This window comes from Corylus avellana, chromosome 7 (genome assembly GCF_965113065.1).
Source record: "Corylus avellana chromosome 7, dhCorAvel1.hap1.2, whole genome shotgun sequence".
In the NCBI taxonomy this organism is placed as follows: Eukaryota; Viridiplantae; Streptophyta; class Magnoliopsida; order Fagales; family Betulaceae; genus Corylus; species Corylus avellana.
The window spans coordinates 11,281,193-11,405,088 of NC_142496.1; the positions used below are offsets into that span (position 1 = coordinate 11,281,193).

Below are 123,896 nucleotides of genomic sequence, written 5' to 3' on the forward strand. Positions count from 1 at the left end.
AGAGACAAAGTAGGCGTGAGATATATATGGCTGCACGTAAGGAGTAAAAAGAAAGCAAATCTCTCTTTCCCGCTAGAAGACAACACGGCAACCAAGGCAAAAATACTGAAATTTTGACCCACTTGTGCTTGAAATAAGTATATATATATATATATATATATATATATATATATATATAAGGAGAAGAAAAAGCAAATTGTGAGGCAAAAGAAACCATACCTGACACACACTGAGAATTGAATGAATGCAGTGCAGCGAGAGCGACGTGAGGAGATAAGGTGGAGATGCAAAAATTTTGTTTCCTGTGTGCGGCAAGAGTTTTTCTTATTTGGTTAAATAGGCTTGGCAAGTGGAGAAAAAGAAAGAGTTTTAAGGAGCTTAGAGTTCTTCTTTGGTAGGCGGCACTTAGGTTTTATTTATTGATTTATTCTTTTATTATTATTATTACTATTATTTATATTTTATCTTTTATTTTATTTACTTATTATTATTATTATTATTAATTCGTCCATTCTCATTGTTAACCTAAGCCAACCCCTTTTTAAAAATTTATAAGTCAACTAAAAATACCCTAAAGGGACTTAGGATTGTCACAATCCTCCCCCTTATAAAAATTCTGTCATCGGAATTTGGTGAACAACTAACCAACTGACCATAGGAAGTACCTGATGTGCCAAAGTTGCTTTGTGGCCTGTCAGCTTTCACTCAAACAGATACGGGTACTTCTCCCTCATGCTCTCCTCCAATTCCCATGAAGCTTCTTCTACGGAGTGGTTACTCCATAAGACTTTCACTAAAGAGATAGTCTTGTTCCTGAGGACTTGTTCCCTTCTATCCAGTATTCTTGTTGGTGTCTCCTCATAAGTCATGTTGGATTGAATCTGCAGGGGCTCACTTTCCAATACATCTGTGGGGTCCGGTACGTACTTCCTTAGCATGGATATATGAAATACGTTGTGAATTCCTGCCAAGGTTGGTGGTAGTGCCAAATGATATGCCACCGTGCCGATCTTCTCGAGAATCTCAAAGGGACCCACAAATCTGGGGCTCAGCTTCCCTCTTCTTCCGAACCTCATTGCTCCTTTCATAGGGGTGACCTTGAGAAAGACCTTTTGCCGACTTCGAACTCCAGTTCTCGTCATCTGACGTCGACGTAGCTCTTCTGTCGACTCTGAGCTACTGTTAATCTCTGCTTAATCACTACCATCTTCTCACAGGTGTCTTGAATGATCTCCGGTTTGAGTAGTTTTCTCTCTCATACTTCGTCCTAGTATAATGGCGCCCTACACCGCCTCCAGTACAAGGCTTCATTGGGTGCCATCTCGATGACAGCATGATAGCTGTTGTTGTAAGTGAACTCTATCAACGAAAAGTACTGAATCCAGCTTTCTTTGAAGTCCAAAACATATAGTTGCAACATGTCTTCCAAGGTTTGAATCATCCGTTCAGTCTGTCCAGTTGTTTGAGGGTGAAATGTTGTGCTGAAGGTTAGCTTTATTCCCAATGCTTCCTATAAACTCCACCAAAATCTAGAGGTGAATCTTGGATCACGATCCAACACAATCGACACAAGAATCCCATGTAATTGTACAATCTCCTTGATGTAAAGCTCGGCAAGTCGGTCCATACTATATGTCATCTTGATGGGTAGGAAGTGTGTAGTCTTAGTCAGCCGATCAACAATGACCCATATTGCATCTTGGCCACTAGGAGCTCGAGGAAAGCCTGACACAAAATCCATCAAAATATGTTCCAATTTCCACTCAGGAATAGGTACGGGTTGCAAAGGTCTTGCAGGTCTCTGGTGCTCCGCCTTGACTTGCTGATAAGTGAGGCATTGTTCTACATACTGTGTGATATCCTTCTTCATTCCTTTCCACCAATAATTTCTACATAAAGCCCGATACATCTTGGTGTTACCTGCATTGACTATATATAGGGACTGACGGGCTTCTGACAAGATGACCCTCTTCAATTCTGCGTCCTTGGGAATGCACACTCGGTTGCGAAACCTTAATATCCCATCTCCAGCTATGTGAAAATCCGATTGTACCTCTTTTTCCACTTCTTCATGGCTTCTAATAAATTCGTTGTACGATAGCTGGGCAGTTCTAATTTGCTCCATTAAGGTTGGCTCCAAGGTTAGGCTACTCATGTAAGACTGGATTTCCCCCATCAACATCTCAACTTCGGCCCTCTCCAGGTCAAGGAGTAGTTCCTTTTGCATAGTGAACATGGCAGATACCCTTCCAGCTATGGATTTTCTACTGAGAGCATCAGCAACTACATTCGCCTTCCCTGGGTGGTAGTTGATTGTATAGTCGTAGTCCTTTAGGAGTTCCAGCCAACGTCTTTGGCGCATATTGAGCTCTTTTGGGTGAAGAAGTATTTCAGGCTTTTATGATTGTTGTGCAAATTTATTTAACTCCCAAGTGCACAAATCGATTGTAGTTTAATGTTTTGCAAGTGCGAGGTCGAACTCACAGAGAATTGTGTTTTTGAAAAAGCAATTTATATCTAAACTAATTAAATCCTAATCTAGTTCCAAAAGGGTTTTAATTTTGGTTTTAAAAATTAAAAGATAAACATAAACTAATTAAAATAAACTAAGAGATAAAATACTAAGGTTTGAGAATTTATACTCACCAAATCATAACAACATACTTCCATATTTATTAATATTAATTTGAAGTTCTCACAATTAAAATCTTGAAAAAAAATCCACTTTACCCCCATGAAGTTTCAGGGGTTTTTCAATTTCAATCTCAAAGTTTAAAAATTGGCAATGTATCCCCTAATGTTTTCAAAAATTTTCAATTTAAACCTTCTGTTACTAATTTCCATCAAATTTGACGAAAATTTATGAAATTACGTAATTACCCTTAGGCTTTTTTAAAAAACTTTCCGTCCAATTTAACAGAAATTAGTAACGGAAGGTTTAAATTGAAAATTTTTGAAACATTAGGGGGTACATTGCTAATTTTTAAACTTTAGGGTTCAAATTGAAAAACTCCTGAAACTTCAGAAGGATAAAGTGGATTTTCCCCTAAAATCTTAGATATATTTTACTATGGTTCAAACAATTAATCAAAACCATCACATGTATCCATTCATTGCACAAATCACAAGAGGAATCCAATATCAATTAAATCATCAGATGTATCCGTGAATCACAAAAGATATCCAATCTTAATTGAAACACCAAATGTATCCGTAGAACAAATCACAAGGGATATCCAATTATTTAGGCAAATAAAATCAAGCAATCAATTATGTGAAATTATCTTAAATCATCAAGTGTATCATTGAATCACAAGAATCACTCCACACATTGAAAATAAGCAAAACAATTGAAATATTAAACCCAATAAAATCAGATAAATAAAGACTTACATGAAAGTATTGATGTTCTTCATCGGTGAGGCTTCATCCTCAACCTTAGTTGGGAATTAGCTCCACATAAAAATAAAACCTAAACTAAATAAAAACTAAACTAAAAGAAAAGCTGTGGATTACATTCTGTCTCCAAAATTGTATCCCAAAACTAGTCTCTGGAATTCTATTTTTCTTGAATGCAAAGAGGTCTATTTATAGCCTTAGGGAAGTCCTAGAAGCCCAAGTAAACCTAGATAATTCGGAGGTCTATCTCTCAGTCAAAATAGAAGTTTGAAATCAGAATAGGATTCTTCCAAATTTGTGTCCTTTTATTGCGGGGCGATTTGGGCATAGTAACCATCCGAATTAGGAAAATCCTATTTCATAACAAATTGTAGAATTTTGAGTTATATTTCCAATGTCACTTGAATCACTTTAGTCCAATATTTGAACAGAAAGTTATGGTCAAAATACTAAGACATGTGCAAAATCTGAATTTGAATCCAATTCGAAATTTTATCCAATCTGATCTTTAATCTGATTTAACCTTTTCTTGGATTTGGTTAAACTTAACCACATCATCTAGGTCTTCTCAAAGTATGCTTTCTTCCAAACTTTGTATTTTTCCCTTTAAAGCTGCAGTTTTTCTTCAACGACCTACAAAATACTAAAAACTCAAAACTGACACAAAACATTAAATAACGACACATCTAAAGGATTAACTAATGTAAATAAAGGGGGTCCAAATATGCAATATTTGGCACTTATCAATGATCTGTGTAGATTTCACAACGCTCCTCGTATAAGTAGTGTTGCCATATCTTAAGAGCAAAGACTACAACAGCAAGCTCAAGGTCGTGAGTCGGATAATTGCGCTCATAAGTCTTCAACTGTCTCGAGGCAAAGGCGACTACTTTCCCTTGCTGCATTAGTACGCAACCCAACCCTTTGTGTAAGGCGTCACTATAAATTAAAAATCCATTAGATCCTGATGGGAGAGTGAGGACCGGTGCGATGACTAAACGTTGCTTCAATTCTTGGAAACTTTGTTCACACTCCTCCGACCACTGGAATTTCTCGTTCTTCCTTGTAAGTTTGGTCAATGGTGCCGTCAACCAAGAAAATCCTTCAACGAAACTCCTATAATAACCGACAAGACCCAGAAAACTTCGCACCTCATGGGCATTCGATGGCCTCACCCAATTGACTTCCGCTTCCACTTTACCTGGGTCTACTGCAATTCCATCCTTGGTAACAACGTGCCCCAAGAACGTCACATTGTCTAACCAGAATTCGCATTTCTTGAATTTTGCGTAAAGTTGGTGTTTCCTCAAGACGCTCAACACAGTCCGCAAATGCTCCTCATGCTCCTCCCGACTCTTTGAGTAGATTAAGATGTCGTCGATAAATACCACCACACACCGATCGACAAGCTCTCAAAAAATCCAGTTCATCATATCTATGAAAGCTGCCAGAGCATTAGTTAACCCAAAATTACTAAGAATTCATAATGCCCGTACCTTGTTAAGAATGCCATCTTTTGTACATCCTTGTCTTGAATCTTGAGTTGGTGATAGCCAGAACAAAGGTCAATCTTAGAGAATACCTGTGACCCTTGGAGCTAGTCAAAGAGGTCATCAATCCTTGGCAGTGGATATCTGTTCTTGTTTGTCACCTTATTCAGTTCCCGATAGTCGATATATAGTCTCATCGACCCATCCTTTTTCTTCGCCAATTGGACTGGTGCTCCCCATGGAGAAACACTAGGGCTGATAAAACCCTCGTCCATAAGTTCTTGTAACTGATCCTTGAGTTCCTTGAGTTCCAGCAACGTCATTCTGTACGAAGCCTTGGATATGGGTGCGGTGTCTGGTAATAAGTCAATGGTGAATTTGGTCTCCCTGTCCGGCGGTATCCCTGGCAGCTCTTCTGGAAAAACGTCCACAAATTCTCATACTATAGGTATTTCCTCAATCTTGTATCCCGATTTTTCTTCTGTCACGCAAGCCAAGTATCCTGAACACCCACTTCTCAGTAATTTAGTCGCCTGTAGTGCAGATATCAATTTGAATGTGCCGGTATTTTGATTCCCCCGAATCTTGAACTCTGCTGCTCCCAATGGTCTAAACACAATCTCCTTGTGGAAACAGTCCACGCAAGCATGATACATGGATAGCCAATCCATGCCTTAAATAATATCAAACTCGTTGATCTCAAAGATAACGAGATTCACTAGCATGACATGGCCTTCAACTAGAATAGGACAACCCTTAACTACTGAGGTGCATAAAATTGTACTCCCTATTGGTATAGCAACTGCTAAATTTACATCTAAGGCTTTAAACTCCACACAATAGGCTTTAGCAAATGAATACTACACAAACAAGTGTGTTGCCCCTGAATCAAAAAGAACAAAAACTCTACCAGATGAAATTGGAAGAGTACCTGTTACTACGTCTTTTAACGCCGCTGCATTGCTTGGTGTCAAAGCATACAGTTGAGCAGGTGCCGTGGTTCTCTGTCCCTCTGGGCGGTTTTGATTGGCTTGGTTGTTGGTAGGAGTCCTACAGTCCCTCGCGATATATCCAGGATTCCAGCACTTAAAGCCGCTTGATTGCCCGTAGAGGTTGTTAGAAGAGTTAGGGTTTGAGTCATTAGGGTTTTGGGGGAATTTTAGTCTTTATGGTATTTCCCTAATGCTATATAATAGGATGCTTGTATTAGGTTAACATAAGTTGAATAATATAATAGCCTCTGCCTTTTGTGTCTAAACCGTTCATACGAACTATAACATGGTATCAGAGCTTGTTTCGATTCTTGGGTAGTTTAGTTTTCTTCTTGGTGGCAGCACTGCCTATGTGAATCAAAATACCGCAGAGTTCAACTGAAGCTCAACTTCCTCCAACTGCAATCCCTAAACTTATCTAACCACACGTGAAGCTCAACTTCCTCTAGCTGCAATCCAGCTGTTAAGCATTCCTCCTCTTCTTCCTCAGCTTGTTTCATGTGTCCTTTTGCTTTCCTGCAGGTAGCTTCCCTCTTCTATGAATTAGAATCTTCTCCATTTTATTTGAACCGGATATTATCCAATTCATTTGAAGTAGAGAGGATCCTGTTCCCTCTTTTGCGACTTCAAACATAACCAGCCCTGCCTCTTTCCTTCCCTAAGCTTTGTCTCTTTCAACCCGTGACATAGCTCTCCTCTCTAAGCCTTGTCTCTTTCAGCATGTGACATATGCTCTTCTAATAGCCTTACTCACTATTCTTTAACCTCTATTTGTTTCCAACGAAAGTTGAATTGTTCTTTTTGAAATGGTACCACCTGCAGATGTTTATTATATTCCTTTGTTGTTTTTGTTAGAATATTTCTTGATAAATATGTTCTTTCTCCATAGCATGTATAGACCAAGGATGAGAATCACATACCTCCATTAATCATCGAGACAAACTTTCAATATCTGCCTTACAAAACTTTTGTAGATGTACAAACATATATAATAAAACTATGTTTTGTGTGTGTAGAGAGACAATTACTCTCAACCCTAATTTTCACATAATGATCTAATGAAGTTTAATAGGCCAACTTCACTTATATATAGGGTTAGAGTAAATGACTTTCTCATATGTCTACAAAATTTAGCTCATCCCAATTTGGGCCTACAACTAAACAAATGACTATGCTAGTCCACGTAAAAGGAATAAGTACAACAATCTCTCACTTAAATAGCATAAGTCATTTAACCAAAAACAAATGCAAGCAAGCATTCCAAAACACAATCTAATCCAAATGTGTTTGCAAGTAACTAATGAAGAATACATCGATAGGATGCATATAACAAGTACTTACAATCACGTGACTCAGAAAAATAGAATCCAAGCATAAGCCACAAATAACACAAATAGTGATCATTATACTTTCAAATGAAGTCCACTGAAACTAATACACAATGTCTCGTATCACAACACCAATGTCGTAGTTAACACAAATGCGCGCAAAACAATATATGGCAACACATAAATACTCACGATATACACAAGGCTCATAACTCCCACTAACTTAATGGAACAAAAGATTCTAATAACATCATATGAGTTGCTTGCTCTTGAAACACTATAGGAGCCAAAACCCTTGGTCAGTGGATTTGCTAACATATGTTCTGTGGGAGTATGCATAACTCTAATATGAGATTCAGCTAACTTTCTCTCTAACAAACAAATACTTTTATATCAATATGCTTGTATCACAAGGAGCTCTTAGTGTTCTAAGAGAGAAAATTGTTGCAGAATTAACAAAAAATATCTCCAATGGCATCTAGAATACCTAGCCTTGAGATAAAATTTTGCAGTCATGTATCCTGACACGTAGACTCACAATAAGCTACACATTATGTCTCCATAGTTAAGAAAGCTATAAGTGTTTATATGACACTTTTCCACAAAAATAGCTCTTCCCACGATCACAAATACACAACTTGGAAACTAAAATAATCGGCATCACAATATCCAACTACATCAAGAATGTCAGATTACCGATACTTCAAGTACCTTAGTACTTTATTTGCAGTTTTCCAATGAGTCAAGTATTTCCCAAATACACCAATAATATAATCATATGATGTTATGTACATACCTAAGTGCACATCAAGTTACATATAGTTGACGCAAATATGATTACTTAGGACTATTGAGACTTAGAAGCTATCACATTTTCATAATATGTGTCTTTCCAAGAGAGATATGCCAGGATTGTTAGAATTAAGGATGTCACAATAAATTTATGATGCATATAAAAACATAAACATGCACTCATAAATATCCTCATTCATCAAATAGTAAGATTTTTATCTTACACGCATGCTAGAGTTCAAAATACACATTGCACACTTACACATTATTTTTATCTCGAATTCATGCTAGAGTCTCTAACACATAATGAACTCTTACGCGCTATTTTTATGTCAAATCCATGCTAGAGTCTGCAACACACAATTAACTTTTACACATTATTTTTATCTCAATTCAATGCTTGAGTCTTTAACATATAATGAACTCTTACGCATTATTTTTATCTCAATTCCATGCTAGAGTCCATAGTACACAATAGACTCTTACGCGATATTTTTGTCAAATTCTATGCTAGAGTCCGCAATACAAAATGGACTCCAATGCATGATAAAGCAAAATAATTAAATACAAAGACTTAAAATGACCCGCTATCAAGAGGATACGACTAGGCAACCAAATACCAAGTATCTAACCATTTTCTTCATCGTCCCAAACATCCTACCATATAATAATTTACTGATATTGCAAATTTATTATTCCTATGGACCTTGATATAATTGTTATGATTCACAAAATAATAACCCAAAATTTATTTATTTATTTAATTTGAATAATATTCAATAAAACCAAATAATTCATCATGATTAGTCTCACGGTAGGCCATAACCACTCAAAATCATTCATTTTGATATACACCAACATTATCCACATTAAACCGATAAATCCCAATAATTTATCAAGACTAGTCTCATGATAGGCAGGTATGTAACCATTCAAAATCATCGGTTTTGGTGTACAAGAAAATTATGCACATTTAACCAAAAATTGTATTTATCTCTAAGTGAATATCATTATATATGCAAGTAGTTCAACTTCAGTTGGAAGAAGATAACAAAAAATCACAAATGTTACCTCCAATCACAATTAAAATGAACATTAGTCATAAATTGTATATGTCATTTTAAAAAGTTTTCTTAGATAAAAGTGAAAAATAAATCCATTTATTTGTCTCACTTAGTCCATAAATATTTTGAAATAACTCATTAAAATGATTACCAAATGCATCTTTACAATAATAAAGACACTATATAATTAAATAATGGGTTCAATACCTTATTCACCCTTGGGGTTTCACAACTTTATTTTTTGATCCCTATAATTGACTTTTGATCACAGGAGGTCTCTATGGTTTGCCTAAAGACCTAGATGATCCTTCCATCCATCTACCATTAGTAGACTTAGCGGAAATCCACGTCACTGACTTGGAGACCAATTACATTTCGACATGTGTCCTAATTACAAATCATCAAATATGATTGGATTTACACCCTTACTACGTAATAAATTTTTTTTTTTTACAAGTAATAGATTGAAATACATAATTTTTTTTTACTTCAAGCTCTATCAAAAACAGAAACCCCAAACCTTTGATCAAAAACAAAAAAAAAAAACCCAAACCCATTCTTCCCCAACCCCAATCTCCGGTGAATCCTGCCTTCTTCCCCAACCTCCGGCCATGAAACCTCCACTCTCTTCAGCCATGAAGCTTTCCCATTCTCTGGTGACAATGCTTTTCATTTTTGGCCGAGAATTTCATACAACCAATGAATCCCACTTGTCTTTGCTTTCATTCAAATGAACTAAATTTCAGGGAACTGGGAAGCAACTTCTCTTTGTTCTTCTGGGATCCTTCAGCTTTCTTAAGCTCTTCTTGATATGAATCTCTCGTATTAAAGTGCCCAGAAATTAAAAAAAGATTCTTTCTTTCTAAAATAGTTGATATTTGATTCCATGTACTGAAGGTGTAAGCGTCATTCTAGTCATGATGGCCTTAGAGGCCATTTCATGTGGGTGGAAAAGCTTGGGAAAGATGCCCCTTTCTGTTCTTCAAAGACACAAGGTGGGATTCATTGGTTGTATGTACAGCTTTTTTGGGTTGTTTTCTGGGTACTGCCGGAGAGAGGTGGGATTCATTGGTTGTATGAAATTTTCAGCCAGAAACGAAAAGGATCGTCGCCAAAGAATGGGGAAGCTTCGTGACCGGAAAGAGTGGAGACTTTGTGGCTGGAGGTTGGGGAAGAAGGCAAGATTCCCCGGATTGGGGTTGGGGATGAATGGGTTTGATTTTTTTTTTTTTTTTTTTTTTTTTTTTTTTTTCGGGGAGGTTAATTTATGTTTTCACAATACAACTTCAAGTATAAAAACAATTAATTGTATTTTAATTTGTTATTTGTAACGAAAAAAAAAAATTATTACGTGGCTAGGGGGTAAATCCAGTCATATTTGATGATTTGGCAATTAAGACACGTGTCCAAATGTAATTGGTCTCCAAGTCAGTAATGTGGATTTCCGTTAAGTTTACTAACGGCAGATGGATGGAAGGACCATTTCGGTCTTTAGGCAAATCACATGGACCTTCTGTGATCAAAAGTAAACCCTAGAGGTCAAAAAAATAAAGTTGTGAAACCCCAGTAACCCTTAAATAATTACTGGTAATCATTATTAAATATTCTAGACAAAATGGATTTTGTTTCCTTTAATAAAAATTTTATATTTGCAAAAAATCTCTAGATTTACACCTAGTCATTTTTTAAATAAGCTTGAGATTTAACCAATGAGCAAAAAATAATAATAATATTCAACCAAAATGAGACAAAACTGTAGCAATCACCAAATTACATCATATGCACGGCACCACTAGGTTACAATAAGGGCAACAATGCGTCATGTATCAAGCATGTTGATGCTCTCAAGGTTCGCAAAACCCTTTATTGAATTAAAGATACAATCTAACAATTTATCGCAGTTAGTCCTATGATAGGTGAGAGCATAACTTGTCAAAATTATCAATTTTATACGTAACACAATTATTTGTTCACAAAAACCATTTATTGAATTTACAATAAAATTCAACAATTTATCACAGTTTTTCCCACGATAGGTGGGAACATAACAGGTCAAAATCGTCAATTTTATACACAACACAAGTATTCATATTGAACAAAATTCTTTAATCTCAACAGAAATGTGCATAAAATTCACATACAAATCTCGAAATGAATACATATAATTTCACAAGCAACAATAATATGCGCACCCTTTTATTATAGCACATACCTTGAAATTAGCATTTGTTCATAACCAAATATTTTAGTATCACAAATATTATGAACAATGTATAGAAAACAATGTATATGTAAAATACGCAGATATTAACATTTGTTTTCTTCAATATAATACATATACCCATTTCTTTTCTTTTTTCTCATTATAAAACACAACACTCACACGTGCATTTACAATAAATCTCCCCTTCACATGTTTGTTTATTTCACATTGACTCAACTCTCACACGTATGTGAATCATTTTACAAACCAAAGAGTGTAACAAATACAAGAGTTGCACCATTTGTATTTTATCAATTGATACGGAAGAACCAAATTTTTTATGAGAATATATATAATTTACTACCACTACAAAAAAAAAAAAAAAAAAAAAAAAAAAAACAAGGTTTACTAACGCTTGGAATAGGGGCGCTTTAATATTAAAGGGGAAACTTCAGAAAGCCCCCTTGAACTTCCAACCGTTTTGACATACCCCCCTGAATTTTCAAAACTCTCACTTAGGCCCCCTGAACTTTGGTTTTCTCTCACTTTGGATCCTTTTAATGTTAAAGTCAAACAATTTAACTTTTTATATCCTTTTTACCCTCCCCCAAAACTACGTCGTTTTGTATCCTAAAACTACAACACCTACCCAGCCCAAAACGACGTCGTTTTAGGCATTAAATTTATTTATTTATTTATTTTTTTTTAAAAAAAGAAAAAGCTAAATAAATTTAAAAAAAAAAAAACAAAAAACGAAATCGGGGGTGGCTGAAGCCACCCCCTGGCTGATCTAGGGGTGGTCGAACCACCCCATGGCCAAGAGGGTGGTTTGGCCACTCCTTTGGCCAAGAAAAAAAAAAAGGGGGATCGGGTGCTTTTGGGGGTTGCCAGACCACCCCCAAGGGGCTGGGGTGATTTCGGCCACCCCATACCGGCGGTGGGGTGGGTGGTGATGTAATTTTGAAGCCCAAAACGACGTCGTTTTGGGCTGGGTAGGTGTTGTAGTTTTGGAGTCCAAAACGACGTAGTTTTGGCTGAGGGTAAAATGGGTATAAAAAGTTACAATGGTCCAAAAAGAGAGAAAACCAAAGTTCATGGGGCCTAAGTGAGAGTTTTGAAAATTCATGGGGGTATGTCAAAACGGCTGGAAGTTCAGGGGGGCTTTCTGAAGTTTCCCCTTAATAAATGTCCCCTTATACGGATGTTTTAATGTGTAAACGACCCGAAATAAAATTAGCAACGCCTACGCGAAAAAACGCCCCTTAAAAAGGGGCTTTCCAATAGGGCACACCCCAATTTAGTTAATTAAGGGCACCTTCTGGCCAGGCGCCCTTAATTCGGGGCCCTGCTATCCAGGTGCCCCGAAATTATTTTTCGTGGGGCGCAAACTTATTTCTCGCGTCTAGTTCCCTCTAGTACTTTCCCCCTCAATATTTTCCCTCTCCCCCACCAGCCCTCCCCTCTCTACTCCGGTTCCCTATCTCTCTCTATTTGGCATCCAGTGCCTCGCCAGTCCCCACCCACCATTTCCCTCAGTCGAAACCGGCCAGCCATCCCCCCTTCAGCGACGTAGAGAATTCATCCCAACTTAGTGTTCCAATCGAAATCGGCCGGCCATCCCCCGTTTCCATCTCCCCGACCTATGGAAAGCGTTCTACAGTCAATGCAGAACTTTGGACAAGTCAACCCAGCAGAATTGGAAAGCACTGTCAGCATATGGGTGACTCAGAAGAATAAGATATGTCATCTTTAAGTCACTTACCATATTGATGCAATCGTATGAAGACTAACATATTCATAATGTAAATTGTGTAGGATATGGCTAAAAAGAACAAGCAAAAACGAGACAAGTACAATATGCCACATTCGGCTAGCTCGAGGAGCTTTGCCTATATTGCACACGAGATTAAATGTTATTTTCAACATATTTAATTGTATTAGTATATATATATTTGTGAATAATAAATTTTATGTTGTTTTTTATTTTTAAGAGGAAAAAAGTGAAAACACCTACAAGGGTGGTCGTTTTCTACGTAACCCACATGAGAAAGGATGGCACCTTCCTCAACGCAGACATTGCAGACAAAGTTGTATGTGCTTAACTTGTAGATTTAATTTATGTATGCATGTGTTGACTTTTTCAAAAACACTGTAATATGGTAAGTCTTTATGAGTCGATTAATTGGTGCGTAACACTTTTCCATATTCTATATATAGGAGAAGATGAGGGCCTTGAGTTCACAGGACACTGCAACAAGCTCAAGCTTAACGCATGGATCAATAAATTAGGCACTTGACGACGCTTATGCCAAGGTCATGGGGAAGGCAAAATATATTGGCCGTGTACAAGGAATGGGACCTGGGCATCTACCAGTCAAAGGCAGCACACATGCAAATAGATTATCGGCCTCAGCTGCACAAGTCCCTGCACTACTTGAACGTATAAATCAACAAGACCAACAGATTTCCAGACAAGATCAACAAATTTCCAGACAAGATGAATAGATTGCCTTTTTATCATCTGCATATAACGATGTCCATAAAATCATGAAAACTTTAATGGCGAACCAAGGAACGAGCAACATAAACATGTGTACTCCACATGACACCGAGTGTCCAGGTGCTGTGAGAACGAGATCATCAGTTGCTAGTCGATCGGGTAATTAACTTAATTACCTTATATTAGTTATATTTACATTTTCATGATTAAAAAATGTTACTTCCACATTGTAGTTGACTTAAGAACATATATATGATAGCCTGATAAGCGCCGAATGTTGAACATTCAAGCCCCTTAATTTGCATATGTTAATTCCTTAGCATTGTTATTTGTTTGATTTTGTTTTGTTTTTGTGTTTTCAGGTTATAAATAAAGATGCAATTAATTCCATTGATTTTGGGCTTAAAAGCACACTTTGAGATGATAAAGCTTAGCCAATCATAACAGAGGACCTATATGTTGTGGTTAAGTTTAATCAAATAAAGGAAGAGATTAATTCGGAATTTCTCAAATTGGAGTCAAAATCGGATTGGATTCAAATTTGGATTCTGCATATGTCTCGGTATTTTGGCCATAACTTTCAGTTCAAATATCCGATTGAGGTGATTCAAGCGGCACTAGAAAGCTAACTCAAATTTATACAAATCATTGTGAAATATAATTTTCCTAATTTGGAGCGGCACAATGCCAAAATTGCCTCGTAATATAGGAACGCAATTTTGGGCTAATCCTATTCCGATTTGGACTTAGGTTTTCTTTATCCTAATTGGACTTGGACTTAAATTTTTGAAATTTCTAGGATTACTAGGGCTTCTAGGACTCTCCTAAGCCCTATAAATATGGCTATAAACATTGTAAATAGACACACCGCTTCCTAGAGCTAGAAATCAGAAAATTGTCTTTGGAGCTTAGTAGATAATGAGCGGCTAAACCCCTTCGTAGGGTGTTGATGTAACTCTATCCAAGCACAATGGTTTGATTGTATTTAATTTTTAACTTTCAATTTATGCATGTTGATTGTATAACTCTGAGGATTGCTACAATTGATTTTTGTTCTTAATTATTAAATGCAATTGTTCTTAAATTCCAATATCAATATTTGTGAAATTCTTCTCTTGTCTTAGAAAATATTTTACTTTTATTAATCTCAAATCATTCTTGTTTTCTTTGATTATGAGAATGATGGTTATACAATGGGTTTAATTGACATCTGATCAATAGGATTTGATAGGCCATGCCTAGGGAAGACGGATTGTACTACACCCTAGTTTAGTGTAATTTAGGTAGACAATCCGTGCCAACCGAAGATGAGTTACACTTATTCATTGATTATATGTATCCTGTTAAAGAATTTGATAATTTATACCTAGGGAAGACGGGTCGTACCGCATCTTAGTAACTGTTAGGTGGACGATCCGTGCCAACCGAAAATAGATTATGCTTATTCTTTAATAAGATAGTTTCTTGTTTATTTCTAGCATGTATAGAATGAATTTCTGGGATTAATTGTGATTAACCATTGTTGTGCGGATAGAGGTGAAGTCAATACCCTACACTCTCTCTCTTATTTCAAATCTCTTTTATTTTCATGCACTTTAGTTTTTAAAGAAAATCAAATCAAATATCTTTTTAATTAAGTTAATTTTAATCTTTCGAATTTGATAACAAAACCCCTGCAGTCCTTGAGGTTTGACACCCTCAATATAGCCCTATCCTACATGATTCGTACTATTGCGAGTGGTTATTTTTATTATTGATATTTTTTTATCACAAAAATACCACATCATTGCCTAATATACATTTGCAACAAATTATATGTAGATGAGAATGAATTAACAAATGAAGATGAGCATGTAGCTGATGTAGAAGGTGATCATTGTGGATCATCACAAAGTATGTGTAGATCTTCATATACGTGTCACTTGTAATATAATCTAGTTAGATATAGGTTTGTAATTTAATACTTTTTTTTTTTTTTTGTTTCATATTTGCAGGTAATTGTTAAGTGACGTACATATACTTGACTTGTTAGGTTAGGTATCTATTGGACGCCAAATGCACCTTTGACCAGTTGTTTATATTTTATTTCATATGTATGGTACAATTTTTGTTAACTCTTTAAGATATAGTACACTTTGTGTTTATGATATCGTTTTGCATATTTTACTTCATATGTGTGGTACAATTTTTGTTAACTCTTTAAGATGTGATACACTTTGTGTTTATGATATCATTTTTGATTTAGATATGTCTTATGAGATATGAGATTGTATATATGGATTTAGATATGTATTGTGAGATATAAGAATGTATGAGATTGATGAATGGAGAAATTTGTATATTTGAATTTTATAGATTGTATTACGTATTGTATATCATGGGAAAATATGAATTGGATTGGATTAGAATTTTTTTTTTCCATATATTAATTATTGGGGGCACTTGGCGGTGTGGAAGCGCCCCTATATAGAAATCGGGATGTTTTACACATGAGTGCCCCCTTTTATGAAAGGGGGACACTTGCCCAGGAAAGCGTCCCCTTTCATAAAAGGGGTGCTTGTCTAGGAAAACACCCATTTTTAGAAAAATGGGTGCTTTGTTTTAAACGCCCTCTTTTCGAGGCATTTTTCAATAAAAAGCGCATCGAAATTATATTTCAGTCGCCATAATAACTGGCATGTCCCAAGTGCCCCTAATTAAGCGTTGTGAAATTAATTGGGACGCTTTTTTGGCCAAAAAGCCCCAAATAACCATGTCACTAAATCATTTTTTTTTTTTTTTGGTAGTGTACTCTTATAAGATGACATGTCTCAAAGAAATAATACTGGAAATCTCTTGGGTTAAAAAAAAAGAAAAAAAAAAAGCTTGTTTTCCAAGACAAAGGAAATAAAAATTTTGGATTCTCTATTCCAAATTTAACACACTTGAAGGAAATTGTCAATCCTTGCATCACAAAGCTTAAATCTTAATGTTGAACATAAATATATAGCATACCACATTAACAATTTATGCTCAACAAAAAATATTTCAATCAAAATAACTATCACATATGATTGAAATAAATATCAATAGAGTTCTCAAAGCCCTCATTTTTTTCCCCGGGGGGGGGGGGAACTATATGTATACATAAAACAAAACAATAATATATTCACAAAAATAAAACATAGTGTTGAAATAAATATTGCACTATTCACAACACAAATAACGCGTAATATATAATACCATTGAACATAAATTTGTCTTTCTGAATTGCTGGTACGCATATACTCTTAACCAAAAAAAAAAAAACCAAGTCCTTATACTTCATATCAAGCAACTCAAAAGGACAAAGTACGAGTTTTATGTTTGTTCCATAACTAAAAAAAATATTTTACTTAAATACAAAACAAACCCAAAATCAAAGAAAGAACCCATATAAGCACACTCTACTTTTTTCCTCTTTTACACATATTTGATCAAGCCTTGTTAGAAAAGAAAAAAAAAAAAAACTTTGTTTATGCTTCAGTTCAGTTGCACAAAGCAAACAAAAACTTGAACCAAAAAAATAAACAAAGAAAGGTTGTGATAAGCCTGAGAGTCTAGCAGCTTTTCACGCATAAATAATAAAATTTTGTCTTTTTCCAAGCAAAAATTTGACTTTTTAAGTCTTTGTCTATCATTTAAAAATAAAAAATAAAAAAATTAGAAGAACAAAAATCAAAGAAATATCCACTTTCATCTTCTTCTTCACACGGATGGCCACAGGAGACTCGAAGGAAAACAAAAACATCAACCAAAACCAGATCTGGAAACCCTTAGCCACCACCAACACACAGAATGGCTTTGCCGCATATTCACGGCCATTTCCGCTAGATGTTGTGTCAAGTCCACGGCCCAATACAAAACGCACACAAGTTCTTTACGGCAACGCATACAGTTACAATGGTGCACACCCTGACCACCATCGCTTATGCACAACAGTGATGCATAGTGGTGGTGGTGGCAAGAAGTTCAAATTTGCTACCTCATGCACTCGAAATCCAAATCTCGTTTCTTCAAAATTATTTTTCACACAGAATAAGAATATAATTTTAAAAAACTGAGATTTGTTACATCAATGAAGAAAAGAATTAGAGGCTTTGATACCAATTGTTAAAATATTTTAATGATAGATCTGTTCTTTCTCCATAGGATGTATAGACCAAGGATGAGAATCACATACCTCCATTAATCACGAGACAAACTTTCAATATCTGATACACAAATCTCCTATAGATGCACAAACATATAGAAGAAAACTATGTTTTGTGTATGTAAAGAGACTATTACTCTCAACCATAATTTTCACATAATGACCTAATGAAGTTTAATAGGCCAACGTCACTTCTATATATGGTGAGAGTAAATGGCTTTCTTATGTGTCTACAAAATTTAATGCATCCCATTATGGGCCTACAACTAAACAAATGACTATGCTAGTCCACACAAAAAGAATAAATACAATAGTTTTTTCATGCTGATTTTCATATTGTATGTACAATTAATTGCTACTGATATTCCTAGTGAAAAACAAATGTTATGTAACTAGGGAAAATGCAATCTCAACAAATGTTGGCCAGCTATTAGAGAGGAGGGGAAAAAAGTTTTTGGGTCCAAAATATAAAGATTCAATATCAAGCTTCCCTGACTTCCAGGAATTTTTAGTCTCAAACCCTGAGGTAGTACTAATATCATATCAATGTTGTTATTTTTTTTTAAATTTTTTAATAAGTAATCGAAATATCATTAAAAGCGCAACCTAGTAAGACTGTCTTTGTATATTAATTTTGAATTTTGCATGAATTTGGATGGTGAACTTTTTCATATCTCTGGCTTCCTGTCCTCTGATTGCTAGGTTTATTGGAGAACTGTATTGGATGAATTGGGCATATCTTTTTCTATGCCTCCCCAATGTATCTTACGTGAGAGTACATTTGAGGAAAGCATTTCGTCATACCCAGGTGGTCGGTGGCTTCCTGATACTATTTTGTAGTGTATAAAAATATGGTTTCAGATTTGTTCAGATAAACTTATTATATATTGTATGGCATCATTGGATTTCATCGTAAAAGCCTCTGCTTGCAGACTGGTGGCATGCAATTTGTGTATGTAGGTGGTTTTGGGGTTTTATTTCTATCTAAGGTGTCGTATGTAATTTTCTACAGCATTTTTTTTTTTTTTTTGGGATTCCTTTTGTAGTCAGTTAGATGTGAAGCTATCACAATACCAGTATACTATTGTCAAATTTTATTTTGTTATGATATTTGATTGGAGGTTTTTAATAAAAGAATATTGAAGAGTTTGGTGTTAACACCATTGGAGTAGGAACTTAAGTGTTGCAGTACGTATCATATATGGCTTATATGTTCTGATACCCATCCTAAACCCTCTAAATCAGCCTTCCTTTGACCCTACTAAAGCCACAACCTTTAGCCTCAAAATTAATGAAGCATTCTAAATTTTTGAGCTCTCTCTTCCCTTTAGAATTTGAAACCGAGACCCCCTCTTCACAGTTCCAGTTCTCTCCAATGTCTGAAAAAGATTCAAAAGACTTTTCTCATCACCCCCAAAAGACAATCCCAAAGTGGAAGCAAGATCCATTGCGTCGCGCACCACCTTGGAATGACCCTCCACCCCACCGCCGGAGTCGAAACCACAATCTCGGCCAATAATTTCTTGTTCTTGTTCAACTGCTTACCTAACTTATTCTTCACTCTCTGTGAATAACCCTGCTGAGACTTGGAGACAAGAATATATAGATGCAGCACTATCTGTCATTCTAGGCTGAGAGATGCAAAGTCTCATATCCAGCTTAACCGCCTTAGAGGGTTGAGTGGCTGAACTGGCCAGTGACCCTGCATTCGAAGAACCCACCTTCGAAACAGTATAAGAATCCTCCTCAACACCCAAGGCTGGCGAAACATTGCATGACCCAAGAAACCCTCGCTGAAGCAACCCTTTTGCCAGAGAAGATTTTCGATGAGTCTTAACAGGGGCTTCCTCCACTGTTGGAGAAAGAGAAACCACCCCAGGACTCGTCGGACCCACACTCACCAAACTTTGAGGACTCACTGGACCCACTATTGCAAGCCCAGAATTGTCTCTGGGAACATCAAATAGGCCAATAGAGGCAACCGCAATCGGTGAAACAGGCCCTAGGGGCACTGCATGAGACTTTGGAACCACTGTAGACACCTTCGATGACGAATCCTAAACACCTCGCGAACCCGGATCTAACATCTTGCCCGCCGAAGACACAGAAAGCTAGTCGAGCTTGGACTCAACAAGGCTAAGGTAGACCTCGGCCTCCGGACAAGCGGCCAACTCGGGCGAGGCCTCTGGGATCAATACGATCTCTGACCAAACAACCCCGCACTTGGAAAAAATGGAAGGAGGCTTCAGTAGAAACTTGAGGGCTCGCTGGAAGCTCCTGCGCTGGCAAGCTTGGGCATCCTTATGACCCTTGGTAAGCTTGGGCTTGCGGGAGAACCCAAGCCTGAAGCCCTTAAGGCCTTTTTTAAATTTTGAAAAGGCAAAGTTCTTTTTCCTTTTAGGTATAACAACCAATCCACTTAAAAGGCCTTCAAGCGGAAAATGATCCTCTCCATTTCAAATCCCCTCCATTTCATCAATTTAGTGCATATTGAAGAGTAGTGCATTTAGTGCACTATCATCATTAAAACTTTCGGACAACACTACCCTTCAAAACGTACTAAATAGAGGAAATGAAGGAATTTGAAATGGAAAGGATCCTTTTTCCTTTCAAGCAGCCCGGCATAAACCTGACCTAACTCAACATGGAAAAACCCTAACTACTGCTTCACGCATTTAGTGACAGAAATGCCATTCGCCATCTTCGTGGAGTCTGCCGCCACCATAGGGCAAGTCGCCAGAGGTAAGATTGGATCTTTCTTCTTCTTCGGCATATCCTGATGATCCCTAGATTCTGGTTTCTCCAGCTCAGAACAGTCCACCGCTGAGCATGGCTCATTTCTGCCGTAACCCGGCTCAAGATATGCCGGTATCGGAAGCAAATCAAAGAGATGCGAGGATCAACATTTCAACCCAATTGATTGCACCTTGGAGTGAGGCGCCGATCTTAATACCTCCACGAAAGAGCGTCCAGGAGGGCTTCCATCTCCCAAAACGAGCTTGGTTTGCTTCCTCGGCACATCAGAGGCAAAAAACCCAGCCTTTCCTTTAAGAGGTGTCAAAATCTACCACAACTCACTTGCAAATCGACACAATCCCCGTCCACCACGACCCTCTAGGAGCCAAATTACTCCTTTACGACCACCCTCGGCAAAAACGGCCACCTCCAAGAACCTTCTTGCCTTGTTCTCCCCCCCATGAACCATCAAAGCCTTCTCACCACCCTCACGGTAAGACTTGGCAATGTCAGCCTTCACTGATAAATGACTCGCCGCCTCCACCATATCCACCAACGAAGAAGCACATGGTTGACTCACAAAGATGAGCCCTACGAACCCTTTCCTCTTTCCTCTAGTCGAAGTTTAGGACACCCTTCCTTCGCCAAGAGGTAAAAGGTTTTTGCTTCAATAGAGAATCGGTGTTGCGTAACAAACTCACCCAACCCTAGCGCGCAACACCTACACGCGCTACCACTAGGGCTGATGAAGAAAAGAAATCGAAGAACGAGAACGGAGACTACATGAAGAGCAAGCAAGAAAATTAGAAGTTACAGAAAAATCAATGAGGCGGCGAGGTTACGTTTGAACTGTTCCTAGAAGCCCTGCTTGATTATAATACTCATGATGCTATCGGGGTTCTGTTAAAAACTTTAGTATTGAAAGTATGTGTAGGTTAATTTAATTTCATCAGTAGGTGTTCTATCAAATAATACCATGTTGCTTTTGTGGGAAATTAGATGATATTTCAACATCACCAAACACACAACTCGATCTTCTTGTGGCATGATAGCTTTAAGCATGCTTTAAGTAGGTGATATTGAAAGCTTATTTTCATCTCATAGTTATGAAGTTTGTAAAGATGTGTTCCTCTAGTTAATGATCGAGTCAATAATTGTTTGTCAAGTTATGTAATTTTATTTTTTTATGTTATTTACCTTTGGCATTTTTATCCTTGAATATTTTGTAAGTCAAGTGTTCTGTTGACTCTATAATTTCTAGTTTAGTTGCCCAAGCAATCAAAACACTGGGCTTGGACAAAAGGTCTGCAGTTGCAATTGATATGCCAATGAATGTCAATTATGTGGTTATCTACCTGGCTATTGTTCTGGCAGGCTATGTAGTTGTGTCCATAGCTGATAGTTTTGCTCCAATTAAAATATCAACAAGATTGAAAATATCAGAAGCAAAAGCAATATTTACTCAGGTAATTATCCTTTTTTCTTTTCCTTTTGTGGGGGACATTAAATATTTTATCTTGAATTTTTTGTTTTGTTGATCTGTCTATGCTGCATGATGAAAAAAAAAAAATTCAATTATTGAAATTTATGCTCTTATTGCATTTTCAAATACATAATTTCACTTGAAGGGTCTCTCTTCAAATACATAATTTCACTTGAAGGGTCTCTCTGCAACTCAAAACACTATTTATTAGTTTTGCATAAAGATATGCCAGATTTCAGTAAGATGATATGTTTAGGGTAATTCCACTCATCAATCACTACACGATAAAGAATAAGCCTCTTGTAAAAATTAATTTGTAGATTTATTGCTTCTTCAAGCTTGGTCTAAGTTCAACTTGTCAAAATTAGTTTTATGACAACATAATTTAAGTTATTGTATCTTGCCTGTTGTGCAGAATTAAAATGTAGGATCCCAAAGAAGCAAAAAAGAGCAGAATAGAAAATAGATCAACCACACAAGACACCAAGATTTAAGTGGTTCGGCTTAATAAGCCTACATCCACTGGCGGGGATGATCCAGAGAAAATTCACTAACAAAAATGGAGTACAAAATAGAACGGGCAAAAAACCACACAAACCCAAAGTCCCAATACACCTAAATCTTACTCTCACACAAAAGGGAATTAACAACACAAAGAGAAAATATTCTCTTTCTTCCCTATGCCTCCTGCGGCTACAAAAGAGAGAAATAACAAAAGATTATTGGAAGCTGTTTTTTTCCACTAGTCACTATTGAGACAACTGACAAAGAGAGACACCTAAAGCCGTGTGGCTTTCTCTTTGAGGCAATGTTTTTCGCACTGCATCCAAAGGCTGTAGCACTGCCCCTTATATAAGAGGAATAGTCAGTCAAGAAGAACTTCTCCGTGTAGGAGTAGTAAAAGTGGCCTCCAAAACAAAATAGAATAAGGAGAGCAAAAAAGAGTCGGCTGATGCACTTCCACAACTCAATTGGACTAAAAAAGACATGGGACCCTCTGACTTGACAATTCAAGTCATATTTCAAAAATCTCCACCTTGACTTGAATTCCATCAAGCCCCCAAAAGTGAATCTCCTCATGACGTCTCCTCCAACACCCACACGGGCAATCACAAGCTACAGACAACAATCAAGTCCAACCAACTCTTGAACTTGAGAACCGGAACTGGCTTAGTCAACATATCCACTGGATTTTCCTCAGAGGCAATTTTCTCAAATGTGATATCTCCTCATGTCACAACCAGATCACCAGCATAATCTGAATCGATATACCCAATGACACTGGAACAAATACCACTGTCTCTGTCAAAGACTAAACCAACATCTGTACCCCGTAGATAATGGAGTATCCATTTCACTGCCGGTCAGTAAACCTTACCAGGAATAACAATACTGACTGCATGTGAAACATCTGGACAAATGCGTACCATAGTTAGCGCAGGACTTAAAAACCAGTTCATAAAAGGAGACTAAAGGCTTCAATTCCAAAAACCAATTGGACTTAAGAAAACAAGTGGTCGGGCTCCACATCCAAGACTTGATTTATTCAAGTCACTCACAACAATCTCCACCTTGAATACTCATATCCAAAGGAGTCCAAAGTGCCCAAAGAAATAAGATTTTTCTTCATATCTAGTACGTGTCGAACATTCTTCAAAGTCCTAACAGTCCCATCATGCATCCTTATTCTGACTGCACCAATACCAACAATCTTGCAAGCAGCATTGTTTCCCATCATGACTGAACCACCATTGATTGACTCGTAGGTAGTAAACCAATCCCTTTTAGGGGACATATGAAAAGTACATGCAGTATCAAGGACCCACTTGTCATAAAAACGATTATCAGAAACGGAAACTGCAAGAGCAAATTCTACATCCTCAACATTTTCTTTGACAACGCTAGCCACATAAAAGAACTTGCCTTATCAACTTCCTCTTTATTTCTCAACTTCGGACACTCGGATTTATAATGCCCATACTTTTTGCAATAGTAACACTTAACTATGTTCTTCGAGTTGGACTACGATTGGCCTCTTCTATCTAAGTCTCTCTCATTGGATCAACCTCTAAAATTAGAGGAATTTTCCGAATGAGCCGTAACAAATAAACACTCAGCCTGATTGTCACTACCTTTTCCATTCAATCTTGTCCTCAACTTCATAGAATTCAAAGCAGATTTAACATCAACTAAGGAGATGGTATCTCTACCGTACAACATTGAATTAATGAAATTATCAAAGAACTCAGGTGGTGAGCATAACAAAATCAGTCCTTGATCCTCATCATCAACTTTGATATCAATATTTTTCAAATCCATAAGGATTTTATTAAATTCATCAAGATGATCACAAAGATGCATCCTGAGGTTATATAACTGTTGCTTTAGAAATAAACGGATGGTGAGAGACTTCTTCATGTACAAACTTTCTAACTTTTTCCAAAATCCAGCGGTAGTTTCTCCATCGGTGACATCTCTCAAAACTCCATCTGAAAGAGACAATAAAACTAAGTTGTGGGCTTTCTCTTCAAGTTCCACAATTTCCTCCTTTGATGATGTTGATGGCATCTTGCCATCCAAAATCTTCGCCAAGCCTTGTTGTCGCAACAAAGCACGTATCTTGATACCCTAAAGACTGAAACTATTCTGACCATCAAATTTTTCTACTTCAAATTTTGCAGAAGCCATCCCGCAAAATAAAGAACCTAGGCTCGAATACCACTTGTTATGCACAGAATTAAAATACAGGATCCTAAAGAAACAGAAAAGAGCATAATAGAAAATAGATCAATCACACAAGACACCAAGATTTAAGTGGTTCGGCTTAACAAGCCTACATCCACTGGCGGAGACAATCTAGAGGAAATTCACTAACAAAAATGGAGTACAAAATAGTAACTGGCAGAAAACCACTCAAACCCAAAGCCCCAATACACCCAAATCTTACACTCACACAAAAGGGAATTAACAACACAAAGAGAAAATATTCTCTTTCTTCCCTATGCCTCATGTGGCTACAAAAGAGTGAAATAACAAAAGATTATTGGAGGTTGTTTTCTTCCACTAGTCACTATTGACACAACTGACAAAGAGAGACACCTAAAGCTGTGTGGTTTCTCTCTGAGGCAATGTTCTTCACCCTGCATCCAAAGGCAGTAGCACAGCCCCTTATATAAGAGCAATAGTCGGTCAAGAAGAACTTCTTCGTGTAGGAGTAGTAAAAGTGGCCTCCAAAACTAAATAGAATAAGGAGAGCAAAAAAGAGTCGGCTGATGCACTTCCAGAACTCAATAGGACTAAAAAAGACATGGGCCCCACTGACTTGACAATTCAAACCATACTTCAACACTGCCTTCATTAAATTCATTTTAATTGCTTAGTCATCTTCTTTCTTCAAACTATTTTTCATTTTGTCAGGATTTGATTAGTCGTGGTGACAAAAGTCAACCATTATACAAACAAAGTTTTTTTATCCTTAATCTATGGGTGAACTACCCAGCTTTTTCTATTTGCTTCCTATGACAATCTACCTAATATTGTATTTTCAATCCTGTAGTAGAATTGTGGAGGCTCAGTCACCTATGACAATTGTTATCCCCACAAGAGGTTCTAGCTTTAGCATGAACTTGCCGGATAGTGACATATCTTGGCATGATTTTCTAGAAAGAGTAAAAGATTTCAAGTACGTTATCTTTTTAACCTATAATTATATATTTGTTATAAAATCAATTAAATGATTAAATTTGTTATTTCCTATCAGCTTAAACTTTTGGGATAACTATTGATTCAACAAAGCATTTGAGTTGTGGTCCTGACATCGACAATTGACTCTATAGTTTACTTTCTATTTCAATTTAAAATTCAACATATTAAGCCTCACATATTGAAGGTGGATTTGAGTCTACATGAGGGGAATGTTATAATATTAATTAAATGAAGAAATTCACCATTTCTTATGAGTTTGAACTTTTGGGATCAATTGTGATCTAACAATATCCATGATCCCCTAACTTATCCCCTAATTTTTTTCAATTATAAATATGAACTACGAATAGCTTGTATTTATGCATAAGTTCTTTTGTCTTGAAGTATTGTGTAATTCCTTACCTTAATATTTGGATCAAGAAAATTTTATATGCATGCATCATTCAAGAAACAATGGCATAACATTTGAAACACTTGAAAGACAACACAGAACACTTACAGGAATTTGGGTTTTGTGCATTTTTTCCCCCTTTTGGGTTGGCCTAAGATCTAGACATTGAATGAAACAAAAATGCTTTTCATATGTGGAATATTGTTGTGCTGAATCCAATGGTCCAAGCTAGCATGTTCAATACAATATTCTCACATAGGATGACGAGTGATGGTTATTGAAGTGATGCTGAGCTTTCTATAGGCATGAAAATTTTGAGTTATGGATTCTTTTCACTTCCTACTTACTATAGAAGGCAAATGATGGAGAACTGATTCTGTACATTGAGATACTGAAAGCAACCTTGAACAGTTGCACTTTCCAATAGCTTTCTTGAAACTACATGACTCAGTAGTAACACAAATTTTGGGCATATGATTATAAAATTTTATAAGTTTATTTAATACGTAGAAGAGTTGGTGGCTGTAATTTCTGTTTCGGTTCCCCATTAATTGTTTAATCAATTAGTTTAATTTTTTTTATATTAATGTATTGGAAATATGCAAGGAACATGAAAATTTGATATTAATTTTTTTCCCCATGTTTCACATCAAAATATGCAGGAAACATGAATTTGTTGCGGTAGAACAATCTGTAGAAGCATTTACAAACATCCTTTTCTCATCTGGAACTACAGGTAACTTAAAATTCAAGTTAATCCTCACAAAGCTTTCTTTATCTTTTCATTTCATTTTTGACATTGCAAAATGGACTTTGTGGAAGGACCAATAGTTTACTTTTGAAAATTCTAAGGTTTCAACTTTAATTCAAGTGCCAATCTTCATCTTGCTAAAAATAAAAGTTAAAATTGGTACCATAACTTGAAAATCATATTAACATTGACATTATCTGATGCGGCACGACTAAGTGGGATGCAGATAAAACAATAGTAAGAAGAAGGGATAGATAATTCTAGATCTTGAGTCTATCAAAGATTTAAGAATTTTTCTCAGAACACTAGAGTCTATCTAGGGTTTATGGAAAAAAAAAAAAAAAAAAAAAAAAAAAAAAACCAACAAAACAAAACAAAACAAAGAAACTTGACTCTGAGTATTCTTATTCATCAAAACTCAAATAATATCAAAAGCCACGTTCTAGGGTCTATAAAACATGTATATATAGGCTCCAAACCCTAAACCTAATAATAATTACGAAATAAAGTCGGATTCCGCAAAACTGTGCAGCGTGTTTGCAACCTTGTCCAGACGTGTTTGTGGACGAGCCTCTCGGTGACTACCACTGACCCCCTTGTCTGTAATCTCGTCCGAACGAGGTTGCAGATGAGCCTTCTCTGTTGGCTCCTCGGATGCAATCTCGTTCGGACGAGATTGCACACGAACAATTCTACCTCGCTTTCTAGTCTTCACTTTATAGCCCGTTTTGACCTAGTAAACATTGGAATTAAATGAACTTCATGAAACATGACTTTGTGGATAATTTAATTAGCTTTCTAATGCGGCCAAGTTTTCTCCAATCCAAGGTCTAAAACTCTAGATATGCTCATTTTAGTAGAACTCATCAGGTGCAAGTTTCCCTTTTCATCATCACTCTTCTTTATGGAATCCTTAACTTTTCGGTCTACATCGTCCTCCCCAGGTTGGAGAAAATTCGTTCTTGAATTCACACCGTCATTATTAAAGCTCGTAAGGGGTAAGTTCCACCTGCTTCCCCCTACATCACTCTCCCCTTGTTGGAGAGAATTCGTCATCGAATTCGGATGGTCCTTCTCGCAATCCTTTGGATGCCCAATCAACCCACTCCATTCCCTCATTTTCAAGATCACTCCAATGTAGCAATCTACAATAAGTAAGACTCCTCTAATCACCATAGGGTTGTGACGATCATGTTGAAGGTGTTGCTCGCTATCCGGAGATGGACCAAACTTCGCATGTTTTGCCTTCTTTGCCTCACACACCTTGAAGATCTCCAAAGAAAGATCAACAACCCCATCCTGTTGTGGCATAAAATCCTCCTCTACCAAATAAAGCTTTTCACAAGTATTGTTAGAAGAATTTGATAGAATAGTATCTACCCCAAGTAAATCAACATAATCAAGATTCTCAACATTAAAATCAATGACTCCAACTTCTGGGCTCTCATTAAGCACATGGTGTGTGGAATTGTCATCAAACAATGCTAAACTATTTGAAAGATTTACTGCTTCCTACGATTCCTCTTCTTCATGAAAAATTGCAATACTCTCTGAAAGGCTTACCTCTTCCACTTGTCGCCTCAATTCTTCATGCTTTTTAGGAATCTTGATGTGGAGCAGATGATTTGGAAGTGTAGACCCCGACACTAACTCAAGTTGAGGTCAAATATCTCGCAATGGTGGCACCTCTTTTAGTAATTCTACTCGGAACATGTTGACAATTCCCTCAAACAGCTTCTTTATCTGCTCTGGTACCACTCCCCTGAGGCCGCTTTCCTTGTCCGTCAACTCTTGCCTTGCTACGAAGGATTGACCATCCCCTTGTGAAGGTTTTGGTCCAATCACTTGGCTAGGTAGCAATGTGAACTTGACTTTATCAACCATGAAGCTATACATGTTCTTTTCTTCATCATGGGTAGCAGCTTTATCAAATTTCCATGGCTTTCCCAACAATAGGTGACACATCTCCATGTCGACCACATCACACCACACATTATCCCTATACTTAGCTCCAATGGAAAAGGACACTAGACAACGTTTAGAAACCGTTACCTCGTTTCCTTTCGTAAGCCATTCCACCTAATAGGGAGTAGGATGCATCTTGGTTTCGAGCCCTAGCTTTCCAACTGCTTCCTTCGAGACTACATTCACACAACTCCTTGGATCAATGACAAGCCTGGCCACCTTGCCTCTTATGGTGCATATAGTCTGAAATTGTCGGCATGTACCACTAATGTATCGAGGCACTGATTGATACTTGACATCCACCGCCTCCCAAGACACCTTCTTTTTGTAGGAATTTTCTATTTTCTCTGTCACAACTATAGACCGTTGTCTCTAATTCTGTGAATTTTGGCCCATGGTATAAAGAGACTCGTCGTTCATCGAGTACCCCTTTGAAGTCAAGAATGTAGCACCCCAGATTTTTAAAGTCTTATTTTAGAGATATTAAATTGATGCTATGATTATATCAATATTCATATTAGGTAATGGCATTTACTTTGAGGTTGAGATATTTATTGATGATATTAGGTAATAATATTTATTCTTGAGGAATTTATTAGATCTTATGAATATTATTGGAATGAATATTGATTTGAGGTTATTATATCATGATGATGATTTTATATTGATTATTTTATTGGGAGATTTAAGAGATATGATAATTGATGATTGATTGGTATAATTTGGAGTATGATTGTGGTAATTGGTGAAATAATAGGATAGTAAATGGTAGGTATAAGGATGGTAGAATAAGAAGGTAGAATAGTATAGGTAGAATAGTATAGGGTTGGTAGAATAGTATAGGGTTGGTAGAATAGTATAGGGTTGGTGAAATAGTATAGGGTTGGTGGAATAGTATAGGGTTGGTGAAATAGTATTTGATTTTCTCCTATAAATAGAGCTCTTCTCCTTCACAATTTTCACCACTCATCTCCTCTCCCATCTCTTGCATATATTCTTCCTTCTTCCGCTTTTTACTCGGTCTTTCTTCTTTCTAAGAGTATTTACTCAGAACAGAGAGAGAAAGGGCGAGACCAAGCGCTACAAGAAAGAAAGAACACAAGAGAAACCGAGAGTGAGATGGGAAATTTAAGACAGAGAGCTGAAGAGGAAGAAAGAGAGTTTAGGCGAGAGAGAGAGAGAAAGTCAGTGAAGGGATTGTTATGGGTATGGACCAACTGCAGCAGAACGGGTTTCAAGTAATTACCTTTGATGATCCATTCATGTAATCCACTGTAAGTATTTTTACTTACTGAGTATGATATTGATATCCAATAATACGGATTTTTGTGGTTTTATAACTTGTCTAGCATTTTGCTATATATGATTCAACAATGATTTATATTGTCGGAAATCAATTGACTCACTACTTCACAGTTTTTTGTAGTGCTTGCAGGAATGGAAAATCAAGGTAATTATGCAGTTGTGATTAGAGATTCATATTGAGATGTACAGAGATTCCAAGTTGGTTAAGTTTTGTCTAGAGTTTAGACTGTCGGATAGATTTGTATAAATGCCTTGTACGACATAGCTTTGGGTATTTTTGTATAAAGAAAAGTATGTTAACAGTATTTTTTTTGTATTGATAATTACAGTTTTTCCGCTATATGAGATACGAGATGTTACAAAGAACCTCTTCAACAATAACCACCCAATCAAGGCACTCTTCGGGTTTCAAGCAACCTTGGAATTCCGGAATGTCGAGCTTGATGCCTGCTTCCCATGGAATAGCTTGAGCTTGTGCCGTAGGAAACTTCCTCTGCACTCTGCACCCTGCAAAAGGATTGACAGGGTCATTCTCGATGTTAAATTTGCCTTGTGCCTCCGTACCACGGTCTTGGTTGACGACTTCGAACGTTCAAACCACCCATGTCGGCCAACTGATCGGCAGGGACCTCATGTTGGATCTCGAACTCGATTTTTGGAAGTCCGCAGACCAACAAGGCCTCAGATGGCTTAGCCAGATGAGGTCTCGTGCGCCTAGTCTGAGACTCAACTCATGGGCCGAAATAGTCAATAACCGAAGGGCAAGTCGGTTATTCTACAATAAGGATATATCTATATTCTATTAAATCAGGTGATCTTATCCCACATTTGATAAGATCATCTAAAATGTAGACCCGAAATCCCTATACAAATGGGATAGGCCATTATTCAAATTCAAAAGGTTATCTACACTGATCAGGATGCATTGAAAGCAAGAAACATAAATCCTCTTTCATGGGAGAGACGATTGCATTTAACATATGCAACAAGCCTTTTAAACCCCTAGGCATCCCTAGTGGACGAGTGAAGTCTCGTGAGGGTTTAATAGGAATAATACCCACAAACATTGTGCACTATGTTGTTAACAAGAAAGAAGTTTCACATAAACCATGGTTCTTATTCATGAGCAAACTTAAAAAGACAAACACCATCATAATAGTCAAAACGAAATCCAAAATCAAATCACTCATAAATGGACAATTGAGACCTCATATGTTCTGAAATGTGTAAAGTGTAATTAGCATACAATCATGAAGCTTTCAGCTTAAACTTAAGACAAGTTCCATAAAATTTGTAAAAATCTCTATCAAATGAAACAACCAAGGCAAGATATGCATTTTTTTCCTTTTTTTTTTTTTTTTTTTTTTAAGTAGGCTCTGCAATGTCTAACTCCCTTAAGCTTTCTAATTGACCCCTATAACAAGTGTTAGGCCAATGACTCCCAAGCCAGGTAGCTTTAGGGCACTAGATGTAGAACCTCCCTAAGGGCTTATTAACTTAAGTCAAAAAGGTTACGAAGTCAAATTAGCCATATCATAAATCAACACTGAACTTCACACCTTTTGACGTGAACACTCAATGCTTAATAAGGCAAGAGGTCCGGTTACTCAGTGAAAAACTCAACATGATCTTTCTTTTCTTTTTCCTTCTCTTTTTTATTTATTTATTTTTATATCTTACAAGCCAATGGTTATTCATCAATAGGTCATCCAACAAATCTCAAAGAGAACAAGCCTAAGCTCAAACATTATACTTCACAGAAAACATGCTAATGTGCTCATGAAAATTTATCTCAAAACAAGTGAAATCTCTTTTACCCAAAAATAAGTCAAGGGACTCAGACTCCTAATGACATAATAATTTGTTCAACCCTTTAAGTAAGCTAATGAAATGTAAATCACAGTTACAGTTTAACTCAAACTTGACAACAACATATCACAATTTTTATTTTTTATTTTTCTAATTTTTTTAACACAAAATGACGAATAAAAATAAACAAATAAAAACAAAAATAAACAAACAAAGTGTTTTTCCATACCTCCAAACTTGAATTACACATTGCCCTCAATGTGTAGTATAGAAATACATGACCAAAAGTAAGGAAATCTCAAGGTGTGAAAAAGGGGCAGGGCATCCTCAAAACTCAAACACCAAAACACCTGTTAACAAAAACTAACAATTTTTTTTTTATAGAAACAAAAATCAAAAGATTAATTGCTGTTAGAAACAAAAACAAATAAAAATAATATGTAATGAAAAAGGAAAGAAAGAATTTGTGGAATGAAGTGCAGAAAATAAACTAGAGGAGAAAACTTTACAGCGCTTCCCCCTATCATGCGGATGTCCAACCAATCCCTTCCACCATTTCTTCTTCAAAACTTCATACCCCTCTGGAAGGATGTTTTGCCATCTTATGTAGAATTGCTTGCTTCGAATTGGCCCCTATAACAAGTGTTAGGCCAATGACTCCCAAGCCACGTGGCTTTAAGGCACTAGATGTAGAACATTCCTAAGAGCTTATTAACTTAAGTCAAAAAGGCTACAAAGTCAGATTAGCCATATCATAAATCAACACTGAACTTTACACCTTTTGACGCAAACACTCAATGCTTAATGAGGCAAGAGGTTCGGTTACTCAGTGAAAAACTCAACATGATCTTTCTTTTCTTTTTCCTTCTCTTTTTTATTTATTTTTTTCTTTTTCTTTTTTTTTTTAATATCTTGCAAGCCAATGGTTATTCATCAATAGGTCATCCAACAAATCTCAAAGAGAACAAGCCTAAGCTCAAACATTATACCTCACAGAAAACATGCTAATGTGCTCATGAAAATTTATCTCAAAACAAGTGAAATCTCTTTTACCCAAAAATAAGTCAAGGGACTCAGACTCCTAATGACATAATAATTTGTTCAACCCTTTAAGCAAGCTAATGAAATATAAATCACAGTTACAGTTTAACTCAAACTTAACAACATAGCACAAATTTTTTTTTTTTTCTAATTTTTTAACACAAAATGACAAATAAAAATAAACAGATAAGAACAAAATAAACAGACAAAGTGTTTTTTCATACCCCCAAACTTGAATTACACATTGCTCTCAATGTGTAATATAGAAATACATTACTGGAAGTAAGGAAATCTCAAGGTGTGAAAAAGGGGCAGGGCATCCTCCAAACTCAAACACCAAAACACCTGTCAACAAAAACTAACAGCGATTTTTTTTTTTTTTTTTTATAGAAACAAAAATCAAAAGATTAATTGCTGTTAGAAACAAAAACGAATAAAAATAACATGTAATGAAAAAGGAAAGAAAGAATTTGTGGAGTGAAGTGCAGAAAATAAACTGGATGAGAAAAATTTACAGCGCTTCCCCCTATCTTGCGGATGTCTAACCAATCCTTCCACCATTTCTTCTTCAAAACTTCATACCCCTCTAGACGGATGTTTCGCCATCTTATGTAGAATTGCTTGCTTCGAATTGACCCCTATAACAAGTGTTAGGCCAATGACTCCCAAGCCAGGTGGCTTTAGGGCACTAGATGTAGAACATCCCTAAGGGCTTATTAACTTAAGTCAAAAAGGCTACGAAGTCAAATTAGCCATATCATAAATCAACACTGAACTTCACACCTTTTGACGCGAATAGTCAATGCTTAATGAGGTAAGAGGTCCGGTTACTCAATGAAAAACTCAACATGATCTTTCTTTTCTTTTTCCTTCTCTTTTTTTTTTATTTTATTTTTTTATTTTTTTATTTTTTTATTGAACCCAATAAAATTAAATAAATAAAGAGTTACATGAAGGTATTGATGTTCTTCATTGGTGAGGCTTCATCCCCAACCTTAGTTGGGAATTTAGCTCCACATAAAAATAAAATCTAAACCTAAACCTAAAGAAAAACTAATCAAAAGAATTTTGCTCTCTGGGATTGTGTATCTTTTCTTGAATATAAAGAAGTCTATTTATAGGCTTAGGAAAGTCCTAAAAACCTTATTAAACCTAGATAATTCGAAGGTCTATCTCGCAGTCAAAAAAGAAGTCTGAAATCGGAATAGGATTCATCCAGATTTGTGTCCTTTAATTGCGAGGTGATTTTGGCATAGTAGCCGCCCGAATTAGGAAAATTATATTTCACAATAAATTGTATTATTTTGAGTTAGCTTTCCAATGCTACTTGAATCACTTTAATCCGATATTTGAACAGAAAGTTATAGTCAAAATACTGAGACATGTATAGAATCTGAATTTGAATCCAATCCGAAATCTTATCCAATCTGATCTTTAATCCACTTTGATGTTTAATCCGGTTTAACCTTTTCTTGGATTTGGTTAGACTTAACCACATCATCTAGGTCTTCTCAAATTATGCTTTCTTTCAAACTTTGCATTTTCCCGTTTAAAGCTGTAGTTTTTCTTTATTGACCTACAAAACATTAAAAACATAAAACTAACACAAAATATTAAATAATGACACAACTAAATGATTAACTAATGTAAATAAAGAGGTCCAAATATGCAATATTTGGCACTTATCATGCATGATAGCTATCAGCACCTAAGATGTACACGTCTAACCGAAGACTACTCAAGCATCCTAATCTAACGTAAAACGGAAGCCATATCACTTATCCCATGGTCTTAGACTACTAAGATCACGGAGTGGCTAACAAACCCTATCCTTCTCAAATAACTGCACAGCAAATATTGAGGGATAAGGGATCCGAGACATGTGGGGAATCAAACTCCATTTCATGCCTAAAAAATGCAAGTCACCTCTCAATGCTAAGGTAATCGTAACTCTTGCTTTCTAGCTTTTATGTTGCGTATACACTATCTCTCAAATTACTAACTTAGGCATCGGAGTTTCCCCACCGGAGCACCACCGGAGACTCCAATCCTATTGTTTGTTCTTGTGTGAAGGCCCAACGCATCCTCAGACACTGCAACATCACCCGGAGAGTGTGTCACGTTCCTCCTAGGAAAACTGTGCTTCAACAGTTTGGCACCGTCTGTGGGAACTCGATTTTCATCAGTTCTTAACATCAATCCGAAATGGTGACTACACAGGCAACACATCCTCTGTCGAAAGGTCAAGTCGGGATGCCCAGCGCAGCTGCAATGCCTCCAAACCTTACCGAGTTCATAAAGCAGATGACTGCCTCCATGGATGCACTGAAGAAGCAGAATGAAGATCTTGCCACTAGGCTCACGGTTGTTGAAGGCCGTAATGGCCAAAGGGACCGTGAGTGGGAAGAAAGGCGTGAGAATGAGCATGAAGAACAACATGAAAGGGAGAGGCGTGAACTCTTTCGCCAAGGCAAGCATGTCTACGATCCCAACCAGAACTAGAATCATGATCAGGAAGGTAGTGCAAGTTTGGTTCATGGCAGCCATCATACTACAGTCTAGAATGAAGGTCATCACGAGAGATCTCCTACCGAGAGGTCTCATCCTGAGAGACCTCACCGTGAAAGGCCTCATGATGAAAGATCTCATCGCGGAAGGTCTCACTGTGATCGATCGCATCGTGAGAGATGTCATCATGCACGCCATAACGAGACCAATGTAAATGTTAAGCTAGGAGATTTGTAGACAAAGTATGCGGCGATAGCTGACAAGATGGCTAATGGGGAGGGATTTGGCTTACATGCTGTTATTTTAATAACAAAATGTATGCTGTAGTTGAATCAACGGTCAAGATTGAATTTCTCAAAATTTCTTTTCATTTTCTCTCTCCTATTAAATGCTTTTAAAACTAAGTAAACTTTAAAATTCAATCTTGACCGTTGATTCAACTATAGCATACATGCTATTATTTTAATAACAGCATATAAGCCGGATCCAATGGGGAGAACGAGTTGATGGCGAAAGAGCTCATGGAAAACACCAACTTACCTTTCACGGATGGGGTTATGAACTTCCCCTTGCCTGACAAGTTCTAGATGCCTCATATAGATAAATATGACGGCAATGGAGACCCTACAGAGCATATGGAGAGTCTTCAAGCACATTTCATCCTCCACGGAACCCCATATGAGATCTCATGCTAGGCGTTTCCATTAACTTTGGCAGGAGTAGCCAAAGAATGGTTTGCAAGACTCCCTGTCAAGTCTGTGGATAACTTCAAATCCTTGAGGTGCCTCTTTCTAATCCAATTCTTAGCCACCTGAAAGAGGAAGAAGAACCCAGCTTACCTGCTTTCTCTTATTCAAGGGAAGGATGAGTCTCTAATGGACTTCATGCTTAGGTTCAACAAGGAGAAGTTGACAGTAGTGAACCTGAGTGAACAAACAATACTCGATGCTCTAATGCATGGGGTAAGAGCCGAGGGGCCACTGATGGCAGAACTAGCAAAGAAATCTACATTGGTGACTCTTCGTTAGTTTTTTAACAAGGCAGAAGAGTACATCAATCAAGAGGAGACTGTTGGGGCCTTGATGAAGTCCCAAGAAAAGGCTACTCAGCAAGCTGGGGGTAGCACAAAGGTAGCACCAGTAAGCTCCAGGAAAAAGCAGGAGAAAAACCTGAAGCAACAGGACAAAAAGACTCTCAAACCGAGGAGTGACCCTCAACAAAAACTTAGCAAGTTCACTCCATTGAACACTAGTATGACCGAGGTGTTGATGGAGATCAGAAGAGATCCTACCTTCAGATGGCCAACAAAACTGAAGGGTCCCCTATCAAAGCGAGACCATACCAAGTTTTGCCAGTATCATAATGAAGTAGGCCACCTAACCGAGGAGTGTGTATCTCTGCCCCAGGAGATAGAAGCTTTCATCAAGAACGGAAGATTGGTGAGGTTCCTAGTAGGCGAGAGGAATAAAGGAAGGAATCCTCAACAGCCCTTGTTACTTGAGGGAAACCGAGAAGCTATCGGAGGCTGAGATTAGAGGCAAACGTAAGATAACGATCTGAGAGATGATCGGTATACTGAACCAGTGCATAATCGGCAGGCCGAACCAAGGAATGATCGGGATGCACATCCTCCACCTTGGAATCAAGATGTAGTGGGAGAAATCCTTACCATCTCAGGGGGAATAGCTGGCGGAGGAGAGTCTAACTCAGCCAAGAAGGCCCACACTAGAAGGCAGCAGATCAAAGAGGTTCTCTTTCTTGAAAGGCCTTCCAAGGCCCTAAAGCCAGACTCCACGGTCATATTGTTGTCTAAAGAAGATGCAATAGGAGTGATGATGCCACATGACGACGCATTGGTGGTAACGGTGACAGTGGCCAACCATGTGCTCTATCAAATCTTAGTGGACAATGGAAGCTCGGCTGACATCCTCTATTGGCCAGTTTTCAAACAAATGGACATTGATCGTAATAGGATCAAACCATTTGGTTTCTCCCTTGGTCGGATTTGCAGGAGAGCAAGTCCAACCCATCAGGCTTATCTCACTCCCCATAACAGCAAGAACAACCCCTAGGCAGTCAACTATTATGGTAGAGTTCTTGGTGGTCGACCGACCATCTGCTTATAACGCAATAATTGGTCAGCCAGCCTTGAATAAATTGAAAGCTGCAAAAAAAGCCTTTGGAAGACGCACCTTTAACGGTTGGCACCTTGGGTAGCAGAAAAGAGGGTGAACCGAAAGGCGAGCCTGCTGAGCCACTAGAAGAAGTGATCATAGAAGATGGCAAAGTAGTGAAGATTGGATCTCAACTCGCCTCAGAAGTCTGAGAAGGCCTCATCACCTTTCTAAAGAAGAATCTAGAAGTGTTTGCGTGGACATATGAAGACATGCCAGGCATTAGCCCTAAAGACATACTCCACGAACTCAATGTGGATTCAAGTATGAAACCGGTGACGTAAAATAGAAGAAAATTCGCTCCTGAGTGAAATATGGCAATAGCCGAAGAGGTGGAGAAGTTGCTTAGAGCTCGGTTCATCAAAGAAGTACACTATTTTGATTGGCTAGCCAATGTAGTACTGGTCAAGAAGTCCAATGGGAAATGGAGAATGTGTGTAGACTTCACCGACCTCAACAAAGCTTATCCGAAAGATAGCTTTCCTCTGCCCCGCATTGATGCATTGGTAGATTCAACATCTGGGTATGGTTTGCTCAGCTTCATGGATGCTTTCTCTGGTTACAACCAGATCTACATGCATCCAGAAGATAGGGAGAAGACTGCGTTTATCATAGACCGAGGCTAGTACTATTATAAGGTCATGCCTTTTGGTTTGAAAAATGCAGGGGGCGACATACCAGAGATTGGTTAACAAGATGTTCCAAGAGCAGATCGGGTGGAACATGGAAGTTTACGTGGATGACATGCTAGCCAAAAGCGTGTTACCACAGAACCATACAGGTGGCCTATAGGAAACACTCGAAATGTTGAAGAAGTACGGAATGAAGCTGAATCCTGCAAAGTGTGCATTTGGAGTTTCCTCTGGGAAATTCCTCGGCTATATGGTATCGAACTGAGGGATTGAGGCTAATCCAGAAAAGATCCAAGCAGTCTTGGATATGCAATCCCAAAAGAATACGAAGCAGCTCCAACAATTAAGAAGTAGGATCGTAGCACTCAACCGGTTTATCTCTCGATCAATCAACAAGTGTCTGCTATTCTTCAAAATCTTGAGGAAGGCCTTTGAATGGTCTGAGGAGTGTGAAAAAGCTTTTGAGGAGTTGAAGAAATATTTGGTCAACCCACCTCTGTTGAGTCAAATAGTCCCTGGGGAAGCATTGTATTTGTACTGAGCCATTTCTCCTATGGCTGTAAGTGCAGCCCTTATACAAGAAGAGGAGGGGGTGCAAAAGCCCGTATACTTCATCAGCCGAGCATTGAAAGGGGCCGAGGAGAGATACCCCCAAATGGAAAAGCTCGCCTTCGCTTTTACTATAGCGTCAAGGAAACTTCAGCCATACATCCAAGCTCACACGATAAGGGTTCTCACTAAATACCCATTCAAAAAGGTGCTTCGCAAGCTAGACTTGTCCGGCAGATTGGCTAACTGGGCAATCGAACTTGGAGAGTTTGACATTGAATTCCTCCCTCGAAACTCCATCAAAGGTCAGGCATTGGCGGACTTTCTAGCAGAATTTACTAATCTGCCAGATGCGAAACAATGGCCGAGGGACGAGACTTGGGTAGTTTATGTGGATAGGTCATCCACAAGAAAACATGGTGGGGCTGGAGTGATACTAATCAACCCAAAAGGTGAAGAGTTGCACAATTCCATAAAGTTGGAATTCAAGACTACCAACAACGAAGCTGAGTATGAAGCAGTACTAGCTGGACTCGGCTTAGCTAGAGAGATGGGAGCCGAATTCATCAAATTACGAAGCGACTCTGAAGTGATTGTTGGACATATCCAAGGGGGGTTTGAAGCCAAATGAGACAAAATGAAACTGTACTTGGCCAAAGTACAGGATATGCAGAAGTCTTTTAAAAAATTCTGCATTGCAAAAATTCCAAGGGAAGAAAATGAGAGGGCGGATCATCTCCCTCGAATAGCATCAACAGTGGGGGAATCTGAAGAACCAGTTCAAATTCTATCCCAACCTGCAATATCCGAGGTGATCTCGGTCTCAGCAGCAAAGGTAGTGCCTGATTGGCAAAAGAAAGTGGTGGAATATCTGGAAAGCTGATCTCTCCCATCAGGAAAGAAGTCAGCTGTCCAACTAAGAAAAAAAGCTGCTAGATTTACCATGGTAAATGGAACCTTATACAAACGAGGTTTCATGTTACCCCTTATGAAGTACGTCTCCAAAGAAAAAGGTAATTACATCCTTCGTGAGATTCACAAAGGTATCAGTGGGAGTCATTCATGTGCAAGAATGTTGGCACATAAGGTAGTCCGAGCAAGTTTTTATTGGCCTAACATGACTCGGGACTCGGTGGAGATGGTCAAAAAATGCGACAAGTGCCAACGTTTCGCTAACATTACCAAGGGACCCCCTAAGGAGTTAAGCTTGGTCTCCTCACCATGGCCTTTCTCACAATGGTGGGTAGATATAGTAGGACCATTACCTCATGGAAAGGGGAGTGTTTGGTTTGTAATTGTAGCTGTGGATTATTTCACGAAGTGGGCAGAAGTGGGGGCCCTAGTGAATATAACAGCTAAAAGCATAGAGAGGTTTCTATGGAAGAATGTCATATGTCGCTATGGCTTTCCACACGCATTCGTCACAGACAATGGAAAGCAATTCGACTGCGATTCATTCAGAGAATGGTGTGCTAAACTTCATATAAGAAACTACTTCTCGTCTCTTGGGCACGCTCAGGCTAACAAGCAAGGAGACGTCACCAACAATACAATCTTCAAACTTTTGAAGAAGAAACTTGGTGATCGAAAGTGAGATTGGGCTGAAGATCTTCCGAAAGTTCTGTGGGCATATTGAACTATGTTGTGCCAAATACTATCTAAACTAATAGATAATATTTAGTACGTTTTACTCGCAAGTGCACAAGATCAAATGATAGTATAGTGCAACAAGTACGAGATCGATCCCACAAGGATTGTTGATTTTATATAGAATTGATTAAAAATATCAAGTAGTCACTAAATTGATATTATGAAAAAAGAAATAAAAATATATAAAGATAAAGTAAAGGTAGGGCTTTGATATCTACCACTAATTATGCTCAAATAATATAACAATATGCCAATGATCCAATCATATTATGAATACCTAATGTTTGCCAACCTAAGGGCATGGGTGTATACTCCTTAAGCTATAGATTTTCCTAAGCAATGAGTTAGGCATTGGTGTATACTCTAACTCTTTTCTTTCTCAAAGGATTTAGCATGGGTGTATACTAAGTTGTTCTTTAAAAAAGCATAAATCTATAGAAATCAACAAACACACGAAACCTAGGGCATGGGTCTATACTCCCGGTTTTCCATGTTGATTAACCCAAGAATCCGGTTTGGATTTTTTTTGCTACTCTTATTAAACCTAGAACTCGGTCATCCAAATTGATTTAATTAACTAATCTATACCACATGCATATAATGGCCAATCACACACATATGAGGAATTCAAGAAAATAGGAATTAATCAAGTTAAGCAACACAATATGATAATCACAAAGGCGTCAATATTGAAATATTTAATAAACATATTTAGGGGTTCAATCTAACCCTCCTTAACAGTTAGTTATACATAATTAAAATAAAAGAAAGGGAAAAGGGAATGAATGAACCGAAAACCGCTCCTAGAAGTAGCCTCCAATTTCTCTCCCCAAAGTTGTGTTTTTCCATAATGATTATTCTCAAGGTTTAGAGGTCTATTTAAAGGGCTCTAGAAGTCCTTGTTACACTAGTAAACCTAGAAAAGGGTTTAGTCATATTACAAGTGGGACTTGGAAAATCCTAATATGGAAGGAAAGGGCATTCTGGCCGCAACTCTTTGTTCTCCAGTGCACGGGTGCGATCGATCGCAGCCCGTGTGCGCTCGATCGCAGGTGCGATCGATCACAGTGCCAGAAACTCCAACTTTTCCCAAATTCTCTCTTTTAGCCCAAATCTTCCAGATTTACTCCATTCTCTTCCAAAAGCCTACATAAGCATGAAAAACACATAAAAGAACTAAAATAGCATAAATTAACAACACCCAAGGAATTAACACATATAAGTTTAAGGGCTAAAATATGAATATTTTGGCACTTAGCACACCCTCAAACTTACATATTGCTAGTCCCTTAGCAATACAAAACTAAAAACAAAATGAAAAATAGAAAACAGAAAACAGAAAGATAAATCCATCTTTCGTGGGATATACGATTGCATTTAGCATATGCAACAAGCCTTTTAAACCCCTAAGAATTCCCTAGAGGACGAGTGAAGTCTCATAACGGTTTTTCAGAAATGTTACCCACAAACATTATGCAAGAGTTCATGTTATTCAAAAATTAATGTATCACTCAAAACCATGATTCTCATTTATTAGCAAGCTTAAAAAGATAAACTACATCTTCACAATGAATTGGAATTTTAAAATTTAATCACTTACAAAAGACATGCTAAGGTATCACAAGTTCGAAACAGTGTAAAGTGAACTAGGACATAAATATGAAACTTCCAATTATTTCCAATGTGCAATGTCTCTATATCTCAAAGTTCACTTAAATCCCTATTAGAATGAACAACAATGGCATATTTTTCTCTTTTTTTTTTTTTTTTTTTTTTTTTCGTTAGGTTGTGCAATGTTTGGTTCCCTTAAGCTTTCTAATTGACCCATGTAACGAGTGTTAAGTCAATAACTACCAAACCAAATGGTTTTAGGGCATTAAGTGTAGAGACACTCCTAGGACTTACTAACTCGAGTCAAAAAGGCTACGAAATCAAACTAACCATGACATTAACCAAATCAAAATTCTTCATTTTTTGACGTGAACACTCAGTGCTTTGAGGCAAGTGGTTCAGTTACTTAGTAAAAAAATTATCAATGATCATATATATATATATATATATATATATATATATATATATATATATATGTGTGTGTGTGTGTGTGTGTGTGTGTGTGTGTGTGTGTGTCAAAGTATCCATCTAATAAATCATCCAGTTTCACCTAAGACATAGAAACACACATCAGACTTCATGTCATACCCCACAAATTATGTGCTAATGTGCTTGTGGAAGATCAGATCAAACATGTGAATTCTCAATTGTCTTAAGCAAGTAACCAAACTGAAAAATCCTATCATCAGATCATGTGTTCAAAATTCTAAGCTCACTAATGAGAATCAAATAACAATTTTTAAGATCAACCAAAATTTTAAGACAACATGAACATGCATATGTTTATTTTTTATTTATTTATTTTTCAAAAATGGGACAAAGTGTGTGTAAAGTGTCTCCCATACCCCCAAACTTAAATTACACATTGTCCCCAATGTGTGTATAACATAGAAAGATCTTAACCGGGAGATGGATGACATGTTTGGAATGGCATCGCTCATAGCACACCCCCAAACTTGAACTGAAGCACACTTACTCCTGCAAAACAAAATACTAAAATAACAACAGAAAACAAAAAAATAAATAAAAATAAAAATAAATAAACAAGGAAATAAAAAGGATATGTTGTGGGGTGCCTCCCATGAGCGCTAAGTTTAACGTCTTTGGCTAGACTGTAGCACTTTAAACTTGAAGCACCAATCTTTCTTTCTCTTGAACCAAAGGAAATTAATCTTTTCTGTTGCAAGGTGATTCCAAATGTCTATAGATCGGGGAGGACTACTCTGAGTTTTCTCAAACAGTTTCTCATCTGGTGGGAAATCATGAACGGGAATAAAGTAAGAAGAAAACTCAGGGAACTTTTCTATCTTGATGTCCTCAATTTGCTCATGTGGTAGGTCTAACAGACTTCTCTCCTAGCTTCTTGGTATTTTAGGAATAAGAGCTAATGTTGAAGAAATCTCATTGCTCTCTTCTTTTTCCTTATGTGGCTCTTGTGAAACTTTGGTTTGCTCCTCCTTCCCCTCATCCACTTGATTTTCCACCACTTCTTCACTCCTCAATGTGACAGCTTGCTCATGATAGTAGGTGCACTCTTCATCCACGTAGTGCTCATTAGGATTGGCCACCAACTGACTTTGACACTATTCTTCTTTGAGGATATCTGATATTTGCTTGAGATGAGCCTCCATCCTTTCAAATGATTGCATGTGAGAATTCTCCATCCTTTCAAATGATTTTATGCTTTCCTCCATCATATCTAGCAACTCTTTAGAAACCTCAGGAGGAGGTGGTTCCTCTTGGTATGAATGATCATATATGTTGATGGTTCCTCTTCATGAACTAGTATCTTGAAAATGGATTGCCGCAGACTAGGACTAAGACATGAATATGATTGACCATAGAACTGTAGAGATGGCTCCTCTTCTTTCTGGCAAATACTCTCGTCCTCCATATAATGTCCATGAAGAGTGGTAACTGATTGACTTTGTGGCTCGTTCTTTTTAAGAAAATCTGTTCCTTGTGTACAATGGGCCTCCATCCTTTTAACTGATTTCAAATGAGAGTTCTTCATCTCCTCAATTGCTGAACTAATCATACTTATTGTTTTTTCAGGAAACTCAAGAGGAGATGTGATAAGCGCCGAATGTTGCACATTCAAGCCCCTTAATTTACATATGTTAATTCCTTAGCATTGTTATTTGTTTGATTTTGTTTTGTTTTTGTGTTTTCAGGTTATAAATAAAGATGCAATTAATTCCATTGATTTTGGGCTTAAAAGTACACTTTGAGATGATTAAGCTTAGCCAATCATAACAGAGGACCTATATGTCATGGTTAAGTTTAATTAAATGAAGAAAATGATTAATTCGGAATTTCTCAAATTGGAGTCAAAATCAGATTGGATTCAAATTTGGATTCTACATATGTCTCAATATTTTGGTCATAACTTTCAGCTCAAATATCCGATTGAGGTGATTCAAGTGGCATTGGAAAGCTAACTCAAATTGATACAAATCATTGTGAAATATAATTTTCCTAATTCGGAGCGTCACAATGCCAAAATCGCCCCCCAAGATAGGAACACAATTCTGGGCGAATCCTATTCCGATTTGGACTTAGGTTTTCTTTATCCTAATTGGACTTAGACCTAAATCTCCAAAATTTCTAGGATTACTAGGGCTTATAGGACTCTCCTAAGCCCTATAAATAGGACTTTAAGCATTGTAAACAGACACACCGCTTCCTAGAGCTAGAAATCAGAAAATTGTCTTTGGAGCTTAGAAGATCATGAGCAGCTAAACCCTTTCATGGGGTATTAATGTAACCCTATCCAAGCATAATGATTTGATTGTATTTAATTTATAGATTTTCAATTTATGCATGTTGATTGTATAACTATGAGAATTGCTACCTTTTGATTATGTTCTTAATTATTAAATGCAATTGTTCTTAAATTCCAAAATCAATATTTGTGAAATTCTTCTTTTGTCTTAGAAAGTATTTTACTTTTATTGATCTCAAATCATTCTTGTTTTCTGTGATTATGAGGATGATGGTTATACAATGGGTTTAATTGACATATGATCAATAGGATTTGATAGGCCATGCCTAGGGAAGACAGATTGTACGACAGCCTAGTTTAGTGTAATTTAGGTAGACAATCCGTGCCAACCGAAGATGGGTTACACTTATTCATTGATTATATGTATCCTGTTAAAGAATTTGATAATTTATACCTAGGGAAGACGGGTCGTACCGCATCTTAGTGGTTAGGTGGACGATCCGTGCCAACCGAAGATAGATTATGCTTATTCTTTGATAAGGTAGTTTCTTGTTTATTTATAACATGCACAAAATGAATTTCTAGGATTAATTATGATTAGTCATTGTTGTGCGGATAGAGGTGAAGTCAATACCCTACACTCTCTCTCTTATTTTAAATCTCTTTTATTTTCATGCACTTTAGTTTTAAAGAAAATCAAATCAAATATCTTTTTAATTAAGTTAATTTTAATCTTTCGAATTTGATAACAAAACCCCTGCAGTCCTTGAGGTTCGACACCCTCTCTATAGCCGTATCCTACAAAGATTCGTCCTATTGCGAGTGGTTATTTTTATAATTGATATTTTTTATTACAAAAATACAACATCAAGGTGGTTCAGCTTGATATTGCTGTTGTGGATCTGATTGAGATGAAAATGCATGATCATAAAATTGCTGATATGAGTGATGTTGTAGTCCATAAGATTGTGGAGCATGAATTCTGGGAGCTTGAGCTTGCCATGCTCTTGGACTGTTGGCTCCATGATGGGTTGCAGGAATCAAAATAGCAGTTGTTCTCCGGTCTAGAGAACGATGTGTTCATGTGCCCATAAAATTTGTTAGAAGTTTGTCTCATTGTTGGACATTCTCTAACATGGTAAGAAGGGTTATGGTAACATGAACATGGTCTACAAGGTGTTGGAATGCTGCCCCACATGTGTGAAAACAAAAATAACAAAAGGTGAAAATAAAAAGGGAAAATAAAAACAATATTAAAATTAAAACTTACGAAGATGCAGACTCAACAGACCCTACATGAAAAGAAAAAAAAAATCAGATCTATAATTAGTATAGTAATTGTGCTGCTGTCCGGATGTGCGATCAATCGCACCGTAAGGTGCGCTCGATCACACTGGTGAGCTTGTTATATTATGCTCAAATAATATAACAGTATGCCAATGATTCAATCATATTATGAATACCTAATGTTTGCCAACCTAATGGTATGAGTGTATACTCCTTAAGCTATAGATTTTCCTAAGCAACGAGTTAGGCATGGGTGTATACTCTAACTCTTTTCTTTCTCAAAGGATTTAGCATGGGTGTATACTAAGTTGTTCTTTAAGAAAACATAAATTTATAGAAATCGATAAATACACGGAACCTAGGGCATGGGTGTATACTCTCAGTTTTTCAAGTTGATTAACCCAAGAATCCGGTGCCGATTTCTTTTGTTACTCTTATTAAACCCAGGACTCAGTCATCCAAATTGATTTAATTAACTAATTCATACCACATGTATATAATGGCCAATCACACATATATGAGAAATTCAAGAAAACAGGAATTAATCAAGTTAAGCAACACAATATGATTATCACAAAGGCACCAATATTGAACTATTAAATAAACATAATTAGGGCTTCAATCTAGCCCTCCTTAACAGTTAGTTATACATAATTAAATTAAAAGAAAAGGAAAAGGGAAAGAAATAACCAAAAACTGCTCCTAGAAGTAGCCTCCAATTCCTCTCCCCAAACTTGTGCTTTTTCATAATGATTATTCTCAAGGTTTAGAGATCTATTTATAGGGCTTTAGAAGTCCTTGTTACACTAGTAAACCTAGAAAATTCGTAGGGTTTAGTCCTATTACAAATGGGACTTGGAAAACCCTAATATAAGGAAAGGGCATTCTGGCTGCAACTCTTTGTTCTCCAACACACGGGTGCGATCGATCGTAGCCTGTGTGCGCTCGATTGCAGGTGCGATTGATCACAGGTCTCTTGCGATTGATCATAATGCCAGAAACTCCAACTTTTCCAAAATTCTCTCTTTGAGCCCAAATCTTCCATATTTACTCCAATCTCTTCCAAAAGCTTACAAAAGAATGGAAAACACATAAAAGAACTAAAATAGCATAAATTAACAACACTTAAGGAATTAACACATACAAGTTTAAGGGCTAAAATATGAATATGTTGGCACTTAACAAACTACTAGAAGAACTCCAACCGAGGAGACTCCTTATGCCTTTGCTTTCGGGACCGAGGTGGTCATCCCTGCCGAAGTGGGCTTTGTACTTAGTTCAGAATTGTCCATCTCTACCAGGCTATGCCGAGTATTCGATGGAACAAGCAAACCCTTTCAATGATTATAGGAAGCAATCAAATGGGCCATACTCGGAGACCTATAATCCAGGGTGGAGGAACCACCCTAATCTCTCATGGAAGCTGAACCAGCCGATGAATCAGGGAGGAGCCCCTCATCATGCTCAAAGTTAATATCCTCGTGGATTTCTTCCACCGGCTCAAAATCAAAGTCTCTCAGTTTTTCCAGCACCACCTCCGGCATTCCAAGGCCCAAATCAAGTGCTAGCATCATCTTCACATTCATCTTTGGATGACACGCTCAAGGAGTTCCAATCTCAGGCCTCACAAACATTTAAGGAGCTCATGCAGATGACATGCCAATCCATAAGTGAAGTGAGGAGTGCTATCATAGTAAACACCCAAGCTATTGCCAAGTTGGAGAGTTAGATAGGACAAATAGCAAATCACTTGGGTGAACGAGAGAAGGAAAAGCTCTCGAGTTAGCCCGTGCCCAACCTTAAGGGATAATTTGCGATTGGAAGTTCTTCAGATTCTGCGCATGGGCAAGAATATGTGCAATCCATTGTCAGAGAGACAAGTGGACAATTAAGTGGTTCCGCCAGAAGAGAACCCTACTGTGACGCATAGGCAAGATAGTGGCAAAAATGAGGGGAGAGATACTGAGCCTTCTAGAGCCATACCCACTGTTGAGGATCCCCCTTGGAGCTTTGTCCCAAAAGCTCCTTATCTAGAAAGATTGAAAGCCCTGAAGAAGAGTGCGTAGTATGCTGAAATTTTGGAGGTATTCAAACAAGTTCAGATAAACATCCCATTTTTGGATGCCATCCAGCAAGTGCCCTCTTATGCTAAGTTCATTTAGTCACTGTCAAGAGAAAGACAAATGTCCCACAGAAAGCATTTCTGATCAAGCAAGTCAGCTCCATCCTTCAATGCAAGCTTCCCATCAAGTATAAGGACCCTGGGTGTCCTACAATTTCTTGCATGATAGGAGTCAGACAGATTGAAAGGGAACTATTGGATCTTGGAGCAAGTGTGAATTTCTTGCCCTATTTAGTCTACTTACAATTGAGGTTGGGAGAATTGAAGCCCACATCTATGACACTCCAATTGGCTGACATGTCAGTGAAGAGACCAAAGGGAATGCTTGAGGATGTTTTGATCAAGGTGGACAAGTTTTATTTCCATGTGGACTTTATAGTGATAGACACGGAACCAGTTTTGAATGTTGGGAGTCAAATCCTTGTGATTCTAGGGTGACCTTTCTTAGCTACGGCTAACGACCTAATCAACTGTAGGATTGGGGTGATGAAAATTTCTTTTGGGAGTATGACAGTGGAGCTAAACAACTTCGACATCAATAAGCATCCACTTGACTATCGTGAGGTCCGCAATGTGTTCCTAATTGAAGAGATAGCTTATAAGAAGATGAGTGAGTTAAGATTGGAGGACCCTGAGGTGGAGTGCTTCACCCAAGATGAAGATGATCTGGACTTAGACAAGCTACTTGGGCAAGCTGGGATTTTGTATGCGCCAAGCATTGAGGATCTTGAGATAGAGCATTTTGCACAATCTGGAGGTGATCTCGACCTTGACAGGATACTGGAGCAAGCTGGGACCTTGCATGAGCCAAGTATTGAGGATCCTGAGATAGAGCATTTTGCACAATATAGAGGCGATATGGACCTTGACAGGGTACTTGAGCCAGCTAAGATTGTGAGTGAGCGGGGTATGAGGACCCAGTGCTAGAACGTTTTACTCAACTTGGATATGATCTGGACTTTGATGAATTAGTTGAGCAAGCTAAAGCCATTTTGGATCCCATTCCTGAGATCCAGCTGGAGAAAGGGGAAACCATTGAGATATCATTCCCCAACCCATATTCATCAGCAAGTGAACCTCTCAAGTTGATTTCTGATGGCTAATGGGTTAGACCCATTCATGTGTGGCCTAAATGGCCAAGTGTGACCGTGGGGAGGAATAAGGATAACGAGTTATTCTCTACTCGTGTTCAGACGGGATGGCTAGGGTGCACTGATTACAGCAAGATGAAGGCCATTACAAAGAAAGATCATTTTCCTTCCCCATTCATTGATAGGTTGGTGAAATGGTTAACTGGACATCCCTATTACTGTGTGCTTGATGGTTATTCCAGCTACAACCAAGTTTCTTAGGATCCCGATGAGTAAGAGAACACCATCCTCACATCTCCTTTTGGTGTGTTTGCCTACTGTCGCATACCATTTGGATCATGCAATTCGCCTACTATGGAAAGTCGGGTTGAAGACTGTAAACTTAGCGTTTGTGGAAGGCAACCTTTTGTTACCTTTAGTTTTTGCTGTCATTTGATTTGGTTTTGCTTGTTTTGTTTTTGTTTTTGTTGTGTTTGTCAGGATATGTGTCTACTATTCAAGTTTGGGGGAGCGTTGTCTTACATTACACCCTACTTGCGCCGCCCATTCGGTATTGTATTTCTAGCCACATTGGAGACAATGTGTCATTTTAGTTTGGCGGTGGGGTAGACATTTCTATCTTTTTCTTATTATGTTTTGTATCAAAAATAAATAAATATTTGCTATGTTGTTGATTAAGCATGAGTTACATCATAACTGTGGTTTGCATGTCATTGGTTTGTTTAATGTATTGAACACAGCATGTCATTAGAAATCTGAGTCATTTGACTCATTTGATTGGATTAGAGAGACTTCACATGTCTGAGTTTATCATTACAAGCGCACTAGCATAAAGTCTGTGAGGTATGAGATTTGACTTGATTCGGGTGTATCTTGCGATTTGTAGGATGAAGTGTTGATGAAACCTTGGTTTAAAAAAAAAAAAAAAAAAAAAAACTCAGTTTGAGTTTCTCATTGAGTAACCGAACCTCTTGCCTCACTAAGTATTGAGCGTTCACGTAAAAATATGAGAAATTCAATTTGATTGATTGTATCACTAGTTTGGCTTTGTAGCCTTTTTGACTTGAGTAATTAAGCCCTTAGGGATGCTTCTACATCTAGTACCCTAAAACCATCCAATTTGAGAGTCACTGGCCCAACACTCGCTACATGGGTCAATTAGAAAGATTCAGGGAGCCGAGCATTGCACAGGCTACACAAAATTTGCATATCTTGATTTAAGCCTTGATTGTTTTCATTTAAGTAAATTTTTATGACTTTTGAGGTACACACAACTTTGAGAAAAATTGAAGCCTCATGATTGTATGTTAGTCTCACTTTGCACTTATTAGAACATGTGATTGTCTCAAATTTCCATCTATGAGTTGAATAATTTTTTTGTGGATGTCCTAATGTTGTAACTGTGGTGTTGATTTTGTTAAACATGCTCATGACGTGAAAATCGTGTGTTTTTGTGGAAATTCATGTTTGTCAATAACATAATGCTAAAAATGTTTGTGGGTATCATTACTGTTAAACCCTCACAAGACTTCACTCGTTCTCTAGGGATGCCTAGGGGTTTAAAATGCTTGTTGCATATGCTAAATGCAATTGTTTCTCCCATGACAACGGGTTTATATTTCTTGTTTTCTTTTAGTTTTTCATTTTGTTTTGTGATGAGTGCCAAATATTGCATATTTGGACCCCTTTAATTTGCATTTACTAAGCCTTTAGCTTTATTATTATCTGATGTTTTGGTTAATTTTGGTGTTTTAGTGATTTGCAGGCTGTTAAGAGAAAAATGCGGCTTTAAGGTGATATTTGCAACTCATTCTGGGGCTTAAGACACTTCATGGAACATGCAAATTGGGATCGAGCATGATTTGCACTCGACGAGTCCCACTAAAAAGGGCATATCTTGAGTTGTATAGCTTGGATTGAGGTGCTTTTGGTGTCATTGGAAAGCTAACTCAAAGATCTACTAAGTCATGTTTCACAAGAGTAGGCAAATTTTGACTGGAAGTGCGCTCGAGCACACTCGCGTCCTGCACAGCAAAACACATGTTGCACGAGTGCAATCGAGTGCACTCGGCCGACTAGCTTCTAAATATCATTGTTTTTCATTATAAACGGATAGAGACACGCCGGGGGTACCGTTCTTGGTCGTTTTTCTCGTTTTCTGGGTTTTTGGAGCTTTGAACTCCAATTCCATTGTAAGTTTTATTTTTCTTATGATGTCAAATCAATTGTTTACTGTTTTTGTTATCATGAGAGGCTAAAACCTTCAACTAAGGTTGAAGATGAAGCCTCATCATTGATAAACATACATGTCTTGTCGATTTGTACATACAATGAGACTATTTTATGAAAGTGTTGTTCAAAAGCCAATTCAACAGTTTGATTAAGTTTAATTGATTAAATGTTGGTAATATACTCATGCTTAATTTAATATTCGTTGTGTTTCGTCTGGGGGTACATCGAATGATTAGATTGAGACTAATATTCATTGTGATCTACGGATACAGTGGATGATTTGATCTCAATTAAATATTCGTTGTGATTCTTTTAACGGATGGATTCATCGAATGATTTCATTTGTATGTTTACAACTTTTGAACAATGTATTTGGATTGAATATTGTATGCATAAAATGCAAGACATGTTGTTTGATTTGAGAAGGGGAATTTGGAAACCTTAGTAATTTGGCATTACTTATTTTTAAACTGTTTAGTTTAGTTTATGATTTTGCACGACACAATTACAAAAATCGAAACTAGGTTAAAATAGGATTAGTTTAAATAAGAATTAGTTTTCACGACACAACTCCCTGTGGATTCGACCTCGCACTTGCACACACACTTTACTGCACACGACTCATGCGCTTGCGAGTACAATTAAATTTGTACATCAAATTTTGGCGCTGTTGCCGGGGAGTTGTTTGTTTGTGAAAATTGATTTTATTTTTCTACTAGTTATTTTATTTTTACAATTTGTTTCTTTTTATTTTTATTTGTTTCTGTTTACAGTTACTAACATAAAAAATAAAAAAGAAGAAGAAAAAGTTGTTTGTTTTTGTTGTTTCTGTTGCAGTTCTGTCGAAGGAACTAGTCCCTGCCAAAGCGCTCGATCGCACATCACTTGCGCTCGAGCGCATTCGAGCCTAACGTAGCAAGCATCCCATGTGCTTGCGCTCGACGCTTCCGCAGGTGTGCGTGAGCGCACACCCCGCGCCCATCTACGCTCGATCGCACATCACCTACGCTCGAGCGCACCTTTGTGGACTGCACCAAAACGGGCCAGCACCTTGAATTTTACCAAACTTATGTTTGGTCCGTTTTGTGAGTTTGTTTTGAGTTTTTATTTTTAATTTTTGGTATTTTTGTTTATTTTATTTTCAAAAAAAAAAAAAAAAAAAAAAAAAACAAAAACAAAAAAAAGTTTTGGTTAATGTTTCATGTGGAAGTGTGTTTTGTTTAAAGAGTGAGGATAAGTATGAATTTTCCTTTAGGTAATGTTAATGCTACCCCTAGTTGTAGGATACCCACTCCTACCAACTATCCTCACCATTTTCACCCACATAGACCATGTTCATACTGCTTTAACCCTTATCATAGTTCAGGTAATTGTCCATCCTGGGGACAATTTTCCAATTTTTCACATGAGCAGATGAACACCAACTTCTCCAGTCTAAGGTCTGAATCAAATTTCAATTGCTACACCCCAGACTAGAGCAACCATTCTAATTTCTCATGGCAAGCTCATGCCACGGGAAATTATGCTCCCCAATCTCATGAACTGCACCATCCTGAATATTCGTAGTTCATTAACCATTCTTCCATGCCTTCACCTTGCAATTACCCTCTTCAAGAGTCATTAGTGCAACATTTTCCAACTACTCATGTCGATGACTTAGAGGAGAGAGTAAACCAACTCATGGCAGCTAGGCATTCCCATACCCAACCTCCTCACACTCACGCACCTCACAAGTCATGGTCATATTGTTATCATCCTTCTCATCAGATAGATGATTGTCCATTCATTAACCATTACATGATTGATGAGGAAGATGCTAGCGAGTCTGCACATGAGCGTGTTCAAACCACCACCATACTTGGGAGTGAGGAAAAAGATGAGGAGACTGTTGATGAGACAAGTCTGGAGGACCCATTGGGAAAGTGTTTTGCTCAATTTGGATGTGACCTAGACCTTGACAAGTTATTTGAGCAAGCTGATGTCTTATTGGACTCCACTCCTAAGATGCAAACTGAAAATGGGGAAACCATTGAGATATCAGCATCTAAATCTTCATCAACAGCTAAGCCTTTCATTATGGATAACCATGAGGAGGAAGAAAAAGAGGAGTAGGTTGATCACATTGAGCCCCCGTCAATGCCAAATCTGTCCAGTGACAAGGGAGTGAGTACTAAAGCTCACTCCTTCATCAAAATCCCTCTTGAGACAATTCATGAACCCCAAGCTTCAATTCTTCAATGTCTCAAAGAGCCGTCTCATGCTGAAATTCTCAAGGATCTATGCACACGAGGTCATAAATCTAGGAACCATGTTCCTAAGAAGATCCTTCAAAGCAAGCAACTAGGCTACCTGAGATGACGAAACATCCTTCCAGAGGGATATCAAATTCTTAAGAAGAAATGGTGGAAGGGATTGGTCGGACATCCAAATGATTGGGGAAAGCACTGTAAAATTTCTTCCCCATTTTAATTTATGCACATTTTCTTTCTTTCTTATTTTTATTTCATTTTGTGTCATTTTCTTTTTGTTTCTATCAGCAATTAATCTTTTGATATTTGTTTCTATGAGGAAATATTGTTGTTAGATTTTGACAGGTGTTTTGGTGTTCAAGTTTGGGGGACGCCCTGACCTTTGCACACTCGAGTTTCCTCATCCCATGGTATGTACCTCTTGCCACATTGGGGACAATGTGTCATTTAAGTTTGGGGGTGTGGAAAAACACATTATTTTTTTGTTTGTTTCTGTCTTTTTGTTTGTTTTTGTTTGTTTGTTTTTTTTAAAAAAAATTGTGCTATGTTGTTGATTGGGCATGAGTTACATCATAACTGTGGTTTGCATATCATTGGTGTGTTTAACTTTATTGAACAATGCATGTCGTTAGAAATCTTAGTCATTTGACTCATTTGGTGGATTAGAGAGACTTCACATGTCTGAGTTGATTATCACAAGCACACTAGCATAAAGTTTGTGAGGTATGAGATTTGGATTGATTAGGGTGTGCCTTGCGATTTGTAGGATGAAGTGTTGATGAAACCTTGGCTTGAAAAAAAAAAAAAAAAAAAGTGTCATCATCAGTTTGAGCTTTTCATTGAGTAACCGGATCTCATACCTCACTAAGCATTGAGTGTTCGCGTAAAAAGATGAGAAATTCAACTTGGTTGACTGGATGGCTAGTTTGGCTTCGAAGTCTTTTTGACTTGAGTAATTAAACCTTAGGGATATTTTACATCTAGTGCCCTAAAATCATCTGGTTTGGGAGTCACTGGCCCAACACTCGTTATATAGGTCAATTAGAAAGCTTAAGGGAGCCGGACATTGCACAGCCTACACAAAAAAAATAATAAATAAATAAAAAAAAGTAAAAAAATATATAAATAAAAAAAAAAAATGCATGTCTTGATCTAAGCCTTTGGTATTTTCATCTGTGTGAATTCCTATGAATTTTGAGGTACACCAAACTTTGAGAAAAATTGAAGCCTTTTAACTTTGTGTTAGTCTCACTTTGCACCTATTGGAGCTTGTGTTGTTTCAAATTTCCACCTTTGAGTTGAATGATTTGTGGTTTGGCTTGATGATTTGATTGTGGTGTTTACTTTGTTAAATCTGCTCATGATGTGAGAACCATGTGTTTGTGTGGAAATTGTGTTTGTCAATGACATAGTGCTAAAAATGTTTGTGGGTATCATTTCTGTTAAACCCTCACGAGACTTTACTCGTCCACTAGGGATGCGTAGGGGTTTAAAAGGCTTATTGCATATGCTAAATGCAATCGTCTCTCCCACGACAGCGGACATATGTTTCTTACTTTCATTTTGTTGTTCATTTTGTTTTGCTAAGGGACTAGCAAAATGTAAGTTTGGGGATATTTGATGAGTGTCAAATATTGCATAGTTGGACCCCTTAATTTGCATTTTCTAAGCCTTTAGCTTTATTAATATCTAATGTTTTGGTGTTTTAGTGATTTATAGGCTGTTAAGAGAAAAATACGGTTTTAAGGTGATATTTGCAACTCATTCTGGGGCTTAAGACACTTCATAGAGCATTGGTAGCAAATTGGGATCGAGCATGATTCGCACTCGACGAGTCCCACTAAAAAGGTCATATCTTGAGTTGTATAGCTCGGATTGAGATGATCTTGGTGTCATTGGAAAGCTAACTCAAAGATCGACAAAGTCATATTTCACAAGAGTAGGCAAATTCTGACTGGAAGTGCACTCGAGCGCACTCGCGCCCTACGCAGCAAAACACATGTTGGACGAGTGCGATCGAGCGCACTTGGCTGACCTGGCAGTGCTAAAACCCTAAAATTAGCTTATAAATATCATTCTTTTTCATTTTAAATGGATGGAGATGCGCCGGGGGCACCGTTCTTGGTCGTTTTTCGCGTTTTCTGGGTTTTTTGAGCTTTGAACTCCAATTCCATTGTAAATTTTATTTTTCTCATGATGTCAATTCAATTGTTTACTGTTTTTGTTATCATGAGAGGCTAAAACCTTCAACTAAGGTTAAAGATGAAGCCTCGTCATTGATAAACATACATGTCTTGTCGTTTTGTACATACAATGAGACTATTTTATGAAAGTGTTATTCAAAAGCCAATTCAACAATTTGATTAAGTTTAATTGATTAAATGTTGGTAATATAGTGTTGTTCAAAAGCCAATTCAACAGTTTAATTAAGTTTAATTGATTAAATGTTGGTAATATACTCATGCTTAATTTAATATTTGTTGTGTTTCGTCTTCGGGGGTACATCGAATGATTGGATTGAGACTAATATCCATTGTGATCTACGGATACAGTGGATGATTTGATCTCAATTAAATATTCGTTGTGATTCTTTTAACGGATGGATTCGTCGAATGATTTCATTTGCATGTTTACAACTTTTGAACAATGTATTTGGATTGAATATTGTATGCATAAAATGCAAGACATGTTGTTTGATTTGATGAGGGGGATATGGAAATCTTAGTAATTTGGCATTACTTATTTTTAAATTGTTTAGTTTAGTTTATGATTTTGCACGACACAATTACAAAAATCAAAACTAGGTTAAAATAGGATTAGTTTAGATAAGAATTAGTTTTCACGACACGACTCCCTGTGGATTCGACCTCGCACTTGCACACACACTTTACTACACACGACTCGTGCGCTTGCAAGTACAATTAAATTTGTACATTATTTTGCTAAGGGACTAGCAAAATGTAAGTTTAGAGGTATTTGATGAGTGCCAAATATTGCATATTTGGTCCCTTTAATTCGCATTTGCTAAGCCTTTAGCTTTGTTGTTTTTTGATGTTTGTGTTAGTTTTGGTGTTTTAATGTGTTGTAGGTTGTTAAAGTAAAATTGCGATCTGAGTGTGAAAGTTGTAAAGATATTGAAGAAAGATAATTTTTGAAGGAAACACAATCGAGTGCAACTTAAAAAGACCTCATGGACGAGGGCACTCGTCCTGCGATCGAGCGCACTCATGCTCACCATCAAGCCAACATCGCCCAAAAGCTGCGCCGCAAAAGAACTGATATATGCTCGAGTGCGATCGAGTGCACTAGTCCGACCTGCCAGCGTTGAAACCCTAATTTTTTATTATAAATACCATCTGGTTTATGGTAAGTGCACCAAGGGGGGGCCGTTTAGTCGTGAACTTCAAACTTTCGTCGTTTTTAAGCTCTAACCTTGATTTCCCTCTATAAGTTTTTAGTTTACATGTTATCAATACATCTTATTACATTTTGTGTAATCATGAGAGGCTAAATCCTTCAACTAAGGTTGAAGATGAAGCCTCACCATTGATCAGTTTTACATTTCTCATGTTTGTACAATTCTGACTTTTCTTTATATGTTCTATCTCAATTCAGTTATAAGATTAAACCCTTTTAACTAATTGCTTTAATAATTTGTTTGAGTAAACATTGGATATTCATTGTGTTTCATCCAACGGATACATTGTCTCTTTTGATTTAAATTAGATATCCATTGTTTTTCGTTAATCAAACGGATACATCGGATGATTTTGATTTAAGTTGGATGTGCATTGTTTTTCGTAATTAGGATGGATTCATTGAACGTTTCAATAGATTAATTTAAAAATAAATAAATAAAAAACATAGAACATGTATAGGGTTTAATTGTTTGGCGGTTGTATGAATGAACACATGAGAGTGTATGCTTTGATTTGGTAAGGTGGATTCTGAAAACCTTAGTGATTTTATAATTTGTTTTTAATAAATTTCATTTAGTTTACCTTTTTGCACGACAAAATCACAAAATTCGGAACTAGATTAAAATATAATTAGTCTAAATAGAAATTGATTTTCACAACGCAATTCCCTATGGATTCGACCTCGTACTTGCACACACTATATTGCAAACGACTTGTGCGCTTGCGAGTACTTTAAAACTCACAACAATAATGACGATCTCGATCATCTCCGCCCGTATGCTTCCTCCATCGTCCCACATGGACTTCAACCATACTGGGTCCATGTCCTAAAAAATGACCCGGATCAAGTCCTAGGCTACCACCATTATTTTGTTTGAAGGCATCTTCCTTTACACTAGTTAAACCGTGCAATTTATACATAATGGAGAGGGGAAAATAAAAGGGGTAAGTCCAAAGACTTAGTGAGTAATAATACACACAATACTCATGTCATTTAGTGATGAACTCTGTTTAGTAAAGTATGCAACATTTTAGGTATGACAGTTATCCATGAATGCAGTATAGATATAGTACATGCTATAATTATGAGAATTAGTGATAGTTCAACAGCATGGTCTATCCGAGATATTACCCTTCTCAGCGGGGTAAGCGCTGTCCCGAGGTGTAGCACCCCAGATTTTTAAAGTCTTATTTTAGAGATATTAAATTGATGCTATGATTATATTAATATTCATATTAGGTAATAATATTTATTCTTGAGGAATTTATTAGATCTTATGAATATTGATTTGAGGTTATTATATCATGATGATGATTTTATATTGATTATTTTATTGGGAGATTTAAGAGATATGATAATTGATGATTGATTGGTATAATTTGGAGTATGATTATAATTTTTGGTGACTGATTAATTAAGGACATTAGACAGATTATGATGGGTCAGATTTCGGAAAATCTGTATCCAAATTAGTTCACTTTTCTTCTTTGTCCATTTTTGACTTCACCAACCCACTTGCCGAACAATGCTCCCACTTTTTCTTTCTTATTCATATTTTATTAAAACCTAAACTTTGCGTTCACACCTAAACTTCTTTCTTAATCCTTTTTATATTCTTATTTTATATTATTTTATTCTTATTATATATTTTATTCTTTCTTCTTTCTTTTCTCCCCCGACAACTCTCACCAACTCTCACTCATTCTTTCATTATCATATTATTTTATTCATTTTATATTATTTCTTTCTTTCTTCTTTCTTTTCTCCCTCTGCCGACAAACTCTCACCTACTTCCATCTTTCTTCTTTCTCTTTTAATCATTCCTTATTTAAATGCATCATTCATATAAAAGAGAGGAGAGAAACCGAGAGTGAGATGGAATTTAAGACAGAGAGCTGAAGAGGAAGAAAGAGAGTTTAGGCGAGAGAGAGAGATTGAGAAAGTCAGTGAAGGGATTGTTATGAGTATGGACCAACTGCAGCAGAACGGGTTTCAAGTAATTACCTTTGATGATCCATTCATGTAATCCACAGTAAGTATTCTTACTTACTGAGTATGATATTGATATCCAATAATACGGATTTTTGTGGTTTTATAACTTGTCTAGCATTTTGCTATATATGATTCAACAATGATTTATATTATCGGAAATCAATTGACTCACTACTCCACAGTTTTTGTAGTGCTTGCAGGAATGGAAAATCAAGGTAATTATGCAGTTGTGATTAGAGATTCATATTGAGATGTACAGAGATTCCAAGTTGGTTAAGTTTTGTCTAGAGTTTAGACTGTCGGATAGATTTGTATAAATGCCTTGTACGACATAGCTTTGGGTATTTTTGTATAAAGAAAAGTATTTTAAGAGTATTTTTTTTGTATTGATAATTACAGTTTTTCCGCATATATGAGATCAGGTCGTTACACGAGGGACCTGTAATACAATACTGGTGATCCAGATCTTGTACGCTATCGTCCATAACATTAGCATCCAGACTGAATTCGAGCCCGGGTGGCCCACGCTACTATTGATGGACGTCCTATAGTGACCAACCATTAGGCATGACTGCGCCAGTCACTAATAACCATTGGATCAAAGACCCATATATCACACACACATTTGACCATAAAGTTAACATGTATAGTAAGCCCATGGCCCTTATCCCGCACGTATCGGTGCACCATGTCATACAATGCAATTAGTCTTGTTCGTGTTTTACATGTATGCTTTTACAAGTCTCATCGTCATTATCTTGTTAAGTAGCACATTTTCACGAAAGATAGAGATCATGATGTAATAAAAATGTATTTCATGAGAGATGTAAATATACAGGTTTTGTACACAAAATAGTCGTGCAATGTGGGAAAAGAAATGGCGAGCATTATGTAAGTTAGTACTCACCTTGGTCATAAAAATCCTCTAAAAAGTCCTCCAAGGAGTCCGGCTTCTCCAAATATGTGGAAAACTTAACATTAGTCCTAAGTCCAAACTATAACGAACCTAAGACATGAAAACATGGACTATTGAACGTCAGGCCAAGACAACGCTCCTTGGTAAGTCTCTGGGCGAGCGCTCGGCCCTAGGGTGAGCTTTCGGCCAGAGAGGTTCAGGTAGAACCTCATTTGGTCCAATGTCCTCTGAAGCCTCCTCAACTGGTCCTTAGGCCACAAAATGGGTTTCTAACATTTCCTAGCCAAAACAACGTCTCCGAACAACAAGATTAAGTCTAATCAAAAGGAAAAGCTTATAACAAGATTAAGACCCATACTTTTAGACTCTAACAACTATGCTACTGTAAAGTAATAAGCTAGCATAACAACCTAGTAAAATCACCAAGGAAAGGCAGTGGTTACCTCAACACAGCAAGTTCTTTAAGAAGACCTCCTTCTTCTCCAAGAGCATTCACAAAATCTCACAAACTCTCAAGAATCAAACAAGCACGGTTTCTCTAGGACTTAGAAGGCAAAATGGGTTGCAAAGGGCGTGGGAGGGGGTTATTTATAAGGTAGAAAAAGCTATGAACTCTGCAAGAGCAGTCCTAAAAAAGGGATGAGCGCTTTGTGCTATAGCGCCAAGCGTTCGTGTACTGTTTATCCAGTGGTTTTTAGGTTGTAGATCGTACGCTCGGGCAAAAATCAGTGGTCAACAAAAAGTCAACGAGCGCTTGACTAGTCCCTACATGAGCGCTCGTGTGGTCCCCCATGCTAGCGTTCGGCCAAAAAGTCCAAAAATTTCAAAAATGCCCCCACGAGCTATCCCTAGTGGCCCAAATTCCAATTAACCCTCTAACCAAGTTGTCTTAAGCCTAGTTAATTATTTGGGTCACTACATACATGGAGCATGCCACTTTGCTGCAGAATACATGGTTAAAGAGTGTGTTGCCATGATAGATAGATGGATGGCTTATTTCCACCCTTAAGTGTGACTAATTAACATTTATTTGGTGAACTGACATTGTGGAAGCACGTTTTGCTTATAATGAAACTTTTAGCTCATCAATGGTGAATGCAAAATAAAGAAACTCTAAAAAGTCTTTCTTTCAACTCACATATCCATCTATAGTCCTATCATAACCTTGAAAGACACATCGATAGTGATTGCAGGCAATGATATGGATCGAGTTTAGGACTAAAGCAACAAGCCAGCACAAAACTATATTTCTTGACACTACACTGTCTAATAATAAAAATCCGTTGGCTATATCCCTATTACAATCACTAACAAGTGTAATGATGAAGATGTAAATTCAGACTTCACGATAAGCAATCTAATGAATCTTTTTATAAGTAATTGAAATATTATTAAAATGTGAAAAGTGCTACTTAGGTACAGAGGAAAAACACCTAGCTATAAGGAGAAAATCATGAAAACTAAGCACCCAGGGAGCCACAAACACAGCTGTCCAAGTATAAAGAGTAAAGAAGAAAAAGGACTCGAGCTCCACCAACGTCCGCTCATGGTCTGCAAAACTTGTGTCATTTATTTCCTTCCAAAGACACCACAAGAGGCAAGAAGGCACCATTTTCATACAGCAGCACTCTGAGTTTTACCACTAGTCCACCAATAAGCACACAAATCAGCTACTCTACAAGGCATCACCCAAGAGGCCAAACAACTAAAAAATGCATTCTACAAGGAGCAAGCAACCGGACAATTAAGGAAAATATGGTCTAGGGGCCCCCATGCCCCTTGCACATATAGAACCTATCGACCACAATAACATATCGCTTTCTTAGATTGTCCATAGTAAGGATCTTTCCTAGGGCTGCCGACCAAGCAAAGAATGTCATTTTCAAAGAAACCCCAGTGTAACGACCTAGGGAAAAGTGCTAGCCACATCTACGCTATCACTCCAAAAGGACTAGTAAATTTTGAGCTTCTATAGAATTCATTATAAAGTCTCATTTCACCTAATAACTAGGCAATGTAGGACTTAGCACCCATTACTATTTTTATAAACCACCCACTCTATGTGGGCTTCTTCTCATCTTCCCAATATGGGACCGGGGTATTACAAACTCCCCATTTTAAATTCCAGACGTCCTCATCAGGGCCACATCATGCAGTGCTCCAGTACCATATGACTTGGCGTTACTAGGTGGCTCTGATACTACTTGCAACGACCTAGGGAAAAACACTAGCCACATTTACGCTATCACCCCAAAAGGACTAGTCAATTTGGAGCTTCCTTATAATTCATTATAAAACTCAGTTTCACCTAGTAACTAGGCAATGTGAGAATTAACACCCATGACTATCTTTATAAACTATCCACTCTATGTGGGCTTCTTCTCATCTTCCCAATATTCAGATTTGAGAGACATATGTTATTCTTGATGAATGCACTTCACTCAATATTCAATTTGAAAGACATATGTTATTCTTTATCCCACAAACTGTGGTAAAATAAACTCGAGTGGGTGATGTTAAATGACAACTTTGTATACTACATTTTATTTTCTTCAGTTTTTGGTGGTTCAAAATCATCAAATTTACTCAAAAGATTCATGAATAATTGTAAATAGTATTTAAACAATTGACTAGCTTAATGGAGATGATCAATTACAGAGTATTGGAGGGTTTTCTTTATTTTCCAATTTCAATTTACATGTCAAATTACCTAGGCCCAAAACAAAAGGTAGAAATTTCCTTGTACCTTTGTTGTCCTGCCATTATGGAAGCACTTTTGGTCAAAATGAAAATTCTAGCACTTGGAAAGTGATTGTAGAATAAAGTAGGATTGAAAAGTCTTTCTAACTCGATTATTAACCATGAAAGATGCCTTCAAAGTTGATGCAATGCAATGATATGATATGAAGAATTGAATTTAGCTGAAAACATACTTCTTTATTCATAATTTGATGTCCCTTTATTTACTAAGCTTCTCAACTACTTCTAATCTAATAATGATCAATTGGCCTTTCCCCCTCCCCTCTTTGCTAGGGTTTCATCTCTAGCAGAGAGCGCTGTCGGAGGGGGAGAACGCCCTCCTCCCCTCTCCCTCTTCTGCTTCCCCACTCCCCTCCCATCCCATTGTCCTCTTTCTCTTAGCGAGCTAGCTTATTTAATTACCTGATTCCCCTAGCTCTTTGGGCGATTTTTCCTTTCCCTTCCTCTTCGCCTCTTCCCCCTCCTTTGGTCCCCTTTTTTAGCTCTAGGCTTTTGGATCGGCCATTCTTTGCCCGATCTACTATCCTTGCCAAACTCACATCGTCGCTTGCCCCTCTGCCTGTCCTCTTCAGCTCCGTCCAGGTTCTTCGCATTCTGGCCATTTCCCCTGGCAACCTTCCTCCCTGGCGTGGTTTCTGTTTTGGGTTTCTTGTTTCTTTGTTTTATTTTCTTGTTTTTTGCTAGAGTTTGTGTTTGTTTCTTTCTGATTTTGCTTTTGTTGTTTCTGCTTGTTTAGGTACTCTTTGTGGGTGATGCTCATGGGGTTTCACTCAAACATCCCCCTCCGTTTAAGTGCAACGCTAATTTCCTTTGCGCCTGCTCCGCCACCCACAGTCCTCTACTGGGCCTATTTCTCACGCCCCCACCGCAATGAGCTTCCAATGCCCCCTTCCGTTTTCGGTTTCCGGAGAGCGCGCGATCGACTCTTCTTTTCCATCTACTGTCATCCTCTTAGTGTGCTTTTTTCTGTTGGTTATTTCCTTGTAATTTTGTTTGGCTGTCCTTTTATTGTTCTTTCTGTCTTGTTTTATTTCACTGTATCAGTTTTGTTTTTGCTTGTAATAATGCTCGGTCCTCTCTTTCGATCTGCCCGCTTGATGCCCTTCGGGATAGTTGATTTGATTCAGACCTTTGGGTTGTGGATATGAATGTTATCCTGGCTTTCGGGTTGAGGAAGATGAGTTTTGGCTTGGGGTTCTCTACCCTCAATGCTAAGAAATAAGAACTACCTATGCATTGGTTTGAGCCTGTTTGGCTCAGATCTGCTGTTTAATTTGAAAATTAACCATAGATTAGCGAATTTTGTTTGAGTTTAGAATATAATATGTTATCTTTGACGCTTATAATCTCGTAATTTCAGTTATGGTTGCTTTAGAACTTTGCTCTGTATTATTTGAGCTTTATGTTCGTTTATCAATGGATGAGATTGAATTGTTTTAAAAAAATAATAATAATGATCAATTAATAATGGTCTTGCAATCATAATCGAATAATATACTTTATTTGAACAACCTTTTCTTTAAACTGATAAAAACTAATAAGTGAGAAGGTTATAAACATTCCCTCTCCCTTAATTTTGGTCCATGGAGATAATCAAGAAGGTTCTTTTTTTGTCAAGAGCACCGACACCTTTTGATTTAGAAATAATACTTTCTATGAATATGCAAGAGTTGGAACAGCTTTGTGATCCATTCCTTAATTTGTTGTTTCTTTTTGATGCTCTAATTGGATCCAAATTCACAGCAATTTTACTGTTTAAATTGCAAGTAAAAAACTCTGTTTTAAAATTATCTATCCAAGAAAGTAGACGAGTTGTTCGAGATCTATTCCGACAGCTATAAACCTTATAAATCTTCTCTCATATTTACTATTTTAATTATTATCAATCGTGTTAGCAAAAATAGACTCATCTAAGTAATCCATTAAAAGACGTAAGACAATGATGGGTGCCCAGCTAAGCTCCACCCTCACGCTACAATTTAAACTCTCACACATCCTCTGAAAGCACAGAGAGAGAGAGAGAGAGAGAGCAATGGCTTTCAAGGCCCTAGACTGCATCACGAGGTCGGACATCGAAGCGCTGGGGATTTCACCGGAGCTCGCAGAGGGACTCCATGAAAGGCTCACAGAGATCATCCGAATTTACGGACCTGCCACTCCTGACAAGTGGCGGAATATCTCCAAGCGCGTGCTCAGCCCGGACCTACCCTTCTCCTTTCACCAGATGATGTACTACGGTTGCTACAGGGACTACGGCCCCGACCCGCCCGCTTGGATACCCGACCCGTATGCTCCCATAATAGCCTTACTCACTATTCTTTAAGCTCTATTTGTTTCCAACGAAAATTGAACTGTTCTTTTTGAAATGTTTATATACCTTTGCTTTTTTTGCATGCTGATGCTCATATCGTATGTAGTGATGATTTAGGGAATTTAGGACAGTAAGTTATGTTTATGAATAAATTTCATGGATTGGCAACCAATTAAATTGTATAATTCACATATCTTGAAGATAAAATTTATCATCCAAGCAATATGCTCCTGCAATATGTGTTTATGTATGAATATGCACATCTTCGTATCTAATGTGTTTAAAATGTAGTTGTACATGCGTGTGTGTGTGTGTAAGAAGTACAATTGCTACTGATATTCCTAGTGAAAAACAAATGTTATGGAACTAGGGAAAATGCAATCTCAACAAATGTTGGCCAGCTATTAGAGAGGAGGGGAAAAGAGTTTTTGGGTCCAAAATACAAAGATCCAATATCAAGCTTCTCTGACTTCCAGGAATTTTCAATCTCAAACCCTGAGGTAGTACTAATATCACATCAATGTTATTTTTTTTTCTTTTTTTTTTTTAAAATAAGTAATCGAAATTTCATTAAAAGCAAAACCCAGTAAGGTTGTCTTTCTATATTAATTTTGAATTTTGCATGAATTTGGATGGTGAGCTTTTTCATATCTCTGGCTTCCTGTCCTTTGTTTGCTAGGTTTATTGGAAAACTGTATTGGATGAATTGGGCGTATCTTTTTCTGTGCCTCCCCAATGTATCTTACGTGAGAGTACATTTGAGGAAAGCCATTCGTCATACCCAGGTGGTCAGTGGCTTCCTGGAGCATTTGTGAATCCGGCTAAGAATTGCTTGAGTTTAAATTGCAAGAGAAGTTTGGATGATGTAGTGGTAATATGGCGTGATGAAGGGAACGATGATCTTCCTGTACAAAGGATGACACTCCGGGAATTTCGTGCAGAGGTTTGGTATGTTGCTTTTCATCCAATTCAATTTGTCTTGTTGAAGTCACTTGTAATATGTTATAATTAGTTGTACAATGCTAATTAGATTCTCTGGAACATGTAACATCACATAATCGCGGATATAGACATAAATTTATGAATATGTGATCCAAATAGCTTCTTGATATTATTTTGCAGTGCATAAAAATATGATTTCAAATTTGTTTAGATAAACTTACTATATATTGTATGTCATCGTTGGATTTCATCGTAATAGCCTCTGCTTGCAGACTGGTGGCATGCAATTTGTGTATGCAGGTGGTTTTGGTGTTTTATTTCTAAGGTGTCACATGTAATTTTCTACAACATATTTTTTATGTTACTTTTATTTGGTTCCTTTTGTAGTTAGTTAGATGTGAAGTTGTCATAATACCAGTATATTATTGTCAAACTTGGTTTTGTGATGAAATTTGCTTGGAGGTTTTTAACAAAAGAATATTGAAAAGTTTGGTGTTAACACCATCGGAGTCGGAAGTTATCTTCTCTAAGTGTTGCAGTACGGATCACGTATGGCTTATATGTTCTGATTTATTCATTCAAGTCCTCTTATGCAATGTTCAATCACGGTTTATGTTTTAATCTTCATGGGGAAATTTCAAAAATTTAAGTTCCTAGAAGCCCTGCTTGATAATAATACTCATGATGCTATCGGGGTTCTGTTAAAAACTTTAGTGTTGAAAAGTATGTGTAGGTTAATTTAATTTCATCAGTAGGTGTTCTATCAAATAATACCATGTTGCTTTTGTGGGAAATTGGATGATATTTCAACATCACCAAACACACAACTCGATCTTCTTGTGGCATGATAGCTTTAAGTATGCTTTAAGTAGGTGATATTGAAAGCTTATTTTCATCTCATAGTTATGAAGTTTGTAAAGATGTGTATATATGTGTTCCTCTAGTTAATGAGTGAATAATTGTTTGTCAAGTTATATATATATATATATATATATATATATATATATATATATATATATATATATAATGTTATTTACCTTCGGCCTTTCTATCCTTGAATATTTGTAAGTCAAGTGTTCTGTTGGCTCTATAATTTCTAGGTTAGTTGCCCATGCAATCAAAACACTGGGCTTGGACAAAGGGTCTGCAGTTGCAATTGATATGCCGATGAATGTCAATTCTGTGGTTATCTACCTGGCTATTGTTCTAGCAGGCTACGTAGTTGTGTCCATAGCTGATAGTTTTGCTCCAATTGAAATATCAACAAGACTGAAAATATCAGAAGCAAAAGCCATATTTACTCAGGTTATTATCCTTTTTTCTTTTCCTTTTGTGAGGGACATTAAACATTTTAAAAAAACTTTTTGCAACTCAAGACGCTCTTTATCAGTTTTGCATAAAGATATGGCAGATTTCAGTAAGATGATATGTTTAGGGTTATTCCATTCATCAATCCCTACATGATAAAGAATGAACCTCTTGTAAAAATTAATCTGTAAGATTTATTGCTTCTTCAAGCTTGCTCTAAGTTCAACTTGTCAAAATTAGTTTTATGACAACAGAATTTAAGTTATTGTATCCTGCCCTCATTAAATGCATTTTAATTGCTTAGTCATCTTCTTTCTTCAAACTATTTTTCATTTTGTCAGGATTTGATTAGTCGTGGTGACAAAAGTCTACCATTGTACAGGTGAAGTTTTTTTTATCCTTAATCTATGGGTGAACTACCAGATTTTTCTATTTGCTTCCTATGACAATCTACCTAACATTGTATTTCAGTCATGCAGTAGAATTGTGGAGGCTCAGTCACCTATGGCAATTGTTATCCCCACAAGAGGTTCTAGCTTTAGCATGAACTTGCGGGATAGTGACATTTCTTGGCATGATTTTCTAGAAAGAGTAAAAGATTTCAAGTATGTTATCTTTTTAACCTATAATTATATATTTGTTATGAAATCAATTAAATGATTAAATTTACTAATTCCTATCAGCTTCAATTTTTGGAATAACTATTGATTCAACATAGCATTAGAGTTGTGGGCCTGAGTTCGACAATAGACTCTATAGTTTACTTCCTATTTCAATTTAATATTCAACATATTAAGCCTCACTTATTGAAGGCGAATTTGAGTCTACGTGAGGGGAATGTTATGATATTAATTAAATTAAGAAATTCACTATTTCTTATGAGTTTGAACTTTTGGGATCAGTTGTGATTTAACAATATCCATGATCCCCTAACTTTCATCCCCTAACTTTTTTCAAGTATAATAGCTTGTATTTATGCATAAGTTCTTTTGTCTTGAAGTATTGTGTAATTCCTTACCTTAATATTTGGATCAAGAAAATTTTATATGTATGCATTGTTCAAGAAACAATGGCATAATATTTGAACACTTGAAGGACAACACAGAACACTTTCATGAATTTGGGTTTTGTGCATTTTTTTTTCCCCTTTTGGCTGGGCCTAAAATCTAGAGATTGAATGAAACAAAAATGCTTTTCATTTGTGGAATATTGCTGTGCTGAATCCAATGGTCCAAGCTAGCATGTTCAATATAATATTCTCACATAGGATGACAAGTGATGGTTATTGAAGTGATGCTGAGCTTTCTATAGACATGAAAATTTTGAATTATGGATTCTTGTCACTTCCTTCTTACTACAGAAGGCAAACAATGGAGAACTCATCCTGTACATTGAGATACTAAAAGCAAACTTGAACAGTTGCACTTTCCAATAGCTTTCTTGAAACTACATGACTCAGTATTAACACAAACTCTGGGCATATAATTATAAGATATTATAAGTTTATTTAATATGTAGAAGAGTTGGTGGCTGTAATTTCTTTTTCTGCTCCCCATTAATTGTTTAATCAATCAGTTTAATTTTTTGATATTAATGTACTGGAAATATGCAGGGAACATGAAATTTTTTTTATATTAATTATTTTCCCATGTTTCACATCAAAATATTCAGGGAACATGAATTTGCTGCGGTAGAACAATCAGTAGATGCATTTACAAACATCCTTTTCTCATCTGGAACTACAGGTAACTTAAAATTCAAGCTAATCCTCACAAAGCTTTCTTTATCTTTTCATTTCATTTTTGACATTGCAAAATGGACTTTGTGGAAGGACCAATTGTTTACTTTTGAAAATTCTAAGGTTTCAAATTTAATTTGAGTGCCAATCTTCATCCTGCTAAAAATAAAGTCAAAATTGGTACCATAACTTGAAAATCATATTAACATTGACACTATCGAAATTTTCTTGGTGGCTCAGAACTGAGGCATTTTTAGATGCTGGATGTCACTCACCTCCTAGCAAGCACCTGACGCTATTTTTCGATTAGTAGAGTATCATAGATATATAGTAGTATTATCTCTGAGTTATTCAGGAATTTTGATTGTAAGTGATCTTGATTAATTATTTTTTAGGTTAGGCATACATCCAGATGGAATGGATAGCAAGGATAAAAGATTTGGTAGAGAAAGTATGGGAAGGGAGTTTGATAATAGTCATTTTTAATATGAAAGTCTTTCGAAGTTGTTGCAAATGCATTTGAAGTTGTGGAGATTTCCACCAGTTGTTTCTAATCTGATGGAGATGGTAGTTTGCTGGTGTAAGTCTGTTTCTTGTCAAGTGGGGCTTGGCAAATTATAGCTCCTTCGTTTTGCTGCCTGCCTTTGACTTGTTGTATTTGATATTCTTAGCACAATTCATTCTTGCCTTTTTCCCTACTGAAGGTTCTCAATGAAGCCAAGGCCAGCTGAGAGTCCTATTTGTTCCAAGGGGGAAGTAAAAAATAAAAAACATAAAAAAGGGGAAAGCAAACAGAGAAAGAGAACGAAGGGATAGTCCTATCTGTAAATGGTATTGGAACACTTTTAAGGTTGCAGTAACCAAAGAGTGGTATAGGAATGAGAAAATGTGTACTGAGTAATCACAAGTTTAAACTATTTATTGGTAAAATTGGGTGTTAATGAGTTTGTTACATTATTAAAGCTATAAGGTGATTTTACCGACTTTAAAACTGACCTCAATGGTCTAGATTGAAGGTTTTGTAGCTTTTCTTTTAAAGTTAATCAAGACGATTATGAACTGGAAGGGAAAACTCTAACGTGGCATTTGGTTCGCGGAATCTAACATTCCCCCCGGCATCCACATTTTTAAGAATGTGATGTCTGGGAATCTAGATTCCAAGGAATGTGACTAAACCCATGTTTGGGAATGACTAGGAATCTGGTAGGATTCTTAGGAATTTGCGATTCCCGTGTTGGTTTACTCATAGGCATCCTATAGAAATTATTTTCTCTCCCAAAATATCCGTAAGTTTCTGTTACAATAAACATGCTGAAATTTCATGGGTTGACAATGAGTGTGACATTGGCCATGATGATTTTTTTTATCCTGCTTTTCTAAGATCAACAATGCAAGTGTATGACCTAAAGTTTGGAACATGGAACCAGGAATAGTGATACAATTTTATTTATTTTTATTGTAATGACATGTAATTGAGCTCCATGGTTTTATTTCCCCTTCAAAAGGTACAATTGACAGCTCATGAAAGCATTTTATATATATATTCTCTAATTCTTTTATTATTTCATCAATTTCTTTTTCCAAATAATCCTCGAAGCATATATTATCCAGCAAACATAATTAATTACAAACAACATGATATTCAAAGAGTAATAAGAACTACCATTTTTTTTTTAATGGATTAGGTTTTATTGATTCTTTTTTTTTTTTTTTCTTTTTTTATATAAGTAATGAAGCAATCTCGTAAAAAGCGTAAGGACCCTAAGCACACACTAGGAGTATACAGAGCCACCTAACTAGTAGGAGCAAAACGAACAAGGAAATCACTAAAACAAATCAACAGAGGAGACATATACGGTGTTGTCCATAAATAAAAAGTTTCATAGAACAAAGATAAAATTTCTCCTAATGTCCTCTCTCTATCCTCAAAGCACCTATCATTCATTTCCTTCCATACACATTAGAAGAGGCACGTAGGCACTATTTTCCACACCGTAGCGCTCCTAAGCTTGCCAAAGGACCACAAACAATTAAGTAGATCAACAACACTTCTAGGCATAACCCAAAATGATTAAACAAGACACTCCAAATGGCGAAAGCCACGTCACAATGGAGAATAAGGTGATCCACCAATTCCCCGTTTCTCTTGCACATGCTTCCTAAGATTATTCAAGGTGAGGATCTTGCCTAGAGCCGCCGACCATACAAAGACTGCCGCCCTCGAAGTAGCCTGTGTTCGCCAAACACTCTTCTAGGGTAAGCGGCTCCCTACAAGAGAAAAGTGAGCAAAAGTAGGATTTGACCTCGAACAAAACTTTTTTGGACTTCACGTCCTCTTCTCACTCTAACTGAATGCAACACCCGATAAAAAGAAGTAAAGACATCCACCTCCCAATCATGCACTGCTCTAGCAAAGCTCACATTCCATTGGTAGGAACTACCTCCAAATTAGCCGCTATAGAGGCGTCCTTAGCGCAAGCGAGACCAAATAAAACTGGGAAATCTATCTTAAGAGCCACTTCCCCATACCACTGGTCATGCCAAAAGCTGATCTTGGTGCCATCTCTCATCTCAAATCTGGTAAAGATGAAAAAATTACCCCACCCTTTTCTGATATTCTTCCACAACCCCACCTTTTATTGATTCTTTTTTGTGTTAAAAGGAATGTGGGCATTTTTGTCAATTAAAAGAAAGCAAACTTTCTTAAGGGCAAGGGAATGTGGATTCTCACCTCACTTGAAGGGAATCCACATTTCTTACAAAAGACACTCGGGAGGAAATACACATTCCTTTGGGTATCTAGATTCCCTCCACTTAAGTGCAACCAAACAAGTTAATCTTTTAGGATTTTGAGGAATCCAAAAAGATTACTCCCCATCCAAACTCCCCATAAACTGAATTGGTGTAAAGAATGAGGAATTTTACCAAAAAAGGTTAGTTATAGGAGTCTCACATTTCCATAATCGGGAGGGGGCATTTCAGTTTGAACATGTTCATTCGCATTCCTTCTGTTAGAAGATTCTAGCTTATGGAGTAGTTTATCTTTATCTAGTTAGTAGATAAGTTTATCTTTAAACTTTACACTTACGTTATGGAATGGATGTAAGCATACCTATACAGCATTATGGCCTGAAGAACTTGTGCTTGCCATCCATAATTCCAATTGGAAAAATTAAGATGCATGGGAATATGCTTCTAGTCCAAAGAACTATTGACAATGAATCTTTTACAATTGAAATTTCAATTGCACCTCCCGTTTGAATATCCTATATGCCTAGTAATAAATCTAAAATGGATGAAAAGTGTGGTGCCCCCCCAACCCTCTTCGTTCGGGCAAGGGGGAGCGAAATAGGATATTCAAAAGGGAGGTGCCCCCCCAACCCATACTACATTTTCTCTGCTTCAGAACTGGCAACAAGTCAGATAATGTTGGCTGAAATGCTTAACTGAACTTCTTTCCTGGTGTAGGTGAGCCCAAGGCAATTCCATGGACCAATGCAACTCCTTTCAAAGCGGCTGCAGATGCATGGTGCCATATGGATATCCATAAAGGTGATATTGTCGCTTGGCCCACTAATCTTGGGTGGATGATGGGTCCTTGGCTAGTATATGCTTCATTGTTAAATGGGGCTTCAGTTGCTTTGTATAATGGATCTCCCCTTGGTTCTGGATTTGCCAGGTTTGTTCAGGTGAACATTCTGAATTCTTTGTAGTTAATAGGCTATTTCATGTCCTTTTTTCTTTTTTGTGGATTTCGTTCTTCTATTAGTTCTGACTGTGTCACCAAAAACATTATGGTTATGTTTGGTACACGGAATGACTATTCCATTGGAAAAAAAGAATAACTTTTATTAGGAATGGAAGAAAGTGGAATAGAATAGCCTTGGAATAGTCATTCTCATGGCCTATGAGGGAACGACCTATTCCAAGGCTATTCTATTCAACCTTCTTCCAATACTAATAATAAAAGCTATTCATTTTTTCTATGGAATAGCCACTCCGCATACCAAATGTAATCTATATATGTCAACTGTTATAATACGTCATTCAACTTGTAATAAAACAATTGTCTAGAAATGTGCAGCTAACATCACAAGAATGCCTCTGATCATAACTTTGAAATATATAAATACATTAACTAATAGATAGAAGAAAAATTCTGTATGTAATTAATGCCCTCCATACTAGATCAAACAAATAAAGCTCCATTGAATGAATCAGTTGAGCTTTATTATTAATCTTCTAGTACTTACCTTTCCTTTTGTCCCAAGTGAGTACTTATTGCTTCAATTTTATTTCCATAAATGAGAAAGCATTAACATAAATGGCAAGCATGATGTGCATGGATGGGACTTGATCCAGGGCACAGTTAGCACAATGCGAATGCTGCACCAAGCTATTAAATGGGTGTAAGAGAGACAACTTTTACCGCTCCTTAATCTTGACCATGTATATTGTATATACCTTCAATTTTCCTTACTTTCGTACATTAAAGCTGCTTCTTTTAACTTACCCAAGAAACAAAAACTAATTGCATGCGGATTTTGAAAGGAAATTTGAGTTACAATTAGGATGTTGAAGTAGCATTTATTGCACCATGTTTGGAGATTCCTAACATTTTTATGACATGTTTTATTTCCAGAATATTCAGGATTTTATTTTTTTTCAAATGTTTTCTTCAATGGAATACTCTCATTATATCCAGGATGCTAAAGTTACTATGCTTGGTGTGATCCCAAGTATTGTCCGTGCATGGAAAAGTAGAAATTTTACAGCTGGGTATGATTGGTCCGCCGTCCGGTAGGTGCATGCCACACTTATTACCTTTTATCCTGTTAAAGTAACATGTGTGTGTGTGTGTGTGTCCAGTTGGGTCTTTCATCTGATTGAAAGCAGGATGTATGTCAATTATGGATTTTTCACCAATTTTGGCTGTTTCAAGCGGTATTTGTTTTTCTGAAATTTGTCAGTTGCTTTGGATCCACTGGTGAGGCATCAAATGTTGATGAATACCTATGGCTGATGGGGAGAGCTCACTACAAGCCTATCATCGAATATTGTGGTGGCACAGAGATTGGCGGTGGTTTTATTACTGGCTCATTGTTGCAGTCTCAATCATTGGCTGCTTTTAGCACACCAGCCATGGGTTGCCAATTGTTTATTCTTGATAACGCTGGTTACCCCATTGTAAGAACCAAATAACCTTATTTTTAGGGAAAGAAAGGTTATCTGGCTATAGTTGTCTTGATGAATTTCTTTAATAAATTATGCATATGCAAGCTAATGTTACTTTGCAAATTGCCTTTGCATTGACTTTCAACTACTGAAGTGGCTTCTCATTGAAATTTGCCAATCATTCATTTCAAAATTAACATGACTTTCTTTTATGGTAATTTGACCCTCTTTTATAACATATTTTATGCAAGGTACTTATAATGATCTTTTCATCTTCTTCTGTTACAGCCACAGAATGTACCAGGTATTGGTGAATTGGCACTTTATCCCCTCATGTTTGGGGCTTCTAGTACACTACTGAATGCTGACCACTTTGATGTCTACTTTAAGGGAATGCCCTTTTGGGAAGGAAGGGTAAGTGAATTCTTATCGATCTTTATAATAGTTTGGTTTCTGGGCCTTTCGAATTTTGCTGTTCAGTTTCCTAACGCAGGTTCTGCGGAGGCATGGGGATGTTTTTGAGCGTACTTCTAGAGGATATTATCACGCACATGGTCGTGCAGATGATACAATGAATCTTGGAGGTATCAAGGTATGCATTGTGCCTAGTGGAATATGATCTACTTACCTTTGCAACTCCATTGTCAAATCTAATTCGTCACTATTTGGGAAAACAAATATACATTGATTAACTCAGGAAGTGTGCAGGACAACTGCACTATGCCTATGTTAGAGAAACTTCTAAAAGTTCACTGCTTTCTTCACGGTTTTGTTCTCAAGATTTTTCTACGTTTTCTCTGAGTGTTGAGAAAAGTCTGATATACCGGTACGTCATATGTGATACCTTGTCTCAGGTGGATCTGTCATTCATGTTAATCTTAATATAATATATGAAGGGAGTGAGTGTAGCTGGACCTTTACGTTATGTTTGTCGGCAGTGCTATATTTTTGGCACATGTTGCTTGTTCAGAACTACAAGGACTCACTTCCATATGATCCAAGTATTATGGTTTTGGATAATCTAATATGAAGACTTGCTTTAAGCGTGTTCATTGTTTTGAAAAGAAAATTCAATCTTATTATGGTGTTCAAATGATTTGATTGTCTAATCTATGTGGTGTTTGGCTGAGCCTGTTTTTTTTCTTTTCTTTTTTAAATACTGTTGCTTCTTTTCCTTTTTTTTTTTTTCCTCTGGGTTCTGTTTAATCGAAATAACTATTTTTCTTGCTAGTGGCTTGCTTTTATAGTGAAATTAGTTTTTCTCAAAAAAGTATGGTGCTTCCCCATCCGCATGATTGTAAGGGTTTTTTTTTTTTGTTTTTCCTATGGCTAATATCATTGCTGCCCATCGTATGCTAGTAAGTGAGGAGCAATCACATCATACTTCAAAAAACAAAAAAATAAAAATTAAAGATTTTTTTATCTAGAAACTATGATGCTTTACCTATATTTACATCTTTGTTAGTGACTATGTATTGGAAATTTTGTTACTGTACTTCATGTTTTTTGGAACTCTTGCCATATACATGGAGAAAGACACTAGTTGGATGCATTTCAGACTTGCATCTTCATTAATGCATGCTCTAACCGATTCTCTCCTGTTTGGGCAGGTGAGTTCTGTTGAAATTGAACGCATCTGTAATGGAGTCAACAACAGTGTCCTTGAGACAGCTGCTATTGGGGTGCCACCTCCTGAAGGAGGACCTGAGCAGTTGGTAGTTGCTGTTGTATTCAAGGATTCAGATAACATGAAGGCCGACTTAAATCAATTGAAGATATCTTTCAATTCAGCTGTGCAGAAAAAACTTAATCCTTTATTCCGGGTATTGATGTTTGCTCGACACGCAGTTACCCTTTCCGTTAAACCCTAGGCCACCTTTTGCACAGACATGCTAACTCGTATGCTCAATTGCGCAGGTTTCTCGGGTTGTCCCTCTCGTGTCTCTTCCACGGACAGCAACAAATAAAGTCATGAGAAGGGTATTGCGGCAGAAGTTAGCCCAACTTGACCAAAATCCTAGGTTATGAGAACTCTTTTTATCCCACAGATTGTAATAAAATAGATTATAGTGAATAAGTGATACTAAGTGAGAGCTTAAATACTGCACTTTATGTTCTTCATTTTTGGTGGTTCAAGGTCAACAGAACTACTCTGAATGATATTCCGGCTGAAAAGATTCCTATATAATGTCCAAAAGTGGAAATCTAAACGAAGTTTCATATATTTTGTTTCCTTGTACGGGGAGCAGGCCACTTTGCTACAGAATAAATGTTTTGAGGAATTTGCTGGCATGATAGATAAGTAGATGTTTATTTTCCCTGAGTGAGTGCGATTGATTGAAATTTATTTGGTAATTTGACATTGTGGAAGCTCGTTTTGATGCCTGATTATCACAATGTGACTTTTTTTTTTCTTTAATCAATTAAGAAAGGGATTACATGGGAGGATCTTTTCCACTATTGATCCGAAAAGAAGAAAGAGTGGACAATCCTAAAATCAAAATAAGGGTGGACTCCCCAACAATAGTCCTAAAATGAAAGTAGATACAAGCAAAAACAAGCAAATAATAGGAAATGGGCCAAAAAATGGCCCGGTCCTTTGGATTTGGTTGAAAAACCAAGGGCATAACAAAGGATGTTTGTAGAAGCTGGCCAAGAAGTTGACTAGCTTGAAGAGGCACTGCATTTTCATTTGGAGCCGTTGGCGAGGAGAGAACACCCCTAAATTTTGGCACAAAAGTCTCCACCCCTAAATTTTGGCACAAAAGTCTCCAAAATAAAACACAACAACGGATAAGGGAGACAAAAGCTCAAATAACCCACAAAACAACACAGAAATACAAAGAAAAATAAAGCAAAAACAACACAAGAAATACAAAGCAGAAAAATAAAAAACCACAAAACACCAGTAGCAGTAGAGGGAGGCGGCAGTGGGGAGCACCGGATAAACCACAAAAGAGGAGAGCAGTCGCCTCGCAGGCTTGTGCATGACACGTCTGCGAGTAAGATCCACTTTCTCTCTCATTCCTCCTCTCTCTTTATCTCTCTCTCTCTAAGGTTTCCAGAAGTTGGGAAATAATGAAATGAGGTAGAAAGGTCAAGTTGATGTTGTATTGTATGGTAGAGCCAATGATAACTTCTAGAATTACTCATGGCAGTGATGGAGCCACGTTTAGGTCACCAATGATCATGGCCCTGCAATTGCAATTGGTTTTAAAAAATTTATTTTGTCAGAGAATTTGTAAAGTAAATAATCGACGGCCCCTGCACATGGTTTCTTATTGGGTTTATTTTTAGCCACGTAAAATTGCATCCTTTTTTTTTTTTTTTTTTTTTTTCTTTTTTTATAGTTTTCTCTCATGGATTTTTTTTCTTTTTGTTTGCCACGCAGAATTCTCTTCTAAAGGTAAATATTTGTTTTTTTTTTTTTTTTAAATAGTTTTCTGTTCTAAATTGCACCCGTGACTTCTAAATTGTAGTCTTTATTATTTTTTTTTTATGAATAGGTTCTTCTATTATTTATATTGTAAGATTTTTTTTTTTTTAATTATTGTTGTTTCTTTTTGTTTTAAAATTTTTTGAGTTACTAAAGTATCACACCATAAACTAGTTAGTTTGTCCGTTTTAAGTATATTTTTCGTAAAATATATATATATATATATATATATATAGAAAATTAACATATGGTTGGAGTTTTAATGGTCGTCACTTCACATGCTGCCCTTTAGTTCTTGAGATTTAGATGAAGCTCCACAAAGAGACTATATTAGGGGGCATTTTTACTAGTATTTAGTAATTTTTAATTAATTTGTGAGTTTTTTAGAGGCCTTTTATGTTATATATATATGTAGTTTAGCTTGTAATTTGTTAGTTGTTTCTATCATAATATAATATAAACGCCGAGCTTATTCTCATTTTCACAACAAAATGAAGAATAAAAGTATATATTAAGAACTTCAATTGAACACTTGATAATTTTAGTTCTCTAAAATAAAATCTCAAGTATTTATCTTTTTTTCAATTACCCCAAGGAAATCTCAAATCTAACAAACCTTATTATATCCATCAATAATTATAAAAGCCTGCCCTCATTTTCGTATTTAAAAAATAATTTCTATCTACTACATATTTATCTCACTATTATTTTATTATGCTGAAATTAAAAAAAAAAAAAAAAAAAAAAAAAAAAAAAAAAAACCTGGCACCCAAAGTTCAATGCATGGTAGAATAATATGGATAAGAAAAAGCACTACAAACGACAATTTGGGGAGTAAAGATTGCTCATTTCTACCTGAATTTCATTCCATGTCAGTGATTTATTACATTAATTACAATAAAATAAAGTAAAAAACGAAAAGATGAAAAAATCAAGTAATGTTATAAGTCCTCCTAAAGTCATTTTAGGGTCCTCTCAAATGTGATGTGGCTTTTAAAATTATTGTTGAATTTGAGATGTGATGTATTGACTTTTGATCTATTGGTGATTTTAAAAGTCACTTTACATTTGGGATGACTCCAGAAAGACTTATAAGAGTTACTCGAAAAAATCACACTTAATTAGCCTTGTTCCCATAGGTAGGGAACCCTAGCTAGCTACCTTCTTGTCGGCTATCTATCGGCTGGTTGGAAACATAAATAATTAATTTAAAATAAAAATAAAAACATTTGCGTTTTAGAAAACTAGCAAACATCAACAATATTATCTGTGTTTGGCATAACATTCATTTCTAGAAACAAAACAACTCTCAAATTAATCATGTTAAATAAACAAAAAAACAACTAGGATGGATAAATCAACATATATATATTTCTGGCTGCCAGTGCCAGCTGTATTCTAAAGAATAATGTACATATATAAATTAATAACTCAAGGGCTTCCTCTATTATGTCTTGGGTACTTGAAATCGGAGCGGTTGTTCCTGGTGGCGCAGCAGCCAACGGAGTAGACGAAGATGAGGAGGACGAGAAGAGAGGTGTTGAATATTGCCAAATGCCTCCACTCCTTCCTCATGTTCCCCAGCACTCCCACCTTACATGACTTGCACTCCAAGCAAAGCTTCTCCTCCTCGTTGCTCCACGTTGTGCAGTCGCTGTCTCCCACCGCCGGCCCCGATTTCGGTACTTCCCACACGCTCCCGTTCTTGTATATGAATCCGCAGTAGGATGGCGGCTTGCAGCAACCCGACTACAATAATTTCATATATAATTTTGTTTTAATATTATATATTTGTCAATTTAATTATTGCATATATATATATATATGATCTAAAAGAAATATATAAAACAACTTCTTTCTATTTAAAACAAATAAACCCAGAAAAATATCCAAACTAATGTAGTAAGGGTTTTTAAATTAAAAAATAAAATAAAATTCTATCTCCTTTGTTTGCCACTTACGATCTGTCACATTAGTTTTAAAATTTTTTTTGGTTTATTTGTTTGACTCCCTAACACTTCTCAAAGGATAAACCATATCTAGAACCTCATCTGTTTGTATATTTCAAATTTCTATATTTAATCCTGATCATGATAAGGAACTCTACCAAATTAATTAATTACACATATTCAATGAAAACCCACTAAGATAGGCTTTAAGAAGAGTGCTATTACCCCAATTTTTTTTTTTAAAAAAAGTTGTTCTCAAATTTAAATGATGGGTTACTATCTCATAAAATTTATTATTTTGAGAAATGTGTCACCAACTTATAATTAGGATGATAACACATCATTTAAGAAACAACTTTTGGAATAAAAATTTGGAATGTTATACGTTAATTTTCACATCAAGAATTCAAATTCTGATATGCAAGAAAAAAGAAATAACCTGAATGAGATGGAAATTGTTGATGTAAAAGTGGCGGAATGAGGGGTTATGGTGGGTGTCATTATTGCAAACGTGGGCGTCAATCAAACAAGTTCGAATGCGATCCCAGTTGTGGGCATTCAGGACGTAGCGCTGCAGCCAATGGGAGAAGTCCGTGAGGCGGTACTCCTTGTAGCCTCGTCCGGACACCAACTGTCCCACCCCTTTGTTTGTCACCAAAAGCGCGAAGATGGTGAAAGCGATGAGACCCAGGATGATGAGGAAGACGAGGGCCAAGTAGACGTAGAGGACCGAGTTGAGCCTGCAGCAACCGCCCACCAGGCCCAGGAGGGATAGCACCAAGAAGGCCAGGCCCAGCACCAGGAGAGGCGTTTGGAGCACTCTCTGGCAGCCGGTGGCGCCGCCGTACAGGTGGAAGAAGACGGAGGCGGAGATGGCCACCAGGCCCACCACTAGAGTGCAGCAGTTGAGGATTCCCACCACGGTGTTGCTTATGCGAAACATCGGAGCGAGGAACCGGATTTCGGATTCAATGTGAAATTTCGCTGGGAAATTTTCAAGAGAGAGATAGATATGGGCAACGAAGAACACGCTCGGTCGGTTTCTTATATATATGGTTATGTTGTGTTGTGTTGTATTGTAACTGTCTCTTTTATAGTAAGAGGACGTGTAACGGTGTGAATAGTATAGAGTGGGATTTTGAATGAAGTGGGTCCGAAATGCCCCTGCTTTACAGCTTTATTACGGGGCTGACAGTTTGTTTGCGAAGGCTAATCCAATAGACAGTTGGCGAGAAGGGAGTGAGATGTGCCACACCCACACGTGCTAGTCTAGTGGGCTTAAGGCTACGCCTTGTGTTTTGTGGAACGGTTTTGTCGCCAACGTCTGCGTGCATTTTTGTCGCCAAGGGCCTTACAGCCAATTCTTCTCAAGAGATCACATTTAAGTTTGAAAATTGCTGTCATTTATTACAAGCAAACGGATTTCATGTGTTTTTTGGTAAGAATTTAGGGATAAATTCAATTTAGTATTTTTGTTTTAATGTAATTTTCATTTATTAGGATTTTTATTTCTACAATTATGTCATTAAGCTTTTTACTAATTTCAAATAAGTTTCTTTAATTAGTGATAAGTGTCATTCAATATATTTGGGTTTCTTAAAAATTAAGAAAAATGATAAATGCACAACTTTTGCTCAACTTTTCTCTTATTTTTTATTTATTTTATATATATATATATATATATATATATATATATATATATATTTTGAAGAAATAACATCATATATGGTCCTTTTTTAATTTGTTTTTTTTAAAAAAAAAAAATTCAAATAAAAAAATGACCATATATGATGTTATTTCTTCATAATTTTTTTTTTTCCTTTTTATTTTGTTTGAAGCAATAATACTATACTACCCTTCTAAATGCACTAACTAGAGGAAATGAAGGGGATTTGAAATAAAGATGATCATTTTCCCTTCACCAATCAATAGTGCTCGAGCATCCCTCTTTTAAAAAATTTACAATTATAATTTTTTTTAATCTTTTTATTTAGGGTATATTAGTAATTTGAAATAATTGTGCAAAAGTAATGGTATGGGCCCTTTGAAATTGCCTACCGGGCTTAATTCCCATAGTAGTGGCCCAAGGAAATGGCAAACTACTAGAGTGGCCCTTTACAAAGGCCCACGAAGGAAAATCACAATTTGTTTTTATTTAATCATATTAAACTTTAAGTTAAGGAAATATCTCAATTAGGTCACGGTTGTGTCCTAACTGAGTCCTGACAGTGTCCAGACCAGGTCATAGTTAAGTTTTGGTCAGGTCTTGGTCAAGTTTCAACCGGATCCCGATTAAGTCTCGATCGGATCTCAGAGCGGTCCAGTCAAGTTCCAAATACATCCTAACTGGATCTATCAATTTGGTAATGAGATGCTTAAACTCAAAAAATAGTTTACGTTTTTCAAAAATTGAAACAATTTTTTGAAAATTAAAGAAACATTTTCGATTAAACCAAAAATATTCTTTATTGACTATTATTTTTAAATACAAAAAAATATGAAAAATATTTTTTATAATCTATTTTACGCCTAAATAAGTGGAGTTCTCCGCTCAAACATTTTTTTCAAATAATTTTTTTTTAAAAAAATAAATAAATAATAGAGGCGGCTTAGATTTGACTCATGGTTCGGAACTCAGATGCGCCCAGTGAGCAGAAAGGTTTGACGAATTGACAAGGCACAACGGACCTGGCCATCTCTTAAAATGTGGTGATGGACGCCATACATCCCCCATACATCATACATCATACATCATACAAAACGTGGACACCCATGCACTGTTGCACACACCTACCTCAGACGGCATACTCTACCAGTGCCACCTTCTTCCAACCACCAACCCTCCAATTCCATTTTTCTTTTTTCTTTTTTCCTTTTTTTGTTTTTTTGCAAATAACAGACACTGCTTTCATCGCCCCTCGGCGGACTTTCCCACGCTTTTCCCTATAAACCCCCCCACCTAACCCTACTTTCCCTCCCTCTCTTCAAACTCTTCGCCTCTCTGAAGAAGAAAAAATTACACACAGGTAAAAAAAATGGCCATAGCTTCCCAAGCTACCAGCACGAGTCTCCTCCAAAACTCCTTCATTCCCTCGAAGCCCCTACCAAAGCCTCAAAATTCCATTCCTATCCCTCCCTTCACACCCCACAAGGCTCGGCACTCCACCACCGTCCGATGCTCCGTTGTGGTTGCTCCGTCTGCCGTGACGGCGTCGAGAGAGCACGCAGTAAGGTCGGTGAAGGCGCGCCAGATCGTAGATAGCCGAGGCAATCCGACCGTCGAGGTCGATCTGATCACCGACGCTCTCTACCGATCGGCAGTTCCCAGTGGGGCCTCCACGGGGATCTACGAGGCCCTCGAGCTCCGTGACGGCGATAAGACCGTTTTTGGAGGCAAAGGCGTCCTCAATGCCGTCAAGAACATTAACGAAATCCTCGCTCCCAAGCTCGTCGGCGTCGATGTCCGGTATTTTTTTCAAAATTTTTTTTTTCTTGTTGATATATTCTTCAAATTATAACTAGCAGCTGCTGTTTGTTTCGCTGGAAAATGAATTCGGGAAACTTATTTATTTGTTAACGTGTTTTTTTTTTTTTTTTTTTAAATATTAAAAAAAACAAAAAAAAGAGTATTCTTATTTGAATTGTTTGATAATATTTTTATTTTAGAGTTGAGAACTTGAGAAAACAAAAATGTTTACATTTACCGAGAAAAGATTGGATTTCAGTAAAGGTGGACTTTTTGTTTACAGTAGTAGCAAGTTGGTAATTTAGAATCAAAGAAAAGGTTTTGATGTCAAAGCCACGGTATGTAAACATTTTTGTTTTTTGTTTTTTTGGCCGTAAGAAAATTATTTACGTAGGAATAAAAACAAGTACGGACGTTATGGAAAAGAAGTGCTCGTTGTTTGAAAGGTGAGAAGTCAGAACCATCAAATCCGTTAAAATCCTTTGTATCCGTTAAATGGGATTGCTGGGAAACTAAAAATATCTCATGGGAAAGGAAACAATTGTAAAAATGGTTAAAGAAGGTCTATCATTTTAAACAAAGAGTACCAATTTTTGTAACTACTGTTTGGTTATGCAGAAGTAGGAGATTCTGTTGTAGTTGTTGCGGTGGAGGGAGATAGGATGTGCATCTCAGATCCATTGGGAGTCAGAAATGAAGTAGCCTGTTGCGCATATTATAGGGAACTCTATATATAGCCTTCGGTTTCTAAGAATCAAAGGCGACTTCTTGTATTACAAGTCAAAAATTATGCTGCTGTTGGGTCTGGAAACGATGGAAAGAAGAAGCATTGCTTTTTAAGAAACTAAAAATGAAAAAAATAAAATAAAATAAAAATAAAAAAGAATTGGTTGTGAAGAAGGTCACTGTAACTGGACTGCCATGCAATCAGGCTGCTACTGCCTGTTGAAACCTGAGCTTTCTCTATTTTGTGGCCTTGCTCATTGCTTCTTGTGGACCTGGATGTCTATTTACATATACTGTTAATGATTACAGGTTGATTTTTTTTGTTTGTAGGTTATATAGCTCTGACATTTTTGCCTCTGTTTAACAAGGAACCAAGCTGATGTGGATGCTATTATGCTGGAAATTGATGGAACTCCAAACAAGTCAAAATTAGGTGCTAATGCAATATTGGGAGTATCCCTAAGCGTGTGCAGAGCAGGTGCAGGAGCAAAGGGGGTGCCCTTATATAAGCATATCCAGGAACTATCCGGAACGAAGGAGCTTGTTATGCCAGTTCCAGCTTTTAATGTTATAAATGGAGGCAGCCACGCTGGAAACAGTTTGGCCATGCAAGAATTTATGATATTACCAGTAGGTGCAACTTCATTTGCTGAGGCATTCCGCATGGGTAGTGAAGGTAAGCGAAATAATTGGTTTCTTGCTACAGTTGTCTTTTTATGGGGTATTGTATCCGCGATTGACTCTATTTTAGAACCATGCACATGCCTTATTGTTGGATGTGAATCAATATGGAGTACAATTTTGAATTTGATATTGCTATTGATTTTCCACACTTATGGTTTTGATGCAAATCCTTGGGTCACACGGCTAATTGAAGACTTGCTTTTTCATTGACATTATAGTTCTTAGATTTTTGTATAATTACATCAATTACCCATCATCAGTAAGAAGAAAGCTAACCAGTTTATCTTTTATGAGAAAACAGTTTATCATACACTGAAGGGAATAATTAAGGCCAAATATGGGCAAGATGCCTGCAATGTGGGAGATGAGGGGGGATTTGCTCCCAATGTTCAAGATAACAGGGAGGGCTTGGTGTTACTCATGGATGCCATTGAAAAGGCTGGTTACACTGGCAAGGTAGGAGGCACTAATTTTCCTTATATTTTTGTTTGCTGCGTACTTATCAAGAAGAAAATTATATTTTTGTTTGCAACTTAAATTTTCTTGTAAATTTTTTGGAATGCAGATTAAAATTGGAATGGATGTTGCGGCATCTGAGTTTTTCACTAAAGATGGGAAATATGATCTAGACTTCAAGAAACAGCCAAATGATGGAGCTCATGTGCACTCAGCTCAGAGCCTTTCTGAGCTCTACAAGGAGTTTGTTAAAGAATTTCCTATTGTGTCAATTGAAGATCCCTTTGATCAAGATGATTGGAGCTCATGGGCTTTACTACAGTCTTCAGTTGACATCCAACTCGTAGGAGATGATTTGTTGGTCACCAATCCAAAGAGAATAGCTGAAGCCATTCAGAAAAAGGCTTGCAATGGCTTACTTCTAAAGGCAAGCGTCTACCCTGCCTCATTCATTTTCTGAGTCACTCGCAAGGAGTTATGATTTTACATTTTTACATTTTTACATTTTTTTCCCTTTCCTTTCTTGGTTGAACACCTTTCTGTTTTTAGCTAGCTGTAATTTGTTTCTGCACCATCTTCCAGCTTCCTTTTGTCATCCATTCATTGTTCAAGTGTTTATCATTTCTAAATTTACATGGATTCATCATTGTGAGAGACAGGCCGTGTTGATGCTGCATTTAGCTCATCTTTTATGCATTCAATTGCAGGTTAACCAGATTGGTACAGTGACTGAATCTGTTCAGGCAGCACTTGACTCTAAAGCTGCAGGTTGGGGTGTCATGGTCAGCCACCGGAGCGGTGAAACTGAGGATAACTTTATTGCTGACCTTTCTGTTGGCTTGGCGAGTGGGCAGGTTTGTTTTTTTTCAATCTTTGGACTCTTCAACTTTGCCATCTCTCATGCCTTTTATGTCATTTCTATGAAGTTGACCACTGCATGTTCTGTCATGTAGATAAAAACTGGAGCTCCTTGCCGAAGTGAGCGGTTGGCCAAGTATAATCAGGTAAACTGGGAACTTTAGTTGGTTTTCTTCTCTCATCCCTCTTTCTCGCCTCCTCGCTCTAATGACATGCTTTTCCAGATATGGACAAGATGTTCGAATTTGATAAAAATAAAATAAAATAAAAAACAAAAGAAGATTTGTATATATGTGGACAATTTAAATAAGCTAGGTTGTATGTTGTATTATTGCAGTATCTGGCATATATTTGAATGCCTATGTAATAGATTATAGTCTATTCAGTCAAGTGGATCGCATTAGATCACCAAATTTCAGAAGTATTTGACTAGCGAAGACTAGGGTATTAGAAATTATAAACTGTGAGGGCTTACTTCTTCATAATTCATTCTTCCACTTCTAATAGACTCCAAACATGAGCCCATAGGATCTTTTCCAATGGGTCCTGAAAATGTGTGGGGTCTTCTGACTATCTTTCTTATTAATTCTTTACTTTAAATGTTCCCAGAATGCATGTCTCACATTCTTTTTTTAATTGCTAACCGGATACCATGATTATTACTCATATTAATTTCCCCTTGTTTCTGTGATTTCAATTTGATTGCAGCTTCTCCGCATTGAAGAGGAACTTGGAAATGTGCGCTATGCTGGTGAAGCTTTCAGATCACCTTAGGGACAAGAAAGAGCAATTCTCAACTACTATTTTTTTTAAAAAAAAAAAAAATCTGGGAAGAGCAATCTGTCAACCTTTTGTTCTGCAATAAGGTACTGGATTAAAGTTGTGATCAGGGGACAAACCCCCTGAGCTGCAAGTCAAAGTGGATGTATAACAATCTCGACAAATTTTTGGTTGAGCCTATCAGCTTAGATGTTGCTGATCGATTATTACGATGTGGCCTCATTTTCAATCGAAACTATAGTTTTGTGTGAGTGAATAACAAAGTTGTGCTTTTAAGCAATCTATATTGTAGATTTTACTCTGCCCTTGTGGAAAATTGAATTCACAATCTTAGCAAGCATTGAATTTTATGCCCATTCCCTTAATCATTCTAATCAAGCAGTGTTTAGTAAATGTCTAAGTAATTGATGGATGCCATCGGTTATCATTTGTCATAAAAGTTTAAGTTAATAAAAAATGATAAGTTTAATTATTTGACTAATACTTTTAATACTCATTCCCTCACATGTGGGAACCGGATTGTGGCATTATGTACTTTGTTACCATAAAACTTTTCTTTAAAATGTGAGACCTAATATATAAAATATTAATTGAAATATAAGATGAATAATAAAGAGACACCGTTCGAACTTGAGATTTATACTATGATTCATTGTTAAATCATCATTTGTTTATAAAGCGTAAGCTAAAAAGAATAAATAAATTTAAGGGTTAAATACTAAATACCTCCATGGGGTTTAGTTACTTTATTTTTTTTCTCTTAGAGTTTGATTTTTATCACAGGAGGTCCCTGTGGTTTTGATAATAGACCAAATTAGTCTTTTGTCAGTTGACCGTTAGTTGACTTAATGAAAGTCTACGTGGACCAATCAAATATTTACACGTGATACTTACATAAATTTTTTTAAAAATTAAAAAAAAAAAAAAAAAAATTTGGGGTGGCCATGTGGCTGGATGGGAGTGGCCGAGCCACCCCCTTGGTGCCCAAGGGGGTGGCCAAAACCACCCCCAGTGGGAATTTTTTTTTTTTAATTTAAAAAAAAATACTTTTTTTTTTAATTTAAAAAAATAAAAAAAGTTTTAGTAGGTACCACATGTCAACATTTGATTGGTCTACGTAAACTTCTATTAAGTCAACTAACGGTCAACTGACAGACTAACTAATTTGATCTATTATCAAAACCACATGGACCTCCTGTGATAAAAATCAAATCCTATGAGAGAAAAAATAAAGCAACAAAATTCCCAGAGGGTATTTAGTATTTAACTCTAAATTTAATCATTTAATTAATAGTGGCTATATGTGTGACGCTCGTGAATTTGTGAAAGATATTTCAGCGTGGGTTCTTCATTTAGATTTGTAGGTATTTTTAGTAATTTCAATAGGTTTTTGTATGGGTGTTTTCTTTATTTAGGATTTTGCGAAGGAACCTAAGTTTGATGGGAAAATTAAATCAATCTTTGACATCTCTTTGCATGAAAGAGCCAATAAAAAATTAAAGAGCCAATAAATAAGAATTACTTCTAAAGTGTTTGTGACTTTATGGTCCGTAGAATATTTTAAGCTTTTGGGGGCTTGAAATATGGCTGTATGTGTGAAGCTTTGGTTGCATTGAGGTTTAGGATTTGAGCGTGTCTAATATTTCTCTTTTTTTTTCTTTCATTTTATAAGCAAATTGTCCCTTCATCGTCTTTGGCGGTTGGCATATTCCATTGTGCCTCACAACATAAAGTAAAATCAAGAATAAGACCAATTAAGGCACTACAATAATTTAAGTCTTTATGGGCAAAATTATTTGAACGCTAAAAATCTTAAAGTGGACGCTGTTGACATCAGCACTGACTTTTGGACGCTAATCGTCCGACCATAATGATCAACTATGTGATCATTAGCGTCAACTTATAAGTGGACCCTAATGATCACTTTTAAAGTCCACATTGTTGACGCTAAAAGTCATGTATTTTTGTCGCTGAAGCTGGAGTCAACTGAAGGCAGAGTCGACACTAGTGCTCTACTATGAGCGTCCACTCAAAGTGGACGCTGATGGTGGACTATTAGCATCCACATGGACCTATTAGCGTCCACTCCATAGGTAACTATTAGCATCCACTTTTGTGGACGCTAATGGTCCTAAAAAAACTTAAAAATATAGCAACTATCAGCGTCCAAACTATAGTGGACGCTGATGGTGAACTATTAGCGTCCACTTTTAGTGGACGCTAATGATCCCAAATTTTTTTTTTTTTTAAAAAAAACAACCATCAGCGTCCAAACTGAAGTGGACGCTGATAGTGAACTATTAGCGTCAGCTACTGTGGACGCTAATGATCCCAAAAAAATTAAAAAAAAAAAAAAAAAAAATCAACCATCAACATTCAAACTGGAGTGGACGTTGATGGTGAACCATTAGCGTCCACTAAGGTGGACGCTAATGATCCCAAAAAAATTAAAAAAAAATCAACCATCAGCGTCCAAACTGGAGTGGACACTGATGGTGAACTATTAGCGTCCATTAAGGTGGACGATAATGATCCAAAAAAATTAAAAAAATAACCATCAGCATCCAAACTAAAGTGGACGCTGATGGTTGCACTATTAGCGTCCACAATGGGTCTGACATTCTAAAAAAAATAAAACATTATTAGGGTCAATTCGACCCTAATAATGTTTTATTATTATTATTTAAAAGCAATTTTAAAAGATAAGGTCATATTCAAAAGATATATAAATGATCATAATGAAAAGAAACAATAAAAAAGTCATGACAAAAGAATACCGAAAAGGCAGCCAAAAGTTTCTAGCCATGCATATTGCTTATCAAATTGAAAAATCTAAAGTGAAATGATTATAAGTACAAAAATTCAGTCCGCCGATAAGAGAAATATGAACATTACAATTCACAATGTCCAAAAGAACATGCTCAAAACACCAAAAGGAAGATTTTCTAATTTGTAAAGGATAAATATGAAGATGCACGCAATAACGCCATTACCAAGTTGCTTTTCCACTGATCAAGGATAACTCTTTCAAATCAACCATGTCAAAGTTGTAAGAGTACATATAAAAGTGAACAAATGCAAGAGAAATAAGCAAAAGAACAAATATAGTTAGCAATACAATAATGCAATAGTCCAAATGGTGAATCCATGGCCACATAATATTTACATAGGATAATTAGTTTGTCAATTGAAATTTTACTCAATTTTTATATCATGGTGAACAACTTTGGGTTACAGTGCCTCATGAAAGTAAGCTAGCCTACATGATTAGTCCAGTTATAAACATGTTTTATTCAAGTGGCCAATACAATGCCATGGATGAGATGCAGGGAAATGGGTGAATATATAAAAATAAGGTTCAAATGTGAGTGACCACAATATACATTCATACATAATATGTTGGAGATGACCACAATATTTCAAACATATATCAGTAACAGTCCCACCAATACATGTTATGAGCAGAAGGAGAGGTAAATAATACCTTCAATGAATGAACAAGCAAGCACTTTGTCTCATCAAAAGATTAATTTTATTTAAAATGAGCCCCCTTAATCCAATTGAAAACTCCACTGTCCCTGGGATGAACAATATTCTTAATGTTACTATTAGCCCATAATCCAATTCCTCAAAACCATATATACTTATCCATGAGATGCACAAACTTTTTAATGTTTGAAGGGCTCTAAGAGCTGGAAGCTTATTCAGTTAGTCTACAGTAAAGGCACATACCAAAAAACACTAAGATAAAAAGATTGTACCAAGAACATGTTAAATACAAATTTCACACGTTCGTGCACATACTAGAATAAACATGTGGCTACAATAACTAAATCAGATCAATATATTACAATTTTTAAGAGATGGGAAAAGAAATATATCTGTCTCCATCGTCAGAATTCAGAATGGGACAGAATTTGTATAAAAAAAAAATGTTTATTTTTTTTCCCGGAGACAAATGAAATGTTTTTTTTTTATTTAAATAAAAAAATGAATTTTAGCTGTCGCCAACCAGCTTATACATTCTATGGATGAGATCTTCTTCTTGTTCCTACATCTTAATGAACTCCCACTCTATGCTACTCACCTCTGCCAAAACGAGAGAGAGAAAGAGAGAGAAAGAGACAGAAGCGTTAGATATTTAACTTTGAAATAAAAATGGTGATATAAGAAAATAAAATGAAGGAAAAAAAAAAGACGAAAAGAATGAAGGAATCCATATTGAAATATGCAGCAAAAAAAAGGAAGGGAATGAAATCCATAAAGAGATTTAACCAAAAAGAGAAGAAGTCGGACAGTATTTTTGTGTAACATAAATGGAAATGACAAAAAATTGAAGGAAGGAAAAACGAAGAGGACTTGGTACAGAAAATGACAAGGGAAATTGAACGGAACTCACCCTCAGAGTAACAACTACAAGAATTGGCTTGCTTTCTGCGACGCTTATCCATAGCTTTGAAGCAATGGAAAAATGGGGAGAAAATAGAGATCGATGGAGAGATCGATAACCACAGAGAGAGAGAGAGAGAGAGAGAGAGTTGGTGACGATTCTCTCTATAAGGAGAGAAAAGACACCACATCTTCAGATTTGTCATCAACATACAAATTTCTAAGAGATGGGAGATTATGCAAACCCCATTCCATCCCCACAACCACATCCCAAAAGCTTCATATCAAAATCTTAAAGTAAATTAAATGTTGAGACTTGCCAAACATTTTACGAATAATGGCTTAAAACTACAAAATGACACCTATCATTGCAAACACAAGCCGAAAACCATAAATACTGGCAAAGTTTAAAAGTTTAACACCTCTTGAAGAAGACTACTATGCATTAACACTACTTCACCACATTAGACAACAATCTTTAAACTAATCTAAATGCCCACAAGAAACGTAACTCAAAATGACTAACCTCATCAAAACCATCAAAAATATGTGAGAACTGCCTATGAACCAAACCTGCCAAGGGAGAAAACTATTAAATATATGTTTTATAATCCATGGCCAGCAAAATTCCAGAACCCAAAATAAAGTACTTTTCTGCATCCTCTTCCTTGCCAATTCATCCTCATAAGCAATTTGAGTAATCTACCACAATGAACCAATATATAGTATTAGAGACAATAAGAATGAAACCCAACATGATAGAGAAAGAGATACTAAAAATGTTTTTCTTTATTAAACATATTAAAGTGAGAACCTGCTTGGGTGGTTTAATTTTCTTATACTCTTGTCATCCTGTATACACTTAAAAATAAAATTTAGAAAGATATTATTACTCCATTGCATTGTTTACTCAAAGTTCTTTAACCTTGATAAACATGTCAAGGGAGATTTACTAACTCAAAAGTTCTTGAACCAAAAATTTTGTGAATATCTTAACATAATATAAACCAAATAAAAAGTACCAACAAATATACATTACCAAACAGAAAGTTCCAAAAAATACTCAAATACATAATAGCAAATAGAAAGTACCAACAACTATCCAAATACACAGTATCAAAAAATATATCCCAAAGAGATGGTATCAAAAAGTACATCCTAAATAGATGGTTATTCCAAAGCTCCCTCAATTGTTGGCTGGACTTGATTCACCTCCAATCAAGCTCCCTCCAGACCTAAGAAGAATGGAATTTCATATAATGATCATTAAGCTTTTTAACTATTACTTAATATGTGTGTTTTTGTAAAATTAATGCATAGGTAAAGTTTCACTAACCCTCCAATACATGACATTAAAAACTCAACAGTGGCTTGTAAAGTGTCCCTTGTTTGTTGAAGTTCGATTCTAGTTTGTTGAAGTTCACTTTGAGTATCTTCTTGTCTTTCCTACACTCGTCATGGTTGTCGGAGTGGGTGAATGATTGCGCTTGAGATGAAGTACTTAAAGGGGTAGGCATAAGACCGCATCCTATTCCTCTATCGTGCCCAGATCGTCAGCCCCCTAGCACTTTTGTGACTATTTCTTCCATTCGGTCCTCCACACTTCTTCCCTCCACATTGCCTTCCTCTATTGCCTCATTGCTTGTTAATTCTTGCATCTCAAGCTGCACAAGTCATACTTGGCCTTAGTTTAATATGTACTTCATGCAAGTTTATTATTCATGTTCTTCACTAATCAAATTAATGATCAGAGCGTAAACATTTAGTCACATATAGACTTTTACATTTGGCGTTCACAAACTCTCTATCTTTTTTTCTTGTATGGGTACACTCATATAGTTCAACAAGATTGGGCTTGACTTTTGTTTCTTGTTCCTACACATAATACATATAATTAAAGTTTACACTAAATAATGTTACTTTCATTAAATTATGCTACGAGATACTTACCTTTTTGTAAATGACATTGACAAATGAACAAGTCCCTGATGTATTATTTGTTTCCAAGTGGCTTCTATTTTTTGTATTTCGTTCAGACTTTTTCTATGAAATTTGAAGAAAAAAAAAAAAACACAATTATTCATAAAATGTCTTCAAGTGCATGCAAATTATATCAATCTGAATTTTCTAATCAGTATAATAATATACATTTACCTTCCATTCATCCTCATCAAATGAGTCACATATTAGTTTCCACTGTTCAGGACCATACCCTTCTGGCACTGTTTCCCTCCCAACAGCCTTAGCCCTAGCAATCCCCTCAGCATTGCGTTCATGAACGCCTTCAAAATATTTCTTGTTGTGGTCCCTATATAAGTTTAAACGAAGCCTAGTATATGCACGACCCATTTTATTTTCAACAGCTTTGATGTGCTCGTATTGTCCTATATTCAGTGTGAAGTTTGACTGATACATAATAGATAGGAAAACAATGGTAAAAAATGTGTCACATTATTTTTTCATTCGAAACATATTCTTAAACATTACATTGATATTCATACCTGAACATGGAATAACAGCTTGCTATTTTCCTCAGCTGGGACCTTTTTCCATTCACCATGATGGAGTTCGCACATGTTATGAACAATCTCCCCAATCTTGCTCGCAAACCATGCTGCATTCTCGCCTACAGGTGCCCGGTGTCTATTTGGGATGTTTAGCACTAAGGGACCATTCTTAAGTACGTGGTCACTCAACTTCTTACACTTGGCCTTACCCCTTACATTTATGACAGATGTGCTAGCTGTTCCACAAAACATGGTAACGTAATAAGTTATATTTGGAAAAGTATACTGTCAAATGTATATAACAAACCAAAATAATACAAAAATAACATTTCATAAACATATAATTTATATGAACTTACAAGATGCAGTAGAGGCGACTCCCTGTGAATCTAATCCTGCCACTGAGTGAATAGGATTCTAAGACTCGTGCGAAGGATGCCCATCCACTGACTCATGGGGGGGGGGGGGGGGGCGAGTGCGACATTTGCATATCTGTACCACCAAACCCAGAATTCGGAGTCAGACTCTCATGCTTGTCAATAAGGCCCCGGCCTTGACCTTGGCCTCAGCCTTGTACTGCTGGAACATGTTTGCATCGTATTGTTGTCATTGTTATGATCAATTTGCTAACAACTCAAAAACCAAAAAATGAACTTTCTATTCTTTAACTCATTTTTTTTTTCTAGTTTAACTAGGTGCTAAACAAAAGTACCAAATAATAAACTCTTTAAATTTTACTCTATTCTATTTAAATATAAATTTTATTCAGTCTTCATTCATGTTTTATTTTCAAAAGCATCCCACAAAGTTACAAACCCATAAAGGTGAGGGAGAGAGAAAGTGTGAGGGAAAATATAAAAACATAAAAATAGAGTAGAGAAAGGATTTTGTTCTCTAAATGTGGGGAGAGGTTTGACAAGCCCTAAAATAGAGAGGGTAATATAGAGCTTGATTGAAATTTTGGCTAAAAGTAGGTTTTAGAGAGCTCATTGAGGATACTCTTAGCCATTGAGTTCAATTGTAAGCTAGAAGGGAATTTCCGATCCCTTTTTTCTAGGTATTGTACATCTATTTAGGGAGTAGACAAAGGTGTTGGCATTTAGCTCATGTTGGTCATCTCACAAGTTCGATACTTATCTTCCTCTCCTCACCTAAATTGAACTGAATCAATAAATATTCAAAGTCATGAATGGATTTTTTTCACATGAAATATAAACAAGCAGGTCTAAAAATTAGACCATCTCGTAAGAAGCTTCAAGCTAGTGGTAAAAAGAGCATAATTTTTTTTTTAAAAAAAAAAAAAAAATTGTGGAAAGAAATAAGAAAAAGAAAAAGAAGTGACAATATCACCATGTCACCATGTCCAAAAGATATTGTAATCCAAATCTCACATCCATATTGGTGTTTCATAGGTTATAACTTTAGTATATAAAATCCAACTAAATTTGTACTAGCTCTTTCCAAATAATTTAAGCCAATGACACAACAATTAGACATTTCTAGCAAAAACTCATATCCATGTACACACCCATAGTTTAGTCATATGTAAATGAATTAATAATACCGCTGCTTTCACCATTACTTAGGGCAACATATTTAAATCTTATTACCTTTTGAAAGACCACTTAGTAGAGGGACAATACAAGCAGAAGCCTTAGTCGTCTTGCTTAATGCCTGGTATAATTAAAATCATTCGTTAGCAAAGAACCAGAACACAGAACAAAAAATAATTACAAGCAACATAGGAATGGATAAATCGAGCATACATCTCCACTAACGAACATAATCGATGCCACTGATTCTAATTGCAAGGTGGATTTTATATTTGCATTTTGCTTGATTTTCATGTTTAGAGTTCGTTCCTTTGTTTTTTTTTTTTTTTTTTTTTGCCAAGAAGACAGGGGAACTAAATGATGGGCTACTGAATTTTTCTAGTTTAGATGGTTGTTTTATAACTCCAAACTTTTTGTTCCCTTCTCCTCTGTATTCTTAGTTGATAAGCAGAGCATCAATCTTTCCTTGTTGATTAATTATGGCTTATTATTTTCCTTCTTTGCTCCATACCTTCCCTGATGATGCATCCATTGTTGTTAATTATTATTGGCCCATTTGGTTTCCTTTTTGCTTATCTCTTTTATTGAAAAACTGAAAATTCTACAGGTTCATATCGTACTGAGGGGTGCTGTCCGACCTTTGATTGAGATGCTTCAATCTCCTAAGGTACAGCTTAGGGAAATGTCAACTTTTGCATTGGGGAGGTTGGCACATGTTATCATTTATCTATGCATTTTTTAATTTCTTCAAATCACAATTTATGGATACTATTTGAGTGATTGAGAGGCATTTAAGGTTTTCAAGGGTTTAGGGGAAACTCTTAATTTGACTGGTAAACTAAGGACCTAATAAAATCCCAATAAAGACTAACAAGGACACAAAGAAAATAAACCCAAGACACTTAGACATCTATAGAAGTTATAGACTTGACTCAATGATCAAAATGCCCTTAATTTGAATGGCTTAGTAAAAAATTGCAGATCTGCCTCTATTACAAAATTAATCATAACTCATGAAATAGAAACCCAAATTAGGAACCCCGTACCCCTCTCCCCGAAAGCTGGAGCACTTGGGCCTTCAAATCTAACATAGCACTTGGGCATCAAAATCAAATGCTAAAAACTTTCCATTCTCTTCGTACTTTTTCTACATATATTCGACATCGAGAAAATTGTATGTTCTTTCGTTTTCTTTCAATATCTCGACAAATAACAAAGGGAACGTAGCTTTATGGATTCAACACTCTCCAATCAAATTTCGAAAAATAAAAACACTAACTAGCTACTAGAAAGTATATTAACAAGAAACCAAATCAGGGTTCATGCTGAGGAGAGTTGAGTGCGTTGGAGAGAGAGAGGTGCACCGGAGAGAGAGCTGTAGGAGAGAGTTGAGTGCGCCAGAGAGAGAGAGCGGCGCCGGAAAGAGAGCTGCCGGAGAGAGACTGAGAGAGTGAGAGAGTGATAAGGGAGGTGGGATTTTGGTGATTAGGGATTTTGGTCAAAACATCTGGTCTGAAAATTTTAGAAACCGTGCCAATAGATGGTGCTAATTTATTTTGCGCACTCAATCGAACTAATTCATTAGGATCGATCGGATGTTTAATCAATCATTTGATCCTATCACGATCAATCGAACTAATTAACCTTGATCGATCGGATGTTTGATCGATCATTTGATCCTATCACGATCAATCTAACTAATTCATTAGGAGCGATCGATGTTTGATTGATCATTTGCTCATATCATGATCAGTCGAATTAATTCAGTGGGATCAATCGGATGTTCGATCGATCATTTGATCCTATCACAATCAATCGAACTAATTCACCAAGATCGATCGGTTTTTCGATCAAACATTTAAATAAGAATAAGAAATAGAAAACTTCAATAATACCATTAGCGTCCACTAAATTGGACGCTAATGATATGTCTTTAGCGTCCACTTTAGGAGTGGACACTATTGATATGTCATAAGCATCCACTATGTCTGGACGTTGTTAATCTTGTAGTTTTATTTGTTTTTTATTTTTCTAGAAGACCATTAGCGTCCACTAAATTGGACGCTAATGACATGTCTTCAGCGTCCACAATAAAAGTGGACGCTAATGATCCATCATTAGCGTCCGTTATATATCAACGCTATTCAGCTTTTAGTTTAAATTGTTTTTAATTTTTTAATTTTTGTATTAGTGCTTTAGCGTCCTCTTTAGTGGACGCTGTCATAGTGGACACTAATGATATATCATCAGCATCCACTTTCAGTGGACGTTGTTGAGCTTTTAGTTTAAATTGTTTTTTATTTTTTTACTTTTGTACTAGTACTTTAGCGTCCACTTTTAGTGGACGCTGTTGAGCTTTTAGTTTAATTTGTTTATTTTTTTATTTTTGTACAAGAGTGGACGTTAATGCTCCATTATTAGTGTCCAATGTCATAGTGGACACTAATGATATACCATCAATGTCTACTTTTAGTGAACGCTGTTGAGGTTTTAGTTTAATTTGTTTTTTTATTTTTGTACAAGAGCTAAAGTGGACGCTATTGAGGACAATTAATTTTTTTTATAGGAGTTATAGACTTGACTCAATGATCAAAATGTCCTTAATTTGAATCACTTAGTAAAAAATTGCAGATCTGCCTCTATTACAAAATTAATCATAACTCATGAAATAGAAACCCAAATTAGGAACCCCGTACCCCTCTCCCTGAAAGCTGGAGCACTTGGGCATCAAAATCCGACATAGCACTTGGGCATCAAAGTCAAATACTCAAAACTTTCCATTCTTTTATTTTTTTCTACATTTATTCAACATCTAGAAAATTGTATGTTCTTTCCTTTTCTTTCAATATCTCCACAAATTACAAAAGGAACGTAGCTTTATGGATTCAACACTCTTCATTCAAATTTCGAAAAATAAAAACACTAACTAGCTACTAGAAAGTATATTAACAAGAAACCAAATCAGGGTTCATACCGGAGAGAGGTACGCCGGAGAGAAAGCTACCAGAGAGAGAGAGAGGTGCGCTGGAGAGAGAGCTGCCGGAGAGAGTTGAGTGCGCCAAAGAGAGAGAGGTGCGCCGGAAAAAGAGCTGCCGGAGAGAGAGAGAGAAAGAGAGAGAAACATGTGCCGAAGTGAGTGAAAAAGAGAGAGAGAGAGAGAGAGAGAGAGAGAGAGAGAGAGAGTGTGTGAGTGAGAGAGTGATGAGGGAGTGAGACATTAGTGATTAGGGATTTTGTTCAAAAATTATGGTTTAAAAATTTTAGAAACCGCGCTAATAGATGGCGCTAATTTATTTTGCGCACTCAATAGCGGCGACTACAGTTGCCCCTAATGAGCTCAAATAGCAGCGACCCAATATGTCACCACTGTTTGGGGTATTTTTTTTTTAAAAAAAAAAAAAAAAAAAAAAGAAATTATACTTACAAATTTTTAATTTTATTTATTCAATTTTTAATTTTTAATTTTTTTAATTTTTCTCTTGTAATATGTTTTTATTATTATAATATTAACTAAAAATTTCAGTTTAATAAATTTTTATGATAAATCACTACAAGTAAAATGTCGCCGCTATTTATCAATAGCGGCGACCCTTGGCCGCTACTCAGTTGCCGGTACTAATCCGATATTGATCCTGAATAGCGGCGACCTACGGGGTTGCTGCTAATGACCCCTCATTAGTGGTGACTAAGACATTTTTTTGTTGCCGCAGAAAAGGTTGAAATGGGCCGTGTGTCACCGCTGATAATGGTTAGTAGCGGCGACAAACATTTTTGTCACCGCTAATGATGGTCAGTAACAGCAACATTTTGGTTGCCGCTATTTAATTATAACCAAAAAAAAAAAAAAACTGCTTATAATAGATGGTGTTATATAGCAGTTATGGGAACTACATCGTGCCTATTTATAGTCAAATCGCTAGAGATAGCTAAACCATTAAAACAAGTTGGTGCAAGCATTGCATATGGAAGGACAAGTGGATTCAAGGATTCACTTCTTATCATGGAACAAAAAGTGAAAGAAGGAAACAATAACACAAAATAATGACATGTTGGGGATGTCCGGACAATAAGGTATGTAATCAAAAGTAAACTCATGCCAAGTCAATCAAACTAACCCACCCAATCCAAGGCTTGCCTTGAATTGTGGACCATAAGTGCAACAAACCTTACATATATTGAAGGATTTAAGTCCTCACCTATGAGCACAAACTATGTCTAAAAAAAAAATAAAGGACTTCATCTCATCAAGCAAAGGCATCACACTATCTTTTATTCAAATGCTTCTAGTATTTGCTATTTACATGCTTGCAAATTCTTATAAAGAGAAGAGCAACTCACATAACGGTGGAACATCTCTACAACCTCTACAGAAGTTGAGAGAAATCTTTGGCTGAGAAAGAAACACAAAAGGGAATCTAATATACATGTAAAAAAAAAATAAGTAAGAGGCTCATAAAAGACAGACACCTCGTACCAGTATTCATCACAAAGCTAGCAAACAAACCACACACAATCGCTTCAAAAAAACTCCACATAAACTATCCACACTACCACCAACTAAAGCCACAAGACCAAAATATTAAAATTAAATGAAAAAGGTTGCAATACAACAATTTCATTACATATCATTATGAAGAAGTCTTTCAACTTTTTTAATCTTCTTTTTTCTTTTCCTTTCTTTTCACTCCAATACTTTTAGTCTTATACTATGGACTAAAAACATACTTGAAGCAACTGTGGGCCAGAAGCAAATAAATTACAATAATAACCCCTGTAGGATCACGCTGTGCTAATTACAATTGACACTAGTGCTCGTGACATAAATCAGAAGCATACTAATTTTTGTGTGCGTATGTTTGTTCAACCCAACAGAGCACAAATAGGCAACATTTCTTTATTCATATATTGTTGAAAATTATGACCAAGAACTAGAAAAAATAATGAATTTCAAAAGAGAGATTTTTCATTTGTTTGCTAAGCTCTATTTCTGCTTTCTCTATTTTAGTTTATTCATGTGATTGTTTGTTTCAAATCAGTGAGATAGACTCAGCTTGTAGTTAGATCTAAGAACTAGTTTGACACTCCAAGAAGGTCTCATTTGGATGGTCTTTTTTAAAATTTTTGTTTGTTTTCTTCAATTATATTTTCAACATTTGTTTTTTACTAAATGATATTTCAGTTTTTGTGAATTTCTCTGAATCTATCTGATTTAAACTTGTAGTGATAATTTCACTAGTTAGTTTTCATTCAACAAAATTTTTCGTGGGTAGTTGTTGGAATCAACAAATAGAGAATAGAGTGACTAGAAATTCTCCAGGTCATAATAGTTGTGACCAACACTTAGCTAGATCCTTGGCTCCTACAATTAAAAAAACCTCTGGCCAAGATCAATTCTTTGGCTCTATAGATTCTATATCAATCTTTATGAGGAAGAAATCATGTAATAATAGGAGTTGTTATTGGTATAAATTATGTAACATCTCCAGCCTGTTAAGGCTGAGTTTGCCACTTTTCTTCTTTTACAACAAACTTTTTTTTTTTTTTTTTTTGCAAAGATCTATAAGGTCTATCAGAGTACTTGATTTTAAAGGATACAATAAATATATAAAACATTCTTCAAGAGATTTTATTACAAGCGAAATTAGAAAACATTAAACTTTAGTTACGGTATATCATATTATTACAATAACTGATATGAAAAGACTTTGAAAGTTAATAAGTATTCCCACCCCCATTCCGGCCTCCTATTCCAGCGTCCTTTTTACATGAAAACAAGAAATAAAACTGAATGAGCCCAAAGGGGGCCCAGCAAGTAAAATCCACAACCATAAATAGTTTTATTCCTTGTTCTCAGTTTTGAAAATCGTTTTTACAAATAAATATACATCCAGCCATAATACTACATGTATATACAGTTGCATCTCCCGTAGCATATACGTACTATTATATCTAGTAATAAATCATCGTCATAAATCATATTTATAAATCATCATCATTATAAATCATCGTTGTAAATCATCATTGTAAATCATCATAATATATCATCGTTGTAAATCATCATAGTATATCATTGTTGTAAATCATCATAGTATATCATCGTTGAAATTATATTATCATTTTCTCATATTAGGGCCCATGTACACAATCATCCCTGTGTACGAGGGTTGTGGGTCCTTGTGACCATGGCACTGAACTGTGGCCTCAGCCATGCCCGACCGTCAATTAACTCTTTTCTTGGTGCACTCAATGGTCATGTTGATGGAATATCACCTTCTAGCATAGCCTCCTTCAGTGGTTTCGCTTTCATCCGAGTATCGATACCAAAATCCTCTCATCCTTACTTATCTTGGGGCCAAAAATACTCTCCTCCATACATGTACCCTCATTTCATAAACATTTAACTCATTTCTTGTACTTCTTTTTATGTATCTTAGGGTCATGTAGGAGGGTTTATCATCATTCTTCTTTCTTATAATCATCATCATTTCTCAACTTTCTTTTCTCAAAATGGAAACTTTTCCAAATATAAACTTGTTTTACTTAGAAAGCTTTTAAAGAAATAGAAACTTTCTAAATAATTCTTTTAAAAATCCTTCATGCATACAACATATCTCCATGACAAGTAAATAAAATAATCATTTACAGTTTGATACAAAAATGAATAAATAGCATGACATGAAGTAATTTTAGAAGGGCTAGTGAATTTACTTACCTCTAGGCTGAAGCTAAAAAGTGGTCTGAAGGATCTAGTTGCTCCAATCTGACTAACACCATTAGTATATCTTTTGAAACTAATTTCTCAAGTCCGTTCTCTCTCTCGTATTCTTTCTTTCTTGCAACGCTTTGTCTCGCCCTTTCTCTCTCTGTTTCGTGTAAACACTTTCAGAAAAAAGAAAGACCGAGTAGAAAACGGAAGAAGGAAGAATATGTGGAAGAGAAGAGAGAGGAGTGGTGAAATTTGTGAAGGGGAAGAGCTCTATTTATAGGAAAAAAACCAAATACTATTCTACCTTCCATTTTACTATTTCATCTACCAACACTATTATACCTACATTTATCCATCTACAATTCTACCCTCATTTTACTATTCCATCTACCAATACTATTATACCTACATTTATCCATCTACAATTATACCCTCATTTTACTATTTCATCTACCAACACTATTATACCTACCTTTATCCATCTACAATTCTACCATTCTTCTACCAATACTATTATACCTACCATTGACTATTCTACCTTCGCTTACTATTCTACCTACTAATATAATTCTTCTTATCATTTACTATCCTATCATTTCACCAATTACCACTCTCTGTAATACCATAAATTTCCCAAGAATTAAAATCACAGGCTAAAATGAATATCAAAATAACATCATCATCAAAATAATCTATTTAAATAACTTTAAAAATTCTGGGGTGCTACAAATGATGTTTTAAACTTGGAATGAAAATGAAGAAATTAATAATAAAAAAAATTTCATCTTTGAGTTGTTCTACCAAATTTATCACTCAAGAACTTTGATCTCTACATGGACCTGATGAAAAACATTGGGTAACTTCTTTTGAACTCATTTAGAATGATCTGATCAATTGGATAACCTATTAGCAATAGAAGGCATTCAAGCATGGGATACTAATAGACAAAACAAACTTGCAGTCAGTTTAATAATAATCCGAGTGTGAAAAATTTAATTGACCCAAACTAACACCTAGATGGAGGTGAATACTTGTTCACCTCCCAATAGTAATAATTTTAAGAATCTAATCACCGCATATAATCATCACTATATGAACAATAAAAATAACACAAAGATTTTGGTAATGGAGTGAACTTTTAAAGAATTCTTCAAAATAAAAATCATTTTGTGGGCTAGCCAACCCCACAAGAAATTTTCACTATAGAAAAAAAGTTTGTTACAACCAATCTATACTTACAAAACCTTTATGGTGTAGACACAGGCTTGCAAACCCTAGCAAACAACTCATTTGCCTCCCATCGCAACAATTCCAAATAAACAAATAACCCTTGTTTTTGACACTAGAATTTTCCAAACAAATATAAAACCTATCTCCCCCTTTGACAATTTGGTGACAAAAAAAAAATCAGAATACAACTCAATGAAATAGAAAGTAACGCCATCAAACCACTAAAACGTAACTATTTCCTATTACATGGGACACCTTAATTACAAAGACACTACTGTAGAAAACTAGAATAAAAATGTCTTCTTGAAAATGCACAAACTTATTAAACCCATAAAGAACATATGTAGACAATAAATAGTTTAATAGTAGTAATATATTTGCATATAAAACTGTAACATACCCCCAAATCTACTACTCCCTTTATGAATATTCCCCATTTTTGTCACAAAATAACAAAGGTGAACAATTTAGAGTAGTAGCAATAAAAGGGAAGAAGGTACAAATAGAGAATAACAACACACCAAGAAACTTACAGAAAACAGATTGCAAGGTTTGTGGTGACAAGGTGTAAGGGCCCTAAGCAAACCGATGCAATGACTTAGGCATGGAGAACAAACAGGTAATAAATAGCAGCATTAGATAGATAATAAACATCAATCCAAACACTATGGTTAATTTAACATCATTAGATAGATAATAAACATCAATCCAAATTTTTACTTATTAAAAAAATAAAAACTAACATCATCCCACAAAATTTCCAAACTCCATGAATATTAGGAAGTACACATTATACAACTCGTATACTTTTTCTTTTTTGCATATATTCTTAATGAAATGGTGTTCCCTAGGCTTACAAATAAAATAAAATAAAAAATGTCTTTTCGTTGTTCTCTCTGTCTTTTTTCTTTTTTTTTTTTTTTAATGAGTAAATACTTTCTTTCTTAACAAGCTGAAACACAAAACCAATCTCCATATATTACAAACCAGTCTCAAAAGGAGAAACCACAACCAACAAAAGCCAACCGAAAACATCTCAAGAAACAAGACGCAACTCAGTAGCAAAAGACACAACAATTTACAGATATTCAGAAAATAAAAAAATTCTGCTGAAACCTAAACTACCCCAGAAGTAGAGAGTTAAACCAACAGCTTTTCTGCAATATTCTAACTGTAGCACAAATGAATATTTTCTTCATTCCTTTGAAATCTTCCTTTACCCAAAATTCTGAATCTGACTTCCTATTAGGGGGAGAGGGATAATGGGTTATTAGTATTAGAATTACGCTTAAACACAAAGGTGTCTTGGAATTGTCTTTAGAGAACTCAAGAGCTGATCTTGCATTTCACCTACCTAGGTTTTTCTTTTTATTAAAGAAAAAAAGAAAAAAAGACCCAAAACAATGTGACTGATTCATACAAAAAAGTAGAAACTGAGTTCTTTGCTTGAACAGAGTAATAGCAACAGCCATAACAATTCATTTTTATTTTTTATTTTTCAAATTTGTTCCTTGAAATTTAGAAGAATTTCAGGGACCACGACAGTTTTTTAGAGGAACCAATTAGCTCTGTAGGGAAAAAATAGAAAGAGAAGAAGAGATGAAGTACACATTTTTTAATTTCTTCAAATCACAATTCATGGATACTATTTGAGTGATTCAGAGGCATTTAAGGTTTTCAAGCATTTAGGAGAAACTCATTCCGGAGAGAGGTACGCCGAAGAGAGAGCTACCGGAGAGAGTTGAGTGCGCCAGAGAGAGAGAGAGAGAGAGGTGTGCCGGAAAGAGAGCTGCAGAAGAGAGAGAGAGAGAGAGAGAGAGAGAGAGAGAGAACGTACGCCGGAGTGAGTAAGAGAGAGAGAGATCAAGAGAGAAAGTGAGAGTGAGAGTGAGAGAGTGATGAGGGACGTGGGATTTTGGTGATTAGGGATTTTGGTCAAAAAATATGGTCTAAAAATTTCAAAAACACCGCCAATAGATGGCGCAAATTTATTTTGCGCACTCAATAGCGGCGACCGTAGTCGCCGCTAATGAGATCAAATAAAGGCGACCCAATATGTCGCCACTCTTTGGGGTATTTTTTTTTAAAAAAAAAAAAAAAAAAATTATACCTACAATTTTTTAATTTTTATTTTTTTATTTATTTAATTTTTCTCCTGTAATATGTTTTTATTATTATAATATTAACTAAAAATTTCTGTTTAATAAACTTTTATGATAAAGATCATTAAGTTGATATTTATCTTATAATTAATTATAAAATAATACAAATTCTAAAGATAATATAAGATCAATATAACGAAGGTACTAAGATAATATAAAAAGGTTACTTTTCAATTGAATGTTCGATTTAACCTTCAATTGTACCCAATTTGATCTATCAATTGATCATATCACGATCCATCGAACTAATTCACTATGATCGATCAGATGTTTGATCGAACATTTAACCCTATCACAATCAATCGAACAAATTCATTAGGATTGATCGGATGTTTAATCGATCATTTGATCCTATCACGATCAATCGAACTAATTCATTAGAATCGATCATTTGCTCCTATCACGATCAATCAAACTAATTCGTTGGATCGATCGGATATTTGATCGATCATTTGATCTTATCACGACCAATCTAACAAATTCATTAGGAGCGATCGAATGTTTGATTGATCATTTGATCATATCACGAACAATCGAATTAATCAGTAAGATCGATTGGATGTTTGATCGATAATTTGATCATATCGCGATCAATCAAATTAATTCAGTAGGATTGATCGGACATTTGATTCTAGCACGATCAATCAAACAAATTCATTAGGATCGATCAGATGATTGATCGAACATTTGATCCTACCACGATCAATCGAACTAATTCATTATGATCGATCGAATGTTTGATCGATCATTTAATCATATCACGATCAATCAAATTAATGCATTTGAATCGATTGGATGTTTGATCGAACATTTGATTCTGTCACGATCAATCGAACTAATTCATTAGGATCGATCGGATGTTTGATCGATCATTTGTTCCTATCATGATCATTTGAACTAATTCACCTGGATTGATCGGATGTTCAATTGAGCATTTGATCCTATCACGATCAATTGAACTAATTCATTACGATCGATCGGATATTTGATCAATCATCTGGTCATATCACGATCAATCGAACTAATTCACCTGGATCGATCGGATGTTTGATCAATAATTTGATCCAATCACGATCAATCAAATTAATTCACCAAGATCGATCGGTTGTTCGATCAAACATTTAAATAAGAATTAGAAATAGAAAACTTCAATAATAATATAGAAACAAAATTAATTTTTCTAAGCATTTTAATGTAATAGGAGAATTTGTTTCCATGATCAATCGGACTAATTTACTATGATCGATCGGATGTTTGATCAAAAATTTGATCTTATCACGATCAATCGAACCAATTCATTTCGATCGATCAGATGTTCAATTGATCATTTGATCCTATCACGATCAATCAAACCAATTCACCAAGATCGATCGGTTGTTCAATCAAACATTTAAATCAGAATAAGAATTAGAAAACTTCAATAATACCATTAGCGTCCACTAAATTGGACGCTAATGATAAGTCTTCAGCGTCCACTTTACGAGTGGACGCTATTCATATATCATCAGTGTCCACACTCCACTATGTGTGGACACTGTTAATCTTGTAATTTTATTTGTTTTTTTTAAAAAAAAAAAAAAAAAAAAATTACAAGACCATTAGCGTCCACTAAATTGGACGCTAATGATATGTCTTCAGCGTCCACTTTAGTAGTGGACGTTATTGATATATCATCAGCACCCACTATGTGTGGACGCTGTTAATCTCGTAGTTTTATTTGTTTTTTATTTTTTTATTTTTCTACAAGTCCATTAGCGTCCACTAAATTGGACGCTAATGATATGTCTTCAGCGTCCACTTTAGTAGTGGACGTTATTGATATATCATCAGCACCCACTATGTGTGGACGCTGTTAATCTCGTAGTTTTATTTGTTTTTTATTTTTTTATTTTTCTACAAGACCATTAGCGTCCACAATAAAAGTGGATGCTAATGATCCATTATTAGCGCCGTTATGTATCGACGCTATTGAGCTTTTAGTTTAAATTGTTTTTAATTTTTTTTTTGTTTAGCACTTGGGCATCAAAATTCGACATAGCACTTGGGCATCAAAATCAAATACTCAAAACTTTCCATTCTCTCCTTATTTTTTCTACATTTATTCGACATCTAAAAAATTGTATGTTCTTTCCTTTTCTTTCAATATCTCCACCAATAACAAACGAAACGTAGCATTATGGATTCAACACTCTCCAATCAAATTTCGAAAAATAAAAACACTAACTAGCTACTAGAAAGTTTATTAACAAGAAACCAAATCCGAGTTCATACCGAAGAGAGGTACGCTTGAGATACCGGAGAGAGTTGATTGCGCCGAAGAGAGAGAGGTGCGCCGGAAAGAGAGTTGCAGAAGAGAGATAGAAACGTGCGCCGGAGTGAGTGAGAGAGAGAGAGAGAGAGAGAGTGAGAGTGAGAGAGTGAGGAGGGAGGTGGGATATTGGTGATTAGGGATTTTGGTCAAAAAATATGGTCTGAAAATTTCAGAAACCGCGCCAATAGATGGTGCTAATTTATTTTGCGCACTCAATAGTGGCGACTACGGTTGCCGCTAATGAGCTCAAATAATAGCGACCCAATATGTGGCCGCTCTTTGGGGTATTTTTTTTTTAAAAAAAAAAATTATACTTACAATTTTTTAATTTTTATTTATTTATTTTTGTTTTTTATAATTTTTCTCTTGTAATATGTTTTTATTATTATAATATCAACTAAAAATTTCCGATTAATAAATTTTTATGATAAAGATCATTAAGTTGATATTTATCTTATAATTAATTAAAAAATAATTCAAATTCCAAAGATAATATAAGATCAATATAACTAAGGTACTAAGATAATATAAAAAGCTTACTGTTTAATTGAATGTTCAATTGAACATCTAATCGAACTAATTCACTGGATCGATTAGATGTTTGATCTAACGTTTAACCCTATCACGATCAATCGAACAAATTCATTAGGATCGATCGAATGTTTAATCGATCACTTGATCCTATCAGGATCAATCGAACTAATTCACTATGATCAATCGGATCTTTGACCAATCAATTGATCCTATCATGATCAATCAAACTAATTCACCTAGATCAATCGGATGTTTGATCTATCATTTGATCCTGTCACGATCAATCTAACTAATTCATTAGGATCGATCTGATGTTTCATCGATCATTCAACCATATCATGATCAATCAAATTAATTCAGTAGGATCGATCGGATGTTTGATTGATAATTTGATCATATCACTATCAATCGAATTAATTCAGTAGGATCGATCGGGCATTTGATTCTATCACGATCAATCAAACTAATTCCTTAGGATCGATCCGATGTTTGATCGAACAGTTAATTCTATCACGATCAATCGAACTAATTCATTAGGATCGACCGCATGTTTGATTGATCATTTAATCATATCATGATCAATCAAACTAATTCATTTGAATCGATCGGATGTTTGATCGAACATTTGATTCTGTCACAATTAATCGAACTAATTCACCTCGATCGATCATTTGATCCTATCACGATCAATCAAATTAATTCACCAAGATTGATCGGTTGTTCGATCAAACATTTAAATAAGAATCAGAAATAGAAAATTTCAATAATAATATAGAAACAAAATTAATTTTTCTAAGCATTTTAATTTAATAGTAGAATTTGTTTTCACGATCAATCGAATTAATTTATTATGATCGATCGGATGTTTGATCAAAAATTTGATCATATCACGATCAATCGAACTAATTCATTTGGATCGATCGGATGTTCGATCGATCATTTGATCCTATCACGATCAATCGAACTAATTCACCAAGATCGATCGGTTGTTCAATCAAACATTTAAATAAGAATAAGAATTAGAAAACTTTAATAATGCCATTAGCGTCCACTAAATGGACGCTAATGATATGTCTTCAGCGTCCACTTCAGGAGTGGATGCTATTGATTTATCATCAACTACCACTATGTGTGGACGCTGTTAATCTTGTAGTTTTATTTGTTTTTATTTTTTTATAAGACCATTAGCGTCCACTAAATTGGACGCTAATGATATATCTTCAATGTCCACTTTAGGAGTGGATGCTATTGATATATCATCAGCGTTCACTATGTGTAAACGCTGTTAATCTTGAAGTGTTATTTGTTTTTTATTATTATTATTTTTTTTCTACAAGACTATTAGCGTCCACAAAATTGGACGCTAATGACATGTCTTTAGCGTCCACAATAAAAGTGGACGCTAATGATCCATCATTAGTGTCTGTTATATATCGATGCTGTTAAGCTTTTAGTTTAAAGTGTTTTTAATTTGTTATTTTTGTACAAGTGCTTTAAAGTGGATGCTAATGCTCCATTATTAGCGTCCGCTGTCATAGTCGACGCTATTGAGTACAATTAATTTTTTTTATAGGAGTTATAGACTTGACTCAATGATCAAAATGCCCTTAACTTGAATGGCTTAGCTAAAAATTGCAGAGATGCCTCTATTCCAAAATTAACCAGAACTCATGAAATAGAAGCTCAAATTAGGAACCCTGTATCCCTCACCCCGAAAGCTGGAGCACTTCGGCATCAAAATCCGACATAGCACTTGGGCATCAAAATCAAATACTCAAAACTTTCCATTCTCTTATTATTTTTTCTACATTTATTCGACATCTAGAAAATTATATGTTCTTTCCTTTTCTTTTAATATCTCCACAAATAACAAAGGGAACGTAACTTTATGGATTCAACACTCTCCAATCAAATTTTGAAAAATAAAAACACTAACTAGCTCTAGAAAGTATATTTACAAGAAACCAAATCAGGGTTTATACCAAAGAGAGGTACGCCGGAGACAGAGCTACTGAAGAGAGTTGAGTGCGCCGGAGAGAGAGAGGTGCACCAAAGAGAGAGCTGTCGGAGAGGGTTGAGCGCGCCACAGAGAGAGAGGTGCGCCGAAAAGAGAGCTACCGGAGAGAGAGAGAAACGTGCACCAGAGTGAGTGAGAGAGAGAGAGAGATCGAGAGAGAAAGAGTGAGAGTGAGAGAGTGATGAGGGAGGTGGGATTTTGGTTATTAGGGATTTTGATCAAAAAATATGGTCTGAAAATTTTCAGAAACCGTGCCAATAGATGGTGCTAATTTATTTTGCACACTCAATAATGGCGACTACGGTGGCCGCTAATTAGCTCAAATACATGTCGTTGCTGTTTGGAGTATTTTTTTAATATATATATATTGTACTTACAATTTTTTAATTTTTATTTATTTATTTATTTTTATAATTTTTCTCTTGTAATAGGTTTTTATTATTATAATATTAAATAAAAATTTCCGTTTAATAAATTTTTGTGATAAAGATCATTAAGTTGATATTTATTTTATAATTAATTATAAAATAATACAAAATCCAAAGATAATATAAGATTAGTATAACTAAGGCACTAAGATAATATAAAAAGCATACAGTTCAATTGAATGTTCAATTGAACCTTCAATTGTATCCAATTTGATCTATAAATTAATCATATCACGATCAATCGAACTAATTCACTCGGATCAATCAGATGTTTGATCGAATATTTAACACTATCACGATCAATCGAACAAATTCACAAGGATCGATTGGATGTTTGATCAATCATTTGATCCTATCACGATCAATCAAACTAATTCACTTCGATTGATCGGATGTTTGATTGATCATTTGATCCTATCATGATCAATCTATCTAATTCATTAGGAGAGATCGGATGTTTGATCAATCATTTGATCATATCACGATCAATCAAATTAATTTTGTATGATCGATCAGATGTTTGAACGATAATTGATCATATCACGATCAATCAAATTAATTCAATAGGATCGATCGGACATTTGATTCTATCACAGTAAATCGATCTAATTCATTAGGATCGATCAGATATTTGATCGAATATTTGATCCTATCACGATCAATCAAACTAATTCATTAGGATCGATCGGATGTTTGATCGATCATTTGTTCATATCCCAGTCAATTGAACTAATTCATTAGGATCGATTGATTTTTGATCGAACATTTGATCCTATCACGATCAATCGAACTAATTCATTTGGATCGATCGATCATTTGTTCCTATCACGATCAATCGAACTAATTCACCAGGATCGATCGGATGTTCAATCAAATATTTGACCCAACTAGGATCAATCGAACTAATTCATTAGGATCGATCGGATGTTTGATCGATCATTTGATCATATCATGATCAATCGAACTAATTCACCTGGATCGATTTGGTCCTATCACGATCAATCGAATTAATTCACCAAGATCGATCGGTTGTTCGATCAAACATTTAAATAAGAATAAGAAATAGAAAACTTCAACAATAATATAGAAACAAAAACAATTTTTCTAAGCGTTTTAATTTAATAGGAGAATTTGTTTTCACGATCAATCGAACTAATTTACTATGATTGATCAGACGTTTGATCGAAAATTTGATCTTATCACGATCAATCGAACTAATTCATTTGGATCGATCGGATGTTCGATCGATCATTTGATCTTATGACGATCAATCGAACTAATTCACCAAGATCGATCAGTTGTTCAATCAAACATTTAAATAAGAATAAGAATTAAAAAAAACTTCAATAATACCCTTAGCGTCCACTAAATTGGACGCTAATGATATGTCTTCAGCGTCTACTTTAGGAGTGGACGCTATTGATATATCATCAGCGTCCACACTCCACTATGTGTGGACGCTGTTAATCTTGTAGTTTTATTTGTTTTTTGTTTTTTTATTCTTTTACAAGACCATTAGCGTCCACTAAATTGGACACTAATGATATGTCTTCAGCGTCCACTTTAGGAGTGGATGCTATTGATATATCGTTAGCGCCCACTTTGTGTGGATGCTGTTAATCTTGTAGTTTTTTTTTTTTTTAATTTTCCTACAAGACTATTAGCGTCCACTAAATTGAACACTAATGACATGTCTCTAGCGTCCACAATAAAAAGTGGACACTAATAAGCCATCTTTAGCGTCTGTTATGTATCAACGCTGTTGAGCTTTTAGTTTCAATTATTTTTTCTTTTTTTATTTTTGTACAAGTGCTTTAGCGTCCACTTTAGTAGACGCTAATGCTCCATTATTAGCATCCATTGTTAGAGTGGACACTGTTGAGGACAATTAATTTTTTTTATTGGAGTTATAGACTTGACTCAATGATCAAAATGCCCTTAGTTTGAATGGCTTCGTAAAAAATTGCAGATCTGCCTCTATTCCAAAATTAATCATAACTCATGAAATAGAAACCCAAATTAGGAACCCCGTACCCCTCTCCCCGAAAGCTGGAGCACTTGGAAATCAAAATCTGACATAGCACTTGGGAATCAAAATCAAATACTCAAAACTTTTCATTGTCTTCTTATTTTTTATACATTTATTCGACATCTAGAAAATTGTATGTTCTTTCCTTTTCTTTCAATATCTCCACCAGTAACAAAGGGAACGTAGCTTTATGTATTCAACACTCTGCAATCAAATTTCAAAAAATAAAAACACTAACTAGCTACAAGAAAGTATATTAACATGAAACCAAATCAGGGTTCATACTGGAGAGAGGTACGCCGGAGAGAGAGCTACCGGAGAGAGTTGAGTGCGCCGGAGAGAGAGAGGTGCACTGGAAAGAGAGCTGCCGGAGAGAGTAGAGTGCGCCAGAGAGAGAGAGGTGCACCGGAAAGAGAGAGAAATGTGCGTTGGAGAGAGAGAGAGAGAGAGTGAGAGAGTGATGAGGGAGGTGGGATTTTGGTGATTAGGGATTTTGGTCAAAAAATATGGTCTGAAAATTTTAGAAACCACGCCAATAGATGGCACTAATATATTATGCGCACTCAATAGTCGCCGCTAATGAGCTCAACTAGCGGCGGCCCTATATGTCGCCACTGTTTGGTGTATTTTTTAAAAAAAAATTATACTTACAATTTTAAAATTTTATTTATTTATTTATTTATTTTTGTTTTTTTTAATTAAAAAAATTCTCTTGTAATATGTTTTTATTATTATAATATTAACTAAAAATTTCTGTTTAATACATTTTTATGATAAAGATCATTAAGTTGATATTTATCTTATAATTAATTATAAAATAATTCAAAATCCAAAGATAATATAAAATCTATATAACTAAGGCTCTAAGATAATATAAAAAGCTTACAGTTCAATTGAATGTTCGATTGAGCCTTCAATTGTATCCAGTTTGATCTATCAATTGATCATATCACGATTAATCGAACTAATTTACTAGGATCGATCGGATGTTTGATTAAACATTTAACACTATCACGATTAATCGAACTAATTCATTAGGATCGATCAGATGTTTGATCGAACATTTAACCCTATCACGATCAATCGAACTAATTCATTAGGATCGATCAGATGTTCGATCGATTATTTGATCTTATCACGATCAATCGAACTAATTTACCTGGATCAATTAGGTGTTTGATCGATCATTTGGTCATATCACGATCAATCGAATTAATTCAATATGATCGATCAGATGTTTGATTGATAATTTGATCCTATTACAATCAATCGAATTAATTTAGTAGAGTCGATCAGACATTTGATTCTATCACGATCAATCGAACTAATTCATTAGTATCAATCAGATGTTTGATCGAACATTTGATCCTATCACGATCAATCGAACTAATTCATTAGGATCGATCAAATGTTGGATCGATCATTTGTTCCTATCACGATCAATCAAACTAATTCACCAGGATCGATCGTATGTTCGATCGAACATTTGATCCTATCACAATTAATCGAACTAATTCATTAAGATCAATCGGATGTTTGATCGATCATTTGATCATATCATGATCAATCGAACTAATTCACCTTGATCGATCGGATGTTTGATCGATTATTTGATCCTATCACGATCAATCGAATTAATTCACCAAGATCGATTGATTGTTCGATCAAACATTTAAATAAGAATAAGAAATAGAAAACTTCAATAATAATATAGAAACAAAATTAATTTTTCTAAGCGTTTTAATTTAAGGAAATTATATCTAAAATCCTTAGGTAAATGCGTCTTTATTAAAAACTCCCTGGGTTTTTTTTTTTTGGAAATTTAGTCCTTGGGTCACTCGAAACTACTAGAAACTCCATACCGTTAATTTTTGGTAACTGCCGTTATTTGAATGAAACGAACCGTTTCACTTAAGTCCACCTAAGTGGAATTTTTGTATCCTACGTGTTCACATTGGACACGTAGGATATAAAACTCACCGTATTGGACCATCCAAAACGGTGAGTTTTATATAACTTGAGGGCTTCTTTTTTCAAAACCCTCAAGTTCCATACGGACCATACGGACAGTGCTACGAACCACCCGATACACCAAGCGGCAAGCCACCAACCCAGACCCCGCCGGCGACAGAACCACCGGAGACGGAACCCACCGGCGACAGAGGCCACCGGCGACAGTACCCACCGTTTTGGACCATCAATTCCGGCGTCACTTTTCCGGCTAGGTTTCCGTCGATTCACAATATTTTGAATCGGAAAAATCTGGTTTCGACGAAGGTATTTTCTGAAATTTCTTTGTGGGTTTTGTTGATTGACTGAAATGGAAGCCTTTAATAGTTGTGTTTTGAATTTTTTTGTTGTGTTGGAAGCTTTTGGTCGAAACCCCATCCCCAACCATTTTTTTGTCCAACATCTGTCGAATATTGCACTTTTGAGCCAATATTATTGTTGATTGGCAGTGGGTGTGGTCCACCTTGGTTGTGGTCCTGGAATGAGACAGTTGTTTTTTCGTGTGCACTGGCAAGTTGGTCAAGGGGGATTTTTTCATCTGTATAACTATTTATTTTATTTTGTTGCTTCTCTACTCAAATGGTGGATTGCGGAGGACATGAAAATAGGAATTCTTTGTGCATAGTTTACGCCAGTTTCATCATTCTACAATTGAGCAGTATTTTTTTTTTTTTTTTTTTTTTTTACCTAATAGTTCATGCCATACTTTTCTATGCATGTCTTTGTTTTTAGGTCCTCCAATATTGTTGCCACCTTTTTAGTTGATGAGAAAAAAGGTCAATTATTGAAAGAAATGTTAATCATATTAGTATTAACATTTGGAAGAAAAGTATTTTTCAATGGAGAAAAAAGTGGTATTATTGTTGGGATATGATAGATTGTGGTTGGTTGGGTTTTAATGACTTTGTAAATTTTTTTAGGGAAGTTTCATCATTCTACAATTGAGCAGTATTATATACATGGTTGGATGCTACGGCTAATTTCTTCTTATTGCATGCTTGATTACACTGCATATTTGCATGTTTGTAGGGAGCCGCCTATGCTCATATACCATCTCTAGCTACTACACTAACAACTTAGTATTGTTTAGATTACAAATTAAGCAGTACTATTTCTGCAGGAGAATCACATTTTAAACAATGTGATTATCTTTTGTTTAGGGTTTAGGGTACATTTTTTTTTCCCAGTATTGTTTAGATTACAAATTGAAGTGAGAATAATCTTTTGGCAAGCTTGATTTTATTTTTCTTTTATGAGCTTGATTATTCTCTCACATGTCAGTTATATATTGTTAGGTTCATATTATAAGATGAACAGGAGGAAGAAAGATTTCAGGATAGGAGACAATGAAAGCGAATTCTACGATGGGAAGATGAAAAAGGTTTGTGAATTTTATTTAGTGAAACCCATTAGGGAATTGTGATTACTTCTAATAATTGTGGGTTTCACTGTAGAATGAACAGTCAATGTCGTCGGCATCTATAACATCATCGGTGAAAGAGGATATGGAACCTGTGCAGTGTAGGTGCGGACTTACAAGCCCAATTATAACATCCACTACTATAAAAAATCCTGGGAGGCGATTCTATGGGTGTGCTATGTATGACCGTAAAAAGGTATTTGAATTTGGATAATTTGGTTTTACGAAATAGTTATTACTTCATGCTTGTTCGTAATTATCAGATTTTTTTTGTGTAATTACAGAAAGTTGGCCAATGTCGTTTTTTCCAATGGTATGACAAAGAAACCTGTGCTCGCGGAAGGGAGGTCCTACCTGCGCTGTATAAACAAGTTCATTCCCTGAAATGTGAAGTGTCATTACTTAGGGGCAAACTAAAGATCCAAACATATTTGTTGGTTTTTTTGTTGGTGATTTGTGTACTGTTGATTTTCTAAGGTTGATGGGGCATTGAGGCATGGGAATGAGGCAAATAGATTATTATCAGTGAAATAGACTATCTGTTTTGTTGTTGTCAAGGATATTGTTTACTTACCTATGTTGTCCACGTGGATATATGGTTATGGCTTCTATGTAACAATTATGTAAAAATCCTGCTTGTTCGTAATTATCAGGTTGGCTGATTACTTTTATGGAACAACTATTTCCATGCATTAGTTTTATTTGTATACGGCAATTTATGATTATTTGTATGTTGCTCTTAAGTCTGAAATATTGAACCCTACAATATAATTTGCATGCAGAATTAATTTTATCCGTCCACTAATACAATCTGGAATTGGTAATTGCCATGACGAAATTTCAAAATGTAATTCAATAACTAACAGTACACGTTTAATGCTTAATGAACAACATTGAAGCTAACAAGCACATAAAGTCCCAAAATGAATCCCCCAATTGTTTTTATATTACAAACATAAAACAAAAAAAAACCCGACATATCACTTGATTATGAAATGGGTATGCGGGAAAAAGGCAAAATGAAGAGATCTGATAAGTGATAAATGTGATCATTGCGTGGCACCACTTCCTCGGCTTCTTAGTACACGTGTAGCCCTACGTGTACTACCACGATGTGATGATTCCGCTGTTGCTTCCGCCTGTGGTTCATGTTGGGATCCAAAGGATGCGTTAACAAAAATAATAATTATTTGCAGATACAAAAAAAAAAAAAAAAAAAAAAAAAAAAAAAAAAAAACCGGAAATCAGTGTGAATATTACAAATTAAGCACAAGTATATGAGTTTTTTAAGTACAAAAAAAACTGCAGACTAATTTACTAAATTACATCACCAATTTCAGAGATATTAGTGGGCAGCTATGGAATCATCGGGAAATAAGAGTTTTCTTAATAAAAATAAATAAAAAAAAATAAAAACTTGAATTTTACCTGTGACTGAGTAGCCCTACGTGTACGTACACTTGGCTGTGATGACTTGTAGGCTTCTGCCTCTGCCTGTGATTCATGTTGGGATCCAAAAAATGCGTTAAAAAAAAAGGGTGGGCGGGGGGGGGGGGGGAATCATCGTGAAATAAGAGTTTTCTTAACCACAAAAAAACTTGGATTTTACGTGTGACTGAGTAGCCCTACGTATACGTACACTTTGCTGTGATGACCCGTGGGCTTCTGACTCTGCCTGTGGTTCATGTTGGGATCCCAAAAATGCGTTAAAAAACAAAAAAAAAAAAAAAAAAAAGGAAAAGGAAAGATTATGAAGCATTTCCAAATAATTATTATATTACTTGTACAAACACTTCTATAAATAGAAAATTTTCTAATACAAAACAAAGATTATGAAGCATTTCCAAATAACCTGTGCAACACTGAACTTCCATTGCATATACTAGATTTTAATCCTCCTTAACCTTTAACTTAAAGCACCCTCCCAAACTTCCAACTTAGAGTTAGCTCCCATTATTTATTGATTTTATTTTTCTGATAAGTGGAGTTAGCTTCCATTAAAGTATCATCAATGCAATCCTAAATAGTGCTACTGAGTTCATCCATTACATAAGCAAAGACAAAATCACATCTCAATAACCAGCTTTTCAAGTTAAATGTCGCAACATACCCTTCCAAGAGTAATTAAAATTTCACTGCTTTCAATGTAACTATTGCAGCATAAATATGAAGATTCAACAAGGTCCACAGTATTTATAGTAGCTCTTTAAAGTATGTAGATGACAAGTCAGCAAGCAGTAATGCTAAACCGCAGACAAATTTACTAAATTACAACACCAATTTCAGCAAACTTTCAGATATTAGTTGGTAGCTATGAAATCATCGGGAAATAAGAGTTTTGTTAATAAAAAAAAAAAACTTGAATTTTACCTGTGACTGAGTAGCCCTACGTGTACGCACACTTCGCTGTGATGACCCGTGGGCTTCTACTTCTGGTGGGGGTTGAGCTTGTGATCCCTACAATAATTTAACCAAACATTCAGACAAATATCAACAATAATTATTATATTACTTGTACAATAATAATTAAGTTAACAAATTTTGGAATATGAACCTTATGTTGTAAAATGTATTTGTTTTACCTGTGCTTGAGCAGCATCTTTTTTCGGCTTATATTTCTTCGGTTTCCACCTCTTCCGGTCCGGGTTCAAAGGTAAATGACAACCTTTATAATTATGCCCTAAACCCCCACAATTTCCACATTTAACGATATATCCACTACAGGTTAGCTTGTAAGGGTTAGTCGGCTCATCTGCAGCTTTTCGCCTACTAATCTTTGGTCGACCAGGAGCCCTTCTAATGATAGGTGGCTGGATTTCATCGCATGGATCATCAGCTGGCCATATCTGCGGACCTTCCATGCCATAAACTCGAGCTGCATATCCTTGCATATACTTGTCCATCTTGTAATAATCATCCAAATAATCCTCTGGTTTTTGTTTATGCATGTAAATTACAGAACAAGCATGTGAGCAAGGGATCCCACTCACCTGCCATCTTCCACATGTGCATGTGCGATGATCTAACCGGACTAAACGCCGTGGCTCGTATATGTCCTCGATCTCAAACTCCAACTCATTCTGCCACCGACTAATACAATTCCTTGCATCACTTTTTGACCTCTCCAATTTTTTCTGGATCTTTGGGCATATTGTGTAGTGCGTCGACCGGATTCCATTCCTTTTCTGCTGGAAGCGTGCCATTATTTGCAGACGAATTTCTTCAAGCATAGTCAGTATAGGCTTAATCCTAGCTTCCTTAATCCACGCGTTAAAGCTCTCAGCCAAGTTGTTTAATAACATATCACTTTTGGTTTGGCAGTTGAAAGCATGTCTGGACCATGATGCCTTAGGTACACCACTAAGGTAATCGTATGCACCTTTCTCCATTGACATTATATTCCGCATGTGATGGTCAAACGCATAAACATTGGCTGCACGTGCAGCCCCCCACAACTCATCCTTCATAGCTTTCCCTGTGTAGCCTTTCGCTTTGAGGTTCGCATGTAGGTGCCGAACACAAAAGCGATGCTCAGTGTGTGGCAACACAGCCTCAACTGCAATTCCAAGCCCCTACACACATAAATTTATGTTAAATTATATGTAATAACATAAAGGAATAAAATAACACAATAAGAACATAAATAGTATTTTACACCAAATACCTTCTGTCTGTCAGACATTATAGTCCAACCAAGTCCCCCATCTGGCCCGCATAAGTCCTCCAATAAAATGGCAATAAACCACTGCCATGAATCTCTTGTCTCTGCCTCGGCCACAGCAATTGCAATGGGGAACATATCGTCGTTGCCATCCTTGCCTATGGCACACAACAATTGCCCCCCATAGTCCCCCTTCAGATGACAAGCATCTAAACAAATTATGGGCCGACAACCATGTATGAACCCCTTCTTGCATGCATCAAGACAAATATACATCCTCTGAAAGAATGCTCCATCTTTGTGTACAAAAGCACTACTACCAGGGTTGGTGCTGAGTATTGCCATTCCGTATCGCCGTGTGAGGCGATATTGCTTAGAGTGCCTACCAAAAAGTTGATGCAATGCCTCCTTCTTCGCTCTATAGCAACGATCAATAGGAACATCGACGTTAAGGTCTCTCTTCACCCTCTGTTTCAATGCATATGGTGTCCACGTGGGGTCATCCTTGAAGTCCCTCTTATAAGTACGAACAAGATACTCAACATCGAATCTAGAGTTTTCGTACTGATTACCACAAATATGAACCGGGTAGTACGTCTTAATTTGAAAACAAGTCCTGGTAGCATCACTAGAGGCATGAATCCTCCATGAGCAATGCTCTAATTTACAGACTGCACTCACCCTACTCGTGTCATTGTGCTTGTAGTTGTAATCAAACCCTTTCTGCACAGCATGCGTCTTGAGTCCCATCTTGAATGAACCTGAATCTGCAAATTGATCCCCAAGCTCAAACGTCACTGGAATCTTCAAGTCATGTTTCAGATTGAACTGTCTATACCGCTTCCTTTTTTTCCAACCTCGCCAGCGTCACTTTCTTGCAAACTTGCAAGACCATCACTTTCATCATCAGATTCCTCATCCCCCAAATCGGCTCCTTTCTCACCTATGTTAATGTCAACTTTTTCCCACCATTTGGACGTCCCATCCTTCTCTTTTTTGACCTCATCAGCATCATAGAAAAGGTCCTCATCCTCACCATCAGTTGCTTCGAAGTCAGTCAACAGCTTCTTGATAACTTCATCAATATCCTCTTCCACTTTCTTCTTCTGTGGCCTACCACCACGTCCATTTTTTTTGTACCAGTTTTGGGCACGGTGTCTGCACCAACATTCTGATTGTCTTCCTCGTCCTGCAAAACCGGTTGAGCAACCCGTCTTCTTCTTCTTCTGCGTACTGAAATAATATATACAAAAATTAAAATAAAAAACCAAAAACAAAAGAATCAAGTAATAAAAAACCATAAATAATCGTGACAACATAAAGTTAGTTGCTGGTGAATATTATTTCTAAAAAAATAAATAAAATAAAATAAAATAAGAATCCAACTCAATTTCAATTTGTATGTACCTCATCGGCTGGTGGTCGGTTCCCCGCTTGGTTTCTTGGATGGCGTAATAGAACGGGCAGCCTTAGTTTTAACTCGTGGGCTTTTGAAATGTCTTGATTGAGAATTTCCACCTTCTCCACCTTGTCCTTGTACATCTCCATCTTGGCGTGCAGCATTAGGTATGTCCTCCATCCCTAAAAGAAACAATCAAATTTGTTGTTAGTCATTCGGGAAGGGAAGGCTAAGTGCTCTCATGATATATTATTTGAAAAAACAATTAAGTTAACAAATAAGAAATAAGTATACTACCTTCAGCCCTAGGTATTTCATCCACCCCGTCACCTTCTCCATCTCCGTCATGAAGGGGAGGCCTAGGTATCTCACCCACCCCGCCACCATCTTCTGCATCTCCATCATGACGGGGAGCCGTAGGTATCTCACCCACCCCACCACCACCTTCTCCATCTCCATCATGCCGAGCAGTACTAGGTATCTCACCCACCCCGCCGCCACCTTCTCCATGTTGTCTTTCAACAGCTTCAAGAAATAAATGCTCCTCTATCATTATAGCACTGTCCACCATATGCTCAACATATAAATAAACATCTTGTGATCTGTACTCAGCCATAATATTTACAAAATCTACAACGTCTGCATCACTATTTAAAGATATCACTTGATTATGTGGACTATCACCGACATTATACCAACATCTAAAGTCGCTCATGTATCCTAAGTCACGAACCAACTCTTTGACTTCCCACATACTAAAATAGTCAACATCATAGCCTTTCACTTCATGGACGTCGCCACCAATGTATTTAAATGCGGTATGGGTCATTGTCCCACCGTGGTGCATGATTATATTGACAGCCATATCTGTAAACATATAAAAAAGTGTAAGAAAAAATATAAAAGAGTGTAAGAAAAAATGTTTGTCCATACAAGAAAACACAAAAACAATAATATCTATTTATTGCATGAAATAGATTACGTGCATGTTTTGGACTCAAGATGCCCAACTTAAGCTGATTTTGGATGTTAGGTTGACATAGTTGACAACCATTCATTTGGGAAAAAAGGACAAAACATAATAGTAATAAGGGAAATCATATCTAAAATCCTTAGGTAAATGTGCTTTTATTAAAAACTCTTTGGGTATTGTTTTTTGGGAAATTTAGTCCTTGGGTCACTCGGAACTACTAGAAACTCCTTACCGTTAATTTTTGCTAACTACCGTTATAGTAATAGTAAACATATACTTTTGGACATGCATGTTATAGGTGCAAAGTGCACTTTTCGCCCATTGTTATATGTGGAAAGATCAACAAATGCATACAATACACTCATAAATGGCAACTTCTTCCTTCTTTCTTTCTTTCTTTATTTTTTTAGTTTATTTATTTTATTTATTGCGATCCCAATGGGGGCCACCCATACCTTTGACGGCCCCATTGGGATCGCAATAAAGGTAGTGGGATTGCCCCCATTGCTTCATTACTCTTAATCTACTCAATGTAATTGAATTATGCAAAAATACATCAATACATGTAAAAAATTTCTCTTTCTATAAGAACCATTAACCTATTCGATGCCTTAAATTATGCAAAAATTCATTAATATAGGTAAAAGAAGCAGGTTTAAGTTACATTTGCTACTTAATAACTTTCTATAGGATCAATATTTTGCCAAAGTCACCATTACATTATATTAATATACATGTCCATCATGCTTGCTAAATATTAAGAGAATGTGAGATTAGAAACTGTCCAATCTAAAAATGTTAAAGATAAAGTTTTTTTAAAAAAAGAATTTTAAACAAGCTTATAAATAAATAAGTGTTAGATTATAGTAAATCCCACCAGATTGACATGAAATTTAGCATGCACAATAGCATGGAGGGCATGTAATCCAAGAAAGTAGTTGAATATAGGTACAATTATATACACTTGTGAGCGTGAGAGATTAAATCCCATATTGGAAAGCTATCACAAGAGGATATAGACAATTCATCCTACAAGACAGCTCATGAGATAATAAAAGCTTTTGTTTAATGCAAAATGTGGTTGAGGTAACGACGAAAGGAAAAAAATTTTAAATATAAAGAACAGTATATATATATATATATATATATATATATATATATATATATATATATATATACCATCTTCAAATTACTATTTCATTGTCAATGTCTCATCCAAATTAAATCTCATATTAAAATAACAGATCAATTAAACACCTAATTTGACTTCTCCAAATTCAGAACATCCATACCCTTCTAGAATGAGCACGGTGAGTTGTATATTGAGCAACTTTTTTTCTTTTTTTTTTTCTGTTTTTTAACAGTATATTGAGCAAGTTGAGTTGTGCATTAAATGGAAGGAAATTAAGCCCCACAGAAAAAAATTGATAGAATCCCTTATGCCTAACACGACAAAATCCCCCTTAACCAACTTGCCAGTGCACACGAAAAAACAACTGTCTCATTCCAGGACCACAACCAAGGTGGACCACACCCACTGCCAATCAACAATAATATTGGCTCAAAAGTGCAATATTCGACAGATGTTGGACAAAAAATGGTTGGGGATGGGGTTTCGACCAAAAGCTTCCAACACAACAAAAAAATTCAAAACACAACTGATAAGTGCCAAATATTGCATATTTGGACCCCTTT

The 123,896-nt window shown here is 36.2% G+C and overlaps 4 protein-coding genes across 4 annotated transcripts; 2 read left to right on the forward strand and 2 right to left on the reverse strand.

Moving 5' to 3' along the window:
* Window positions 1-64,992: 64,992 nt before the first annotated feature.
* On the forward strand, window positions 64,993-76,739 carry LOC132185775 (putative acyl-activating enzyme 17, peroxisomal). Its single transcript, XM_059599560.2, has 14 exons — window positions 64,993-65,329; window positions 65,725-65,854; window positions 66,034-66,302; window positions 67,397-67,601; window positions 67,946-67,986; window positions 68,084-68,209; window positions 69,276-69,349; window positions 72,811-73,031; window positions 74,048-74,142; window positions 74,313-74,529; window positions 74,806-74,931; window positions 75,011-75,109; window positions 76,128-76,340; window positions 76,435-76,739. The coding sequence occupies exons 1-14, from the start codon at window positions 65,076-65,078 to the stop codon at window positions 76,543-76,545; spliced, it is 2,181 nt and encodes a 726-aa protein (XP_059455543.2). The 5' UTR covers window positions 64,993-65,075; the 3' UTR covers window positions 76,546-76,739.
* A 2,645-nt stretch (window positions 76,740-79,384) lies between these two features.
* TET12 (tetraspanin12) lies at window positions 79,385-80,845 on the reverse strand. Its single transcript, XM_059599051.2, has 2 exons — window positions 80,342-80,845; window positions 79,385-79,702 (listed from the first exon to the last, which is right to left on the reverse strand). Exons 1-2 carry the CDS (start codon window positions 80,843-80,845, stop codon window positions 79,385-79,387), a joined length of 822 nt encoding a protein of 273 aa, XP_059455034.2.
* Window positions 80,846-82,693: 1,848 nt separating this feature from the next.
* On the forward strand, window positions 82,694-87,156 carry ENO1 (enolase 1). The gene is made up of 7 exons (XM_059598615.2): window positions 82,694-83,368; window positions 84,463-84,770; window positions 85,080-85,234; window positions 85,344-85,661; window positions 85,942-86,088; window positions 86,188-86,238; window positions 86,801-87,156. Exons 1-7 carry the CDS (start codon window positions 82,938-82,940, stop codon window positions 86,864-86,866), a joined length of 1,476 nt encoding a protein of 491 aa, XP_059454598.1. The 5' UTR covers window positions 82,694-82,937; the 3' UTR covers window positions 86,867-87,156.
* Window positions 87,157-92,814: 5,658 nt separating this feature from the next.
* Window positions 92,815-120,165, reverse strand: LOC132185253 (uncharacterized). Its single transcript, XM_088518468.1, has 5 exons — window positions 119,833-120,165; window positions 118,751-119,740; window positions 118,569-118,625; window positions 93,416-93,667; window positions 92,815-92,925 (listed from the first exon to the last, which is right to left on the reverse strand). The coding sequence occupies exons 1-5, from the start codon at window positions 120,103-120,105 to the stop codon at window positions 92,815-92,817; spliced, it is 1,683 nt and encodes a 560-aa protein (XP_088374594.1). The 5' UTR covers window positions 120,106-120,165.
* Between the last annotated feature and the right edge of the window lie 3,731 nt (window positions 120,166-123,896).

Excerpts from the sequence above, each read along its gene's own strand:
- LOC132185775 (XM_059599560.2), top strand. The coding sequence starts at position 65,076 with ATGGCTTTCAAGGCCCTAGACTGCATCACGAGGTCGGACATCGAAGCG. Across the intron at positions 67,602-67,945 it reads CAAAAGCCATATTTACTCAG|GATTTGATTAGTCGTGGTGA; the intron begins GTTATTATCCTT and ends TCATTTTGTCAG. Across the intron at positions 69,350-72,810 it reads TTTCTCATCTGGAACTACAG|GTGAGCCCAAGGCAATTCCA; the intron begins GTAACTTAAAAT and ends TTCCTGGTGTAG.
- ENO1 (XM_059598615.2), top strand. The coding sequence starts at position 82,938 with ATGGCCATAGCTTCCCAAGCTACCAGCACGAGTCTCCTCCAAAACTCC. Across the intron at positions 84,771-85,079 it reads ATTCCGCATGGGTAGTGAAG|TTTATCATACACTGAAGGGA; the intron begins GTAAGCGAAATA and ends ATGAGAAAACAG. Across the intron at positions 85,662-85,941 it reads GCAATGGCTTACTTCTAAAG|GTTAACCAGATTGGTACAGT; the intron begins GCAAGCGTCTAC and ends ATTCAATTGCAG.
- LOC132185253 (XM_088518468.1), bottom strand. The coding sequence starts at position 120,105 with ATGTATATTTGTCTTGATGCATGCAAGAAGGGGTTCATACATGGTTGT. Across the intron at positions 119,741-119,832 it reads TAATGTCTGACAGACAGAAG|GGGCTTGGAATTGCAGTTGA; the intron begins GTATTTGGTGTA and ends TTATGTGTGTAG. Across the intron at positions 118,626-118,750 it reads AAGATGCTGCTCAAGCACAG|GGATCACAAGCTCAACCCCC; the intron begins GTAAAACAAATA and ends AAATTATTGTAG.
- TET12 (XM_059599051.2), bottom strand. The coding sequence starts at position 80,845 with ATGTTTCGCATAAGCAACACCGTGGTGGGAATCCTCAACTGCTGCACT. Across the intron at positions 79,703-80,341 it reads ACAATTTCCATCTCATTCAG|TCGGGTTGCTGCAAGCCGCC; the intron begins GTTATTTCTTTT and ends AAATTATTGTAG.